The sequence below is a fragment of the Piliocolobus tephrosceles genome, chromosome 7 (assembly GCF_002776525.5).
Source record: "Piliocolobus tephrosceles isolate RC106 chromosome 7, ASM277652v3, whole genome shotgun sequence".
Taxonomy (NCBI): Eukaryota; Metazoa; Chordata; class Mammalia; order Primates; family Cercopithecidae; genus Piliocolobus; species Piliocolobus tephrosceles.
Window position 1 is genome coordinate 16099752 of NC_045440.1, and position 137167 is coordinate 16236918.

A 137167-nucleotide genomic window follows, 5' to 3' on the forward strand; every position below is an offset into this window, starting at 1 on the left:
ACTACCTTTGGCCAAGCCTTCATTACTTCATGACAGGTTGGCACCTGTTCTTCTTGTCTTCTCTTCCTAGTCTTTACAAAACATTGCCGCTAGATTGAAGTCTTCAAATGACCATTTCATTACAGCATTGCCCTCTTTCAAAGTCTCAAATGGTTTCACACTACTTGAAGAACAAAGCTCAGACTCTTTAGATAAGTAGTTGACTTTCTATAGTTTGGCCCCAACCTGCTAATAAACCTTGCCTTCTCCCACCTCCCCATCACTTACCATATGTAAATCTTCTACTTCAGCCAGTCTGCTTGTTGTCCATTGCTTATTCTGGATGGGTGGTCTGTATTCTTGGTATATCCCACTTCCTTGAACATCATTCTGCGATTTGGAACTTCCACCCCCTGCATATTTAATACATGTGTTAGGCTGTTCTCTTGAATGTGGAAAACTGAAATGCAGTTTCAGTGTTTATCTCTTAGAGGCCATTCTTCTGTTTCCTATCTACATTTCCGCGGACTGCTGCCCCTGATTTCGTCTTACCTATAAATCCTAGAGCTATCATTATCTCTGAGACAGAACACCCCTATTTTAAAAATCTAAATTACTAAAGCAGTCAGAGTCTACATCATATGTTTGGCATAGTGACACTCTATTAATACTAAATCGACTCATTTTGATAAAGTTTGTTTCTAAAAATAGATGTTAAATTTCTGAAAGCCAGGGATAATTTTATCGCTTTCTGGTTTTTTTCTTTCCTTCTTCTCCTACAAAGATCAGGAATGCTCATATTTGAGTTTGAGAACCTTTTTCAATGTAAATGTTTCTCAAATTTCTCCTGCCTCCTAACAAACAATAGTAGTAACATTCTGGGGCTTCATACATTCAGAAAACATAATGACTAGTAGATATTATAGTTTCATGCTTTCGAATTTATTGGAATTGTTTTAATGATAACAGCTTCCACATTTCAACGTAAATATTTCTCAGATTCCTCCTATCTCCTAACAAACAATAGGATTGACATTCTGGGGCTTCATAAATTCAGAAAACATAATGACTAGTAGGTAATATAATTTCATGCTTTTGAATTAGAATTGTTTTAATGATAACAGCTTCTACATATGTTTAATAATAATACATATGTATACAACAAAATAACGATGAGGGCTAATATTTTGGGCCTCAACATACACTAGTGTTTTCATATGCATTTTATTTAATTAAAAAAATCTTTAAGGAATCAGGCAGACCTCCTTTTAAATCTAGGCTCTACCACTTGTAGCTGCTAAAAGTGTGATTTATATAATCTTTCATTGCTAAAACGGGTCAGATGCAGAACCAGCCTCTTCAGGGTAGCTGTCAAGATTAAGAAAATCACAACAACTGAACTGCTTTACATTGTGCCTGGCATAAAATAAACTCTAAGAACTTTTTTAAAAAAATCCCTTCAGGGTAGGCAGCATTATTCCTTCTGCCTCATTTCATAGGTGGGGCAATTAAGGCTCAGAAAGGCATGTCGCTTGTCCAGGATCCTGAAGTGGTGGAATTAGGATAGGGCATTCCGGACTACAATAAACACCTGAGCGTTTAGCTGCTCGGTGTTCTCAGCTGCCACAGCACTTTTTTTTACAACACAAAATTTATTTACATCATACTCCACTTTCCCATCCTTAATTAAAATGAGCTCTTCAACGGCAGGGACTATATTTTTGCTACCTCAGTACTTAACGATACACACACAGAATATGAGGAAAAAGTGTCTGACAAACGAGTATTAGTGCAAACGATCAATGCACTCACGACTGAACCTACAGTGGCGAACTGCAGCGGGTTAGAAGAGCTTTATCTGAATTGTGTACCGAGATGCAGATCTACTGTTTCAGGAACAATTTGTTTTTATTGTTCAGACCCAGAAAGCAATTCCTCTTTTTACCTTTATTTTGCTTAAAAAGTTATCCTGTAATTACAAACTGCGTAAAACTAGAAGAATGCCCTTGCGCTCAACTAAAACTGACACGTGTTTTAACTTTCCAGTCAGGCACATCGAAGGCCTTGTCACTTTATAGATTTTTGTGTGTTTTTTAAAGACAGGATCTGCCAATTTACAAATCTTAACAGAGCTGTAACAGGAGAGTATAAATAAAAAGATAATTCAGAGAAAATTTACTGAAATTAAGTTTGGATTAAAATCATCTGGCTCTTTTAAGGAAAAAGGACATTAACCAAAACTGGCATTAATATCAACAATATTTATGATTCTCCCACTCAGGAGTACATATGACGTTTGGCAAATTGTTTAACTTCCGTGGATCAATCCCCTCATATGTAAAATCAGGAGGCTGGACTACATTGTAAGTGTCCTTCTGTTTCCACCTCTTTGGGACCGGGTTGGGGGTGAGGAAGGAGCAGAAGAGTGATCCCGCTCTTGGCTCCTTCTTCCTGCACCGCCGGAGCTGACACCCCCACGAAAAAACGCCACAGCGCCTCGACTCTTTCTTCATTGGTTGAGGGACCAATCCACTTCCGCATAGGCCTAGGGCCCCACGTTCCGCGATCAGCGCCGGAAGCACACAGCATGCTGGGATCTGTAGTCCTGCACCTGTGGTTGGCAGGCGTTTACAACACGGGCTGGGGGGGGGGGGGTGCGGTCTAGGTGGCATTCTGGGATACGTAGTTCCTGGGCGTGGGGGGCGGATTCGTTCGTTTAATCTGTTTTCGACTTAGAGAGCCAGAAGCGACACCACAGACTCCGGCGGGTCACATGACTCCAGCCTAGCGTGTAGCTCGCACTGCGGCTCCCGCCCGGGCGACTTCTCGCCCCCGCGCGGCCGTTGCCGAGGAGACGGCGCATGTTCCGCCGCGCGTTGCCCCCTCTGCAGTCCCCCCGCCCCGCTTCTCCCACCACAATGAGATCCTAAGATGGCGGTGGCTGCGGCGGTTGGCGCTGCGTAGCTGAGGTCGAAAAGGCGGCCATTGGCGCCAAGGCAGCCAAGAAACGTGTGGGCCTCTCTGCTGCGGTTTCCAAGGGCTGACCGCTGCCGGTGGCGGGTCGTGGGGGCTGACCGCCGCTCCGCCCTTGACAGGAGAGGCTGCTGCATGTAGAGGTAATGCCTGCGCGTCCCCAGCCCTTGGCAACCGAGGGCGGCGCGCCCCAGGGGCGGGAGAGTAACGGCTGCAGGACACTTGGCCCTGTTGGGTCTGGCCACCAGCCCACGCCTCCTCGCTAGGCTCCCGGGTCTTCCTGCCCCGGGCTTCCTGTGCCCGAGGCGGACAGTCCGCCCCCTTCCTCAGGACCGACCGCCGGAATCCCCGGGTGAGCACCTCGGGACGCGTTGGTGACTGCAGGACCCCCTTCTTCTCTCCTCGTCCCTCTTACTGGCCCTGCCGGGTAGGCCGCTCCGCGTCCCGGTGGCTCCGGGAATGCCCCTTGCGGGCGGAGGAAGCGGAGCGGGGGCTCTGGTTTGGGTGCCAGGGGAACTGGGTCGAGTTCTCAGAGAAACAGGCCTTGGTGGCCATAGTTCATCCCCGCGTTCCCTCCTGTTTTATGCTGTGGAGCTCTCGGTGTCCAGAGTTGGGGTGCAGAAGGGCGGATGAGGAGCGACGCGACTCGGAAGAGTTGCTGTTGGGCGTTGAGCTGGAGGATTTCCGCCGTCTTGGTGTTGTGGGAGCCGAGGGGCCGGGGGAGGCGTTCTTGGGAATGTTAATGTAGTTACTATTGCCCCTTTTTTCTCCTTTCCTGCAGATCTAGTTAGAATTGGGCCTAGAACCAGGGAAGACTAAATTGCCAAGTGGGACTGGGGGAAACGTTGCTTGATTTGCAGAAACTGGCGTTTGGGGATTAGGCCACGCCAGGGAGGCTGGGCGCGCCAACTTTGCATCCCTCGGCCCACCCCCCAGGAACTCGCCTGGTTTATTTTATTTTATTATTTTGGCCGGGTTGAGGTCTGTATCGTGTGTCTTACGGGTGAATGTTCGTGTTTGGGCGCTGGAAGAAGCGGGCTTTCTGGGCGCCCCTACCACCCCCGCCCCATAACCGCTTTCCAGACTCCACCTGCTGGTGTTCTCTGGTTACGGGAGTGGGTGTTGGAGAGCCTCGGGTGCACCTGCTCCTTCTTTCCCTAGCACCTTCCTGGTAAGGGCCACTAAACACCAATATAATACAGAGTTTTTGAAATGAAGGGAAACCTAGTATTTATGTAGTGACAGGGTTATTTTATTGTGAAGTACAATAGCTTTTAAATGAGCAAACATTTTAAAATCATCGGATATACGAGGTTCTTAAATAGTTTGAGTAACAGGAAGCTCTATCTATCAGAGGGGTAAACTTTGGTATAGACTATTAAAGGATAATTAGGGCTAACCATCTTTGTTATACTCTTCCGAAGTAGATACCACTTTGCTGTTTGGTAGGATTTTAGAAGTTTGGAGGATTTAAGCATTTATGCATATCACACTGTTTTCAAAAGAATTCAGGTAACTTTAAAATATGGATAAATTATATTTTTTCCCTTTTGATCTTTGTAAACATATTTTAGACCAAAACTGTAGTATTTGTTTTGTAAGTAATTTACTTAAGTGATATATATTTTTAATCCTAAGCAGGAAACAGCTTTGAAGTGTGGAGTGGGAAAGGAGCAGTTTCTGAGCTGCAAAAACTAGTTTCTAAACAGGTAATTTGACATTATGATCTGTATTATCCTTTGTATTAGAGTTGAAGAAGACTTTATGGTGGACACTGCTATCAAAATAACAGTGCATGACTGAGGACCCTCTCTGCTTAGTAAACAAACATTCTGGGTTCACCGCCCTGTTTGCTCTGCTTTTCGGCATGCTGCTTTGGCCTGCCCGTATATCTTTGTTAGGAAAGGCCATGTCATTCGTAATTGTTAAGTACTAGAATGGTTTATGCAGTACCGTTTGAAATTTATTTGTCTTCCCAGAATTTTTTAACCTGTTTGAATTTGTCCTATAACTGAATAGCCTCTCTTACCAAATACATTTAATTTCGGGTTCTCTTCTACAACATTCCTATTAATTGGCTGTTCATGAACTCTACTTTTTGAACTTGTTATACCTTGGCCGAAGTTTAGTTGTCTAAAATTATTATTCTTTTTTGTACTTCATTCTCCCTTTCCTGGTATAAAATTACTTTAAACATTACTTTTAGTGCATAGTCACATGCAAGTGACATAAAGGTATTCTCTGTCCAGTAGAATAAAGTCAGGGCTGTAGAATGTAAGTTTACTAGGAGAAGTTAAATAATTGTTTGCAAAGGACAGTTTGGAAAAATGACTAAAAGATAATTAGAAGTTTGTTAAAAGCTTTTTAGAAATAATATCTCTCATAAAAAACCTCAGAAAGAAATAATCTAAATTTAATTCTACTGTTAAAATTTTAAGAAAGTTCATTTTGAAAATTTTGTAGAAATCGGCTGGACGCGGTGGCTCACGCCTATAATCCCAGCACTTTGGGAGGCTGAGGTGGGCGGATGATGAGGTCAGGAGATTGAGACTATTCTGACTAACATGGTGAAACCCCATCTCTACTAAAAATACAAAAAAGATTAGCCGGGCGTGATAGCGGGCGCCTGTAGTCCCAGCTACTACGAAGGCAGAGGCAGGAAAATGGCGTGACCCTGGGAGGGGGAGGTTGCAGTGAGCTCACATTGTGCCACTGCACTCCAGCCTGGACGACAGAGCGAGACTCCATCTCAAAAAAAAAAAGAAAAAAAAACAAAGTTTTGTAGAAATTAATACATATTCTTACTTTCCACAAAAGCAGACAGATTTTTTTTTTATAGCTCTCCTGTGAGGATGTCAAATGAGACTTATGAGAAAGTACAAATAGGTAGTTGACGTGTATCTTAATTATAATTCTCAGTGGGTTTTTTTTTTTAATTGGAAGACTAACAAAACAGGGCAAGAAAAATGGAACTCAAGGGAAGGGTCACATGTGAGTGTGTATTAGAGTTAATACTAGAGTGATTGCTGTATGGTAGGCTTAGTAAAATAAACAATAATTATAAAATTAGTTATAAAATTTTCCTTTTAGCACATTGGGGAAGATGATGGATAAGAGGAATAAAAATAAAGGGTAATTGAGTTAACTTAAATTGAAAGACCTGGGTTTTTTCAGTGGAAGATTTGGCAATTTTTTTCTGAGGGAGGAAAGTGGATTTGAGACTTGGAGAAAGTAGTAAGGCTGTGAGATTCACAGTACAGAACTAAGAAGGCAACCGGAGATACATAGCAGTACTTCCATTTTTACAGATTTGATTGAGTGGCCCACAACGTGGTGTGTAATGGCTACAGTACTAGAGATACAGCAGTGTGCACAACAGACAGGGTGCCTTACCTAATGGAGTAAACTTACATTTTAAAAGTATATGTGTATGTGGAGTGTAGCATACCTTGATAGTGATCACAGTTAATGCCATTTTATGACTGTTTCCCCACTTTTTGACAGCTTAAGAATAGTAGCAGGGAAAACAGATGGGGTTTAACCAGAATTGAGTTGACACAATAGGCAAGTAGGTGAGGAAGTGAAGGCTGCTAGCTAGCAAGGCTTTTTTGGAATGACTGACTTGGGTTTGGGTTTGAGTAAGGAATCAAGGTATTGGTGGATTTAGGGAGAGAGAAATGATTAAGGGGCTGGTAGTATTCAGGAAGGCCAAGAGCAGTTTCAGCAGGAATAAAGTGAGAGAAGTAGAATGCAAAAACTTATGATCAGAAAGAGGAACTTCAGAAGTTCAGGATCCCGAAGAAATGATCAGTTCAGTATTGGAATAGAGAAGATGAGATGGATATTGGAATTGAGGCCAGAGTCCTAGAAAAGTCATTGCAAGTGTTTAGGTCATGAAAGCAGGGAATGAAGCAGAGAGTGAAACCGTGAGCCAGTTACTGTCAGGAAAATTACAAGAATGTCTTGGATGGATATTTTCAGAGGGAACTATGAGTAATTTAATGCCATTTGAGAAAAAAATAATTTTTTTTCTTTACTGGTTACTTTGGGTTTTTGTTGTTGTTGTTGTTGGAGGCAGAGTCTTGCTCTTTTGTCCAGGCTGGAGTGTGGTGGAGCCATCTTGGCTCACTGCAACCCCCTCCTCCTGAGTTCAAGCAATTGATTCTCCTTACTCAGTCTTCCAAACAGCTGGGATTACAGGCGTGCCCCACCACACATGGCTAATATTTGCATTTTTAGTAGAGACAGGGTTTCGCCATGTTGACCAGGCGAATCAAGTGATCCACCCGCCTTGGCTTCCCAGAGTTCTGGGATCACAGGCATGAGCCACTGCATCCATCCTGATTATTCGATTACTTTGAATTTGTTCTTTACCTTATATTCTTATCTCAAAGGTAAACTGTAGTCATAGGTATTTTCATGGTAATTAATACTGTGATATTCTATCGTAATACGTCTGTAGTAGGAATCCTGCAACAGGATATTCTTTTTTTGTGTGATGGAGTCTGCTCTGTCACCCAGGCTGTAGGGCAGTGGCGCAGTCTCGGCTCACTGCAACCTCTGTCTCCCAGGTTCAAGGGATTCTTCTACCTCAGCCTCCCAAGTAACTGGAATGACAGGCACGGGCCACCACGTCTGACTAATTTCTGTATTTTTAGTAGAGACAGGGTTTCACCATGTTGATCAGGCTAGTCTTCAACTCCTGACCTCGTGATCCGCCCACCTTGGCTTCCCAAAGTGCTGGGATTACAGGCGTGAGCTACTGCGCCCAGCCTAACAGGATTTTCTTAAAAAAAAAAAAAAAAAAAAAATTAGTCATTGAAAGTGGCTTAATACTGCCATAGTATATTTTCGTTTTTGTGTCTTTGTAAAAACGATAAGCCCACTAAGGCTGTCAAAAATAGCTAAATGAAACTTGGAAATAATAGTTTCAACTTTGTTTAGTAAAGTGTAGCATGAGTAGAAGTGCATGTTTAAAGTAGAACGATTTTATTTTTATCCCCGTTCAGCTGCCCATAGTACTGTCATCAATCACTTCTACCAATTGTTTTCTTATAGCTTCAGCTTTCTTATCTTACTGTCTTTCTGTTAAACTTGCCTGGCAAAATTTCAACCTCGGATGGATTTAGTGGAGTGTTCCTGCTGAGGCTTATGAGCACTGCTGGAAAAAAAAATTTGTGGTACTTGTTATATCAGTGAATAGTCTCTCATTTCCCTGAGTCCGTACTGCTCTTCAGAGTCATTCTCCTTTTCCTACTTTTCTACGATCTCTCAGACACTGCTGTCTCACCCTCACACTTAAAGTACAGTCTTTCCTCTTCACAACACTTAGGAGCACCCTTGGTTTCCTACCACCACAGCTGCTAGCCAGCCTACAACCGATTCCATCCTTTCTTGTTTTTTTCAGTTAAGGAGGTGTTCCTGTTCCTGTCTAAAGCTAATCGTTGGTCTTTTGCTCTGGATCCCAGTGGCCCCTGGTTTCTCACAGCCCACATGCTAGTTGCTTATCTCCTTTCTCTTCTGCATTTTTAGTATCTCCCTCTTTTTTTTTTTTTTTTTTTTTTTGTGAGACGGAGTTTCTCTCTTTTTGCCCAGGCTGGAGTGCAATGGCACAATCTCAGCTCACTGTAACCTCCGCCTCCTGGGTTCAAGCTATTCTCCTGCCTCAGCCTCCTGAGTAGCTGGGATTACAGGCATATGCCACCACACCTGGCTAATTTTTGTATTTTTAGTGGAGACAGAGTTTTGCCGTTTTGGACAGGCTGGTCTCAAACTCCTGGCTCAGGTGACCCACCCGCCTCGGCCTACCAAAGTGCTGGGATTACAAGCATGAGCCACCACTCCTGATCAGTATCTCCCTGCTTACCAGCAAATTGTAAACATACTCAAGATACTTCTATTTTAATAAAACTTTCTTTATGACCGTCTCTGCTTGCTTCTCATCATAGGCTGATTCCTTAAAAATGTTAGCTAATTACTTCCTTTATTATTCCCCTTCCTCCCAATAGTATGTTTCAGTTATGGAATTAACCCTCACCACCCCTGCTGAAATTTCTCACCAAGGTCAATAGTAACCGTGTTGCTAAATCCAGGACGATACTTCTCAGTCCTTCTCTTATCTAGCAAGGTAACTGGTTTCTTATCACATTCTCCTTGATACACTTTTCCCCTTTTGACAGGCTCTCCTGGTTTCCCTCCTTTCTTTCTGTACCTCATTAATATATTACTGTGTCCTTTTCCTCTGTCTCTCTATTTAATACCAGTGTATTTAAGATCTGGTCTTCTCTTACTCTTTATCGTCTCCCTGAGTCCTCTGTCCCACTTTTTGAGTGGATGACTCTCCAGCCCCGATTTCTCTCTTGAGAGATAGGTCACTATTTGTCAACTAGACAGTTTAATTGGGTGCACTATAGGCACCTCAAACTCAGCATTTCTATAACTTATCATCATCATCTCTCAACAAAGAAAACTTGTTGCTTTTCTAATTAGTTTAACTATGTGTCACATACCCAGTTTCTAGCAACCTAGGGTTTATCCTTTAACTCCTCCATTTCCTTATCGCCCACGTCATAATACAGTAATTTGCCCTTTTCTGTGTGGGATACCTTTCAGAGACCCCCAGTGCATGCCTGCAACTGTGGGTAGTACCAAACTCTATGTGTATGTTATTTCCTGTATGTATGTACTGTGGTAAAGTTTAATTTATAAGTTAGGCAGAGTAAAAGGTTAACAACTAGTAAGATAGAATAGTCACAAGGATATACTGCAATAAAAGTTACAAGAATGTGGTCTTTGTCGCTCAGAATAACGTATTATACTGTACCCACCTGTTTTCTGACCATGGTTGAGTATGGGTAACTGTAATCCTGCAATACCAAACTGCAGTAAGGGGGAACTATAGTCACCAAGTTCTATTGATGCTGCCCAGAAATTTTGCTTGAATTGGTATTCTGTACATCCTTAAGTCTTTTTGTTATTGGAATACTTTCTGTATTTCTGAATACTAGTTTACATTAATGTGTTTGCAGAATAAAATTTAGAAGGCACAGATCCTGTATTTTTAATGGTGACATTGAGGTGGTTAAAGAGGTTGGCATAAAAAAGAAATAACATGCCATTACCTCTTATGAGGGAGATACTTAATATTTTTGGGAAATGTTGGAAATGTTAATATGTTAAGAATTGATCCATATGCAATAATTTCTTTAGCTTCATACTTACAGTTTTACTTTTTAAAGGCATACTAATACTGTGCCTTCTAAATACATTTGGTATCATCATTAAGTTATCAAGTGTTCTACTCCCATGGCAGTCACAGTGTAACAGTGGATGAAATTGTTTATTTTACCAACTTACTAGATAAGATTTTACTAATTTTTCTTTCAAAAAATATTGAAAAAAAATTATTTTTCTCCAACAAATTACAGTGTACAGTTTTAAAATTGTTTTAAAAACTTATTTTAGTAGTGTTCAAAGTCATTAACCAGAAATAGGTCTTTGGAACAAGCTCTGCATTTTAGGGGGAATTTATTGTAATAGGAAAATAGAAGGTAAAACATTCTTTCTAGTCTTTTTTTAAGATGGAGTCTTGCTTTTGCCCAGGTTGGAGTGCAGTGGCGTAATCTCAGTACACTGCAACCTCTGCCTCCTGGGTTCAATTGATTCTTCTGCCTCAGCCTCCGTAGTAGTTAGGACTGCAGGCGTGTGCCACCAAGCCTGGCTAATTTTTGTATTTTTAGAAGAAATGGGATTTCATTGTGTTGGCCAGGCTGGTCTCAAACTCTTGACCTCGTGATACACGCACCTCGACCCAGATACATTCTTTTTTTTTTTTTTTTTTGAGACGGAGTCTCGCTCTGTCGCCCAGGCTGGAGTGCAGTGGCCGGATCTCAGCTCACTGCAAGCTCTGCCTCCCGGGTTTATGCCATTCTCCTGCCTCAGCCTCCCGAGTAGCTGGGACTACAGGCGCCCGCCACCTCGCCCAGCTAGTTTTTTGTATTTTTTAGTAGAGACGGGGTTTCACCGTGTTCGCCAGGATGGTCTCGATCTCCTGACCTCGTGATCTACCCGTCTCGGCCTCCAAAGTGCTGGGATTACAGGCTTGAGCCACAGCGCCCGGCCCCAGATACATTCTTAATACATTTATCTTACTTTACTGTTGCTTCATTATTCTATTGATAGAAAGTGTAGCTAACATACTCTTTTAAGATAAAAATGATATGTAATAATTTTGACTTAAATGTCTTTGTTTTCCCTTCCAATTTACGTTTCAAAACAATTGCTTTTAGTACTTTTAAATGTGGCATCACTTCTATTGCATGCTTGTTTTATTCTTCAATATTACAAATTATGTGATATATAGAAAACAGTAGTTGCAAAATATTTTATTTAAATTAGTCATTTTGGTTCACTGTATATACTTCTCTGGATATTAATTATTTTTTAAAGTTTTAAAGTATATTTCTAGTATAAATAATTACGTAAACTGTTTCCTGAAAATACATGAGACCGAAAAAAGAAGAAAGATCACCAGTGCCTACCCTGTAACCAATAATTGCTTTTGTGAAAGCATTTTAATGAAGTTTCTTAACTTTGTTTAAAAAATTTTATGTATAATTTTTCATACAGCTTTTTTACTTTTTTATATTACTTTTTCCATGATATAACGACAGGTTATATTGTCGTGTCTTCATAATTACATATTTTGAAGGGTACTTAGTATTCTACCCCGCAGGTGTAGTACAGTTTGTCTGAAAGCATTGATTTTTGTCCTTTGACGTTTAGTGTTATATTTTAATTTATCACAGTTATAGCATAATAACTTCATTATAGTTCTTTCCACCACATTTAAGGTTGTTTTCTCAGATTACTTATGAAGAGGTAGAATTACTGCGTCAAAAACTCAGTTTTAGTTCTTGATACAGTATTGCCTAAATGCTTTCCAGAAATGTTATACTGGTTTATATTCTCAATATAGTGTCTGAGAATTTCATTTTCCCTCTACTACCGTCAGAATTAGATAATAAGTAATTTATATGAAAGTTAGCAAATTTAATAGTTTATTTTTAATTTGCAACTGGACTTTGTATATTTGTGTTTTTTTTTGCAAACTACTTGTTTTGCTTATATTTCTCCAGTTTTATTTTTTTAAAACAAATTCTCTGTATAACAAAGGTATTAACTATACTTCATATCTCTTTCAGATTTTTTTTCCTCCCAAGCTCTGATTTACTATTCTCAGCATACTTAGGATTTACTTTAATATGAGTAAAATCTATTGAACTTTTCATTTTTTATTTCTTTGTATTATAAATTTAGTAAGTTCTCTTTTAAAAACCATTCCATTTTCTTGTCTTTTCCAAATCTTGTGTTTAAAATTCTGTTTTAATCTTTGACTATTTTGATGATGTGATATAAGGCAACCTTTCTCAGTTGGGAGAGAATTAAGCTCCAATACCCTAAGGCTACTGTGAATTAACTTTTTTTCTGTGTGTCTGGGATGGATGGTTCTGGATATGTACCATTCTTGGGAGAATTGAGAAAGTAGTGACTCAAACCATTTTTTCTCTCTTCTGTCACTGAGGTGAAGAATACTAAGAAAAACTGTTAAAGCTCTAAATGTATGTTTTTCAAATCTGTTAGCAAATAGTTCTATCAGTTGCTCACTCCTACATCATAGAATTGTTGTGAGGGTTAAATGACATAATGGACATAAAATATTTTAGCATGGTGTTTGGCATATAGTAAGCAAAATAAAATGTGTTAGCTGTCACTAATTTTTCCTAACCACATTTTTCTGGCTGCATGTAGTTGAGTGTTTTTGTTCCTCAGCTAGTACTAATTTAACCATATAGACAGCTAAGTTGGATTAGCTTTCTAACCTCCTGACCTCTGTTGCTATTCTTGCTTTTATTTTACAGATGGTAGCTTTTTTCCTGACTTGTTCATTCTTCCAGATAAATTTTAGAATTATTTTGTCAAGTTCTAAGGAGAATTCCAGTGGAATCTTAATTGGAATTACATTAAGCCAATGTGCATGTAGAAAAAGTGGTTGATTGTAATATTTACTTTCCCATCATGGAAGATACTTTTTCTACTTATTCACATGTTTTCGCCCATATTGTTTTATAGAGTTTAATAGTGCTTCTTGACATGAAGCCAAATTATTATTCCTAGACATTTTATATATTTGTTACCATTATAAGTGGCATCATTTTTCCCCATTATGTTTTCTAAGTGGTATTGGTGATACTTTGATGTTCTCTAGATTTTTAAAAACACAGACTCTTTAAGAATACCACCTTTTCTTTTATCAATGTTAATATTTCTGTTTCATATTTTTCTGCTTGATAGACTTTCTGAAAGAATGCTAAGTAACTGATACGTAGCATTCCTATTTTGGTCTTTATTAGGGATGTCCTTCGTGTCTTATTTTAAGCATAATGTTGACTATTGGTTTAAAATATACTTCTTTTCAACTCTTTAGAGAATTATTAAAGTAATATATGCTCATTAAAAAAACGAACAGTAAAATATAATGGGAATGGTCAATGTATTTGTGATTTTTAAGGTTTTTTAAATTAATATTTTGTTGAATTTTATCATTTTTATTTTGAGATAAAATTTAATTTGCTATATAATTTGTTGATGTAATGTGTTATTCTAATAGATATTCTAGCATGAAAACATCTGTGGGACAAATTCTACTTTTTCAGAGTTGATAATCCTTTTGATATTTTTTCTGTAGTGATTGGGATGAGTTAAGATCTCAGAATTAAAGCAACTTGGGTTTTTATAATTATTACTATTTATTTAATTTTAATTTTAATTTTTTTTTTTTTGAGATGGAGTTTCGCTCGTCGCCCAGGCTGGAGTGCAATGGCGCAATCTTGGCTCACTACAATCTTGGCTTCCTCTGTTGAAGCGATTCTCCTGCCTCAGGCTCCCAAGTAGCTGGGATTACAGGCACCTGCCACCATGCCCGGCTAATTTTGTATTTTTAGTAAAGATGGGGTTTCACCATGTTGGCCAGGCTGGTCTTGAACTCCTGATCTCAAGTGATCTGCTCATCTCAGCCTCTCAAAGTGCTGGGATTACAGGCATGAGCCGCTGCAACCAGCCTATTAATACTTTCTTATTGCCATTTTTAGCTGAATGACCTTGGCCAAACTGTCTCTTTCGAGTGTCAGTGCTTTTGTTTGTGGATTAATGGCTTTTCCTGTCCCTTGAATTTTAGATAAAATTATCTCAACCTCTCCTCTTTCAACTAGCACCCCTTCAACCTGTACAATTCCACAGCTAGTGGAAATCCAAAGTCTTCCGCAAGATTATGCAGAAATATTATTTTCTGATGATCATCTCTGCCTTTGAACCTCTACTTCCACCATTGCTACTGCTTTTTCTCATCTCTTTGATCCAGGTATGAAATTCAGTCCCTTTCTTGATTTTCCCATATACAAGCAAAAACTCCATTTTTATGGGGAGGATTTGAGTGTGGTAGTCTTTACCAAGATTTAGAGAAAGCACTAATACAAATTAAAGTAGGGTGGTAAGCATCACTGTTCTTAAAATGTCTTCTAGCCACTGCACTTTTGAATTTTTTGGCCCTAGTCCTGCTTCTCTTTCTCCACCTTCTTATCATCTTAGTATGGTACCTTCCTTCCTGTTAAAACCAAACTTTCTTCTTGTTTCTTGCAGAGCAGTTCTCCCCTCTTTGAATCTTTGGCACACAACTAATGCCTGTTTTCAGAGTATCATCTTCATCCCAAGTCCATTGTCAGAACAGAGATACTTTATTTCCTGAGAGAAGTTCTGGTTCTAGCTGTTTATGACATTTTTCTTACCTTATTGTTCTACCTTTTGGGACTGTGTTGAATTAAGTAAGTAATCTTCAAGCATGTAGACTAGTGTGCATAAGGTATAATCAGGGATTTTCTTTTCTCTGTCATTCCAGCTACCCAACTCATTTTAATCATAATATGCCTATCACAGCTAAATCAGTTTGTTTGTGATGTGGTTGACAGTGCCTCATTTTAGTTCATAAAATCAGTGCTTCAGTGATTATATTGCTACACTTCTTGGAATGATTTAAAAATCGAGTTTGTTTTTATTTGTTAAAGCTCAGTTCTTAACTTGTTTTGCAGAGAGTTAATTGTTAAAGCCAGTATGGCCACAGGAGGAGGTCCTTTTGAAGATGGCATGAATGATGAGGATTTACCAAATTGGAGCAATGAGAATGTTGATGACAGGCTCAACAATATGGTATGATACCTTACTCTTCATGGTGTGTTGTTGGCTATTGACGTTAAAATGCAATTTGCCCCCTGACCAAATTTAACTCACCGATGCTCTTTGTAAATACTTTCTGGCCAAGATATTAAGGGTCCCTGGGCCGTTTATTGTATTAACTGAAGACACGGAAATCAAATTGAGTTAGCTTTTAAGCCAGAAAGAAGATTTACTATTTATATAAAGATGTAAAAGTATTTTTTTATGGAAATCATGTTTAAGGCATGCAGCTGGGTTTTAGGAAGGGATTGGGAGAAGGAATTGGAAAGTTGTCAAGAATTACATTTTCACCACCCTAACTCTGCTTCTGAGTGCATCTGCCTAACCCAGCTTTCTCTTTACAGACCAGTTTTCCCTCCTCTGGTCCATGTGATATACTGTGGCTGTCTCGTCGTTCTAAAGTTTTTAGCTATGGTTGCAGTTATGTACTGACTAGTTATCTCTTAGTTCCAATTTGAAATTTTAAAGTATGATTATGCTAATTTGGATTAGATATGTTTCTTTTTTCAGTCTTTTGTGGCGAGGGTGGGGTGAGGTAAGTAGTGTAACAGGTTGGCAGAAATATTCACTCATAGATTGGGTGGAAGGACAATTCGTAAAGAAGGGGGTTTTGTTAAAATAAGGAAAATATCCCAAGTGGTTTACTATACTAGTAACTAAAAGAATCTTCCAATTGCATAAAGTGGGAGTTTACAGACCTTTTTGTTGAACGAATTAGGTTATGTGGGTATAATGAAGTAAATAAAAATGTTTCCAGTTAAAACTGTAAGCACTTTTGTAATTCCGTATTAGCTATTATCAGGTACATTTTTACCTATAAAAAGTGATATTTATTGCTTGCTAAATGCTAGATACGAATTCTTTTTAATCCTATTTTGAAGATGACAGTATTTTAGAGATTAGGAAACTGAGACTATAGGAAGTAAAATAAATAGCCTAGGGTCACACAGGGGAGTGTTTTTCCAGAAAACAGTAATTAGTTTTAGAACCTAGGTTGAATTGATTTCAGATCTTTTTATGATACATACCGAGTTTATTGGAGGTCAGTAAAGGTATTTGTAATTTATTTCTCTATTTATAATAGAAAATAACTGTAAAAAATCCTCTTGGAAATGCTCAGATTGATTTTAGGGTTGGCATTTGAGGATTTGTATTTGTTAGTGATCTTGATAAGAAAATAATCTATTTTCAGAAGGATGGGCTATAAAATTAGGGTAGATGTAATGAGGGAAAAATGGGTTAGTAGAAGTAAAGAATTGTCTTTAGGAGTGTAAGTCTGTCAAAAATGTTTTGTCATTTTTAATTTTAAAACTGACCAAAACTTTTTAATTATACCAAACTGTTTTCCTGGTTTGATAGAGACCAGGTTAACTTTTGCTTTTACTTTTTTTAAAGGATTGGGGTGGCCAACAGAAGAAAGCAAATAGATCATCAGAAAAGAATAAGAAAAAGTTTGGTGTAGAAAGTGATAAAAGAGTAACTAATGATATTTCTCCGGAGTCGTCACCAGGAGTTGGAAGGCGAAGGACGAAGGCTCCACATACATTTCCACACAGTAGATACATGAGTCAGATGTCTGTTCCAGAGCAGGCAGAATTAGAGAAACTGAAACAGCGGATAAACTTCAGTGATTTAGATCAGGTTTGTGAATTATTTTTAAAAATCAAGTTATTACTGTGAGAAATACTTGAAATGGATTAAATGATTTGTCTTAGGGATAGAAAATTGAGGTTTTATGTTATTTTTTTAAAAAGTGTCTGTGCCTACGAAAAGAATTTTAATCACTGGGGATGGTCCTGTGTTGTTTAGAGGGAAATGAAGTGTCATTTCTAAACTTGCTAAGGACATGTATTTCTGGACTTTATACTATGTTGTGCGACTAACTCAAGTGATTTTACTGTGAAACTAAATTTTGCTTTTTAGTAAGTGAATAAAATTGATATTAAGTAATGGGAAGTTCCAGTTTAGTAGATATATCATTGGCTAAGTGTGGGATGTGCTGGATTACCTCAAGTTTAGAATGAAACTATTTTCTATTTATAATCACCAAAATAAAGTTTAGATCTTAAAAGCAAGTAGAAATGATAATAAATTCTTCACAAATATTTTACTGTCAGGTCTTTATGTCATAGAGACACACACATTTCCAAAAATGTAGAAAGGTAGATTCAAGTAGGATAATGATGTTGGTGATGATCATGTATCATTTATTTGTATCTATCAATTATTGAACACTTAACTGTCAGTCACTGAGCTGAATGCTTTTTCAGATAGTTCTTCATATAGACACAGCTTCAATTACATTGATTCATTGGGTCCAAAGCCCATAAAAATACTATAAGCAAGTAATAAAAAGCAGTATGAGTTAAAATGTGATCCATGGTCCTAGGACATGTTGAGCATCCCTAACATGAAAATCTGAAACGCTCCAAAATCCAAAATTTTTTAAGTGCCGACATAAGTGGAAAATTTCACACCTGACCAGGCTACAGTGAAAACACAATCAAAACTTTGTTTCGTGCATGAAATTGTTAAAAATGTTGTATAAAATTACCTTCAGATTATGTGTATAAGGTGCACATGAAACATTAATGGATTTTATGTTTAGACTCAGGTCTCTTTCCCAGGATATATCTCGTGTTTATACATATATTCCAAAATTTGAAAAAAGGTGAAATTCGTAACACTTCTTGTCCGAAGTATTTTGGATAAGGAGTACTCAGTCTGTACTTCATTTAGACTAATCTTGTTCGTATTTATCGGTTGAATTGTCTCAACAAAATGAAGTCTAGAAAATGCTAATCAAATTTTCATATTTTAGTGAAAGAGTGTTACAGAGCCAAAACTATTTCAGGTCTTACTGCACAGCTGTTTGTGCGCACCTTCTGAATCAATATCTGATGGTGAAACTAAGAACGTTGGGGTTAAAACAAAATTTTGTCATAAGATTAATGTTTGTGTGATTTGATTTCTTTTTCATATGTAGAGAAGCATTGGAAGTGATTCTCAAGGTAGAGCAACAGCTGCTAACAACAAACGTCAACTTAGTGAAAACCGAAAGCCCTTCAACTTTTTGCCTATGCAGATTAATACTAACAAGAGCAAAGATACATCTACAAGTCCCCCAAACAGAGAAACGATTGGATCAGCACAATGTAAAGAGTTGTTTGCTTCTGCTCTAAGTAATGACCTCTTGCAAAACTGTCAGGTGTCTGAAGAAGATGGGAGGGGAGAACCTGCAATGGAGAGCAGCCAGGTGATAACATTTGTTTCTTTTGCTCGTTCTTTTCACAAACCTCAAAATATGAACATTAAGATGTAAAAAATTAGGTTATGCACACAGGAATTTTAATTAGGTGGAATTAAAGTGCTTCACTGATCCCCTTCCTTAATCTGCCAGATTTACTTAAAATAGAGTAAATTTCTGTTTATCCAAAATAATTTTAGAAATGGCATATTCAGGTTAATTCAGGCTTCTTTCTGTTTATTTGCAATATAGCATATTGCCAGTTTTTAGTAAAGGGGGATTGGAAGCAAAGTGATAAGTAGATTTTTGTAGGAATTTTTAAAAATGGAAATATAATTCTTTTGGAAAGTAGTTGCAAAACTATAATACATTTAATTTATAACTATTATGTAAACATTAGGGAAATTTATATAAATACTTTAATGTGCAGTTGTAGAAGTAAAATTTTTCACATACTGTAGATTAAAATTTTTCAATTTATTTTTAAATTGACAGCAATTGGAGTTTTTAGTGTTACTAATTATGTTTTGATTAAAATCTAAGCTGGATTCCGATTTTTTGCATGTATTAAATCACACAATAATCCAAGTATCTTTTGTTATCTTCGAAATAAAAATTAAACTGTTGCTATTGAACTAATTATCCTCAGTTTTATATATTGTGTACCTTCATGCTTTTTTTTTTTTTAAATATTTCCCCTGCAGATTGTAAGCAGGCTTGTTCAAATTCGTGATTATATTACTAAAGCTAGTTCCATGAGGGAAGATCTTGTAGAGAAAAATGAGAGATCTGCTAATGTTGAGCGCCTTACTCATCTAATAGATCACCTTAAAGAACAAGAGAAGTCATATATGAAATTTCTTAAAAAAATCCTTGTAAGTATTAGACTTTTAAAATAATATATTGAGTTATTTTTGTAGTCTCTCAGTATATATTTACTGATGACATTCTGTTGCCACGCCAGAGGAGTTAAGGTATTTTCAAAAAATCGTGCCATCCATTATAACATTTTATTGCCCATTTTAATAGCTGTATGATTTATACCACTAAAATATTTCAGGCTAGAGAAAATGAGGAGGAGGATGTTCGGACTATAGATTCAGCTGTGGGATCTGGTTCTGTAGCTGAGAGCACATCGCTAAACATAGATGTGCAGTCTGAGGCTTCAGATACCACGGTAAGCAGCTTTTTGGTAATTAAAGTGCTGGAAATGAAGGTTTAAACTTTTCTCCCAGTTTTCAAGTTGTTATTTTCTAGGCATTCCTTAATGAAAAGTATATTCCAGGGGGAAGAAACCCTCAAATTGTTAATGCTGTATGTATTCTGTATTTAAACATGGAAGTTAAGTTTTATTTATTAACGCTAAAAATAGTTTTAATGCTTGATTTGAAAATGTAATTTTTGATCTTCAATTTATAGAAACATTGTTTTTGTAGTTTGTTTTGTTAAGCAAAGCTTCACTAATTTTAAGAACCATCAAGCAAGTTAAAATTGATGGTGGAATTAAGGGCAATAGGCAACGTTAATGATTACTTAGCATATAGTCTTTTGGAAATAACCAATTTCATTTGTCACTGAGAACTCCTTAAGGATATCAGAATTTTTCATTTCTTGGACTCTATCCTAGTACTGGAGCAAAACCAGATGACTGAAAAATCGAGATAAAAACTAGTAAATGGGACAGGATAGCATTTACATTGTGATTTATTCACAATGAGAAAAATGCTATAATTGCTGACTTGGCAAAATCAAATTTGTTGAAGTAAAGTACTACTTTTCTGAAAAATAGTAATTTACAAAACTTTGAGGAAAGATTTATAAAACTTGGTGTGGTTCAATGCTAGAGTGTTTCTAGGCATTTTAAACAGGTGTGCCTATAACCGTGCATTATTAAACTTTTAACGCCTGTTACAGATTAGTAAAGCTTTTGTTTTGAGAGGATAAGCATATATCTCTTCGGGTTTTGAGGTGTTGAAAATGCCATTCAGCATTAGGAATTTGAAGGTTTGTTTCCTGTTAGTATTGACCTGCATAGTTCTTACCCACCTCCTTTCTCTTCCCGGACCTTCCTAATTTGAAGAGGCAATTTGAATTTCTTTTCTTTACATTATTTTCAACAGGAGATACTTGGAGAGCCAAAGTTGATGAAGAATGGATTTTACTGTGGGGAAATTGTTTTTCTATTTACAGTGGTGCTAGGCATAATTTCTTCCTTAGATTCCAGCAGAAATGGAAGGGTTAGGACAATGTGGGTAAAGGAATTCTGTTGGGAAGGGGTGGAACTTGTGTAGATTTATTGTAATTTATATAAAGTATTCATTGTGATGACAGTTTCTTTCATAATATAAAATGATGATATGAAAGTTGGCTAATAACGTGTAGCAGAATAAATGTTAAAAATGTGCTTTAACAGTTGTGTAGTGTGGAAATTACCCAGGGTGTGGTACTTGCTTAATTACAGTACGCAACAGTCTAGTCTACAGAAAACTTAAAAGACTAAGTTTACTGCCACTTGGAGGGGGATGTGGATTGAAATTTTTTTTTTTTTTTAAAGGTGGACTAGTACTTTTTAAATTGTTTTATAAGGCTGGCTTATGTGTTAAACAGGAGTTTGTGTTAAGAAATTAATATGCTACACTATTTAATAAAGGAGGAGGCATCTTTTAGTCTGAGAGTTCGGCCGTGCATTGAGGACAAACTAGGGAATTCAGCTTCACAAGAACAGGTTTCAGACATTGACGTTACTACAAGTCCGAAAGGGAAAGGTGACAGACCTCAGAATGACAGGGAACTGAGGCCTAATAGGAAATGTAGCCGAAAACATGGATTTCCCTCAAAGGTATACTTTCCAATATTAACTTGGGAAGTCTCTAAATGAGCACTTCTTTTGTTCATATTTCCTCTTCTTTATTTGCTTTTCTGTTACTGCTATTACTCTTACATATTAATATAGTTGTCATACTGTAATTTGCTTTAGTAAACTTCTGTCCCTTAATGTTTTTCTTTTCTACTTTTTTATGTACCTCTCCGTGGATTATATCTGACAGCTGTTTTTAATTTACATTAACGGAGGTTTTGAAATGTCATCAGTCAGTTGCCCTTTGTTTCTGATATTGCGTTTATAAATTTAGATGGGGCCAGGCGTGGTGATCCTCACACTTTGGGAGGCTGAGGTGGGCGGATCACCTGAGGTCAGGGGTTTGGGACCAGCCTGGCCAACATGGCAAAACCCTGTCTCTCCTAAAAATACAAAAATTAGGCAGGCATGGTGGCGCATGCCTGTAATCCCAGCTGCTCAGGAGGATGAGGCAGCAGAATCACTTAAACCTAGGAGGTGTAGGTTGCAGTGAGCCACTGCACTCCAGCATGGGTGACTGAGTGAGACTGTGTCTCAATAAAAATAAATAAAGAAATTTAGATGGTACTTTAATATCGGATTTTTTGGTTTATATTTTTGTTTTTGGAAACCCCTTTCCTTTGCTTTTATAGAAAGATTATCCATTTGACTTGGTTGCCTCTGTTTTGCTTGTTTTTTCTGCATTGTTTCTTTTAAAAGGTTTTTTAATTTTCCATTATTTGTATAATGGCATTCCAGATAGAGTTAAAGACAACTATTTGTAGTTCCACATAAAAGAGTTTGAATAGGCCAGGCAAGGTGGCTCACACCTGTAAATCCCAGCAGTTTGGGAGGCCGAGGCGGGCGGATCATGAGGTCAGGAGATCGAGACCAGTCTGGCCAACATAGTGAAACCCTGTCTCTACTAAAAATACACAAAAAATTAGCCAGGCATGGTGTTGTGAACCTGTAATCCCAGCTACTCAGGAGGCTGAGGCAGGAGAATCGCGTGAACCCTGGAGGCGGAGGTTAAAGTGAGCTGAGATCGCACCACTGCACTCCAGCTTGGGCGACAGAATGAGACTCCGTCTCCAAAAAAAAAAAAGTTTGAATAAAAATATCATTTATAAAAGTGCATGTATCTGTTGGCAGGAGCAAGGTACTATTTTAATAATTGAGTATAGGTAAGACTAATTTCATATGTTTTATTACTGGTTTATTACTTAGGACTACACTTTCCCACTTTCCCATATTGGCTTACCAAGATCCAGGTAGGCTGTTTGTTTCCCATGCTCATTTTATGGTTTTTTGTTTTGTTTTGTTTTTTCTTTTGGTGTGTGTGGCTATTTACGAATGATAAAACTTAACCTCTAGATATTTTGACATTTTGTGTTTGTTTATTTTTTCTGGTTCCTACAAGAATTTGGGAGCACTGTTTGAAATTAGTTACGGGAATCTTACTACATCAAGTATCAAGTAAAAGCTACCCCAGTTCAACAGTAAAGAAAGTAGCTGATTATTTTAAAAACTGGTAGCATTGGAGAAGAGCAAATAAACATGAAGCATAATCGATAATCGATAACCTTTGGAATTTTCTTCTCTTTAATCCTTTTGAATAGTGACAAGCAAAGTTTAAGAGTTAACAGTTAATACAGTATCTGCCAGTTCTTTTTTTCTTAAGGCATTACATATAATTTAAAAACCACTTTTCTGTTTTTAGGTTTCTTTGAATAATATCCTTACAGGTGAATACTATTCTTTCTTGAATTCGCTTATTGGCGTTTATTCCAGATTGACTTTGTTGATTCTTAAGGCTGTCTCGTTGTTCTGTTAGTATTCTGTTTGCAGAATTATTTTAATTTCTTCAGGGGTAAAAATCTTAATTCCCACCACCTGTGTTTATTTTTTCTCTACTATGCAGGAAAGAGTTTAAGAGTTTTCTATTTTCTTGTTGGGTTACGTCATTCTCACCACCCCACCCCCTTTTCCTCCTTAGAGTCTTTTCAAAATGTAGTATTCTGTTAGAATAACGGAAAACATAGTTGAGGGTCTTACATGAGATTCAGGGTTGAAAGCAACCTTGAAACTTACACACGTTATGAAATGATTGATCTAGAGCTGCCTACCAAGGGCGCACCTTCCACTTTATGAAGTATTTTAAGACATGATGACATCTTGCATAATTTTACAAAAGAAAGCCTTCTATGAGTAGCCATGCCTTCATTATTTTCCTATACTCATGGCCCTCAACTTAATCTTACCTCTTTAAATTTATAAGCTTTCTTTGTACCTTGTACCTGTGTTTTGCCATTATTTTCATCATTGCTCATTATTTCATGTGAGCTTGCCCTGTCTTGTAAACCAGCTATGGTTCTTCGGACGTGATGTCTTATACTTTTGTATTTAAAAACCAGCACGTAATTTGGAGGAGTCAATATGACGTAAAGAAGGCTAGAGCCTGAGAACCCGATTTCCCTTAACTGTGACATTGAATAAGTCACAGCTTTATCTTCTCTAGGCTTACAGTTCCTCACCCTTCACGTTAAGAAATTGAAGTACATAATTATCTGAAGCTGGAAAAATACATTTGGGTCCATTAATAATTACTAGGGGAACCTCAGTTGAGTAGAGGAAAGGAAGATTGAGGCTTCTCTGAAATTGCACTGTTACCTATTTACAACTCAGGATTTGATGCCTAAGTTATTTTTTTATTCTGTAAATGAAAAACATAGTTGGTGAAGGTGACTTTCTCAAAAAAAGTTTAAAGAAAAATATGTATTTGAAGAATTAATATACAGCTAGCATCCTTTTTGGATTTCTATTCTAGGTGCCGTCTTCCTGGTATGTTCTTACTCCTACCTAGATATTTTTATTTTCTCCTCTTCTGTGTATTTCATCATAGGCTCCCATCTATTGGCTCAGTTTTTCTGAGCATCAGTCTGAAGTGTTTATATGAATGTGAAAGTTACTTAGTAGTAATACTTGACTAATTTTGAAAATTGTTGGAAATTCAGTTTTGCATTAGTGAAAAATCTGAAGATAATTGTGTTTAATAGCTTAGAATTCTTTATAATTAGATTATCACAGTTTTGTGACTAATAAGGATTAAATAACTTTTTTAAAAGTATGCTTTTTTCTCATTTGCATAATTTTTTTCCCCTAATTATATGCTTTGCTAGAGGGTATTTGATCAACCTGGAGATTTTTTTTTTACTCATTCTGTTGATATCTGTACCTATTTGGTTTGGTTTTACGTTTTACCGTTGACTGATGAAATCATTATAAAATTATTTTTGCTGCATTCTGAGAGGCCTAGCTGTTGATAATTATCCTTACCCTTCAAAGTTTTTTTTTCCTAAAGATGTAAACTGTCTGGAAATAAGCCATACTAGGATGAATTTCCACAGAAATGGATGTAAATATTTATAAGATAACTCCCCTTATATAGGATAGGAGATAACTGAGTAAACAATACTTAATTTGTTAAAAGTTTCAGTTTATTAGAGGTTCAAGACAATAGAAAAACTTCTAATAAATATTGGGTTACCAAGATCCAGGTAGCCTATTTGTTTCCCATGCTCATGAAGTCTAGAGATGGTCTAGAATATATAGGCACTGACTAGGCGCCTCTGATGTTTACATGAAATAATCTAATTATAGCCAACTTCCTATTTGATCATAACTTTCTTGAATATTTAACTCTTTGCCTTTTACTTGTTTACTTATTAATTTTATTGATTTCCAAGTGAAAGTGTAAAATACTACCACAGTTACTCATGCTTATTCACAATACTGATGAGTTCTATGTGGGGAGGTAAAGAAATTTTTATATAGTATTGGTAAAGGATGTCACCCAGAAGGGAGTTTCTCTTGAGCCCATCTGTGTGCTCCATAATTTCTCCAGGAATCAGATGTGCATAGCAAGTGTAGATCAGTGCATTTTTACTTTCAAAAGAAATCTTTGAACTTCTTTGCTCTTTTTAGTCATTTGTTTATTTAAAATTTACATAACCCCAACCAATATTTGTTAGCAGTGCAGATTTAAAATTGACTAAGTGAAACAAAAGTGATATATTTTATGTAAATATTAGGTAAAATCATTGAACTTTTAAAATAAAAGACTTTTAAAAAGGTAAATCGGTGATGAAAAATACAATTATGGTATACATTTCAATGTATAATTTAGCTTGTAATATATTGTTTCCAGTTGTATTTCAATTTGTCTCTGCTTAGCTTTTCTATTTTCTTGTTGGGTTACGTTTTGAGCAGTTTTAAGATTAACACTTAAAATTTCATCATTTTTTGTAAGTGCCACTTATTTAATCCATCCCTTTACTTTTAGATTAGATGATAACCTCCTAGCATTTTAGGGGAATTTGGAAGTATTTACTTCCATTTTATGTCATCAGACTCAGATGAATCAGCATAATTTAAGAGTAAAATAATGATGTCTTTGATACATAATATAAAATTTGTTATTTTCTTATATGTCTGATATTGTGATGCAATTAAAATCTTTTTACATAAGATTATCACATAAAAAATGTATTTTTGAAATTTCAGTCCTTTGTTAGAAATAGTATGCGTGCGTGTTTTGTAGGTTGTTTGTTGTTGTTTTTAAATTTTACTTCTAATCTTTCTTCTTTTTTTTTTCTTTTTTCTTTGAGATGGAGTCTCGCTCTGTCTCCCAGGCTGGCTGGCGGTCAGTGGCGCAGTCAGTCTCAGCTCACTGCAGTCTCCACTTCCCGGGTTCAAGCGATTCTCCTGCCTCAGCCTCCTGAGTAGCTGGGATTACAGGCACACACCACCACACCCAGCTAATTTTTGTATTTTTAGTAGAGATGGGGTTTCATATGTTGGTCAGGCTGGTCTCAAACTCCTGACCTTGTGATCTGCCCTCCTCGGCCTCCCAAAGTGCTGGGATTACAAGACTTTCAGGTCATTAACCCAGCATAATGTGCTCCGACTTTTCTGTAGGGGCCTAGATTTTTCTGTGTCAGTGTGTGTGTGTGTGTGTGTCCCCATCCCTCTTGGCCTTTTTTATGTTTTCTGTGTCTTTTTCTTTTCCTTTTGTTCGTTCCTGTTCCTGCTAAGCCATTGATTATATAGCTTTTTACTGTGAAATTACCTAAGTCTTAAGTGGCAGGCTGTATCTCTGTGTCATCATTCTATTCTTACTCTTTTTTCTTGATGTCTGCTAAAACTATATTTAAGGTTGTATATTTAATAATTTGTTATCAGTGTGTATACTTTGCCATTGATAGTTGAAACAACAGCGTGGATTTTAATAGTCAGATACAAGTATTGTTGGTCTTATTTTCCAGGCCAGAGATCCTCAGCAAGAGCCTGTGGAAGAGATAGAAAATTTGAAGAAACAACATGATTTATTAAAAAGAATGTTACAACAACAGGAGCAACTAAGAGCTCTACAGGGACGGCAGGCTGCGCTTCTAGCTCTGCAACATAAAGCAGAGCAAGCTATTGCAGTGATGGATGATTCTGGTATGTCACAGTCTGAGAATATTCTTTTTGCAAGGAAGACTCATACATAATTGTATTGCAGGGTGGATGCTGATTATTACATAATCAGATGTTGATTGTTGTCTAGTTTAGAAACCATCATATGAGGCTTATACTTTCCTGTGCTTTTCTCTGGTTATGCAGAAAAGGTTGCAGGGACAACTCCTGGCCATCATACTATACCATGCAGACAGCCAGATCGCTCTTCTTTTCATCAGAGAGTACCCTTAAGAGGTAAAAGAGACAGGCTGTAGTTCTGTTTTTGTACCTCAGACTGATAAGGCTCGTGATGCATTTATTTCCTTTTTTTCTATTTTATTCAGCTAGGATTGTCATTCTTTGCTTGCCTCCCAAGAAAGGGTTAAAACCTTAAGTGAGGCAGTGAATAAATTTATAAAGTATCTTTAGTCTTCAAAGTTAGTAGTAGCTGTTATTTTAATTAGGTATCTTTTTGTATATACTAGCTCTTTAGAACTATATTTATATTTATAGTCTATACTTCCTGAGACTCAGAAATTTTCTTCCTCCTTTCCTCATAGCCATGTGTGATTTAGATGAAAGTTGTATTGAATTTATTAGTATTGAATCTGATTTTGTAAGTTTATCATCACCTTCAAACTTAAGTATTTTAGTGTCTCATTAAATTGAAAGAAAAGATGATTAGTTATTGAAACTCAACAAAACTAAGTTATGTTTTCTAGTAGTCTACACCATCCCCTTCTAATAAATAATTTCTCTTCTTTGAGCACTCTGTTTTTGCGAGGCGGTTTAGGTTCTCACTGAGGCTGCCCTGTTGTGAATCAGTTTATTCTGCTGTCCAAACCTAGCCCACTGACTCAACTGTCTAATCCTTGTTATACCTAATTTAAGTTTACATTTTCATAAGGAACGTTATGACTTTCAAATAACTCTTTTTGTTTTTTTTTGAGACAGAGTCTTGCTCTGTTTCCCAGGCTGGAGTGCAATGGCATGATCTCGGCTCACTGCAACCTCCGCCTCCCAGGTTCAAGTGATTCTCCTGCCTCAGCCTCCTGAGTAGCTGGGATTACAGGCACCTGCCACCATGCCTAGCTAATTTTTGTATTTTTAGTAGAGTCAGCGTTTCATCATGTTGGTCAGGGTGGTCTCGAACTCCTGACTTTGTGATCTGCCCGCCTCGGCCTCTCAAAGTGCTGGGATTACAGGCATGAGCCACCCTGCCTGGCCAATAACTTACTGTTTTGTAATAATTACATAGCTGTATATAGTAATAATTACAAAGATTTTTGTCCCCATTTCTCCATTGTAAAATTTAAAGTACTGTTAGCTTTTATATTTAGGAAATAGATAATTTAGGAAATGATAATTAAAATACTTTAACATAATGACTAGTACTAGTTTAGTTAATGGCTAACCTTTTAAATATTTTTCGAGTTTGAAATATCAAATTTAAAAGCTTTCCTTTGATAGTTCTATTAATCTCTAAACTTGCATAATCTCCTTTGATCATCAGAGATTTCTAGGTTACTCAGAGCTTTAATTCTTTTTTCTGTTTTATAGCGAAGGAACTCTACAGAGGTTGTGACTTGCCTAGATTTATATAGAATTTTAGCAGAATTACATTTGTTGAATTCTAGGTCAGGGGTCTTGTTTCTGTTTCTGAATGTGAACTTTTGAAAGTAAGCATATAATTTCTTTTGAAAAAATAAACTATTATGAGTCAGAGAATAGTAGAATGCACATGAGTTTGAATTTATTTCATACTGTTTCAAAAAGAATTTTAGCTTAGTAATTTTAAAACAAATTTAGTCTTGTATTTGTGAGATTTTGCAGGGGCATACTAATGAACAGCCGTGAAAAGCTACAATTACAGTATTTAATCTGGTATATGAGATATTATCTTGAGATAATTATGTTACCTCAAAGCGTGACTCTTTCACCACTTAACTAGCAAGTTACATGTGTTATCAGTACTGTAATTTCTTCTCAGCATAGAGATTTGACTAGATATATAGGATTCCACATAGCCTTGATATTCTCAGTTCTCAGTGGAAAAAAGGTGGTGTTTTCCTTTAAAACAGTAGCAATTTATAACCAATTGTCTTTTTTCTTCCTTTCTTTCTTTTTTTTTTTTTTTTTTGTGAGACACTGTCTTACTGTGTCAACCCAGGCTAGAATTGAGTGGCGTGATCTTGACTCACTCCAGCCTCTGCCTCCCAGGCTCAAGTGAATCTCTCACACAAGCCTCCTGAATAGCTAGGACTACAGGCGTGGTGTACCACGCCGGGCTAATTTTTGTAGTTTTGTAGAGATGGGGGGGGGGGGGTCTCACTGTGGTGCCCAGGCTGGTCTTGAACTCCTGTACTCAAGTGATCTGCCCACCTCGGCCTCCCAAAGTTTCAGGATTACAGGTGTGCGACGCTGTACCTGGCCACCGATGTCTGTTTTAGAGTTGGAGAGTTAGAAGTGAGGATAAGGATGGAGTTATTCATTAGTAGAACAGTAACTATTATGAAAATTGTTGTCACAAACTGCTTTATGAATATGGGGACATTATTTTTAAATTAAGAAGATAAAAACCACAGTCTTTTAGTATGACTTGTATCACAAACAGCCAGGTCAATAAATTATCCGTTTTATTGCAGGGGTCAGCAAACTATGGTCAGCTGAGTTTGGCTCATTGCCTGAAATAAGGTTTTAGGGAACACAGCCATACCCATTTGTTTACATTGTCTGTGGTTGCTTTTACCCTGTAAAAGCAGATCTGGGTGGTTGAGACAAAAACTGTATTTCCCACAAAGCCTAATGTATTTACTATTTGAGCCTTTAAGAAAAGTTTGCCAGCCGCTCTACCAGAGAATTGATTCTGTTCAAGAACATGGAGATTGAAATTTGTCAGAATCAGCTGTGCTTTTTTACACTATCACTTTCCCTTCCACTCCCCACTGACCTTAGACAGACCTGCTCCACTGAGTCACTACTATTAATTGGGATGTAATAGTAACCCTACTTGTATGTTGGGACAGAAAAAGATGAATCACTTACTAGAGTTTTGTGACCATCCCTTCATTTTTAAGTTAGATGGAAACTTCTAATAAAATGATTGTTGGCAGATAGATAGGATTGTTAACTAGTTTCAGGGTACATAGGTGAGCTTTTTAAATTATTTTTTCAAAGTTATTTTTAGCTTCTCAGATTAAAAAAGGTGTTTTATTTATATTAATCAATAGTTATTAATTTCTTTCCAGTTGCAGAAACCGCAGGTAGCTTATCTGGCGTCAGTATCACATCTGAACTAAATGAAGAACTGAATGACTTAATTCAGCGTTTTCATAATCAGCTTCGTGATTCTCAGGTAACCTCAATGTTTCAGTATAGTTGAGTTTAAAAAATCACGTTAATTACAACAGTGATTCTGAAACTTCAGTGAGCATATATATCACCTGGCATGATTATTTAGCAGTGTAGGTTTCTGATTGGTGGGGTCCCCCCACCTCCAAAATTATGATTCATGGATTTGGGGTGGGTTTCTCCACTTCTCAGTCCAATGCCAGTGGTCTGGGGACTATACTTTAAGAGTCGCTAAACTAGAGGAGAATTTTCTTTGAATGACATGATTAGTGAAGTTTTTCTCTGTATGCTACTGGATGACATCTTTTTTCCTCTACAAGACTTAATAGTCTGCAACCATTAAGACTGCTTTAAATCTCTGTCCTTCGACTAGATACATGAGACTCCATACAACCTTGGAATTCTCATTTGAAGGAATAATTTACTAACAATTTAAGAAAGTTCTTAATTTGAGAGTTAGTGAGTGTTTTAATTTGATGCACTTTGTAAGTGATATAAATGCAGATTTTCAGTATGTGGGCCTTGGGTAAAAAAGAATGAATTAATGCCTCTCCATTGGAAGTGAGTATGATTGAAGATGCAGTGTCTCTTGTCTTGTTGCTGACCAAGTGAAAATGAGAGAATATGGCCCAACCACTTTGGAGAGTTATATAGCAGTACCTAGTGAATTTTTTCTGGTAGACCTGGGGCCCACTTTAGAGAAACTCTCACATGTTTACAAGAAGATAGATAAAAGAATGTTCATGGCAACTCTGTGTTAATAGCAAAAAACCAGAAACAGCCCAAATGTCCATGAACAGAAATGGGCTAATGAATTCTTACATAGAGTGAAATTCTTTACAGCAGTTACAGTAAATAAGCCATTGCTAATGAATACAAAATTCAAGTTTAAGAAGGATACCACTTACCTTATTTTTAAAAAAGTCTATATTTTTAGCGTATGTATACATAGGCATTAGAAAATAAAAACATATGAGAATGGTAGATACCTGATTCCAGGTTGGAGTTACCTTTGGAGTGGGTAGTGATATTGGAAAGGGTACAGGCAGAGCTTTACTTAAATCTGTAATGTTATATTTTTCTTAAAATAATTGATGCAAATATGGGAAAATCTTAAAATTTGACTAAGCATAATGGGAGGTTTTCTTATTATTTCCTAAGCCCTAATGGATTCTTGAAATGTTTCATAATTAAAAAAAAAAAAAAAAAGAGGGCCGGGCGTGATTGCTTACGCCTGTAATCCCAGCACTTTGGGAGGCCAAGGCGGGTAGATCATCTGAGGTCAGGTGTTTGAGACCAGCCTGGCCAACATGGTGAAACCCCGTCTCAACTAAAAATGCAAAAATTAGCCAGGCGTGGTGGCAGGTACCTGTAATCCCAGCTACTTGAGAGGCAGGAGAATCACTTGAACCCAGGAGACGGAGGTTTCAGTGAGCTGAGATCACGCCACTGCACTCTCGCCTGGGCTACAGAGTGAGACTCTGTCAAAAAAAAAAAAAAAAAAAACCATGAGAGAAAAGTGATGGGAAAAATTGATACGTTAAGAAGCTAAAGTTTACAGTGGTAGTTCTAGAAAGAAGGCAAGAGAGAGAATGAGATTTTTGAAGTTTTATTTTATATAACGTGGCATTGTTACTACTTTTGATTCAAGTAATGATGGCTAGTGAATCTAAGACCTCTGTGTGGTTATGTGTCTGTAAAACCATGTAGAGTCAGCTCTCAGTATCTGTAGGTTCCACATCTGTGGATTCAACCAACCATGGATCGGCAATATTTTTTGGGGAAAAATAACACAACAATGTTTTAAATGCAAATTTAAAAATTTAACAACTATTTACGTAGTGTTTATATTCTATTAGGTATTGTAAGTAATCTAGAGCTGATTTAAAGTATATAGGAGGATGTGTGTAGATTATATGCAAATACTATACCATTTTATATAAGGGATTTGGGTATTTGCTGTTTTTGGTGTCCCCAGGGGTCCTTGAACCAATCCCTCACCGATACTGAGGGATGATTTCATGTGTTAATAGTGGCATATCAGGAAACCGTATTTAATTTGGGAATGGTAAGAGTATATACTTACCTACCAGCACAACCTAGCAAGTATTTCTTTCTCTTTTCAAAGAATATTTGTGCATTTAAAAAATGAGAATGCATTTGATTGCCTTAGTCTTAATTCTTCTTCTTTTATTGTTTTTGTTTTTTAATAAGCCTCCAGCTGTTCCAGACAATAGAAGACAGGCAGAAAGTCTTTCATTAACTAGGGAGGTTTCCCAGAGCAGGAATCCATCAGCTTCAGAACGTTTACCTGATGAGAAAGTCCAATTGTTTAGCAAAATGAGAGTGCTGCAGGAAAAGAAACAAAAAATGGACAAATTGCTTGGAGAACTTCATACACTTCGAGATCAGCATCTTAACAATTCATCATGTGAGTAAATCTGGTTCAGCAGTAGTGGGTATAAGACACAGAAATATACATACTGTCACATAATAAATTTAGTGTTTGGTGAATGAACACATAGCTCCTCAAAAATATTTGTAGGGACTTAAGACCTATATTTGAAAAGTTTTTAAGTTACAAGCCAATATATATAAAAGCCAAATACGTGGTAAATCAGTTTTATAATTCAGAAAAGGGAAAGAATACAGTTGGACCTTGAAAAATTAGTAGGATTTTAATAAGGGAAAGATAGAAGAGAAGGTAATATTTGATATGTGCACATAATAATACTGTTTTTTTTTAACATATTCAAAATTTTGCCTTAAAAGTTAATCCAGTTAGTACTTTGATTTAAAAACCCAAAACTATGAAACATAGAGTGTTGATTTAAAAAAAAAAAAAATCTATGAAAAACTTGTATATATGGTTTAGTATGGAGAGTCCAAAACTTCTAACTGCTGAACTTGTATTCATTTTTAAAAAATATATAGATAATCATCTCAGACAGCTGTAACTTCAGGAGCTGTCTTTTTTGTTCCACACATACTTAACCTTCTTTATCTAAATCAGATCCAGTCTTCAGTTCCTAATACCTTTTCAAACATGGCTCCTGTCTCTTATCCACATAGTAATAGAGGCTCAAGCATTAGAAATTGAAGGGGCAACTTCCAACTAGTGTTTAAACATTCTAGCTGATGTCTAATGAAAGAAAACAGGGATTTAAAAACAACAAAACCATTTTCTCTGGAGCCTCTGGTCCTTATTATCCACATACCTCCTTTTTCTTTTCCACCCACAGAAGAACCTTACTATTCCTGCCCTAAAACGTATCCTTTCTTTGCTCTGACTTCTGCTAGTCTTTTCCTCCTCTCGAGTATAATTCCAGTTTTTATCCTTCACAAACACATGAACACAACTAAGAAAAACTTAACATGTGGGCCGGGCACGGTGGCTCATGCTTGTAATCCCAGCATTTTGGAAGGCCAAGGCGGGTGGATCACCTGAGGTCGGGAGTTCGAGACCAGCCTGACCAACATTGAGATACCTCGTCTCTACTAAAAATACAAAATTAGCTGGGCGTGGTGGTGCATGCCTGTAATCCCAGCTACTCTGGAGGCTGAGGCAGGAGAATCACTTGAATCTGGAAGGCGGAGGTTGTGGTGAGCCGAGATCGTGCCATTGCACTCCAGCCTGGGCAACAAGAGCAAAACTCTGTCTCGAAGAAAAAAAAAAAAACGTGAAAGTTGCACTTAAGTCCTCGTGGTCAGTTTTGTATTCATAAAGTAGCATTCTGTGTGCTGATGACTCTTAAAGGCCATTTTTTTCCTCACTGGGAAGCAGTGTGAGAACAGCAGCAAAAGGTAGAATGGTCAAGGAATAGCAATGAGGAGACTACTGGAAACCACCTACAGGAATTGTACTAAAGTGAACAACAAATAGTGATGGTTTTTGTGAGAAAGATACTGGTAAATGACAGCATCTTTGAAATGGTAGGAGGTAGAGAAGTGCAGAAATTCTTAATCTTTAATTCCTCTTAAGCATGATTTATATTTGATAGTAAAAGAAGTTAAATAGAAAGTGATTAAATTTAGTTTAGGGACCATGGAGGATTAGCCATTATCTAATTAGCAGATTTTTATTGCTGTTTATTTAATATTTCATGGTTTGAGGTACCATGGTCTCTTTAACACTTTTCTTTCTCTCCTGGAGCAAGACAAGTTCCTTCTTGGTGTCCAGATGTAACTTCTCTGGTCTGTGGGTATGAAAAACCAATGAAGACCTAATCGGCTACAGCTACCTGATAAAGATTACAGATTGAGTACTGCACATCATTCATAGTGGCCCTGTTTAACTTAACCTAGAACCAAGTTTATCAAGTTAGTTACCAAATTTAGTCGTTAGTTAAAACGAACTAGAGTTCTCCTCTAGTTAGTTTTCCAAGGTAGAATATCATTATTCTTGTCAATTTTCATCTTTTCTTCTTTCCTTTCTTTTTTAACCCGGTGGTTATAATGTAAAGGTGATAGAGTCTCCAGAAGAAAGAGGTAAACATGTCTTCTGTGTGCATTTTGATGTGTTTAATTGTGGAGTAAGTTAATAAACAAGTTTCTAAAATTTAAATCTGCAGAAACTAAGTTGTTAATCATTTTTGCTTTTTATTTTTCGGTATTCAAGCCAACTGTAAGTGTTTGTGTATGGTAACTGGTGATTTAAAGAAAAGTTTTTTTGTGTGCCTTCTTCAGCCTCTCCACAAAGGAGTATGGATCAGAGAAGTACTTCAGCTCCCTCTGCTCCTGTAGGCTTGGCACCGGTTGTCAATGGAGAGTCCAGTAGCCTTAAATCATCTGGTCCTTATCCTGCTGCTTCTTTAGTCTCTCAGAATGAGAGTGAAAATGAAGTCCATCTCAATCCATCTGAAAAACTCCAGTAAAACATTTATAATCATTATTTACATAGATTAAAGTTAAATAATAGGGATAAATATTTTTTTCCTTTGTGTTGAAAATTCGGGCAAAACGAGATTTATTTAATTTTGTAAACATAATCTTAAGTGATAGGTAGAAGTGGTGTGTGTGTGTTGTATGTGTATAATTTGAGTTGTCTAAGAGATGTGATGTAACACAGTTTCTGTGAACTGATAACTACTTTCTTGTTTTTCAAATAAAGGATAAAAAATAAGACTACAGTTAGAATATTTCTGTATTCAGATGGTTTAAGAGACCAGGCTGTAGAATCAGACAGCCCTGAAATTGTATCACACTAGGCTGTGTTACCATGTACAAATAACTTAGCCTTACTAAGCCTGTATTTCCTCATCTGCAAAATAGGGATAATAATACACCTGTTCATAAATATGTTTTCATTAAAAAATGTTGGCACAGTTGCTGGCACTTACATTCAGAACTCAGCAAACTTAATTCTTATTTTTGGTAAACATAGTATGTAGTGTGTAAATCTCGTGTGCAGACAAATCAAGAACCTTCTATACATGTTCAGTAATGTCTGTATACCTGATTTGCCTGAGAGGTAGTATTTGAGTAGTACTTCACACTTTTGATACTTGAGAAACCTAGAAATATTTTTGACATCAAGTTTTGTGCTATTAACATTTACACCTGCTTAAAATGAACAATTAAATTGAAATTGGTTTTCTTACGTTTTTGTCCCTAACACAGCATAAAAAAAAAAAAATGTGAGATTTTGAGTAAGCTGTACTTGGCATTAAACTCATTATTTTAAAGTCATACCCCCTGGATAGTACACCAGGTGGATATTTCATTAGGTCTAAATTTTGTTTGTGTTAGCTGCTATTATATGATAATAATGTCTGCATTAATTTGCTAAAATGGGTGTAAATCTTATAAATTTTTTGTTTATCAGAAAGTTAAATGAAGTTCGAAAGAGATTGAATGAGCTAAGAGAATTAGTTCATTATTATGAACAAACATCAGACATGATGACAGATGCTGTGAATGAAAACAGGAAAGATGAAGAAACTGAAGAGTCAGAATATGATTCTGAGCATGAAAATTCTGAGCCTGTTACTAACATTCGGTAAGAATTATGTTTGGGGTGTTTTTCCAGCATATTCATTCTATCTTGATAGTTTTAATGTGGGAACGAAAATACTTCATTAGAGTATTTACTATTTGCCTTTTATTTAAGCTTTTATCTTGTAAGTCTACTATTTTGGTCAGTGTAATCATCTTTGCCCTGTGAAGAAAATGAATAGAGAAGTATGGAGTACAATTGTTCAGTAAATTTGCTGTTTGTTAGATTGAATTTGAGTAAATCATGAGATGTCTCTAACTTAGCATTTTGCTGTCTCTTTATTTTTAGGTGTAATTTTCATTTTTTTCAGATGTTTTTTCTACTTAAATAGCACATATGCACAAGCTAATGAAAAGCAGGAGTCGATTATTCAATTTGAATTTTAATGGAATAGCCAACCATGTTCTTGGTTTGGAGTTATTTTATTAGCAGTTCTAAACTTTGATTTCTTTCTCTCTTTTTTTGTGCCTTAAATAACTTCATGCTGTTTTCTTTCTTCTAGAAATCCACAAGTAGCTTCCACTTGGAATGAAGTAAATAGTAATAGTAATGTACAATGTGTTTCTAATAATAGAGATGGGAGAACAGTTAATTCTAATTGTGAAATTAACAACAGATCTGCTGCCAACATAAGGGCTCTAAATGTGCCTCCTTCTTTAGGTATGACTGACTGTATTTACAGATAATTCAGCCGTGTTATTCTTACAAAGTGGGTTTTTGTTCCATGTGTGCTCTTAAGTTTATTTTTTAAATTACCAATTTTAATTATGCATGTTTTCAGCAGATTGTCGATATAATAGAGAAGGAGAACCGGAGATTCATGTTGCACAAGGTGAAGATGATGAGGAAGAGGAGGAAGAAGCAGAAGAGGAGGGAGTCAGTGGAGCTTCGTTATCTAGTCACAGGAGCAGTCTGGTTGATGAGCATCCGGAAGATGCTGAATTTGAACAGAAGATCAACAGACTTATGGCTGCAAAACAGAAACTTAGACAGTTACAAGATCTTGTTGCTATGGTACAGGTAAATACTGCTTGGTCTTCTAAAAACCTGTTTGTCAGATAGTATAGTCTTAAGTAAAATGTGTGTATGATATTTACTTTGGTTTAATTATACTAATACACTTATATGTGAGGTTTAAATTTTTAGCACTTTACACTCTGTACGTCAGAGGTCAGCAACCTTTTTAAATTAAGAGTGAGTTGGTTAGATAGTTGAGGCTTTGTGGCGATACAGTCTGTGTCACAACTTCACAATGCAAAAGCAGCCATACATAATACATAGATGAGAATGATTATTTACCAACACAGCTTTATTATAAAGAATATAGCTGTTTTTATTTACAGAAACAGAAGAGGTTTTGTTGTTTTTGTTTTGCTGATAACTCTGGCCTTATATCATGTAGAACTTGCAGCATCTCAATGAGGTAGATATTAAATAGGTTAAAGAGATCTTAATTGCCAAAGTTTATATGACTGTCCAAGCCAGAATTCAGACTTCCTGATACCAGAGCCTGAGATCTTAACCTACTGTATGTAAAAGAAAAACCATATATTATTCAGTAAGGTTACAGTTAGAACTATTAATCATAAATTTTAAAAAGCAGTTTATACATATTTTGTGTTAATCGTTATGCAATTAACTATAATTGTGTAAATATGCTATTGTATATGCAAATGTAAAAATACACAATTATAGTTAATTACATAACGATTAACACAAAATATGCATACACTTATAATTGTATATACAGTAATAAAATAGTTAATTACGTAACTATTAGCATATTATAAAGGTGTTGCGTATATAAATCATATAAAATAGTTTTTGTGTATGAAAAACTCAAGTTTTATTAACAGTTTCTTTTGAAATGCAATGTACTTTGAATTACTCAAGTGAAAGGTTAGTGTGCTCTCTCAGTTCAAAAAAAGTACGTATTTTTATTTTTATTTATTTGTTGGGGACAAGGTCTTGCTCTGTCACCCAGGTTGGAGTGCAGTGGCATGATTTTGGCTCACTGCAACCTCCCATCTCCCGGGTTCAAGCGATTCTTCTGCTTCAGCCTCCCGAGTAGCTGGAATTACAGACATGTACCACCACACCTGGCTAATTTTGTATTTTTAGTACAGATGGGGTTTCACCATATTGGCCAGGCTGGTCTTGAACTACTGGCCTCAAGCAGTTCTCCCACCTTGACTTCCCAAATTGCTCAGATTACAGGCAAAAAAAAGTACGTAATACTAGTAAACTCCCTCTTCACCTCCATTAATACTCCCATTCTTCTTCACTGAAGTTGCTAGGTCTTATCTGTGCGGTTAGGTACCTCACTATGCACCTATTTTTAAAAAAATACATGACATTTTGTGCTATATTTCTTTGTTTTTACAAATTGTATGTATAATACACTAAGTAGTGTAGCTTTTTTCCCCACTCCATATCCTGTCACAGAACTTTCATGTCAGTATATATAGTTCTATATAATTATAAGTAATTAAGAAACACAGATAATTATAAAATGTTAATACTGCATATATATACACAATACATGTAGTTATTTTTAGTTGCAGTATAGTTTCTGTATATTGAAGCCTTAATTTAGTTAATGTGTAATAGTGTCTAGTTAATATATACTTGTTTTCTGTCTTTCACTATTTAAAAATAATGCACCAAAGAACATACTTGCACAAGCTTCTGTGCATTTGTGTTTTTTAAGAAAGATTTGGGGAAGTGGAACTGCTCTGTCAAGAGTTTGTGTACATTTTAAAGGACACAACTTAATTGGTCTCTAGAACAATTATTTTTCAAGAGAGCAATTTTCTGTATGTATTTCCATGTGTATTTATATTTCTATATGTACAGAATTTTTGGTATGTATTTATATTTTTCTATATTTTTTATATTTTAAAATTTTAAATATTTTTTTAAAATATTTTACATTTTTTATATTTTATATGAGAGTTCATTCCTCCACACATTGATTACATTTTATTTTATTGATATACTGTAGCTTGTTTAACCATTACTGGAATTGGCCTTTTCCAAATTTCTCAATTATAAGAGTTGTTGAGGTGAGATAAACATGTATGCAAATGCAAACGTGTGTAAGCAAATGTATACTGAACACGTGTAAACATGTATACAAACATGCTTTCTTTACTGCTTTAATCTTTTAATGTAAATTTTACAGACCAGTGGTATTTACTAAGGTGTGAATTGGATAATGTCTTTAGGTATCAAGATTGTTTTAATGTAAAGATGCTCTTTCAGGATGATGATGCAGCTCAAGGAGTTATCTCTGGTAATACATCAAATTTGGATGACTTCTACCCAGCAGAAGAAGACACCAAGCAAAATTCAAATAACCCTAGAGAAAATGCCAATAAAACACAGAAAGATATGGGAGTAAATGAAAAGACGAGGTATGTTAAGCTTTTGGCCTTCATTTAATATAATAAAAATTTAGTGCCTGTTTTGGAGAAGGTACTCAGCTAGGTACTGTGTTACATTGTGCCTAATGCTTCATCAGATTTTATTGGAGTCCATAAATACAATGTCAATTTAATTGTAGAGAGAAATTTTATGAGGCTAAACTACAGCAGCAACAGAGAGAGCTAAAACAGTTGCAGGAAGAAAGAAAGAAACTGATTGACATTCAGGAGAAAATTCAAGCATTGCAAATGGCATGCCCTGACTTACAGGTAATTATGAAATTTATTTCTACTTGTCTGAAAAAAGATGTTTAAAACCTGATGTCAACTGAAAGTACTCTTTTTTGCTTTCTTTTTTTTTTTTTTTTTTTGATACGGAGTCTTGCTCTGTTGCCCAGGCTGGAGTGCAGTGGTGCGATCTCAGCTCCCTGCAAGCTCTGCCTCCCAGATTTGCGTCATTCTCCTGCCTCAGCCTCCTGAGTAGCTGGGACTGCAGGCACCCACCACCACACCTGGCTAATTATTTGTATTTTTTGTAGAGTCGGGGTTTTACCGTGTTAGCCAGGAAGGTCCCGATCTCCTGACTTCATGATCTGCCCACCTCAGCCTCCCAAAGTGCTGGGATTACAGGTGTGAGCCACTGTGCCCGGCCTCTTATTTTCTGTATAAGAGAATATTTCTGTATTTCTGTAAGATACAAAAAAAAATTAGCCAGACGTCGTGGCGGGTGCCTGTAGTCCCAGCTACTTGGGAGGCTGAGGCAGGAGAGTGACCTGAACCCGGGAAGCAGAGCTTGCAGTGAGCCAAGATCTCACCACTGTACTCCAGCCTGGGCGACAGAGCAAGACTCAGTCTCAAAAAGAAAGAAACAAACAAAACAAAACAAAACAAAAAAAATAAGATATCTTTGATGATATCAAATAATCAGTTAATAATATGGGAAGGGGATAATAATTCCTTCTGATATTTTCCCAGAGTTTCTTGGGTAGCTTTATCTTCAGTTAGGTTGTGTTTTCAAAGAAAGGAAAACACATCAAGTGTGTTTATTTTCTAAACCCTTGCCTTTCCTACTTTAATCCTTTTTCTCTCCTTGTCTCCAATCTAAATAATGTCTAGAGAAATAAGTTGCAAAGTTGGGTTGAGTATACAAAATTTTCCATTATGTTTTATCCCTATTGTTTCTGTTGTCCCTGAGGGCTTGTGTTTGTCAGCCTCAGTTTGTGTTTTCATCTTTGTTTTCTTATTTCAAGTTATCTGGATAATGATGGTAATTGGGGTCTGATAGCAGATTAAATATGGTGCTAGAGCCCTAGCGCCATATTTAAAGTACCTACTTTTATTAAATTAATATAATTGCTTTAATTCTTGTAACTTTTTTTGTGAATTCCTTTTTAGCTGTCAGCTGCTAGTGCGGGTAATTGTCCCACCAAAAAATATATGCCAGCTGTTACTTCCACCCCAACTGTTAATCAACACGAGACCAGTACAAGCAAATCTGTTTTTGAGCCTGAAGATTCTTCAGTAGTAGATAATGAGGTATTGTATATTGTACTCTGTTGTTCCTGAGTTAGTCTTTTTTTTTCCTCTTCTTTTTTTGTTCTTCAGTAAGGCACATCTTAAGAAAGGAAACTGAATATCCTTGAAACATGTTTGTAAATGGTAGTCTGTTCTGTGCTTTTTTTAGTAGACACAAAAATGTGATTGTAGATTATCCCTATTGTTTCTGTTGTTCCTGAGGGCTTGTGTTTGTCAGCCTCAGTTTGTGTTTTCATCTTTGTTTTCTTATTTCAAGTTATCTGGATAATGATGGTAATTGGGGTCTGATAGCAGATTAAATATGGTGCTAGAGCCCTAGCGCCATATTTAAAGTACCTGCTTTTATTAAATTAATATAATTGCTTTAATTCCTTGTACCTTCGGAGGCCGAGGTGGGCAGATCATGAGGTCAGGAATTCAAGACCAGCCTGGCCAACATGGTGATACCCTGTCTCTACTAAAAAATACAAAAAAATGAGCTGGGCGTAGTGGTGGGCACCTGTTGAGGCAGGAGAATCAATTGAATCTGAGAGGCAGAGGTTGCAGTGAGCCGAGATCACGCCACTGCACTCTAGCCCAGGTGACAGAGTGAGACTCTGTCTCAAAAAAAAAAAAAAAGATTGTCTAATTTTTTTCGTATTCATAACTAAATTATTATTTTAACCTTCATGGACATCTTAGTGTGAAAAGGAGAGAATGAGAATAGAAAGCTTTGTTGATACTGACAATACTATTAGTCTTTTACTCTTTTAAGTTACAGCAAATCCAAATATTTACTTAACTCTGGTTTCTTAAAAAAAAATAGCTGTGGTCAGAAATGAGAAGACATGAAATGTTGAGGGAAGAGTTGCGACAGAGAAGAAAGCAGCTTGAAGCTCTGATGGCTGAACATCAGAGGAGGCAAGGTCTAGCTGAAACTGCATCTCCAGTGGCTGTGTCATTGAGAAGTGATGGATCTGAGAATCTATGTACTCCTCAGCAAAGTAGAACAGAAAAGTAAGAGAGCTGCATAAATCACTTTTCTAAAAACGTCATCTGCCAAAGATTGACCTGTAGGCTAGGCAGCCACATTTCTCCTCTACACCACAGCACAAATCTGTTTCAGTGAGGCTACTATTTAACTACCACCTTTGTGACCCAAGTTAACTGAATCCATCCACTTTCTGTTATGACTTCTTGTAGCATCAGCTTTCTCTTTTGTCTTAAAATTACTATGGCACTTGATCAAATGGTGATATAGATTTTCTTGTGTGTATAAGCCTTATTTTCTTAAGTTTATAAAAAGAAAACACTTGATATTTTGTGGTGCTTTTCTGTCGAGCCAGAAATAAACAGTTTTTTTGCTTAAATTGAGTATCTGCTGTTTGTAAGGTTCTTAAGGATCATTTTATTATAATAATAATTTAGTTTTTATATTATAATAATAATTTAGTTTTTAGGATTTCAGTTTAAAATGTCCATATTTAGAATATTTCTAAGAGTTGGTCGTCTGTAAGATCAGTGAATTATTTAGCTATATGGTAATACCCATATCTAAAATACTGAAATTTAGATGTGTTCATGACCTTCCCTTTTGATATCCTCATACGGCATTTCTGGAGTTTCTGGAATTTTGCACCAAGCCCTACTCTCTTCTCAGATGAACTACTTCTATTCTTGGAGTCCCAATATGCATTTTACTGATCAGACTGTATCTTCAGTATTTTATTCTGTTCTGGGTACTACACCTCTGTTCCTCTGCAGAGTTCTTCAGATAGTTTTGATGAGCATCTGGTTTCAGAATCATTGGTCTGGAGTTTTGCTGTCCAGTATGGCAGCCACTAGATATACGTAGTTATTTAAATTTAAATGAAATTAAATTAAAAATTTATTTTCTCAGTCATATTAGCTACATTTTAAGTGCTCAGTAGCCACGTGTACCTACCATCTGCTGTATTGGATAGCACAGATACAGATTATTGCCATAATTATTGAAAGATCTGCTGAACGTCACTGATCTTGAAAACTCCCTCAGGGAAAAGTTAAGGGCAGTTTAACTTTGAGAAATAGTCCCAGGTGATATGGTGATTATTTAAATTTATTTGAAGAATTGTTTTTAGAAAGGCAAACTAAACATATTCTATTTAACAGCAATAGGGAGAGTGCCACCCATAGCATAGTTCCTGTGATTAAATGAAATTTTTTATGCAGACATGTATATTTGTGTTTGAAACAATGTTTGGCACATAGTAGGTGGAAGAATATTTAGCTTATCTCCAGAATGACATCTGTTTTATGTCTCTTAATCACTAGAACAATGGCAACTTGGGGAGGGTCTACCCAGTGTGCACTAGATGAAGAAGGAGATGAAGACGGTTACCTTTCTGAAGGAATTGTTCGGACAGATGAAGAGGAGGAAGAAGAGCAAGATGCCAGTTCCAACGATAACTTTTCTGTGTATCCTTCTAACAGTGTGAATCATAACTCCTACAGTGGAAAGGAAACTAAAAATAGGTTAGTTTCAGTATTTTAATTTTGTGCTTAATTTCAGAGGTCCAGGTCTTTTTGACTGACAGCAAGCACTTCTGCAATTCTCCAAGCCAACTGAATGTTGTACAATTCAATTCAGTTTTTATACTAACTATTCAGTTAGTGCAGACTCCACAAGTTAAGGGGCTCAGTTCAGTAAGACTGCCCTCACTTCAGACTTCAATTTCCAGTACTTGGTCCCCACGTTACCCACACTTCTGTCCAACGTGGCTAGAAATTTGGGAGTTCCTACAACCCCCTTCAGGTTTATTTGCTAGAACAACTCACGAAATACAGGAAAACACTTAGGTTTTCTGATTTCTTATAAAGGATTCTGAGCAGCCAAATGGAAGAGGTGCATTAGGACAATGTATGTTTTGGGCAGGTGTGCAGAGCTTCCATGCTTTCCTCTGTGTCCCACCCTCCCCAGTACTTCGATGTGTTCATTGACCCAGAAGCTGGCTGAACTCTGTTTAGGGTTGTTTAGGAGATTTCATTGCTTAGGCACAATTGATAAAATTGTTGACTGTTGGTGATTGGTCTCATTAGCAAAAATTCAGATCTGGTTGAAAGGGGCTTGTTATGGATAACAGAAGACACTGTCACTTGGGAGATTCCAAGGGTTTTACGAACTCTGTGCTAGGAACCAGGCACAAAGAACAGATAGATACTTTATTATACTACAAGAATGTTGTTCCAGTAGATGCAAGTAAACTGGATCAGTCTTCACTTGTGTTGTTGAGAATTAACCAAAAATAACAAATTGTAGATAGTGAAAAGGGTCTGTCAACAAAGATACTATTACATTGTTACTAATAATTATAACTGAAAAGTTTTTCGTGAATTAAAGATGGTGAAGTAGATACAGTAGTCCACTTGATGAAATGCTATGTGGTCGAACTGAAAGCATGAAGAATGGAAAAGTACTTGTGACATAATGAATATTTTTATTTTGCAGAATACTTAATTATATGGACACTTCTGTGTAAAAACATTCATGAAAAAGACTGGAAACTAATGAAAACTGATAATTGTACAAAGCTAAAGATCTGGACTTTCTCCCCCCTCTATATTTTTTAATACTTTATATATTCTTTGAATTTAAAAGAGAATATTGGCCCGTAGGCCAGAGTATCAGAGTTTATTGCTGTATTTTTAAAACCAAATTATTATGTGTGATGACTTAATGCTTTCAATCTTTTGTTAGGTGGAAGAACAATTGCCCTTTTTCAGCAGATGAAAATTACCGTCCTTTAGCCAAGACAAGGCAACAGAATATCAGCATGCAACGGCAAGAAAACCTTCGTTGGGTGTCAGAGCTGTCTTATGTAGAAGAGAAAGAACAATGGCAAGAACAAATCAATCAGCTGAAGAAACAGCTTGATTTTAGTGTCAATATTTGTCAGACTTTGATGCAAGACCAGCAGGTAAAATTTGCTGTGAAAGTATATTTTTCTTCTATTTTTATAACTTTTGAAGCAATACAAATTTTTCTCAAGTCATCAGTAACTGTTAACAAACATTTTCTTTCAATAGACTCTATCTTGTCTGCTACAAACTCTTCTCACGGGTCCTTACAGTGTTATGCCCAGCAATGTTGCATCTCCTCAAGTACACTTCATAATGCACCAGTTGAACCAGTGCTATACTCAGCTAACATGGCAACAGAATAATGTTCAGAGGTAATCTGTTTCTTAGAAGTATTGCGACTGTATAAGAGCTAACATTGAGCAAAGGTTTTACAATTAGCTTCTGGGAGAGAAGAGCAAGACCAAATTGCATATTTGGACGTTCTCCGTCCCTTGAGAATTTTATGAGTGGTGATTTGCCTTATATTTCCTTTTAATACCATGGATTTCTGTTTTTATAAATATATGTTACTAAATTTTACACTTACATTTTGGCAAATTTTATGGTGTGTAAATTGTACCACAGTGAAGCTATAAACAAACAAAAAAGTGAGTTTCTTAGAGTTTTCTGACTGTCGGACAGAAGTACTAAGTTCATTTCTTGTTCCAGAGGGAGGATTATTGAATTAAGCCTATAGACCAAGCACATATTATTATAATATCAGAGCAGTTTGTCTGCATGCTTTTGAATCATTTTTTACATGTATTCTTCCTGAATGTACTTTATATATGGTAATATAACTGATTTTTAGATTACTGACTTAAATTTTTGTAGGTTGAAACAAATGTTAAATGAGCTTATGCGCCAACAAAATCAGCCTCCAGAAAAACCTGGAAGCAAGGAAAGAGGCAGTAGTGCATCGCACCCTCCTTCTCCCAGTCTATTTTGTCCTTTCAGCTTTCCAACACAGCCTGTAAATCTCTTCAGTATACCTGGATTTACTAACTTTTCATCATTTGCACCAGGTAGGTGACTTAACCTGAAGAGAAAATAAATAAAAGCAATATTTGAGAACATAATTTGTTTCTTGCATAGATGTTTTAACATTTTCTTTTGGAATGGGGTAGGGAATGTTTGCAAAGAAAGTTGCAAACTCTTTTCTATATATGTACACATATACATATGTGTGTGTGTGTGTGTGTGTGTGTGTATATATATATATATTTTTTTTTTTTTTTGAGGCGGAGTTTCATTCTTCTTGCCCAGGCTAGAGTACAATGACGCGATCTTGGCTCACGGCAACCTCTGCCTCCCAGGTTCAAGGGATTCTCCTGCCTCAGCCTCCCAAGTAGCTGGGATTACAGGCATGTGCCACCACGCCTGGCTAATTTTGTATTTTTAGTTGAGACGGGGTTTCTCTGTGTTGGTCAGGCTGGTCTCAAACTCCCGACCTCAGGTGATCTGCCTGCCTTGGCCTCCCACAGTGCTGGCATTACAGGCATGAGCCACTGCGCCCAGCCTACTTTGTTTCTTTTAAACCAAACTTTAATAATATGGTTTTTAATGAAATTAAGTAAACTACTTAGGAATGATTGCTTCAACTATTTATTAAGAGGAAGGAGAATTAACCTGTTCATTGGCTGCTGTATATACTAGGCACTATGTAAAACGCTGGGAAAGTAAAGATGAGTAAGACAGTGCTCTTCTAGAGGAGTACCATGTCTTGTTAGGTAGATAGTAATAGACTAAAGGAGAGCACATTTAGCTTAAGCTTTTCTTTGGATGTTTTTTTTGTGTGTGTGTACTCATTACATACCAGACACGATGTGAGTTACTGGGATCTAAAGATGAGTAACTGATCCTTCAAGGAATTCAGGGTCTAGTGAGGATGCTATTAATGAATACTTACAGTACAGTGCCACGGGTGCCATAACAGTGGTGCAAATGCTGGGGAGTGTCAGCAAATCAGTCCCCCCCCCCAAAAAAAGTGATATTTAAACTAAACAATGAATAGAATTTATTTCCAGAGAGATTAGAAATGAAAGGGCTTTTTAATAAATAGAACCACTTAGAGTGATAAAGCAATGAAATAATACATCACTCAGGGAATGTAGAGGTATTTAAGCATGGCTAGTATTTAGGGGAAGAGTAATTGATGTGGTTGAAGAGTGGCAGAGACATTTTATGATGTGTAAAGAAGCTTAGGTTTTATATTGCAGATGAGGGTGCCATTGAAGGACCTTGAGTAAGGGATAACATGAAATTTATATTTTAGAAAGATTATACTGGTGAGAGTGTTCAGAAGTTGGAGGAAAGGAGTGGAAGATACAGCTGGTGAATGGAAGACGGTCATAATAATATAGAAAGAATGATAGCCTGGCCTTAGGCCTTGTCAGTAGGGATCAAGAAAAAGGAGTGACTGAAAGACATTTTAGTGATAGAGTGAATAAGTTAAGTGACCGATTATATGAGGTGAATCATGAGGAGGAGTTAAAGGTGTTGACAGGGAATACAGGAGGAGAAAAGGAGTGTGTGTCACCCAGTAATTGATAAATGTCAGGTACTATTATTTCTAACTTTTAGCTTTTAAGGGAGTGGGGATTATTGTTGTCTTTGACCAATGCCTAAAACATAGTGGCCTGAGCTGTAAACAGTGATTAGATAAATATTAGCTTTTTTTTTTAATTGACAATTTTTTGTTTTGGTGGATTTGAATGGCATATTTAATTAAAACTGTCTTTTAATTTTATTTTAAAGCTAAAGACATTTCTTTATTTTTCTCTTACCCATTGATTTTACTGATTAGGTATGAATTTCAGCCCTTTATTTCCTTCTAATTTTGGAGATTTTTCTCAGAATATCTCTACACCCAGTGAACAGCAGCAACCCTTAGTCCAGAATTCTTCAGGAAAAACAGAATATATGGCTTTTCCAAAACCTTTTGAAAGCAGTTCCTCTATTGGAGCAGAGAAACCAAGGTACCTGATTGTAAACATAGTCTTTCATTGCTTAAACATTCACTTTTGTGATTATATCTAATTATATGTAATTTGAAAACGCAACTAGGGAGGACATTTGTGATGATTTGGCTTGATGATGTTGGAAACATGAAACTTTGACGTATCAGTAGATAAGATGCCAGATACTTCCTGGTAACCCTGGTACATGAAAAGTTCAGTTTGGAAGGATGTGGCATAACTCATAGGATTTCTTTAGTCTCTGATTTGATACCTGTTTAAGGTTAAACCAGTTTGCTGTTCACTGACTTAGGGTTGGAAACTAATATTAACTGCTGGAAGATAGTTGTTAAGCGATGATCCCTGTTTTTGATTCCTAGCTCTTGATTAGAATCACTTCCTAAAGCCTATGCAGATATAATGTTGAGTACTATTAGATTCTAAAAACAACTTTTGCCTCATAAGTTTTGAGGATGCATGGTATTAATCATAGTTAGGATTTCTTTTTCCTCTTTGTTTCTTACATTTATTATTTTTTAATGCTATAATCTTCTGAAACACAATTTTTGACTCCATGTGAAAGATTGGCTCAGTTGAAAATCTCTCAGATGTATCTCTCTGATTGTCTTTCCTACTCTGTAAAAATATATATAATTCACATTATAGTTGTCTTTAGCTGTGTGATTAGGAATGTCTCAGACTCTTCTATTAGCATTTTGACACTGTTTAATTACCTAATCATTAACTGGGATTTTTTTTTTTTTTTAACTTGGTTAACCAATAACTCTGAGAATTCCAACTTTATATTCACCACTAGGAATCCTGTGATTAACATCCCTTACTTTGTTGACTCCTTTTTTTAGTTGTTCTTTTTTTTCCTGTTAAATCTCATGTTGCTCTATAAAGGTATTCTATTGTCAGAAGCCTAACACAGTGTTAGCTCACAGTTGCTATTCAGAAATGATTGTTGAATGAATATCCATCACAAGTAGTAAACATTTATTCAAAGCTTCAGTGAATAGACCTTACTACCAAAATGTCCCTACTTCATTATTTTCCATATTTTTTATATAATTGATAGTAAAAAATTACTCTGGTTTTAAATTAGTTACTTATGTCTTTTTTAGGATGGATCTGAATGTCTAATATTTTAGATATTTGGCCTACTTCAGATTAGGCCTCCTTTCCCAAAATCTCAACTATTGTAATTTCATGGAATTAAATGATTAGAGATAAGAAGTCAGATAAAATCCTGTAGTCTTATTCAGGGATCAAAAAACTTTTCCTATAAAAGACTAGTTAGTATTTTAGGCCTTGCTGGCCATGTGGTGTTTATCATAGCCATTCATCTGTGACAGTTTTGCACAATAGCAACCATAGACAACATGTAAACATGAGTATGGCTGTGTTCTCCAATAACACTTTATTTATGGGCACTGAAATTTTAATTTCGTATAATTTTCATTTGTCACAAACTTTTTTATTTTAATTTTTTTCTTCCAACTATTTAAGAATATAAAAGCCATTTTTAGCTCTCAGAGGCCATGTGGAAACAGGCAGCAGGCTGAATTTGGCCTGTAAGTTACAGGTTTCTAACCCTTGTCTTGAGTTAAGTCCTGTAGGTCACACTGTCTCTCAGACTATTCTTAGGAGCAGTGGTGGTGGTCACGCTAGGCTCTGTGATAAAGTTTTGGACTTCTTGCTCACTAGCACTCTTAAGAGATTTATAAAGCATATTGGCATATTAAAAGTTCTGAGATATTTTACAGACCTGTTTAACTTTGTTTTACGTGTTTTCTCCCCAGCCTAGATGACCGATGAGTGCCTATTAAATATTAAGGGATGCTAGTGTTCAGCAGATAAAATTTGCAAAATGACAGTAGACTAATAGAACTATGGACTTAAGTAGTGGAGAAATAAATTACTAGTTGAATGACCAATTGTTTTCACCAAATTATTGTTCTACTTGAACTGCTTTAGGTGAACACAAATCCATGTATGTTCCCAAGCCCTCTGTTATAGCTCTTTCTGAGCCATTCTTCCAACTTTTTGTTCTTTTATGTCCCATCTTCCTTTGATTTTTCTTTTTGTTGTTTTTTTTCTAGAGACAGGGTCTAACTTTGTTACCCAGGCAGAAATGCAGTTGGCATGATCATAGCTCGCTGCCTCCTTGAATTCCTGGGCTCAGGGGATCCTCCCGCCTCAGCCTCCTGAATGTCTAGGACTGGAGGCACATGCCTCTGTGCCTGGCTCATTTTTAAAATTTTTTGTAGAAACAGTGTCTCACCGTCTTGCCCAGGCTGGTCTTGAATTCCTGGGCTCAAGCAATCCTCCTGCCTCGGCCTTCCAAAGTGCTGGGATTACAGGCGTGAGCCACCGCAGCTAGCCTGATTTTTCTTTCCCACTGTTTTCCATTGCGAATGCTAGATCTTTGATAAGGAACTTTGGCAGTAAAAGTGGTTTAGTGGGATGGGTCCAGAATTAAAACTAATTTAGTACCTTAGCTTATGTGATATTTGCATATTTAAAGTGTATGTTTGTGAAAACATTTCTATAGCCTGTTGACAGTTTCATTCACCTAAATCTGCTCAAGAGTAGACTATAAATTCAGTATATTTGGAGTTTTTGTAAATGAAGAAATCTGTAATTGTTAACTTATAAAAACTTGTTTTCGTTGGTAAGGAATAAAAAACTGCCTGAAGAGGAGGTGGAAAGCAGTAGGACACCATGGTTATATGACCAAGAAGGTGAAGTAGAGAAACCGTTTATCAAGACTGGATTTGCAGTGTCTGTAGAAAAATCTACAAATAGTAACCGCAAAAATCAAGTAGATACAAACGGAAGAAGACGCCAATTTGATGAAGAATCATTGGAAAGCTTTAGCAGTATGCCTGATCCAGTAGATCCAGCAACAGTGACTAAAACATTCAAGACAAGAAAAGCATCTGCACAGGCCAGCCTGGCATCTAAAGATAAAACTCCCAAGTCAAAAATTAAGAAGAGGAATTCTACTCAGCTGAAGAGCAGAGTTAAAAACATCAGTAAGTGCTGAAATTTGTTGAATGTTGATCAGTGTAAATGTTGGTAATCTCACTTTGACATGTTGACATATATATAGTTTCAGAAAGGCTAGATGTGCAGGTGCTGTGCTAGACCTAGTTGAACAGTCATTTTTAGTTACCTTTATATGTGATTTTTTTTTTTTTTACAAAATAATATTTGAAATAGGGTTTAATTTTCTGGATTAATGTTGTAAAACCTGGCATTTATTTTTGGTGCTTCTTAAAGCCTCAATTTTGTAAGTTCTTGAAAAATTGCCCAAATGCCCACATTTTACTCTTTTTTCTCTTTTGCTTTTTTCTCTTTGTATTGGATCCTGTATCCAACTCTTTGGTCATGACTTTTAGATGGATTCTTGATTGGTGTGTTTAAGGAAAAGTGGGCTTCTAAATATATTGCAGTTTTTGAATATCATATAGATAAAACAGTTTCAAAACAGGCTGGCTTTAGTCCTCCTGGAGCTAAACTCATATTTTACTCAATCTTGCCATTGAGTATCAGAGTTCTTTTAAAACATTTTTTGAAGTTTTCTTTATGGTGTTAGCTTCATACCTCTTACAAAAATATGTTTTCTGTGATTTTTGAATTATTTACTGAAGTATACTAGGTTAAAAATAGTTTTATTAGCTAAAATCTGCAGTGTTACAGCTGAAGGGTATTCTTTTTATGTTTGCAAAGGATGGGCTGTGGCCTTGAAAGGTTGTTCTGAGTTTAAGGAAATAATATTTGGTGCTTAAGGCCGGGTGCAGTGGCTCATGCCTGTAATCCCGGCACTTTGGGAAGCTGAGGCAAGTGAATCACCTTAGATGAGGAGTTCGAGACCAGCCTGGCCAACATGGTGAAACCCCATCTCTACTAAAAATACAAAAATTAGCCGGGTGTGGTGGGCGTGCCTGTAATCCAGCTACTCAGGAGGCTGAGACACAAGAATAGCTTGAACCTGGGAGGCAGAGGTTGCAGTGAGCCAACATCATGCCACTGTACTCCCAGCCTGGGTGACAGAGCAAGACTCTGTCTGGAAAAAAAGAAATTGATGTTTACGAACAAAGTATTCTAGGCTTATAATCAGAAGTTTGAAATGCATTGCACACTGCTAACTCCCTTTCTTGGGAGTTCACAACACATACAAGTATAGTAAAGGCCCTGAGAAATCCTGTAGTAAAGAAATACACTTGTAAACTTTGGCAACCTTCATATTAATCACTTTTGGATAATGAAACCTGTGAAAAATCTAATGAAAACTACAGATATAAAAGAGAATGTTGGCACATTTTAAAAAATTTCAGTAGTTCATCTGTCCTTGAAGTCCTTGGCTCCTACCTTGAAGCCCATGTGAAGAATCTGACTGATGGTTTAAAAAGCAAATTTGAACAGTAGTGAAAGGGGTGACATTTTTCTTAGCATGCACATTATCAGCCTTGAAGTAATTTTCTGGTTATAAAGGTTTAGGAGAAGCTGGTTTATTTAGTAAATTAATTGGTAATCTGAAGCTATTCAGAAAGTTACTATGCTTTTCCAAAATTACTCTTGGTGCTACCAGAGAAGATTTAAGTAGATAATGGCCATTTTGAGACAGGGCCGTTAGGCAACTCAGAACTTTCTATTTCCTAGTGCTTTACCCCCACAAAGATGCTTTTTGTCATATAAATAAATGAAGAAAAACTGACATTTTAAATTTCACCATCGTCTCATTCAAATAGTTAATTTGAATCTGATAGGGCAACACTTCTTAAACTTGAGTGTTTCACACAAATCTCCTTAGGAATACAGTTGAAGTGCAGATTCTTGATTCATTTGGCTTGGAAAGGACGTGAGAGTCCGCCTTCCTAACAGACTCTCTTGTGTTGCCAATATTGGTCTGTGGACTATACTTCAAGTAGCAGATTTTAGAGGAACCTTAGCTAATTTATGGTTATGACCACCTAACCCTAGAAATGCTGGTGTGTTTGTAGTTTTCTGAAACTCCTTTATTCTGGGGAATTACTTTTCCAAATACGTAGTTCAGCCTTTTAACTTCAAGATAAAGATTGACATTCTGATCTTTGTACTCTTTTCCTTCATATTGAAGTATGAAAATACCTGCTGGAAACATACAGTCAGTTTGCTCAGCAAGCATTCAAGACCACCTGTTAGTGAGTGCCCTGCTTTAAGGCACACACACACAAATAAAAGGCTTGACAGCAGAATCAAACTATACATAGCAGAGCCAAAGTAATATGGGGTAAAATCAAATTAGCTAAATCCTTGCTATTCAAAATCTGAACCGTGGACAAGCAGCATTACATCATCTGGGAGATTATTAGAAATGCATGCTTTTGGGCCTCACCTTATGCCAACTAAATCAGTATGTATTTTTCTTCCGTATACATTTTAGCAAGATTTTTGATATGAAGATACGTACTTGAAAGTCTGAAAAGTACTGAACTGGACCACTGGTTTATGTGGTTTTTATTCCTTTTGTACTATAGGAATGGTCAAGATTTGTTAGAAAAAAGGATTTTTACATATCTTTAACCTCTGCCTCCCGTGTTCAAGCAATTATTCTGCCTCAGCATCCCAAGTAGCTGGGATTACGGGCATGCGCCACCATGCCTGGCTAATTTTGTATTTTCAGTAGAGACGGGGTTTCTCCATGTTGGTCAGGCTGGTCTTGAACTTCCAACGTCAGGTGATCTGCCCCCTACGACCTCCCAAAGGGCTGGGATTACAAGTATGAGCCACTGCACCTGGCTAATTTTTATTGTATCTTAAAGGAAGTGGTAAATAGAGGTGGGTGGGGAAAAGTGTAGAAAGCCTTTCAAATTGTTACTACAGTAAGAAAAATACAGAGTGGGAAAGAAGCAGGATGAGAGGAATTGGGAACAGATAAGACAAATATTTCAGCATAGTGGGAATTACGTTGCTGTCTTGAGAGAGATAGTACAACCAGTTATACTGTCCCATACTTACTTACTAGAGTGATCCAAATATATGTGTTTTTTTGTGCATGTTCACATTCTTTCAGAAGTAGCTTCATAAATCTCATTTATCTTTGTTTCCCATGATGGAAACGTGTTTTAATCCTTAGAAGGTCTTTATATGTGAAAATACATATTGCATGTGAGGTAAGAATATATAAATTATATAATAATCATCTTTTAAACTTGAGTTCAGACTTAGACCTTATGAGTAGAAGGTGATTTCCTGCCTTACTGAGTTTTTCTGTTATCAAGACGTATTATTCGGTTACACTGTACTCTTCTGATATTATTAGAGAGTAGGGGCCTAGATTTTCTTCACTCTTTTCTTGAAAAATTGGATAGAACTGTTAAGGTACTGACTTCTGGGTTCTTATTGTCCTTGAATCTTTTCATTTCTTCCTTCCTCCCTTTCCTGTTGCTCACTAATGAAGATGGACATGAAACGGATGTGAAACATTAGGCAAGGCAAGGCCTGACAGATTTGGCTGGTAAACAACCAGTAGACTTTTTGAATTTAGTCATTTATTAATTACTTAGGTAGAGAAAAGAGTAGTCCAAGGTGCCATTTCTCTGTGTTCCTTGTTTCACTCTTGAAAAGAGTGACACCAAAATAAAAGGGGCTGGCTAATGATTGTCCCTTGGATGGTGGGACACCGTGTTGCTGAGGAATCATTGTTATACTGCAGCTAAGCCTGTTCTTAGTCTGCAAATGTACTGTACAAGGGCGAGGAAGAAAGGTCTAATGTTTCATTAGAAGTTGAGAGGAGATGGGAAACTCTCCTGACAGAAGTATCCCGGGGCAAGAGGGAGGTGAGTGGAAAATGTCCATCCACATAGCAACTTCTCACAAGCCTCTCTTGTCCATGTTCCAGGATGATTCTGTGGCCTTCTGCCAAGACAGCTTGTACTGTGATTCAGACCTTAACCTCTCTGCACATGTGCAAGGTCTCTAGAGCGCCATGGCTGATCTGTTTCCCTTCAGTGGAGGCCCAAGTAGAAGTACTGTTTCTTCTAGTAATGTCAGCCCCCCATGCTGAGAAAAACAATGAGAAAGGGAAAGAGTAGTGAAGTGGCATAGGAGATAACATCCTTATCTCTCATCACAGTTACCCTCAGTAATGAACATCATGTGTTACTCTTGCTATTGTTATACTTTCTGGCCTAGCCAGTGTTTCTCAGAAGTATTATTAACCTTCATTAATTCTACTCTTCCCAGATGATTACTGTCAAGATATCCAAGAGAGAAAGAATTCAGTCACACATTAGTACCTTAACTTTGGAAATGTAGCCTTTGATGTTTTTAATTTGGGACTCATATATAAAACCATAGTTTTTTTTCTTTTTTTCTCTTTTCATAGCATCTTAATAATTATAGCCTGCTTCTCCTCACAGTTTCAGCTATTTTGGAGGATGACTGTATGTATGCCTTTTTAAAGTACCTATTTTGACTCCCCAATGAGAATTCTGTATATACCACATTACCTGTATTTTAATTTTGGTTAAAATTTATTCAGCATTTTTCATCTGATATAGTAACACCATTTAAATGTTTAATTTCACGTATATAAATGTTCATGTTAGAATAACATACTTAAAATTTTTTTCTTTAGAATCATTGTATGTTATTAAGTGAGCAGAAGTACTACCAGTCATGTCATTTTATATACTACTTTTGGCACTCATACCCTTTATTGCTGGTTTTATATTAAGATCAATAATAATCAAGAGGCCTTTCAGTAAATTTCATGCAGAGTGGGTGGTAGAGGCTAAACTTTAGTCTGAGAGACCAGTGAAAAAACTTGGAACCTGAATTTGAGATGATGAAGTCTTAGATGATGGCCTTGGAAACAGAGAGGGAGGGTTGAATCTAGATGGGATATCACAGATAATAAATTGACAGTGTTTTGGGAAATTATTTGTTATTAGTAGACCTGCAGTGATCTGGAAGATGCAAGCAAGGCTTTAGGGTCTGCTGGCTCTTTCCTAGAGTGTCAGGAGCATGGTCAGATCTCCATGATTCTTGGAGAAAGCTATAATGGAGGAGATCCGTGCAATTCCTCCTATTGACCCTTCCCCTTACCCCCAAGAGTAGCAATGTTTTGCTACTTCAAGCTACTAGTTGGTAGAAGGGTTATTGAGTGAGTAGGTGGCAGCCTTCCTTAACCCTGTACATGGGAGAGCATTAGTCTTCGCAGCTGAAGAGACTAAGCAGTAGAGAAGATTCCTCTCATAGTCTTGATGAGGGACTGACAACTTGCTAGCGAAAATGTTGCTTGACCACAGCAATGAGACTTCCATGCACCCTCATCTTGCCATCATTAAAGCTATCCAGCATTTGGGTCCAGCCTTAAGAGAAGGTAAGAGTCATGACTAGGCCAATGAAGATAACAGTGCATATAAAAGGGACCTAGTTACCAGAGAGAAAACAGTAGTAGACCACTGGAACAGGCAAAACCTAGTGAAAATAGAATTATTGAACAAAATATTGAACAAATACGCTTGAACAAAATAATAAGGGCACATAAACAGATTGAATTATAACAAATTCTTTAGAACTAGAGAAAAAAATGATTTTAAGTTTTAATGTTTAGATTATTTGAAAAAGAGGACACATGCTATTAAGTTCCAAATTACTGGCCTAGAAAATCAAGGGGAAGAATTATGTCATTAAATGGAAAGAAACTACTAACAGATAAAATCAAAAGAAAACAATTAGAGGCTTACAGGAAGTTCTAAAGGAGAAAAAAAAAAAAAAACAGGTGGACAAACAATAACTAAATAATAGATGGGATGAAGAAAGACTTGAGACTGCAGATCAGAACAGCTGACAGTTGTCTAGCCAGGAGAGAAGTGAGGGAAACACACAAACACCTACGCAGAGTCTGGTAAAATCCCTGAATTCCAAGGAAAGAGTAAAAATCCTCTAAGCTTCCACATGAAAGACCAAGTTGCATACAAAGAAAAAAGAACCAGGGCAACACCAGGGAATCTTCCTTAGCACACAAGGTAGAAGTAGAAAAAAGTGGAATGACGCTACACAGTTGACAAAGAACTGCAACTCAAGAACCTTGTACTCAGCCAAAGGACCCTCCAGGTGTCAGAATGAAAAGGAGATACTAGTTTATCCTATCTGAGGAAACCTGAAGAAACAACCTATGAATCATAAGAGATTTTTATACAAGGGAAGATAAAGACAAGAGAGAACAGTTTAATAAAGGAAACAGTAGATCAGTCTCACTAATATAAATTCAAAAGTAAAAATAAAATATTAGCAAATTGAATCTGCCATTGTATCAAAAGAATTTTAGACTGTCTACACTAGAGTTTATTTCAGACATGTAATGATGATTTGTTACCAGTAAATCTGTCAACATAATTTATTCTATCAGAGGGACAAAAGTCATAATCATAGCAGATTAGATAAAATTTGAAGCTATTCTCAAGGGAATTTGAAGTAAAATGGGTATAAGAAGACAATTATGTCTGTAATCCCAGCACTTTGGGAGGGTGAGGCAGGTGGACTGCTTGAGCCTGGTAGGTGGAGGTTACAAGGAGCCAAGATTGTGCCACTGTACTTGAGCCTGGTTAACAGAATGAGACTCACTCTCAAAAGAAAATAAAAAAAAAAAAGTGCCGGGCGCTGTGGCTCAAGCCTGTAATCCCAGCACTTTGGGAGGCCGAGACGGACGGATCACGAGGTCAGGAGATCGAGACCATCCTGGCTAACACGGTGAAACCCCGTCTCTACTAAAAAATACAAAAATCTAGCCGGGCGAGGTGGCGGGGGCCTGTAGTCCCAGCTACTCCGGAGGCTGAGGCAGGAGAATGGCGGGAACCCGGGAGGCAGAGCTTGCAGTGAGCTGAATCCAGCCACTGCACTCCAGCCTGGGCGACAGAGCGAGACTCCGTCTCAAAAAAAAAAAAAAAAAATAAAAAAAAAAAAAATAAGGCCGGGCGCGGTGGCTCAAGCCTGTAATCCCAGCACTTTGGGAGGCCGAGACGGGCGGATCACAAGGTCAGGAGATCGAGACCATCCTGGTCTACACGGTGAAACCCCGTCTCTACTATAAAATACAAAAAAAAACTAGCCGGGCGAGATGGCGGGCACCTGTAGTCCCAGCTACTCGGGAGGCTGAGGCAGGAGAATGGCGTAAACCTGGGAGGCGGAGCTTGCAGTGAGCCGAGATCGCGCCACTGCACTCCAGCCTGGGCCACAGAGCGAGACTCCTCCATCTCATAAAAATAAAAATAAAAAATAAAAAATAAAAAATAAAAAAATAATAAAAAATAAAATGAAATAAAAATAAAATAAAATAAATGAAATGTTATTTAAGTGTAGTAAAGACTGTTAGCCAGTGTGCACCATTGTAAATGAAAATACTCCAGAGATATTTCTCTCTCAATTAGGAACTAAACAGGGATTCCTTCTGTACCACCATCATTATTTATCATTATTTGGGAAGCATTATGTCAAATAATTGGAATTATAATTGTAATAAATATTGGAAAAGGAAGGAAACAAATTTTGTGTTTTTTCTAGTGGCATTTTTATATACTAAGCCCAAGAGATACTGGAAAGTAACTCCTAGAGTTACAAGGTAAACTGTTAAAGTGACTGGTTATGGAATAAGTGTGTGAATATTTTTCTCTATTGTAATATCCAGTAGGATGAAAGTAGAGAGTAATGCTCTTCTCACAGTAGTATTCAAAAGTGTTTTGAGTGGGGGGCAGTAAAACGTAAGGAACAGATTTAACAAGGAAAGTACTAGGTCTATATAAAGCTGTAAAGTATTTTTGAAGAACATCAGAAAGATTGAACAAATGTAAAAACATAACCATGTTCTTAAGATGGAAAAGATGGAAATGCGTAAGATGATTAAATTCCAGTTCTCCTCAGATGAATACATACTTTTAATTTGATTCCATTTTGAGTCCCCAGAGATTGTTTTCAAAGTTGAAAAAAAAAAAATAAAAACTTCAAAGCTTATATGGAAGGACAGGTGCCCCAAAATAGTCAAGAAAAAAGTGAAGGTAGTAGGAGTTGTCTTAGCAGATATTTGATCATACTGTATAACTTGTGTTTCTAAATCAATGAAAATGGCATTGGAATAGCTGAGTTGAACAGATAAAATGTCCAAAAATAAAACCCCAAATATTGGAATTTAGTATATTGACCGATGTATATTTTAATTCAGTGGAAAGAGGGTAGGTATAGCCACCTATCCATGTGGAACAAAAAAAAAAAAAAGGAATTTTTACCTTGTGTATATACCAAAATATTTTTAAAACTTGTAAATTTTGTAGAATATATGTATAACCTATTGGTGGGTAAGACCTCTTAAGTCATGTCACATAAAAGATACAGTAAGAAAGGCAAACGTATTTGACTACTCTCCCTCTATAATGGATATTTGTATATATCGGATGTAATTCTTATGTTTCCTAATATTAAAAATTGCTAACTTGGAATTCTGGTAGAGATTTGGGGTCATTTAAGGTCTGCCATATACTTTGAATTGGAATATACTCATTAGGATGAGTATCAAAGAACAGTGAAGGTTAGATTTATTACTGTTACCCCATGCTTCCAAAGGGTATTGCAAAGATACCTCCAAAATATATTTACTGTTTTGTGTCCTATTTATACCAGGCCTTCCTAGCATTCTAAATTGAGTTACCTGTACTGTTTGACTGTGGAAACCGATTTCCCTTTTAGTGTGAGTTAGTTGCAACTGATAACAGTTGTCACTTTTTTTACTCAAGGGTATGAAAGTGCCAGTATGTCTAGCACATGTGAACCTTGCAAAAGTAGGAACAGACATTCAGCCCAGACTGAAGAGCCTGTTCAAGCAAAAGTATTCAGCAGAAAGAATCATGAGCAACTGGAAAAAATAATAAAATGTAATAGGTCTACAGAAATATCTTCAGGTATGTTCTTTTTTGGTTTGCATTAATACAAGGAGGTTTTCAGCTTAGATTTGAAAAGCTGTAATAAAGCAGGTTTTAAAATTGGTGTATCACACATATCTATCATGTGGAAGGTTTTATAGTGGAAATTATAGTGCACATTCCTTGATACTGACAAATAGAAACTGAAAATATTTTTTGTTATACTGTTTAATAGTTTTGAACACATTTTAATAAAATTCTAAACAAAGGATAGTTACAGTTGTGGAACTCCTCATTTCAAATTCTGAATATCTTATCTGATTAAGAATTAGATATGAAATCATGTCATCCCCTGCTTCAATCTTTTGGCTCACTGTGCCTACAGGATAAAGTCTGAATGCCTTCACAGAACATACATGGCCATCAGGGATTTGATTCCTTCCTGCCTTTCCAGACTCACTTCTCAACACCCTCTGCCTTGCACTTTTTTCTTTGTGTGGCACTGAACTGAAGTTTTTGTATAGCTATCACATTCTTTCTTGCCTCGGTAGCTATTTTTCTATCTCAAGTCCTTTCTACCTTTTTTGTAAGTTCATTTCTCTGCGGACTCTTAATACAATTTTAATTCTGGAACTCCATTCTAATCCAAGCTGGGATAGTTTCCCCTTTCTCCTGTTTTCCTTGTAGCTTGTATAAACCTATTTTGTTACCTTAATCACATTATTAGAGCATTTCCCTGTTTGTCACTTTTTGAGTCCCTTGGCGGCAGATAATACTTAAGTAAGCACCAGTAGTTTCCTAATTTGTAAAGACTATCCCAAAGAAATATGGAGAGAGAGAGGCAATAACATGACATTAGACTATACTGGGTAGATCTTAATCTAGTAGCTTTCATTGGCATTAGTATAAAATGTATGCGTTTTTAGCTTAAAAATGATAATGGCAGCTTTCTTTCATGCCATGCTCCATTATTTTCAAATTACCAACAAATCTCATTTGAGCCGCATAATGCTGAGTTGGTTTTATTTCCATTTTTCAGAGGAAACATGGTCAAAGAGAGGGCACTTTTTGTTTTGTTTTTCAGTACTCATAAAGGCTCAGTAATATAAACTGGTACAGCTTTTCTGGAAAGTTTCAAAAAGTCATGCCTTTAATCCAGTAATTGTACTTGTGGTAATCCAACCTGAGAAAACCAAAGGGGGAACAAAAAAGAAATTAAGATTTAGCATTGTCTCAACAGTATGATCTCAACTATGTATATACAAAAATTTGAATGCAAAAAGGCTGGAAGAAAATGCATCAAAATGTTAATAGTGGTTTTATCATCTTTAAACTCATGAGCGTTTACCATTTTGTAATCAGAAAAGAAACATCACAATTGTTTGCATTTTGAAACGAATTTCTTAAGCTCACATTGCTAGGAAGTGGTAAAGCTGAACTTAGAAGCTGGGCTTCTGTTAAGTCTGTGTTCCTTTCTGAAAAAATATCAATCCTATTCTCCTGAACCCAGAATTTTAGTAAAATTTTAATTTTCATCTCCTTTTATTCTCTCTACCAAATAGTGATATCTTCAAAAAATAAACAGTCAAGTAGAGGTCGAAGGAGGACACTAAACTGAAAGTCTTAATTGGACATATACTTCAGGCCCTATTACTGTTACTTAGAGAAATATAATGACTGAATTTTGGTGAATTTAAAAATGTTTGAATAGTATAAATATGTACAAGTTTACATATTTACATTCTGAAAAGATTTTTAAAAAAAAATTTTTGAGATGGAGTCTCGCTCTGTCACCCAGGCTGGAGTGCAGTGGTGCGACCTCAGCTCAGTACAGTCTCTGCCTCCCGGGTTCAAGCAATTCTCTTGTCTCAGCCTCCCGAATAGCTGGGACTACAGGCACGTGCCACCACGCCTGGCCAATTTCTTGTATTTTTAGTAGAGACAGGGTTTTACTGTGTTAGCCAGGATGGTCTCAATCTCCTGATCTCGTGATCACGCCTTGGCTTCCCAAAGTGTTGGGATTACAGGCGTGAGCCACTGCACCCAGCCCTGAAAAGATTTATTTTTAGTTTTAATCATTAACCTAAAATTCTTTATAGCATGTAAGGCATGTTACTTTTTGTAACTCTACTCATAACATATGATTATTAGAGTATAGCATAATATGACTGCTAGTATTAAATTACGCAGTCCTCTTCTCCTGTGGGTGTTGTGGGGAGGTTCACCTTGATGTGTATGCTTCTAAAAATGAATGATAGAAGTTTATTATGATAGTCATCATAAGTTGCCTTAATATAGGTTTATAGCAAACCTTTTGAGATTTTTCTCCTTGAGATTATTTTTAAGTAGAGCATAAGCCTTAGTTCAGGCAAACAATTTTAAAGAAATTTGCTTATTTCTTTTTTTCATTCACTTATTCATGTTATAGACCCTGTCTTTACTACTCATACACATTTTATGTTCATCCTTATGTCTGCCCTTTCCTACAGCACATGCTAGGAGAATACTACAGCAGTCTAACAGAAATGCATGCAATGAACCACCAGGTAACAATCTGCGTAGTTTTGGTGTCCACTTTTGTTAATTTTTTCCCATTGGTCCTAAAAGTTTTATTCTGATTTTTTTCTTTTTTAGATTTAGCTTAGAGTATATATGTTATGTGACTATTGTAAAAGATAATTTATATTCATAAAATTCTGAAGCCTTTCATTTATAATTCTTGGTAAAATTGGCTGCTTTTGTTTTCATATTCTGTTAGTGTATATAACCTAACACATTCATAAGGGTAATAGAAACCTTTTTTATGGTTTAGTACTTCATTTGAGGTTATTTTGTACTTCTTCAAAGCATTAATATTTCTTAGAACTAGAAATACAGTTTTATAGTTTATTTTTGCTTTTCAGTCAACATCTTAGAAAAATAAGTCATCAAACAAAACAAGTATTTATTACATGCAAAGACCGTGATAAATAAAGATCATGGAAATTACAAAGTTTCCCAAATACTATTTTAGTCTTTAATATAAGTATTCTCATTAAATATGGTTCTTTATGATTTAGAGATGTAAATTTTTTTTTTAACTCCTCCTGCAGCTTTACATGAATGAAATGTAAAAGCCAGTTTGAATGGAACCTTTAGGGGAAACTAAAGATATAAAACAAGGACTCATAACTGACAAAGCTGAATATATCAGTAGCACTTTGAAAAGAAAGAACTCTGAAAATAGGATATAAAAACAGGATGGAATTAGAGAAACCTGATTAAGATTAGGGATTTTTCCAGCCAAAGCTAATCAATTTCATTTCAGGAGGAGAAACTGGCATAAACTTTCCACCTCTTGACTGCAGAAGTGGTGGGGGAATGAAGCTTGTCTTTGGCATATTCATTATTTGAGAATAATTTAATTTTTAATATGCAATTTAGATTGATAATTTTGTCACATACAGAGGTATTAAATATGTCATTAAACAGTTCTTGTGGCTTTGAAATGAATTTTTTAAATTAAGTATGATTAAACTGCAATATAGTATACAAGTTGAAAGTTTGCATATCAAATTCTTTTTACCTGGATTTTTCCCGTTAGTAGAGATTTCTTACGGAGATAGTTTTGGTTCCTGCTTATTATAATAAGTGTCATTTTTGTAACAGTTCATACTTTAAAACTATTACGAGAACTTAGTGTATCACTTCATTTTATACCTGTAACTGAGGCAAAATAGGGAAATTGCATATTTGTTATATATAATTATTTTCTATTAATACCTTATATTAGTTATGTTATTATTTTATGCTTTGGAAATGGAGACCCGAAGATATTATTAGCCGAGTAGTGGAACATTTTTCTGTTAGAACACATTCTTTTTGCATTTTTTTATCCCTCTCACAAAGATGAGTTTTTATAATCTTGTATATATACTTATTTGAAAGCACAATATATTAAAATACTCAATATTTTAAATTCTCTTTCTTAGAAACTTATCATTGATTTTTGCAGAACTTGAATATTTTACTAGCTATTTGTGGTTCTTTTGTTGAACTAGAGTTTACAGAATTTGATAGCTGGAACTACTTTGAGATGTTTTATTCCACAGACAACTCAAAATGGGAACAGTTCCTAATTTGCCCTCTTAAAATTAAGGGTATAACTGGATACCTTTGAGTGTGATAATTTTGTGTTATCAACAAGTAACTATAGCCAAATTGTAGCTAAATAATAGAGTGATGCCTAGATTCTGTGAAACTGAAAACTTCAGTTGGGTTACTTGCGTGCTCCAATATACACTGAGTATGTAAATAAGACACAGTGGTGAAATTGACCTATTATGTTAGGTTACAAATTTGGTTACTCATCAGCATAGCGCTTTTCTTTGTGATGTATGAGATTTGATAATTAGACTATATTTGATAGACCTTAATCTAGTAGCTTTCATTGGCAACATTCAGTTTATTCTTTTTAACATTAAAATATACAAACTTCCTTTTCTGTAATGAAGTTCATATTAGCAAAAGCAGAAAAGAAATGACCACTTAGCTTATTTCTAAGTGTTGAAAGATTTTCACTGATGTTTCCCATAAAATGTATAATATTTTCTGTATATTTTACATGACCAGAAATAAATATGATTCTTAATAATGCTAGGTAATGTTATTCATGCATTAACATTTTATTTTTAGTATAAAATACATATCTTGATATCTTAAGATTTTATTTATCTTGGTAATATTAAGCTTCTTTTCTACTTTAAAAGCTCTGAAAATAGAATTGTCTAAAATAGAATTTTTAGGTAATTTAAAGCTGAGAGTAATGATGTTAGCTAATAAAAGTTGTCATGAAGGTATTTCATCAATATTAACTTTCTGGTCTTTTATGTATTCCAGAAACTGGGAGTGATTTTTCCATGTTTGAAGCTTTGCGAGATACTATTTATTCTGAAGTAGCTACGTTAATTTCTCAAAATGAATCTCGTCCACATTTTCTTATTGAACTCTTCCATGAGCTTCAGCTACTTAATACAGACTACTTGAGACAGAGGGCTTTATATGCATTGCAGGTATCTGGTACCTAACATAATTTTTCCTACCCTATTATCACCTTCTTCATGATTACATCTGGTTGCTTTCTTAGACTGAAGCATGTACCATGTGAATTTTGATCTGTTCTCTATGTGCTTTCTTGACATTTTGTTTAAAATTTTTGTATAGCTTGAGTAGCATTAAAGTATTTTTTTGAGTACCTTTTCAGTGTTTTGTCTACTTCTTCTTCACACTTAACCTGTGAGGGTAGAAACAATACATTTTTCCTTCCATCTGCTTGAACCTTTGAATCTGTGATATAAATGATTAAGCATGTATGTTTTATGTAAATAATGATCTTATTTTCTTATTTAGGACATAGTATCCAGACATATTTCTGAGAGCCATGAAAAAGGAGAAAATGTAAAGTCAGTAAACTCTGGTACTTGGATAGCGTCAAACTCAGAACTTACTCCTAGTGAGAGCCTTGCTACTACTGATGATGTAAGCTGATAATGATTAGTGAACTGTAGATATAATTTTAGCATGCAGCAAATCAAAGTTAAATAGGTTATTGTCAAATTGTAGGTAGACCTAATATACTTGTTTTTCAGCTTTTTTAAAAACCTGGGTATAATGTGTTATTTTATTTTGAGGGCAAGTTATATGATATGCAATCAAAATATGGTAGCAGACACCAAAAATTATGTATGTATGATTATGAGGTCTAAGATAGCCATATTTATGTCATTATTACCCAATATAGAGGCTGACTCTTAAAAGACATTTACAAATGTATGTTGTATTTATTTAAGATACTCAGTAAAACAGACAGCAATCAGATTATAGTAAAAACCCTTGAATGAATAAATACAGGATAAATCAGGTCTTTGGGTTAAAAAAAAAAAAAAAAAAGCCTAGACAAAAGAAAGTCTTCCAGGAAAAAACTTGTGATTTAATGTATTCTAATTGATGGAGAAAATTTTGAATAGAATAAAAAGGACCTGGAAATGGAGAAGAGTGCTGGGGGAGAATGGTCTAAATTTAGTAAGCTGTGTCCTCCAAATAGCATTTAGCACATCATTGATTGAATGACAGTGAGAAAACTGCTAGTATACTGAGGAGATAATATGCTAGGTGTTTGGGAATCACCTATTTCAAGGTTCAGGCCTTGCTTTTATTGTAAAATATTATATGTGGTCGTGGGATAGCGTTCCTTTTTTTATGACACCTCTAGCAACTGGAGTTATGTGGGTAAGAGTTCCATAGTTGATTAGCAAATATTGGCTATAGGTAGAGAGTTGGAAGTTACTGTTTCTGCTTTTTGTTGAAGTGTTAATAGTAAATTTTTTCTGAAGACAGTGTTTCCTCAAAGGATTGTCTTGCCTCTTCAGATACAGTAATTTTCTGAGTTTTTCTGAATTTTTGCTCTTTAAATTCTCATGTTTAAAATAATAGTTCCCTAGCTCATCTTTTGTGTTTAAAATGTTTTGCCACTGGACTCTAACTTCTTTAGTACTATAACATAAACCTGTGTCTAAAAACTACATGGTTTTAATTAACTTTGCAATGTGAAATGTGAAGTAGTGTTTAAGTGTTTGCTCCTTTGGATTGTTATTACAACTAGTTGAAAATTGTGTATTCCTTTTTGTTGGAAATGAAATGCGATCTGCTTGAATACATAAAAAACAGATGTTAAATTATATTAAGGTTTATTGGGCATTGAAACAACTTGAGAGAGAATGAACAGTCTCCATTCCTAGACATATTTTTCAATAATTTTATATCCTTAATTCCAGTCTTTGGGTTAATTCCACTTTTATTTAAGTTTCATACAGGCAGCATTACTTTGATTTATTTTAAGAGATTGGAGCACACTGGTTTGCACCATTGATAGCACATTTTGAAAGTTGAGCTACAATTTAGGATAAAGTTAGCCTAAGAAGGTTTTAAAGTTAAATGAAATTTAAAGATACTGTACTACTTGACAAGTAAGGACTTGGGATAGTAATTGTATTTGGTATTACTTTTAATTAAGTAAATCAGTTCTTTGATATTTCTTCCAAAACAAACTCAGCATTAAGGTCAACATCTTCCCTTTACTAATGCTGTTTAATCAGCAGCACCACAGCATCCAGTGTTGACACTCACAGATCTGAAGCAGCAGTGTCCAGTAGAACTTTCTATAGTGATGGAATTATTTTATGTCTGCATTTTCTAATACTGTAGTCATTAGCCACATGCTAGCAAGTACTTGAAGTATAGCTATTATGACTGAGGAGCTAAATTTTAAATTTTATTTAAATAGCCATGTGGTGTTTTTTGTATTGGGCAGATTTAGAGCCTCATTCTCTAGATGCTTCTATGCTTCTTGAGCTCCATTTTTGAAGCTTTGACAAAGATATCTTAAGATGTGTGAGAGATACCTGTCTTGCCCAGGGAAGAGAGAAATGAAAGTGAAACTAGGTATCTGGGAGTTGTAAGTCAAGGAGGATGGAGTGGAGACATTGAGGTTTAGGAAGAACACACTTTGTGTCTCCTGCTCATGATATTAAAATGGTAAAAGCACATCTGTCTTCAAGTCTTACTTGAAGAAGTAAAAAAATGGTTTCCCTATTTCTAAAATATGTTCCTTAATGTCCAAATTTCCTTTAATCAGGGACGAATCTTTGATTTCATAATTGAAGATAGGAAACTTTAAAAAAATCAGTAGTTAAGGGAAAGAACACAACTGTAAAATGTCATAATCAAAATATAAGTGAGACACCCTGCCACTATCACACTATAAACAAAATTAATTTGAAATGACTGAAAGTCCTGTAAAAGCCAACACTATTAAAACTTTTAAAAGAAAATGGGAGAAAATTATGACCTTGACATAGGCCAGGTTTTCTTAGGGCACAGAAAGCACTAACTATAAAAGAAGAAATTAATAAATTAGACTTGACAAAAATAGGAATTTTGTGCTTTTCAAAAGATACTGTTATGGGAAAATAATTCCAGTATGTACATCTGACAACTGTCTGGTATCTAAACTATATAAAGCTTACAACTCACTTGTAAGACAGCTCAGTAAAAACTGGGCAAGAGATTTGAACAGGCACTTAATGAAAGAAGATATATGAATGGCTAATATGCAAATTAAAGCCACAGAAAATACCACTTCACATCGAGAATGGCTAAAATGAAAAGATTGACAATAAGAAGTGTTGGTGAGAATGTGGAACAGTTGGAACCCTCACAGTCCTTATGAGAATGTAAAATTGCACAACTGCTTGGAAAGCAGTTTGGCAGTTTCCTAATATAAACATAAACGTGGCATGTGACCCAGCAATTTCTCTTCTAGGTATTCATCCAAGAGAAATGAAAATATGTGTCACAAAAACACTGTACGTTAATGTTCATAGCATCTTTAGTCATGATAGCCTCAAACTGAAGCATCAAGAGATAAATGGATAAACAAACTGTGGTATTTCTATACAGTGGAATATATGCAGCCATTAAAAAATAATGGACTTCTGAAACACACAGCATGGAATCATTTCAGAAACATACTAAGTGAAAGAAGTCAGACAATGAAGAGTGTATACTGGCTGGTTCCATTTGTATGAAGTTCTACAATCAGCAGAACTGATCTACAGTGATAGAAATCATGAGTAGGGTGTGGTGGAGACTGACTGTAGAGGGGTGTGAAGAAACATCGTGGGCCAATGGAAATGGTCTTTATCTTTAGGGAATCTGGTTACGTGAGTGTACACATTTGTCAAAACTCATCAAACTGTACTTTTAAAGTGAGTGCATTATATACAAATTATATTTCAATAAAGTTTATTTTAAAAAATGCAAATGATGTTGTGATATTTTTTTCTAGAGATGTGAGACAGTCAGGTAGAGTAAGCTACCAGACATTGTTAGCGTTTGGAGATAGGAGAATGTCCCTGAGAGTATAGAAATAATTAAAAATGTTAACTTTGCCAAATTAGAATTTAATCAGTAGCTGTCTTTGTATATGTTTATCTATATAATAACAAATACTCTGCAAGGCTACTTATATTACTGTTCTCTGTGACTCTGTATTCAATATTTAATAACTTTGGTTATATTATCATCTTGTTTGGACAGAATACTGAGGAAACTTATGAATATCTTTTAGGTGTACAATTTTATGTAAATACTTAGTTATCTCTGTTAAATCCTTAATATGAAATTCTTAAAAGAAGTACTAGTGATTTTTGTTTGTTTGTTTCACTGTAACTTAGGAAACTTTTGAGAAGAACTTTGAAAGAGAAACACATAAAATAAGTGAGCAGAATGATGCTGATAATGCTAGTGTCCTGTCTGTATCATCAAATTTTGAGCCTTTTGCAACAGATGATCTAGGTAAGCAGGGTTTTTTATAATCTTAAAAACAACTTTAAGTTTATCTGGTCCAGTCTTTGAATTGCATTGATAGGGAAACAAAAGTCTAGAAAGGTGAAGTGTGTGTGGTTGAAAGAATATGGACTTAATTAACTGTCAGTCTAAAATCTAAAATCTTCTGACTCTTAACCCTGTGGACAAATCATCCAACATTTTTGACTCTCTGCATATACTAAGGAAATGGGAATCTTACCTACCTTGCTATGTTTTTGTGAAAATATAATGGAACTTGCTTGAGTTCAGAAAATGTTAATTGCCTTTTCCTTAAAGGAAAGGTCATCGTTTAAGGTCATCTAGTTAATTCATGGGAACAATGCAGTCGTCATCTAATGATATTTTTAATAAAAATGTTAAGTTTGTAATTTGAGGTAAGCAGTCAAATTTCTTAAATAACCTGTAGTAAAAACCTCAAGTAACTCTCAGGCATAACACATGGTTGGTTTTGTTTTGTTTTTTTTTCCTCTTCCATCAGCTGTAAAACAAAAGAGGTTTAGAGGGTTGCCAGACCCCAAAGGAGGCAAAACTCGAGTCCTAGACTTGGAAAGGAAATTTAAGGAAAAGAAAAATGTATAGATACTTGATACATTTCTAGACTGTGGCCAATCAAAAGATACCTGAGAATTCAGTCATTCTGCCATCCGGGGCACTTAGTTCATAAAATAATGTAAATGTCTGTTACCCTAGTGTTTGTTCACGTGATGAGGAGAAGATTTAGATTATTTCAAACGTATTTTTCCACTATAAAGAAAACAGCTTAGCCTTGCCCTGTCATTACATTTCTGCTGTTTGCCCAAACAAAAGTGTTCCTTTTGCTTATTATAATTATTGAGGACTGAGCCTTAGCTGACTTCTAAGTAAATGCTTATTTGGGTCTGCATTGAGTTCATCCCATTACAGAGAAAAATTACTGTATGCCTGGCCAACCCTCTTCCCTTAGGTTGTCCCTCCCTTTCTGAGTTGCCAGAATACTTTGACTCCTATGTATTTTCTTTCATTTATTGATTTTTTTTTTTTCTTACAACCCTGCACCACTAGCTGTGTCTGAAGTAGACGTAGAATTGGGAAATTTCATTGATAGGCCTTTTTCTTACCTAATTTGCTTGTTTTAGGTTGCATTGTTTTCATCAGAATTTGCATGACATTTTGGAATTTACTTGTATTGTTTAAATGAAACAGCAAAATGTAGTGAAATAAATATGGGCTTCAGAATTTGATAACTAAGTTTAAAGTCCCGTTCCTACATTGAACTGTTTGTGAAACCTTGAGCAAGTCACTTAAGTTTTCTGCAAATGAAAGTAATGTCATCTACTTTATAGGATTATTCTAAGGATTAAATAAATTTGATAATGTATATGAAGTACTCAAGTAGTGTAGTGTGTAGAACTTGTTGAAGCTAATTTTCCTTCGTTTTGTTTGGACATTTTTTTTATTAATGCATTTTGAGGAGTATATGAAAAAGTTCACTTTTACATACTCAGAAAATATTTTTGTTCCAAATATAGGTAACACCGTGATTCACTTAGATCAAGCATTAGCCAGAATGAGGGAATATGAGCGCATGAAGACTGAGGCTGAAAGTAACTCAAATATGAGATGCACCTGCAGGATTATGGAGGCTGAAGATGGTGCTGGTGCAAGTACTACAGTTAATAATTTAGAAGGTATATATTTTTGTTTTCAGTAGGTTTTGGGGGGAACAGGTGGTGTTTGGTTACATGAATAAGTTCTTTAGTGGTGATTTCTGAGATTTTGGTGCACCCATCACCTGAGCAGTATACACTGTAACCAGTGTGTGGTCTTTTATCCCTCATCCGCTTCCTACCCTTTCCCCTGAAACCCCAAAGTCCATTGTATCCTGCTTATGCCTTTGCATCCTCATAGCTTAGCTACTACTTATGAGTAAGTATGTGCAATGTTTGGTTTTCCAATCCTGAGTTACATCAGTTAGATTAATGGTTTCCAACTCTATCCAGATAGCTGTGAATGCCATTACTTTGTTCTTTTTTATGGTTAAGTAGTATGCTGTGGTGTATAAATAAATATATGTATATATCTACACATACATACATATACCACATTTTCTTTATCCACACGTTGATTGATGGGCATTTGAACTGGTTCCATATTTTGCAACTGCGGATTGTGCTGCTATAAACATGCACATGCAAGTATCTTTTTCATATAATGACTTCTTGTCTTCTCAGCAGATACCTAGCAGTGGGATTGCTGGATCAAATGGTAGATCTTCATACTGTTTTCCGTAGTGGTTGTACTAGTTTACATGCCCACCAGCAGTGTGGAAGTGTTCCCTTTTTACCACATCGACACTAAACATCTATTATTTTTTTATTTTTAAATTATGGCCATTCTTGCAGGAGTAGTATGGTATCACATTGTAGTTTGTGCTTTGATTTTCATTTCCCTGATAATTAGTAATGTTGAGCATTTTTTCATATGTTTGATGGCCATTTCTGTATCTTCTTTTGAGAATTGTCTATATCCTTAGCCTACTATTACTACTACTACTATTTTTTTTTTTTTTTAATTTGAGCACAGTCTTGCTCTGTTGCCTAGGCTGGAGTGCAGTGGCACAACCTCAGCTCACTGTATCTTCTGCCTGCCAGGCTCAACCATGCCTCAGCCTCCCAAGTAGCGGGGATTATAGGCATGTGCCACCAAGCCCAGCTAAGTTTTGTATTTTTTAGTAGAGATGGGATTTCAGCATATTGTCCAGGCTGGTCTTAAACTCCTGGTCTCAAGTGATCCACCCACCTTGGCCTCCCAGTGTGCTGGGATTACAGTTGTGAGCCACCACACCTGGCCTTAGCCCAATTTTTGATGGGATTTTCTTTTTTTCTTTTCTTTTTTTTGCTGATTTGAGTTCTTTGTAGATTGTGGGTATTAGTCCTTTGTCAGATGCATAGTTTACAAAGACTTTCTCATACTCTGTGGGTTGTCTGTTTACTCAGATGATTATTTCTTTTGCTGTGCAGAAACTTTTTAATTTAAGCTCCATCTGTTTATCTTTGTTTTTACTGCATTTGCTTTTGGGTTATTGGTCATGACGTCTTTGCCTAAGTCAGTGTCTAGAAGGATTTTTCCAGTGCTATCTTCTAGAATTTTTGTGATTTCAGTTACTTGATTTAGAAGGTATATGTTTTATTGATTAGAAGTACTAATTCTATATAAAAATTTTAAATATGTGATATCTAATAGTGGTTTTCTTACTACTTTCTTTTAATTGATAGGGGTGCTAAAAGTACAAACATGTTTCTTTGTATTAGCATAATATCAAAATTTAATATTCTTTAAATTTCAACATTAAGACATATATGTATACATAATAGGCTTTGTTATGCTAATGTATCATTTTCTTTTTAAAAATTAGAAACTCCCATTATTGAAAATCATAGTTCACAACAACCTGTAAGTGAAGTTTCTACTGTCCCATGTCCTAGAATTGATACTCAGCAGCTGGACCGGCAAATTAAAGCAATTATGAAAGAAGTCATTCCCTTTTTGAAGGTAAGCAGTTATTTTAAAAAATAAACAAAACTTTGTGTTTTGTTTTTTAATTTGTACAAAAGACCTTATTGTGATAAAGTTCAATGGTATAGGTAAACAAAAGAAAAAAAAAACTACCACCCATAATTTTTTTACCCTACCAACTTTTTGCTTGCCATACCAACATTCTGTAAACCTGTTAGTAATATTTTGTACACATGTGCATATTCTGCTTTTTTCATTTACTGTACCATAAACTTTTTTCTAGATCATTATTTTTCTACTGCATTTTTTCAGGATTTATTACCTTTATTTTAATTTTATTTTATTTTTTATTTTTGTGAGTAGTAGATGTATATATTTATGGGGTATGTGAAATAGTTTGATATAGGCATGTAATATGTAATAATCACATCATGGTAAATGGGGTGTCCATCCCTTCAGGCATTTAACCTTTGTGTTGCAAACAATCCAGTAATACTCTTTTGGTTATTTTAAAATGTATAAATTATTGACTGTAGTCACCCTGTTGTGCTATTAAATAATGCATCTTATTCATTCGTTCTACTTTTTGTACCCATTAACCATCTCCCCTATTCCCTACTGCCCTTCATAGCCTCTGGTAACCATCCTTGTACACTTCATCTCCATGAGTTAAATTGTTTTAATTTTTAGCTCCCACAAGTGAGAACAAAGACAAACAGAAAGAAGTTTGTCTTTCTGTGCCTGGCTAACTTCACTTAACATAATGACCTCCAGTTCCATCCACGTTGTTGCGGATGACAAGGTCTCATTATTTTTTATGACTGAATAATACTCCATTGTGTGTATGTACCACATTTTCTTTATCCGTTCATCTGTTGATGGACACTTGGGTTGCTTCCAAATCTTGGTTGTTGTGAACAGTACTGCAACCAACATGGGTGTGCAGATACCCCTTTAATACACTGATGTCCTTTCTTTTCTGTATATACCCAGCAGTGGGATTGCTGGATCATATGGTAGCTGTAGCTCTATTTTTAGTTTCTTGAGCAACTTCCAAACTGTTCTTCAGAGGGGTTGTACTAATTTACATTCCCACCAGCAGTATATGAGAGTTTCCTTTTCTCCACATCCTCACCAGCATTTGTTATTACCTGTCTTGGGGATAAGTGCCATTTTAACGGAGGTGAGATGATTTCTCGTTGTAGTTTTGATTTTTCATTTCTGTGATCATGTTGAGCACCTTTTATATGCCTGTTTGCCATTTGTATGTCAACTTTTGAGAAATGTGTATTCAGATCTTTTGCACATTTTTTAATTAGATTATTAGATTTTTTCCTATAGAGTTGTTTGAACTCTTTATATAATGCTGGTTATTAATCCCTCGTCAGATGGATGGTTTGCACATATTTTCTCTCATTCTGTGGGTTGGCTTTTCACTTCGTTGTTTCTTTTGTTGTGCAGAAGCTTTTTAACTTGATGTGATCCTGTTTGTCTACTTTTGCTTTGGTTGCCAGTGCTTGTGGGATATTGCTCAAGAAAGTTTTGCCTAGACCAATGTCCTGCAGAGTTTCCCCACTGTTTTCATATAGTAGTTTCATAGTATGAGGTCTTAGATTTACGTCTTTAATCCATTTTGATTTGACTTTTGTATATGGTGAGAGATAGAGGTCTAGTTTCATTCTTTGCTTAAGGATATCCAGTTATCCCAACACCATTTATTGTGAAGAGACTGTCTTTTCCCCAGTGTATGTTCTTGGCACCTTTGTTGAAAATGAGTTTATTGTAGGTATGTGGATTTGTTTCTGAGTTCTCTGTTCTATCGGTCTATGTGTCTGTTGTTTTTATGCCAGTACCATGCTGTTTTGGTTACTATAACTCTGTAGTATAATTTGAAGGCAGGTAACGTGATTCTTCAGTTTTGTTCTTTTTGCTCAGGATTGCTTTGGCTATTCTGAGCTTTTTTTGTGGTTCTATATAAATTTTAGGATTCTTTTTTCTAATTCTGTGAAGAATGTCATTGGTATTTTGATCACAATTGCATTGAATCTGTAGATTGCTTTGGGGAGTATAGACTTTTTTTTTTATACTTTAAGTTCTAGGGTACATGTGCACAGCGTGCAGGTTTGTTACATATGTATACATGTGCCATGTTGGTGTGCTGCACCTATTAACTCGTCATTTACATTAGGTATATCTCCTAATGCTATCCCTTCCCCCACCCCCTCCCCACAATAGGACCCAGTGTGTAATGATCCCCTTCCTGTATCCAAGTGATCTCATTGTTCAGTTCCCACCTGTGAGTGAGAACATGCGGTATTTGGTTTTCTGTTCTTGCAATAGTTTGCCGAGAATGATGGTTTCCAGCTGCATCCATGTCCCTACAAAGGACATGAACTCATCCTTTTTTATGGCTGCATAGTATTCCATGGTGTATATGTGCCACATTTTCTTAATCCAGTCTGTCACTTTTGGACATTTGGGTTGATTCCAAGTCTTTGCTATCGTGAATAGTGCCGCAGTAAACGTACGTATGCATGTGTCTTTATAGCAGCATGACTTACAATCCTTTGGGTATATCCCCAGTAATGGGATGGCTGGGTCAAATGGTATTTCTAGTTCTAGATCCTTAAGGAATAAATTTCCCTCTACACACTGCTTTAAATGTGTCCCAGAGATTCTGGTATGTTGTATCTTTGTTCTCATTGGTTTCAAAGAACATCTTTATTTCTGCCTTCATTTCGTTATGTACCCAGTAGTCATTCAGGAGCAGGTTGTTCAGTTTCCATGTAGTTGAGCGGTTTTGATTGAGTTTCTTAGTCCTGAGTTCTAGTTTGATTGCACTGTGGTCTGAGAGACAGTTTGTGATAATTTCTGTTGTTTTACATTTGCTGAGGAGTGCTTTGCTTCCAACTATGTGGTCAGTTTTGGAATAAGTGTGATGTAGTGCTGAGAAGAATGTATATTCTGTTGATTTGGGGTGGAGAGTTCTGTAGATGTCTATTAGGTCCGCTTGGTGCAGAGTTGAGTTCAATTCCTGGATATCCTTGTGAACTTTCTGTCTCGTTGATCTATCTAATGTTGACAGTGGGGTGTTAAAATCTCCCATTATTATTGTGTGGGAGTCTAAGTCTCTTTGTAAGTCTCTAAGGACTTGCTTTATGAAACTGGGTGCTCCCATACTGGGTGCATATGTATTTAGTATAGTTAGCTCTTGTTGAATTGATCCCTTTACCATTATGTAATGGCCGCCTTTGTCTCTTTTGATCTTTGTTGGTTTAAAGTCTGTTTTATCAGAGACTAGAATTGCAACCCCTGCCTTTTTTTGTTTTCCATTTGCTTGGTAGGTCTTCCTCCATCCCTTTATTCTGAGCCTATGTATGTCTCTGCATGTGAGATGGGTCTCTTGAATACAGCAAACTGATGGGTCTTGACTCTTTATCCAATTTGCCTGTCTGTGTCTTTTAATTGGACCATTTAGTCCATTCACATTTAAGGTTAATACTGTTATATGTGAACTTGATCCTGCCGTTATATTAGCTGGTTATTTTGCTCGCTAGTTGATGCAGTTTCTTCCTAGCATCGATTGACTTTACATTTTGACATGTTTTTGCAATGGCTGGTACCTGTTGTTCCTTTCCATGTTTAGTGCTTCCTTCAGGATCTCTTATAGGGCAGGCCTGGTGGTGACAAAATCTCTATAAGCATTTGCTTGTCTGTAAAGGATTTTATTTCTCCTTCACTTATGATACTTAATTTGGCTGGATGTGAAATTGTGGGTTGAAAATTCTTTTCTTTAAGAATGTTGAATATTGGCCCCCACTCTCTTCTGGCTTGGAGAGTTTCTGCCAAGAGATCTGCTGTTAGTCTGATGGGCTTCCCTTTTTGTGTAACCTGACATTTCTCTCTGGCTGCCCTTAACATTTTTTCCTTCATTTCAACTTTGGTGAATCTGACAATTATGTGTCTTGGATTTGCTCTTCTCGGGGAGTATCTTTGTGGTGTTCTCTGTATTTCCTGAATTTGAATGTTGGCCTGCCTTTCTAGGTTGGGGAAGTTCTCCTGGATGATATCCTGCAGAGTGTTTTCCAACTTGGTTCCATTTTCCCCATCACTTTCAGGCACACCAATCAGAAGTAGATTTGGTCTTTGCACATAATCCCATATTTCTTGGAGGCTTTGTTCATTTCTTTTTACTCTTTTTTCTCTACACTTCTCGCTTCATTTCATTCATTTGATCTTCAATCACTGATACTCTTTCTTCCAGTTAATTGAGTCGGTTATTGAAGCTTGTGCATTTGTCACGTAGTTCTCGTGTTATGGTTTTCATCTCTATCAGTTCTTTTAAGGTCTTCTCTGCATTGATTATTCTAGTTATCCATTCATCCATTCTTTTTTCAAGGTGTTTAGTTTCTTTGCGCTGGTTACCTATTTCCTCCTTTAGGTCTGAGAAGTTTGATTGATTGAAGCCTCCTTCTCTCCACTTGTCAAAGTCATTCTCCCTCCAGCTTTGTTCCATTGCTGGCAATGAGCTGCATTCCTTTGGCGGGGGAGATGCGCTCTGATTTTTTGAATTTCCAGCTTTTCTGCCCTGCTTTTTCCCCATCTTTGTGGTTTTATCTGCCTTTGGTCTTTGATGATGGTGATGTACTGATGGGTTTTTGGTGTGGGTGTGCTTTCTGTTTGTTAGTTTTCCTTCTAACAGTTAGGACCCTCAGCTGTAGGTCTGTTGGCGTTTGCTTGAGGTCTACTCCAGACCCTGTTTGCCTGAGTGTCAGCAGCAGAGGCTGCAGAAGATAAAATGTTGCTGAACAGTGAGTGTTGCTGTCTGATTGTTGCCCCGGAAGCTTCATCTCAGGGGTGTACCCTGCCGTGTGAGGTGTGAGGTGTCGGTCTGCACCTAGTGGGGGATGTCTCCCAATTAGGCTACTCAGGGGTCAGGGACCCACTTGAGCAGGCAGTCTGTCCGTTCTCAGATCTCAACCTCCGTGCTGGGAGATCCACTGCTGTCTTCAAAGCTGTCAGACAGGGGCATTTACCTCTGCCAAGGTTTCTGCTGCTTTTTGTTTAGCTATGCCCTGTCCCTAGAGGAGGAGTCTACAGAGGCAGGCCGGCCTCCTTGAGCTGCAGTGGGCTCCACCTAATTTGAGCTTCCCGGTGGCTTTGTTTACCTACTTAAGCCTCAGCAATGGCGGGCGCCCCTCCCCCAGCCTCACTGCCGCCTTGCAGTTAGATGTCAGACTGCTGTGCTACCAATGAGGGAGGCTCCATGGGTGTGGGATCCTCTGGGCCAGGTGTGGGATATAATCTCCTGGTGTGCCGTTTGTTAAGACCCTTGGTAAAGCACAGTATTCTGGTGGGAGTTACCCGATTTTCCAGGTGTGGTGTGTCTCAATTTCCTTTGGATAGGAAAAGGAATTCACTTATCCCTTGCGCTTCCCAGGTGAGGCGATGCCTTGCCCTGCTTCAGCTCCCGCTGGTTGGGCTGCACCCACGGACCAGGGCCAACTGTCCGACATGCCCTAGTGAGATGAACCTGGTACCTCAATTGAAAATGCAGAAATCACCCGTCTTCTGTGTCGCTCACGCTGGGAGCTGGAGGCTGGAGCTGTTCCTTTTCCGAGACATTTTAAGAATATTGATTTTTCCAATCCATGAACATGGAATATCTTTACATTTTTATGTCTTTTTAAATTTTTTTCATCAGTGTTTTATAGTTTTCATTGTAGAGATCTTTCACTTATTTGGTTAATTCTTAGATATTTAATTTTATTTGTGTCTGTTGTAAATGAGATTACTGTTGGCATATGGAAATGCTACTGATTTTTGTGTGTTGACTTTATATGCTGCAACTTTACTGAATTTGTTGATCGGTTCTAATAGTATTCTTGTGGAGTCTTTAGGCTTTTCCAAGTATAAGATTATATATATCATAAACAAGGATAATTTGATTCTTCCTTTCCAATTTGGATTCCCTTTATTTTTTTCTCTTGTCTGATTACTCTAGCTAGGACTTGCAGGACTATGTTGAATAACAGTGGTGAAAGTGGGCATCCCTATTGTGTTCCAGATCATAAAGGAATGGGTTTTAGTTTTTACCCATTTTGAATGATACTAGCTGTGGGTCTGTTGTATATGGCTTCTAGTATGTTGAGGTATGTTTCTTCTATACCCAGTTTTTTGAGGGCTTTTATCAGGAAAGGATGTTGAATTTTATCAAATGGTTATTCAGCATCAGTTAAAATGATCATATGGGTTTTGTCCTTCATTCTGTTGATAAGATATATTACATTGATTGATTTACCTATGTTGAACCATCCTTGCATCCCTGGGATAAATCCCACTTGGTCATGATGGATCGTCTTTTTAATGTATTGTTGAATTCCGAGGTATTGGTTGTAATGTCTCCTTTTTCATCTCTGATATTATTTAGGGTTTTTATCTTTTATTTCTTAGTCTGGTTAATGGTTTGCCAATTTTATGTATCTTTTAAAATACCAACTTTTTGTTTCGTTGCTCTTTTGTGTTTTCTTTATTTCAATTTCATTTATTTCTGCTTTGATCTTTATTTCTTCTATTTTGGGTTTGGTTTGCTCAGGCTTTTCTTGTTTTTTAACATGCATTATTGTTTTCATGTCTGTTACATATATTCTTTTGGATTTGAGGTTACCATGAGGATAGCAAATACTGTCTTATTTAACCCAGTATTTTAAACTGATGATAACACTGACTGCATAAACAAACAAGCTAACAAAATGAAAACTCCTGTAAATGTTAACTTTGTTCCCCTGCTTTTTAACTTTTTGTTGTTTCTCTTTATATCTTATTGTACTATGTCTTGAAAAGTTGTAGGACTATTTTTGATTGGTTTTATGTTGATAATATATATTTTATATTGATATATGTGTATTTGATTTTATATTGATCATCATTTTGTCTTTCCACTTAAGAGTAGTTTACACACCACAATTACAGTGCTATAATATTCTGTGTACTTTCTGTTACCGGTGAGTTTTGTACCTTCACATGATATCTTTTTGCTCATTAATGTCTTCTTTTAGATGCAAACAAGGTGTTTAGTATTTCTTGTCAGACAAGTCTGGTGTTGATGAAATCCCTCAGCTTTTGTCTGGGAAGGTATTTCTCCTTCATGTTTGAAGGATATTTTTTCTGGATATACTATTCTAGGGTAAAAGTTTTCTTCCTTCAGCACTTGAAATATGTCAGGACACTGTCTCCTGACCTGTAAGGATTCTAGTGACAAGTCTACTGTCAGATATAGTGGAACCCTGTTATATGTTGTTTGTTTCTTTTCACTTGCAGCTTTTAAGGACCTTTATCCTTGATGTTTGGGAGTTTGATTATTAAATGCCATGAGATAGTCTTATTTGAATTAAACTATCTTGGTTTTCTGTAACCTTCTTGTACTTGAACGTTGTTAAGCTTTCTACCTCTGTCTCTCTCTACCCCCTCTTTAAGGCCAATAACTTAGATTTGTCCTGTTGAGGTTATTTTCCGGATCCTGTAGGTGTGCTTTATTGTTTTTTATTTTTTTTCTTTTGTCTCCTCAAATTGTGTTTTCAAAGAGCCTATCTTCAAGCTAATTATTTAGCTTGATCAATTCTATTAAGAGATTGATGCATTCTTTAGCATGTCAGTTGCATTTTTCAGCTCTAGAATTTCTGCTTGATTCTTTTAAATTATTTCAATCTGTTTATTAAATTTATCTATGAATACAGAATTCTGAATTCCCAGCCAGGTGCTGTGGCTCACACCTGTGATCCCAGCACTTTGGGAGGCCGAGGCGGGTGATTACTTGAGGTCAGGAATTTGAGAACAGCCTAGTCAACACAGTGAAACCCCGCCTCTACCACAACATACAAAAAAAAAAATAGCTGGACATGGTGGTGCGCACCTAATAATGATGGTTACTCAGGAGGCTGAGGCAGGAGAATCGCTTGAACCCGGGAGGTGGAGGTTGCAGTGACCCAAGCTTGTGCCGCTGCACTCTAGCCTGGGTGACAGAGCAAGGCTCCGTCTGAAAAAAAAAAAAAATTCTGAATTCCCTTCCTGTGTTATCTTGAATTTCTTTGAATTTCCTCAAAACAGCTATTTTGAATTCTCTGTCTGAAAGGTCACATCTCTCTGTTTCTCCAGGATTGGCCACTAGTGCCTTATTTGGTCCCCTTGTTGAGGTCCTGATTTTCTGTATGACCTTGATGCTTGTGGATGTTTGTCGGTGTCTGGGCATTGAGAGTTAGATATTTTTTGTAGGCCTCACTGTCTGGGCTTGTTTGTGCCATTCTTCTTGGGAAAGCTTTCCAGGTATTCAAAGGTACTTGGGTCCCAAGCCCAAAAACACTGTGGTTTTTGCAGACTCGTAGAGGTGTACCACTTTGGTGATTTTGGATAAGATCCAGAATAATTCTCTGAATTACCAGGCGGAAACTTTTGTTCTCTTCCTTTGTTTTTTCTCAAATAAGTGGAATCTCTATTATGAAATGCCTGGAGCTGGAGATGGGGTGATGGAGGCACCTCTTTGGTGACTACCCCTGGGACTATGCTGGGTCATACCTAAAGCCAGCACAGCACAGCACTGGGGCTTGCCCAAGACCCTCTGTAACCGCTACCTGGCTACCGCCTAAATTCGCTCAAGGCCCTAGGGCTCCTACCATTAGCAGGTGGGGAAGCCAACCAGGTTTGTGTCTTTCCCTTTAGGTTAGTGAGTTCCCCCAGGTCCCCATCGGGTCCACAGATACCGTCCTTGAGCTTAGACATCTACCTGGTTTTCTGTCCTACTGTGGCTAAGCTGGCCTTAAAGCCATAAGACAAAGCCCTTCCCACTCTTACCTCTGCTTTCCATAGGCAGAGGAGCCTCTCCTGGTGGCTGCCACCACCACCACCGGCCCATGAGTTCTGCTAACATTCATTTAAAGCCCAAGGGCTTTTTAAAGTCAGCTTGTGGTGAATGCTGCCAGGCCTGGGACTCACTCTTCAGGGCAGTCCTCTGGCCCAGGGCAGGTGCCAAGTTCTTGAATTGTGGATCCCAAGAGCCTGCCTGGTGCTCTACCCCACTGTGATTGCACTGGTACGTAAGGTGCCAAAGTCCCCTTTTTCCTCTCTTTTTCTCAAGCAGGAGGAATCTTTCACCATAGCCACCACAGCTCAGTATACGTTGGGCCTCACCTGAAGCCAGAACATCTCTGAGTCTCACCCAAGGCCCGTGGCATACTACATGGGTATCACTGTCAGTTATTCAAGGTCCAAAGCCTCTTTAGTCAGCAGGTTAAGATTAAGCCAAGATTAAGCCTTCCATGACTGGGTCCTTCCCTTTAAGGCAGTGGATTTCCTTTTGGGCCAGAGTGTGTCTAAAAATGTCATCTTGGAGCTAGGGCCTGGAATGGGGACCTCACGACTCTGCCTCTGTCCTGCTGTAGCTGGAGCTGACGTGGTATGCAAGATGCAACACAAAGTCCTTTTTATTCCTTGCTCTCTTCTCCTCAAGCAGAAGGAGTCACTTGCACTGCTGCAGTCAGTGCTGCCTGGGGTTGGGGGAGGGGTGTCGTCAGCAATTCAAGACGGTCTTTCCTACCCTCTTCAGTGCCCCTTTCAGCAATACGAAGTTAAAAGCAGGTACCATCATTGCTCACCTGATTTTTATTCTTACAATGGTGTTTTGGTGTGTAGTTGTTAAAATTTGGTGTTCCAAAAGGGGAAGATGAGTGGTAGAGGCTTCTGTTCTGCCATCTTGCTCCACCCGTCTTTTTTTTTTTTTAATGGTTCCACAACATTCCTTCCAAAATATTTATAAAATGCCTACTTAATGCCAGGTTTGGCAGACCTAGCAGTGAACAAGGCCTTTGCTCTCATGGAGCTTGCATGCTAGAGTGGGAATACAGACTGCAGTAACATAAGTAAATACAAGACATTTAATTAACTGTATATCAGGTAATGATACGGGCCAGGCACATAATTAAAATTTGGCAATATGATGGTATCTGTTTTATATTGGATGATCAGGGAATGCTTCTAATGAGGGAACATTTAAGCAGAGACATGAATAAGGAGCCAGTGTAAACCAGGATCATTCCAGACAGTGCAATGGCCTTAAGGTAGGAATTAGCTTCGCATGTTGAAGGAAGTAGAGGGAAAGCCTATATGGTTGGAGGATATTTGTATGAGACTAAGTTGAAAGGGAGGCAAGGGCTAATTGTGTAAAATATTACAGGCCATGATTAGAAGTTTGGACTCTGCTCAAAGTTTGAAGTTTTAAGCAGGAGAGAAACTAAGTCTGCTTTGTTTTTAGAAAATTGATTATAAGGGGGTCAGGAGTATAGTGAGACCAGAAGAGAAATGATAGCGGCTTAGATATGGGTGGTGTAAAGAAATACATAATTGGGATATAGTTAGGAAATCAGTAGGTCCTACTAATGGTTAGAATGTCGGGAGATAGAGAAAACTGACTGGGAGGAAATACGATTCACTGAAATGAAGAAGGCTTGGGAGAAGGGGGAGATGAAGAGTTCTTTTTTGGTGGGGGGAGCAGTGGTTTGAAACAGAGGCTCACTCTATCACCCAGGCTGGAATGCAGTGGCGCGATCTTGGCTCACTGCAACCTCTGCCTCCTTGGTTTAAGTGATTCTCCTGCCTCAGCCTCCCAAGTAGCTGGGACTACAGGTGCGTGCCACCATGCCCGGCTAGTTTTTGTATTTTTAGTAGAGATGGTGTTTCCCTATGTTGACCACGCTGGCCTTGAACTTCTGACCTCAAGTGATGCACCCTCCTGGGCCTCCCAAAGTGCTGGGATTATGGGCTCGAGCCACCGTGCCAGCCCAGAGTTTTATTTTGGACTTTAAAATTGAACTGTCTTTTAGACAACCATAGAGCAGTCAAGTAGTCATTTGGTTACTCAGCGAATTCCAGGCACAGCTGGAGATAGACATAAGGTAGTTTATAGCATGTAGCTGCTGCCTAAAGCCAGGTCATTTGATATGAGAATAGACAGGGGCCTTCAACTGGGATGTGGGACCAGGTGATTCAGCATTTGTAAGTTGTACAAAAGCAGAGCCAGAGTTGACCAAGAAGGACTGCAAGGAGTTAGTTATGTTGATGGCTACTATGAGGTCAAGTAGTCATAGAATACAATTTTCTATTAATTAATTTTTCAGTCCCTATTGTTAAATATTTGTGTTTATTCTGGTTTCTTTTCCACACTATTATAAACACTTCTTCAATGATTGAGGATAATCTGTTTACTTTTGTTTCTTTAGAAACAATTTTTAGACATAAAATTTTTAATTCAAAGGTCATAAACGTTTTTAAAGCTTTTGAGACATGTTAAATTGTCCTTCAGAGAAACTAACCAGTTTATATTTCCATCAACATTGAAAGTATCAGACTGGTAAGCAGCACTATTAATTTTATTTTATTTATTTATTTTTTTTTTGAGACGGAGTCTCGCTCTGTCGCCCGGGCTGGAGTGCAGTGGCCGGATCTCAGCTCACTGCAAGCTCCCCCTCCCGGGTTTACGCCATTCTCCTGCCTCAGCCTCCCGTGTAGCTGGGACTACAGGCGCCCGCCACCTCGCCCGGCTAGCTTTTTGTATTTCTTAGTAGAGACGGGGTTTCACCGTGTTAGCCAGGATGGTCTCGAACTCCTGACCTCGTGATCCGCCCGTCTCGGCCTCCCAAAGTGCTGGGATTACAGGCTTGAGCCACCGCGCCCAGCCTAATTTTATTTAATAACATTGATCAGGGCAGATGGAGACATGTGCAACAAATGGAATAAGAAGACAGGACTTCTGAGATGGCACTCATTACATTCTAATTTAAAATGGAAATTTTAACAATTAGAAGTGAAAAGTAATTGTTTTCTTTTCATCCAGATATGGTAAGCTACAAAATACACTGTCACTGGGCTAGTTTATTATAACGTACTCATACTTCTCTTGGTAAGACATGTACCACAGAGAATTGCTTTCAGTGTGCTTATATTTCTTCCCTCAGCAGAAGTAATTGCTTTTTTTGAAATGTTTTGAGAGAAGAGAGATCTTTGAGAAAGCACCTGTAGAAACTGCTTTCTCTGAAGATACAGCAGAGTATCTGACTTTACAACTGAGAGGAAAAAGTCAGCTGATAGTGTCCAGATTATTCCATCTAAAAACAGAAACACTTAGCCTTGCTCTGGGCAATTGCAGCAGTTCCTAAATGGCCTTACTGTCCTTTTGCTGCTGCTTCTAACCTCTCAACCCTCCTAGTAGAGTTGTTAGCACTCCTTTTTTTTTTTTTTTTTTTTCTTTTTGAGACGGAGTCTTGCTCTGTCGCCCAGGCTGGAGTGCAGTGACGCAATCTCGGCTCACTGCAAGCTCCGCCTCCTGGGTTCACGCCATTCTTCTGCCTCAGCCTCCTGAGTAGCTGGGACTGCAGGCGCCCGCCACCGCGCCTGGCTAATTTTTTGTATTTTTAATAGAGACGGGGTTTCACCGTGGTCTCGATCTGCTGACCTTGTGATTCGCCCGCCTCGGCCTCCCAAAGTGCTGGGATTACAGGCGTGAGCCACCGCGCCCGGCCGAGTTGTTAGCACTTCTAAGGCCTTGGCACTTGCTAATACCTCTACCTGGATTGCTCTTCCTTCAGATACCTACCTACATGGCTTGTTCTCTTGAACTTCTCAAGTGTTTGGTCAAATGTTAACTGTTGCTGAGTAAACCTCTCCCTTATCCTTTACCTGCTTTGCTTTACCTCCATAGTGCTTGCATGCCACCTTTCACCTATGTAATATTTGTCTGCCTCTCCATACTAAAATATAAGATCCATGACATCTGAGATGTTGATCTCTTCATCTCTTTTGGTCACTGTCCGAAAATAATAACTGCATATCGTAGACACTCAGTAAACATTAATGAATTAATAAATGACTGGACTCTTCAACCCTCAGCTGTAGTTGAGCTCTTTAGGCTCTGTAAGTGTGAAAACAGCAGACCCATAGGATAAAGACCAGGTTCAGTATCACTCACAAAACCTTTTACAGCATGGTCTGGTCTCTTAAACCTTGTGTCCTACTTGACATTATTGAAAAAGGCACATCGCTCACATTGTGTCCCTTACCGAGAATGACCTTCTCCTCTTCCTGTGTCAGTTTCTCCTGTTTTTCAGGAGCCAGCGCAAATGTTGTTGCATGTGTTTACAGGCAGAATTCCTTCCTCTCTTCACTGTTCCTGAGATACTGGGTTCATGCTTTCATTATAGCACTTATGACAAAGGATCATAATTACTTGTATCTCCTCCCTACAATAGTATCTCATAGTACCTACAGCCAAGAAGTACTTAAGATACTGGATAAAAAGAATTTGAGGGATAAGGCATAAATATATCAGTTTTACCAACTGTTCTGTGAATTTATTTCCTGTTACTTATAAATCTATGAATATATTTTCCTTCCATAAAAGAATATACTTATAAATTTTAAGAATGTAGATTTTTTAAATAGATTTTTATCTCAGAGTTTGAAACCATTGCCTCAAGTGAATTGATTTAAACTTTCTCAGTTGTTCCTTGCTTTCATCTTAGGCCTAAATTTTAGCATTAATAGTACAAGCAATACTTGTAAACATGTCTTTTAAAAACTAAATTAGGTATAATGGTAGTAAGATTTATTTGATATATACAGTTATTTTATAAGGGTTAAAAAAACTGATTTATCTTTATGCTTAGGGAGTATAGCCTTCAGTTAGGAAATTGATTGTTTTTACTATTTTGTGTCTGATTTGATGGAAAAATTATGTAAGTTACATATTATCTGCTCAGAAACTGTTACACAGTAAAATATTTAATACTTGAGCAAAATAGAAATCACCTTGATTTTCTGAAATGTTTAAAAAGTCTTGAATTTAAAAGCATTACATTTTTTTAAAAGTGATTTTTCTTAAATGTCTAAGATGTTAGGAAATTAATGATATTTTAGCTGGATAATTGGCTAGCGACACTCATTCAATAGGTTTTCCACTTGACCTTTTAAGTGCTACTGGCATTTCTAGAGTTACCTAAAACACAAGACTTATCTTGTTACCTTGTTTAAAATCTAAATTGTTCCTCCTCACTTTACCTGTATATCCCTGATTTAAGTGATTTTGTTTCATGAGGAAATGAAATAATAAATAATTTAGCATTTCAAAAAGTTTCTGAGGCCAGCAAACAGAGTAGAACTAACAATCTGATTTTAACTATTTATGATGTCTCATTTCACTTCAAATCTTGACTTTTTTTGTAGGACTGTAGAACTTCTTTGTTAATTATGCCCAGGCAGCATTATACCCAGTCACCTGAGTTAGATTTCTTGACTCTCTTTATGCCATTACTAGTGAGTCAAAAATGTATTCTTCTCCTTAGGGTCATCAGTTTCACTTCACTTTCTTCTTTCCAGTAGCATAACCTAAATTCATGTTCTTACCTTTTGCTTAGACTACTTGTCGTAATAGGCATGAAGTAGGCATGAAGTGCATTTTTACTAAGCCATATCCTACCCAAACTCCTTAGTCTTCAAGCGGCTTCACCGCTGGATCTGGTGTGCTTTCCCACTCTAGCTACTCTCCATCTAGGTACATTCACTTCACATTATTCAGCATTTCCCATATCTACTTTTAGTTTTTCACATATTAGCCGTTTGTACAAGTTGTCTTATCTATCCAAGATGTAAAATACTTTCACTCTTTTCTGCCTGGCTGAAATATTTCTTCAAAAGTATTTGTTGTTGTCTCCAATATGCTCCTACAGCTCCTTAGAGCACCTGGTGGGTGCTTTTAAAAAATACTTATTTATTCAGTAAGTAATGTCTCCTGTGAGCCACTGTATTTTGTGATGAGAATCCCTGCAGTTAAAAAAGTGTTATTTACCAGACAGCACAGAGCTTATAGTGATTATTTATGTACATATATGACTCCTGCACTAGTATTTGACTCTCTGAAGACAGGCACAGTTTTTTGGTTTTTTTTTAGTCACCTGTCTTGACACATACAGTATTTTAAATGAGCTTAAGTCTGAGAAGGGACCTTGAACATCATCTAGTTTGGCTTCCTTATTTTGTCAATTTTATGGGGTGGGGAGAAAACTGAACTGAGAAAGGTTATAGGATTTGCTTAAATGGATTTAGAAGAAGAAGAAGGATTAGAACCTTGAGATTACTTGATACGGATGATTTATGGGGTTGACCTCAGAAACTTAACCGTGATTCATATTATTTTATAGCTCACACCTGCTTCTTAAGGAAGTTTAAGAAGAGACACTTGACTGAAGTGATTTGTTAAGAAAGTACCAAGGGGGTGATGTTAACCTTCAAGACATTTCAGAATGTTGAAAGATATTTTTAGTTGTCGAAGTGGTGTAGGGAGGAGGTGTTAGTGTCATCTAGTGGGTAGAGGCCAGGATGATGCTAAATATCCTGCAATGCACAGGATGTCAGTAATGTGAAGGTTGAGAAACCCTGAGTTAGAAAACAATAGGGAATTGGGTAGAAGGTGAGTATGCTTGTAAAAGTATTTGAAATTAACTGAAAACAGAAAGATGGGCAAAATGGAAGCTGTAGCATGAATAGTTCTCCGTAAGGTATAGAAAGGTACAGAAACGAAGTAGTGAAAAGTACTGGATCAGCCAGTTCTTTTACTGGCTATCATCTGCTTTCGTGGGTCAAAATTGCCAAACCTCTCAATGTGTATGAATAAAGTAGGAGTTTGGCTTTTCTTATGAATGAATATTTCTAAACGGGTATCTGAAAATTGAGGAGCATCTGTGCAAGAAAATTAAAAATTAACATTTTATATTATATGGATTGATTTTCTTTTTTTAAACAATAGGTAAGTTTATATTCTAACCAACTAGGATTTTTCTCAGGAGCACATGGATGAAGTATGCTCCTCGCAGCTTTTAACTTCAGTAAGGCGCATGGTTTTGACCCTTACCCAGCAAAATGATGAGAGCAAAGAATTTGTAAAGTTCTTTCATAAACAGCTTGGAAGTATATTACAGGTAAGAGTTTATACTTGTATGATTTAGCAATGTATACTATGTGGTAAGGCTTTTTTGGGGGGCGGGGGCGCAGTGAGGCATTTTCTTGCATTGTACAATTTATGCAGGTGGACATCCATTCTAGCATCCATTTGGGATGATGTTTTAATACTTTTTAGGTTGTCACTTGGTTAAAATAATATTGTATTATTAGGCCCTGTTTGTATCTTCTTTTAATTTGGTCATGTCTAAGACATATCTCTTACAAGCTTTTATTGGTTTGGTTTATCTTCTCAGTGAAAACGTTTTTAGTTTGAAATGTTTAGAAAGTATTCTGTGACTGTTCCTAAAATAATTGGCTAAAGTAATTTGACTAATCTGGGAAATTTCGGAAGCCAGAGACCAGCTGGTTGTAGAGACTTTTTAGGCTGTATCAGTACGCTTAAATTATAGTAAGTCAGTAAGTGGGGGAGAATTTGCCTACTAGGAGACATTTAGCAGTGTCTGCACACAATTTGTTTATCACAGCAAGTAGTGTGAAGAAGGTAGGGAGGGCTGAGAGGAGGACAGGTACTGGCAACTAATGGGTAGAGACCAGGAAGAATCTTGATAAACATTTGACAGTACACGGGACAGTCCCCCACAACAAAGTATTATCTGGTCCTAAATGTCAGTAGGGCCAAGGTTGAGAAATCCCATGTTAGTGTTAATAAAATTACCTTGTTTATTCCTTATGACAAACATCTTTATGTTTACCTGAGTATTTTCCCATTGAGATGGTTCAGTGATATGTATGTTTACTCTACATTAGGTGACACATTTTTCTTTTCGTCTTTATTGCAAAATTTTCTAATGAAACTTTGCCTTGTTTCTTATTTGTGTTTAAACAGGTTTTAGATAATCGGTATTAACTTTTTCCTTGGGCTTGATGCAAATTTATATCGCTGTAATTTTCCATTTTGTTAGTATTAAGACAAAAGTATAAATTGTCCGTGCCCCATTGGTACTAATTAGTAATTAGTACTAATAGATAATTTTTAAGGACTATAAGACATCAGTGGTGTTGTGCATTGTAGGAAACTATTTTAGAATAACACTAAAAGATAAATAATCATTCAAATATTTTTTATCAAGATCCATGCAGCCCTTCCTCAGTTTTGCCTTCTGTGATAATTGTGGGTAGATCCCAAAGCATTAATTTGGAAATAAGATTTTTTTCTCAGTCTGAGGTTTGACTGCTTTTCTTTCATCCCATTCTTGATTTTTCCACAAGAGGACATACATGAAGAATAAAAGTTAATTTATATTAAATACTGCCCAGAGTCTTGAAAAATTTTTATGAGCTAGAGCTTAAATTACCATCTTCTACATTTTTCCTTCTGAAACCCGTTCAGGATTTTTTTTCCCACAAAGCACCCAGCATCTGTACGTTTTTACCATAATTGTACTAGATAAGATAGTCTTTTGGTGGGAGAGAGGGTTAGGCATTGAACATCATAGTTGTTTGCCTGTATGCTAAATAGTGTAGTCCATATTTTTAGAAAGAAAAAGAGGAGTGGTTTTACTAAAAATGTCTAGAGTATACTTATTTGAAGATTCTCAACCTAAAATAATCAAAAGGGTCAGAATCTACTTTAAAGAGATTTGATTCAAGCTCAGTGTGTGAGGGATAGCTGCCTGGGAAGCACAGATTCCAAAGAATAGACATATTCCAAAGAATAGACATCAGATGTTTGGGATCATTTATATCAGGGGTCCCCAACCCCCAGGCTGGTGAGCAGCAGGCGAGTGAGCAAAGCTTCGTCTGTATTTACAGTTGCCCCTTATGGCTCTCATTACTGCCTGAGCTCCACCTCCTGTCAGATCAGCAGCAGCATTAGATTCTCATAGGAGAGTGAACCCTTCTGTGAACTGCACATGTGAGGGATCTAGGTTACATGCTCCTTATGGGAATCTAATTCCTGACCTGTCACTGTCTCCCATCACCCCCAGATGAGACCATCTAGTTGCAGGAAAATAAGCTCAGGGCTCCCACTGATTCTACGTTATGGTGAGTTGTATAGTTATTTCACTATATGTTACAATGTAATAAAGGGCACAATCAATGTAATGTGCTTGAATCATTCCGAAACCTTCCCCTAACCTATGTTTGAGGGAAACATTGTCTTCTGTGAAACCAGGTCCTGGTGCCAGAAAGGTTGGGGACTGCTAATTTACCTGGAGACAGTTTAGGGAAGCTTAACAGAATTTCAGCGTCTTTCTATATAAGGCTTAATGCGTAGTAAAGGAGGCAGTTAATCTGTAACAAAGATCAGTGGTTAGAAGGCAGGAGGTCTGGTCTCTGATGTCTCCTAGTCATTTACAGAACAAGAACAATGAGGAAGAGAGTTAATGTATTGTCTAAGAAGGAGAAATCACTAACGTTCAAGTTGCCAGGGCTTAACTTCCTCCTTTACATAATATAAATGTAGAGGGTCTTGAAATCCTGTTTTCTTTTACATGATCCTGTATATCAACTTGAATAGAACTTAAGTTTACTTTTGAAGAAAAATTTAAATTAGAATCGTTGGCTTAAGTAAAGAAGGAAGCTTTAAAAGTATACTAATGGTACATTTAGAGGTGGAAGATTTTGTCTTCTCCTTTTATAGCACTTACACATATACTATAGCAATAAATAGTATCTCCTGTACTGTCAGGGAGCTTTCTGGTATCAGAAATCCCTGTCTGAATACATTTGTGCCCAGCAGTTACATCAAATAGTGACTAAATATAGATGACCATATATGTCCTTCCCTTGTATATACTCTCTAAGCAGGACTAACAACATTCCTACTTAGTAATATAGCAGTATTCTTTACTAATACTAACCTATCTTTCCTTAGTAATCATAATCATTAGTTTTAAGTTTTTCAGTACTTAAAAGTAATAATATTCTATAATTGAAGTTCACTATCTTTAAATTATTTGGTTTATGTTTAAATAGGATTCACTGGCAAAATTTGCTGGCAGAAAACTGAAAGACTGTGGAGAAGATCTTCTTGTAGAGATATCTGAAGTGTTGTTCAATGAATTGGCTTTCTTTAAGCTTATGCAAGATTTGGATAATAATAGTATAACTGTTAAACAGAGATGCAAAAGGAAAATAGAAGCAGCTGGAGTGATACAGTCTTACGCCAAAGAGGTAAATAACATTCATGTTGATTTTAGGCTAATTGGCACATAAATACAGTTCTTAATCATTATTATTAACTAAACTCATATTTTACCTCAGCAAAAGTAGTAGTTTTTTGTAATCCCAATTAATCACATTATAAGTCATTACATATGCTAGTCACTTGTGGAATTTGAGGAGTAACAGCAGTTGCTCAAGGTCAGGAATGCAGACAGAAATTGATGTTAAATGTACATTGTCAGATAATTGTCAGATAACCAGTTCACATTACTGTCCTGTATTCGGGTCTCAAAAGAGGAGAGGAGGACTGGGATCTGGTCCTGGGCCAGAGCCGGCTGCCTGCCATGGCTGTTATCAGTCCCTGTAGATTCTTGGAGAATATGCATTACCCAGAGGTCACTCCCAGTTAACACAAATGCTTATTAGTTAGGGCTTTGGTTTTACATCCCTGTAGTTTGTTCTACCTTGTCAAATTAATTTTGATCATGTGAGATTGGATGACTGTTCAACTTGAGGCATACCAGGAAGCCTTTTCCCTAGTTTTCCTGACCCTCTTTTATGAGAAGGAAACAAGCCAAGACCCAAATAGAAAGAGACGGCTCTTCTTCCTTACAATCTAAAGTAGACGAAATCAGGCTATCCATTTCACACTTTTCATGATATTTATTTTCTGGATATAAATAAATTTAAAAATTTACCAAGTTGAAAACAATCACTGAGTATCCACTGCAAATAATGAAAAAAGACCCCAATAAGGCACATCACAATAAAATGTCAAACTCCAGAGGAAAAGATCTAGACTAGGGAGGAAAATAACATATAAAAAAGTACCCCTTCATCCATAGAATGTATGTTCCAAAACTGTGGATAGTACCAAACCCCATTTATACTGTTTTTCCCCATACATACTTATCTATGATAAAGTTTAATTTATAAATTGAGCATAGTGAGAGATTAACAATAACTAATAATAGAACAATTCTCTTGTGCTTTGGGGCCATTAATAAGGGTTGTTTGAACACTGTGATACTACAAATCTATCTGCTTACCCTAGATGGCTATTAAGTGATTAACAAGCAGGTAGTATACACAGTGTAGACATGTTAGACAATGGAATGACTCACAAGCTAAGAGCTTGAAGAAAATAAAAGCATGATACTGTAATTAATGATTAGAAAGTAATACAGGACAGGCTCAGGTCTATAATCCCAGTATTCTGTAATCCCAGTACTAGACATGAGAACTGCTAAATATGTAAGTATGTATCTAAGTATATTGCTAAATTCTGTGTAATTGATTTGTTTTAAAGGCCAAAAGGATTCTTGAAGATCATGGCTCACCTGCTGGAGAGATTGATGATGAAGACAAAGTATGTGCTAATTAATTTTTGCCTAAAAATATGACCGGGTAGTGTCTCATGCCTGTAATCCCAGCACTTTGGGAGGCCAAGGCGGGTAGATCACGAGGTCAGGAGTTCCAGACCAGGCTGGCCAACATGGTTAAACCCTGTCCCTACTAAAAATACAAAAATTAGCCGGATGTAGTGGTGCGCACCGGTAATCGCAGCTACTCAGGAGGCTGAGGCAGGAGAATTGCTTGAACCCAGGAGGTAGACATGGTATTGAGTCGAGATCATGCCACGCATTCCAGCCTGGGCAACAGAGTAAAACTCTGCCTCAAAAAGAAAAAAAAAAAAGCCTAAAAATAATACTTTTGAAACAATATAAAATTATTTTAACAGCTTTTACCTTAATGTTTGAAAGCAGACTGTATCATCACATCAAATGACCTTTTTTCTGACAGATTTTTTTGCTTTAAAAATAAAACTAGACTATTAAAAGTGGTTGTGTTTTTTATTAGATAATGATCATTATTAATATGATAGACTTACTATATAGCTTTTACACATGTACTTTAAGGAATTACTTACTCAAATATATTTGTGTCTAGGACAAGGATGAAACTGAAACAGTTAAGCAGACTCAAACATCTGAGGTGTATGATGGTCCCAAAAATATAAGATCTGATATTTCTGATCAAGAGGAAGATGAAGAAAGTGAAGGATGTCCAGTGTCTATTAGTAAGTTTAAAGGCTCTGTACTATCTTTATATTTTAGTTTTTTGTAGGTCATTTATTGCAACAGTTTGGTGGAGTATAACAAGTATAGAATTAAGTGTCAAAGAACTCTGATTTTGAATTTCACTGTGACCCTGAATTATCCGGCCTTTCTGCACTGTATGTTTTCTAATACATACTGTTTGAAGATTTCAGATAGGAATGCAATAAATGGTAGCTGTTATTAAGATTATGTGCTGAAATCTACTAAAAATTGTGTATTAATCAACTTAGATTTGTCTAAAGCTGAAACTCAGGCTTTAACTAATTATGGAAGTGGAGAAGATGAAAATGAGGAAGAAGAAATGGAAGAATTTGAAGAAGGCCCCGTGGATGTCCAGACTTCCCTTCAGGCTAACACTGAAGCTACCGAAGAAAATGAACATGATGAACAGGTATTCCCATCAGCCTTATTTTAACTACTCAAAGTAGATCCTTCTAAATTTTCAGCTTTCATGAATGGAAGCCTGATTAATATGCTTATTAAAAGCTGAAATACCAGGTTTTTTTTTATAATTGTTTTTTAGAGATAGGGTCTTGCTCAGTCTTCTGGGCTAGTGTGCAGTGGTGTAATTGTAGGTGGTGTAATTGTAGCTCACTGCTCATATCCTCAAACTCCTGAGCTCAAGCGATCCTCCCACCTCAGCCTCTCCCCAAAATTCTGGGATTACAGACTTGAGCCACCACACCCATCCAATAGTTTATACATTTTAAATTATACACTGTTTTTAGTGGTGTGATTAAATCTCACACTGGCCCACTCCTTCCTGTTTGGGTTGTGAGTCATTCCATTGTCTAACATGTCTACACTGTGTATACTACCTGCTTGTCAATCACTTAATAGCCATCTAGGGTAAGCAGATAGATTTGTAGTATCACAGTGTTCAAACAACCCTTATTAATGGCCCCAAAGCACAAGAGAATTGTTCTTAGTTATTGTTAATCTCTCACTGTGCTCAATTTATAAATTAAACTTTATCATAGATAAGTATGTATGGGGAAAAACAGTATAAATGGGGTTTGGTACTATCCACAGTTTTGGAACATACATTCTATGGATGAAGGGGTACTTTTTATGTTATTTTCCTCCCTAGTCTAGATCTTTTCCTCTGGAGTTTGACATTTTACTGTGATGTGCCTTATTGGGGTCGTTTTTCATTATTTGCAGTGGATACTCAGTGATTGTTTTCAACTTGGTAAATTTTTAAATTCTCTCTATTACTGCCACACCATTTTCTCTTTTCTCTCCCTCTGTAATTAATATTATCAGATATTATTAGTAGTCATGGATTAATCTTTTAATTTTCTCCTCTTTTCGTTATCTTTTGGTTTTACCTTGAGAGATTTTCTTTAACACTTGCATGAAATTATTTTTATTTCAGGTGTCATATTTTTAACTTCTAAACAGTTTCTCTGGTTGTTACTTTTTTGTAGTGCCCTGTTATTTCACAGAAGCATTATCTTCTGTTTTCAAATGTCTGCTGAACCTTGGTTGTTGATATTAAATAATGATATACCAAAAAGCAAGTTAAGGCTCTTTTGGGCTTCACTATAGGTAGGGCATTGGGGGAGACAGCCAGCATATTCCTAGAAACTTCTAAATGTCAGTATCTATTGGTCTTTTCTTTGAGATGGTTTAGATTCTCCAAATTAGGATCCTTCACTGTCCTTCTGCCTGGAGTATATAAGTTTGGCTGCTGGTATTCTGAAGCTAGATTGGGAATGGGGCTGAGGTTCCACCGTTATACAGGCACGCACTAGATTATTCTGTTTTCAGTATTCTATTTAGGTTGGTGCAGAAGTAATTGTGGTTTTGGTCGTTTTTTTTCAATAGCAAAACCCACAATTACTTTTACACCAATCCGATACTTTACTGTGCCCTCATTTGTCTCTCCACCTCTACTCCCAGTAGCCCCAGGTCTGGGGCTCACTAGTTGAATTTGTCTGAAATATAATCTGCCATTTTCTGTTGAGGTTGAAGGAGAGAACCTACGTAGTCACATGTTCCTTAAACAGTTTTAAATGCCTACTACCACCACCACCGTTTCATCACCAGCTCCTGCCCGAACATCATATGCCTTCCTTTCTAGATCTGTTACTTACAGTTAAGAGGTGAATCTCAATTTTTGTTTCCTCTCCCTGCTGAAGGCATTTAACTTTGTTCATCTTCCTCTCCTCACTTCCTCCTTCATTCCCTTTTTGGCTGCATTAGGTGTCTTTTAAGAGTCTGAAAAAAAATGAACAATGCAGTCTGTTTATTTCAGCTGTATTGTTTTGTGTGTGTGTTTCTTTAAGAAAAGAAGGAAACCCTTTAACTTAGCCATCTTGAAATCACAACCAAAGCCTCCTTCTTGAGATAGTTTTAGAAGATACTTTTAAATTTGTTTGTATGAAGTTTTTAGGTTGGACAAAAACTACACAGTGGTAATCATCTCTTTTATAGTGACCATATATTTCAGGCCCTGCTATTAAAGCATTTTTCCCTTTTAGGTCCTACAACATGACTTTCAGAAGACAGCAGAAAGCAGAAATGTCCCATTGGAACAAGAAGCCACTAGTAAAGGTAACAAATCTAAATAAGTCTTTGATTTTAAGATAATTTCCTTTATTTGCTTAAAAGCTAAAAAAAAAAAAAAAATAGTTTGAAAGTACTTTGGACCTGATGTATATTTTTCTTCTCCCTATAAATCCTTTGTAGAAAACATAAGAATTTGTTTCTGTAAACAATAAAGAAAAGGTGACAAATATTTACCTGCACAGACAAAAATTCTGTAAAGAGCATTTTTAGATAGAAATATGGGAGATTTTTAAAAAATAGCCATTTGTAGGCCTTATTCCTGAAAGTCCTGATTTGTTAGAAATCCGGTGGATTTCAGGAATTTGAGTCTTAAAATGCTCTCAGATGATATTGATCAACTAAATTTGGGAACCATTGATAAGGAAAATTTGTAGTTGCGTTTTCTCTTTGGTCTTAAGTGTCTTGATTGCTCTTACTCATGTATATTGTCTTTATTACTATAATAGAGAGTAAAAGTTAACATTTTTTGCATTATATTAATATTAAGACTTTCTTTTGATGACATAGATGACCAAGATAACTCTCCTGGGAAACCCTGTTACCTCAATATCTTGGAAGATGAGCAACCTTTAAATAGTGCTTCCCATAGGGACTCACCTGCTACTGTTGATTCAACTCCAGAGCCTAACCCTTTGCCGTTACCTTTACCTGAAATGCAACCTTTAGTGCCTAGAGTCAAAGAAGTTAAATCTGCTCAGGAAACTCCTGAAAGCTCTCTGGCTGGAAGTCCTGATACTGAATCTCCAGTGTTAGTGAATGACTATGTACGTATCATTTACATTTCCAAATATTTTTACTTTTCATTTCTGTGCGTATTTCTTCATTTTTCAGATTAGCATTCTCAGCATGTAAACCATTTTGTGTTTAGGTTTAGAACATGTTGGAACATTTTTCTAATTCACACTTAAACTTTAGCAGAAGGGTAAGAGTGAATTAAGATGACCATCTCAAAACCCACAAGCTATTTTATGTTTTATAATGTTGAGAACCAAAGAGATAAAAAGAGTTCATCTTAAGTTCGGATCCGAAGTGGTAATGGTACATGAATCATCGTTTATCCTTTACACTATCTATTCTTCTGTTTAGAGTATATTGCAAATTTTCAGTAAACCTAAAGGTTTACACTTGAGATAGGAAATAAAACAGTTTGACAGCACAATCTTTATACAGTGAATGATTAAAAAAGGAAAAAAAGATTAGGAAATCTGTACTCATGATAGTATTAAATGAAAATTCAAGTGGAGCCCAGGTCTGAAAAATACTTGAGCAGAGAAAAGCAAAAGCCTTAAAAATAATTAATCTTGCTGAAGTTGCAATCATAAGTGAAACTTCACTTGGGTCATTTCTGATAGATACTTACGTTAGAACCAAAGCTTAACCCCAGCCTCTCCTAAGTAGCCAGCTAACATATGGATATGTGACTAGGGACTTTCTGAGAAGGTACCTGATAAAAGACAGTTTTCTAATCACAAACCAAGCAAATAATTTATTTTATTTCCACATTTTCCAAATAAATACTTGTCTCTGATATTTTTGTCAATGGAACACTAAATCTCTTTTGGTCTGGTGTTCCCAGTTCCTGAATTGCTTCTTACTCAAATGAACTCTAAAATTTTATTGTGCCTCAGATTTGTCTTTTACAGTTTGGTGTCAGAGTGGGATTTGAAAGAGACCCCCTGTGGCCTCTGGAAGCATCAAGGAACCAGGCAAAAAGTGCCCATTGTGCTCACTGCTTTCTCGCTGCATCTGGAGGTCCTGAGTAAGTCCCTCTCGGATTTCAGGCTCCACAGTTTGTGTCCTGAGCTCTCTGAGTTTATTTGAGTAATTTTATTTTATTTTATTTTATTTGAGACGGAGTCTTGCTCTGTTGCCCAGGCTGGAGTGCAGTGGCACCATCTTGGCTCACTGCAACCTCTGCCTCCCGGGTTCAAGTGATTCTCCTGACTTAGCCTCCCGAGTTGCTGGGATTACAGCTCCGTGCCACCACGCCTGGCTGATTTTTTCTGTTTTTAGTAGAGACAGGGTTTCACTGTGTTAGCCAGGATGGTCTGGATCTCCTGACCTTATGATCCGCCTGCCTCAGCCTCCCAAAGTCCTGGGATTACAGGCATGAGCCACCACACCCAGCCGAGTAATTTTATTTTTTACTGGATCCAGAGGTCAAACTAGATGTTTGACAGTAACTAGACTGGGTCCAGTTGGCAGCCTCAGGTAGGTGAAGTATAGAAAAATAGGGTATTATGGGTTAACACCTGGGGAGTCTGGGACCCCTCTTTCTAGAACTCTAGCAAATTTTATGTTTAGAAATTATGAACATGAAACTGCCTTTCTAGAGAAATGGTTACACTTTACCAGAGAAGAGTTAAAGTTACAGTGGAGAAGTTTTAATCTAGGTAAAATTATGGGAACATTAGAAAAGAAGGGATCCCAAATGCCTCAGAAACAGTGGGAAGCAATTTCTGATTGGTGTATAGAGGCTTCTAAAAGACATAATTCCAAAATTGCCTCTGTAAAAGATTCCTTACTAAAGGCAAATAAGACAGATGAAAAGCTTAAGCAATGAATTGACAACAAAAATAAAATGAATTATATGTAGGGAGTGACTTCACTCTGACCTGTTACTCTGCTTATCCTCCTCTAATTATTCTGAATCCAATAACCCATTTGTTCAGTCATCTTAATTCTTTTGCACAATTACCCTTTCACTCTGGATGATGTGACAGAAAGGAAGTTGGGCTAATGCTTTGCTTAGTTAGACCCTCAGCCAGCACACCGAGGTCTGGCTCCTGTAACTACTTTTACTTCTGGGTCAAAAGCTGAACTCAGAGCCATAGCAAAAGATTTTCCAAATCCCAAGGAAAATCCAAAACAGTTTGCTGAGGAATTTAGAATTAGAATGACCCTGGGCTTCCTGATTTCTGTCAGTTGATACGCATGATGTTAGCCGCTGCGGAAGCAGGTTAATGGATGACTATGGCAGGATGGCATAAGCCTCAGAAGAGTATTGCCAACCCTTTAAGAGCTACTTCTGTGGATAGCCCAAAAGATGCTACTACAACAACTGGAAAACATCTAGAAGCTATCCCATGGTCTTTCCACAAAAGATTGACTAGTCCAAAAAGTTCAGTCTGTTTCTGATTACACGGCTAGATTGGAAATCTCATTTGTTAAACATTCTGGTCTTGAAATACAGCAGGGAGTATTTCCTGTGGGAATTGAAATGGTTTTATGGTTTTATTCATTAATAGTCTCTGATTAGACTCTGACTAGACTCTGGTGACTTGATTAAAAAACACGAGATTGGATGGCAAGTCACTGATACGGCTAAATTAGTCACCATAGCTGAACATTTTGAGAGAACGTTAGAACTAGAAAAAAATCAGTGTCTGTAAACAGGTCATTGAAGAAAAGATTGTCCACTCTTGACCAGTCCTCTAATGGACCTACCCGTTTTAAGCCAGACTATTTCCTCATTAGATGAAGTTCCCAGGCTGGTCCGGGAACAGTGGTTCACACCTGTGATCCCAGCCCTTTGGAAGGCCAAGGCAGGCGGATCACCTGAGATCAGGAGTTCAAGACTGGCCTAACCAACATGAAGAAACTCCGTCTCTGCTAAAAATACAAAATTAGCTGGGTATGGTGGTGCATGCCTGTAATCCCAGCTACTTGGATGGCTGAGGCAGGAGAATCACTTGAACCTGGTGGGCGGAGGTTGTCATGAGCTAAGATCGTGCCATTGCACTCCAACCTGGGGGAGGGGAGAGCAAAAGTCCATCTCAAAAAAATTTAAAAAAAAAAGAAGTTCCCAAGGGTTTGACTCTGAAGACAATAACACCAATGGGACATCAAGGGATTCTCTGGTATGTTACTCTCCATAAGACCTTAAATAAACATGGGGAAACTAAGATCAGCATCAGTAGGAGTCGTGTACAGTGTTGGTGGATACCTTATCCACTTTCAACCCCATCCTAATAAATCAGCCAATCCCTTGGAGGAAAGAAAGTATGTCACATTTCCAATCAAGTTCAGAGAATCCCCTGTGAACCAGTCCAAATGACACTTGGACCAATCTCAGAAAAGCATGCCTTCCTACAGTATGACAATAAATTGAGAGGGCACATAAAGTTCTCTCTGGAAGGAAAGTTAATTTTAGAGCTTCCTGACCCTTCTAAACCTGAACTGCTCTGTTTCCTGCAAGCAGGAATTGATCATATTGAAACTCACTCTTATACCAACCCAGACCTTTCTGAAGTACCCAGATGTTTGTGGACTTATTACTCAACTGACAAAGGGAAGATTAAAAGTGGTAAGCCTATAAAATTCCAAATATATTACTCCAAGCCATTGCCTAAATTACTGTAATGTCCCCTAGAGTCAGAGGCAATCCAAAGGCCTTATACCCAATTATAGAGGATTTAATACAACAATTCCTTGTACCTGTCTCTGTAATACTCTAATCCTACGGATAAAAAATCTGTCACGCCTGTAATCCCAGTACTTTGGGAGGCTGAGGCGGGCTGATCATGAGGTCAAGAGATTGAGACCATCCTGACCAACATGGTGAAACCCCGTCTCTACTAAAAATATAAAAATTAGCTGGGTGTGGTGATGCACACCTGTAGTCCCAGCTACTCAGAAGGCTGAGGCAGGAGAAACACTTGAACCCAGGAGGTGGAGATTGCAGTGATCCGAGATTGCGCCACTGCACTCCAGCCTGGCCAGAGAGTGAGATTCCGTCTCAAAACAAAACATATATATACACACACACACACACGTATATATACATGTTATATATACACATATATACATATATAATATATACACACACATATATAATGTATACACACATATATACATATATATATGACAAACTTGGAGACTTGTTCAAGACTTAACGTGCATTAAATAAAATTGTCAATCCAAGATTTCCTGCTGTTCCAAATCCTAACGCTTTGTTTCCTGACGTGCCTACAGATTCTAAATGGTTCACAGTGTGATAGATCTTTGTTCTGCCTTTTTTAGTATTCCAGTAAGCCAGTAGTTCTCTGCTTGTACCTGGAAAAACCAGCAATGTACTTCGACTGCAATGCCACAGGGGTTCGCTGAAGCTCTATCTTGTTTTTCTCAGACATTATACCAATTCTCTAGAAATTGTATTCTGTCTATATGTAGATCATCTTTTACACTTTTAGCTTACGAGGGACATAAGGCCTCAATGGCAAAACTTTAGAGCTGCTGTCCCCAGCCTTTTTGGTACCAGGGACTGGTTTCATGGAAGACAGCTTTTCCATAGACTGGGTAAGGGGGATAGTTTCAGGATGATTGAAACGCATTACCTTTATTGTATACTTTATTTCTATTACTATGTTATATAATGAAATTGGTATACAACTCACCACAATGTAGAATCAGTGGGAGCCCTGAGCTTGTCTTCCTGAAACTAGATGGTCACATCTGGGGATGATGGGAGATAATGACACAGCATCAGACATTAGAGTCTCATAAGGAGCACACAACCTATATCTCTAGCATGCGCAGTTCACAATAGGGTTTGAGCTCCTACGAGAATCTGTTGCCACCAGTGATCTGACAGGAGGCGGAGCTCAGGTGAGTGTGAGTGATGGGAGTAGGTTTAAATAAAGGTGAAGCTAGGCTTGCTGGCTTTCCCCCACCACTCACCTCCTGCTGTTTGGCCTGGTTACTAACAGGCCCTGGACCAGTACTGGGGGTTGGGGATCCCTGCCCTAGAGTAAAGGTCCATTACACAGGACATGATCTGACTGCAGAGGGAATTTTCCTCTTACCTGAAATAATAAAAACAATCCAAGGGTTCCCTTGGCCCACAACTAAGGCAATTAAGGGAGTTCATTGGTCTTATGGGATACTGTAGAGCTTGAATCCCAAATTTCTCTGCTGGCTTCCCCCTTGTCTGAACTTAGAAAAATCTCTGTCCCAGCTTTGCCATGGGAAGATAATGATGAACAAGCTTTCAATAAAATACAGCTGGCCTTATAACCTCCTCCAAGTTCAAGACACCCTAATTATTTTAAACCTTTCACTCTGTGATTATCAAACGTGATAATCCGTCCTTAGGAGTCTTTACTCAGAAATGTGGAGGAAGCTGTTGACCCATTGCTTATTATAGGTTACAGTTAAATCGAATTGTCAGAGCATATCCAAACCATCTAAAAGCAGTGACAGCAGCAGCTAAATTGGTAGAAACTTTATGTGACCTAGTATTATGGAATATATGTTACCTACAGGTTTCACATGCAGTTGAAAGCTTATTATATTCCAGTCAGATCCAACATGTCTTAATAAGTAGACTAACATTTTATGATATCCTTCTCCTGTCACCTTCTAATCTCTATCTCAGACGTGAATCTGCTTAACCCTACCACTTGCTGCCTCTGTCCGAACATTAGGAAGACCGTAACTGTGTGTGTGTGTGGTGTCCTAACTATTGACTCCTCACACTGACTTATGGAAAACTTCATTAGATGATTCTGAATAAATACATTTTATTGTTGGAGCCTATGATGAAACTGTAGAGGAGAAATACTGAGCAGGACATGCTGTAACAACTCAATATGAACTAATAGAAAAGGGAACTCTTCCTCAACTTAAGTCAGGAGAACCCGAAGAATTACGTGATCTAAGCCTTACCATATAGCAAAACGCAAATCAGTCTTCATTTATACAGAAAACTGGTATGCCTTTGGAGTGAGTGATGATTTTGGAATGTCGTGGAAACAAAGAGGGTTTCTACCTTGTAGTGGAATCCCCATCAGTACTGGACCTCTGCCAGATGAGCTGCTTTCAGCTATTCTGCTGCCCTCACAAGTAGCTAATAAAAATGATGTTCATGTTCTTAGGACTGAATGTGAGTATCAAGGAAATGCATGTGTGGACTTTTATGGCCAAGTCTGACATTGACAAAATGTGCATTTTGAATGAGAATGAACACAGAATTGACCAAGATCAGATCAGTCAGGAGAATTTGTTCAGTAAACAATGCTTTGCACCTGAGTTGAAACAACAAAAATGGAATCTTAAAGGAAGCAAATTTAATGCTCAATAAGAACTTACTGAAGGCAGCTGGTCCTTCCTGAGTCCTTCAAACTGCCATTATTATTAAAGGCCCTGCACTCTACCAACTATCATGGTGAAGAAAAATGGTTCAGATTATGAAAAAGATGATGAAAGCAGAAATGGCTTATAACAGTGTGACTTGTCAAACTCATAAAGCTGGAAAGACCCTTAAGATTTCTACCACCTGCTAGACCATTTGTAGGTCTGCAGATGGATTTCATTCAGTTGCCACCCACAATGAGATATCAGTATATTCTTGTGGTAGTGTACCTGTTTACAGGATAGATTGGGACTTAAAAGGCTGATGCCACAACAGTAGCAAAAAGTTTTTAGGAAATGTATTTCCTTTATGGAGTATTTCTGGAGAGATCTCCAGTAATAAGGGAACTGATTTTCCTGAACAGGTTATTGAATAAACAAGATTTTCAAAGTCAGTGGCACTACCATTGCCCTTATCCTCTTTGTTCTGGAAAGCTTGAATGCACAGATGGTATCTTGAAACTAAAATGAGCAAAATTGTCAACTGGATTACCTTGGTCCAAAATTTTATCACTGGCCCTAATGGCAATTAGATGAACCCCTACAGAAAAACTCAAATTTGACCCCTTATGAAATAACTGGAAGACCTATGCCTGTAATAGTAGAACCCCATGTATCACCTGTATTTGTTAGCTCTGAAATGACTCAGTACTCCAAGACCTTAATGGATTATGCAAAAGTCGATTTCCACCAGCTGAAGGAGGCTTTTTGTGAACTGCTTACCAATGATGATCCAGGATTGGCTTCCATAACTTAGAATGTGGAGATTGGATCTTTCGGAAACAACAGCCCTTGAGCCTCATTGGAAAGGACTGTACCAGACGGTTCTTACTAGTCAAAATGCAGCAAAACTTCAGGGATTTGAGACTCGGGTGCATCTCTCTCAAGCAGAGAGAGCTTCCTTAGACTCTTGGACTTGGCAACCTATAGGTAACTTAAATATATCTAAGAGAAAGCCTTCCCTAGGCATCACGAAGTAAACAACTTCCCACCACAGTGGAACAAGACTACATTTAACTTTTCTCATTAAGATTTGTTTTGGTTTTGCATTAACACATAATGTTCAAACTTTTATTAGGAACTTTTCCTACTCAAACCGAATATCCTCTAAGGTCTGATGTTGAAAGCATACCCACTCTCAAACAAAGCAATTGCTGGCCATGTAGTCATGTAGATGAATGGAATCACAACTAATACTGAAATCTACTGCCATACACACTTGGGTGGGCAGTTCAGGAAGCTGGTTTTACGAAGAAGTTTGGTATCTTGGCCGGGCGCGGTGGCTCAAGTCTGTAATCCCAGCACTTTGGGAGGCCGAGATGGGCGGATCACGAGGTCAGGAGATCGAGACCATCCTGGCTAACACGGTGAAACCCCGTCTCTACTAAAAATACAAAAAACTAGCTGGGCGAGGTGGCGGCGCCTGTGGTCCCAGCTACTTGGGAGGCTGAGGCAGGAGAATGGCGTGAACCCGGGAGGTGGAGCTTGTAGTGAGCTGAGATCCGGCCACTGCACTCCAGCCTGGGTGACAGAGCGAGACTCCGTCTCAAAAAAAAAAAAAAAGTTTGGTATCCTTCCCCTAGCAGGTTGGTTGATATGATTGACTGACTTGGCACTAGGAAGAAGTTATTAGAAGCCAAGGTATGTTCTGTAACTGCTATTGATTTTATTGCTGGTAATTTTATCATTATGGACAGAAAACCTTAATAGAACTGGACCTAATCTAGCCAGGGTTCGTCTCCCTATGTGCAGTCAAACTTTTTGGTTTAACACAAACTATGGAAACTGCACTCCTATATAATGACACATATTTAAAATCAGAACTTCACCATAATGCCCTTGACTGTATTAGTAGAGAACTGACTGAAACTGACATTGGTTCAAAGGAAACTCTAGAGGCAAATGGAATACCCCTATAATTTCACTATGTACAATAGGGTTTTTTAGATCAATATTGAGGGCGTATTTGAAAAGGAAATAAGTCATCCTTATTTGGTGATGGTACCCATATGTAATACATAGAAGTGTTTTTTATTCCTTTTCCATTAATAGAATCATAACCATTCTACCTGGCAATGTGCACATGGAGATATGACAGAGAATAACCATGACAATCACGTCATTCCCAGTTGGTGGGTAATAGGATCTCCTTTGCCCCTTTCAGTAATATTGAATTATTCATCTTGTATGGCAACAAAATATATAAATGTTTTCACCTATATGATCTGGACACTGTGGTTTGGGCTATTTCCTACCTAAACTGACCAGATATGACTCTTTAAATGGTAGTGAAATTCTTAACCTGGGGTTGTGTGTACATAAAGTGACCCCTTACAAAAGAACTCCCTGAGATCTCCGAAACTCAAATATATGAAGGGGTTCTAGATTTTGTTATTTCCTAAGATCCTTTTTTCTTTAGCTGGCAGCCTCTGAATTGGAAAAATCGCTTATGAATATTTCAGCAACTCTTGAAAAAAAGTTTTAATGATACTTTCGATACTCTTCAAGCAGTACAATCTGAGATGAGTGATTTGGCCTCACTGGAACTCTGGTAGAAGTTTAGCTGCTCACAGGGATGAGCTTTGGTGAAAAGTGTTGTTTTTATGTTAATCAGATATTGTTGCCCCAAATTTAAAAGATCTTAGTGAATCAGATTTTTTTTTTTTTTTTTATCAGATAAGCAAGGCCTCCTCCATTGATTTATTCAGTTGGTTAAATTTTGGCCCCTGGGAATCTTTGCTTAGAGGGATTTTTCAGTTCTTGCTACAGTTACTGTGTTTTCTTCCCTTGTGCATTGTATCCCCACAAGGGGTTTAAATGCTTTCCAGCAACCACTGACACGTCACATGATTGCCATCAGGGAAACTAACACTGACTATGTAAATCTTGATGGAGGCTGCATGACTGAATCTCAACATACCTTTTGATAACAACTTTACCTGACTTTTCATCCCAGCATGTGTGTCAGTAGTGGTAACAGGATAATGCTACCCCATTTGGCCACCCTCAAGCTGAGAGGGTAGCCAAAAGGGGGGAATTGTTAAAGCAAAATTAAAATGGAGATCAGTCCTGAAAAAATCCCTGACCAAAACCCCCATAAAACAAAGGCCTTTAAAACAGCCTTAATCTTCCTTAAATTGCAAACATAAGTGAAACTTAACTTGGGTCATTTCCAATCAATGCTTTTGTTGGATAGAACTAAAAGGAGTTTGAGACCAGCCTGGGCAACATACTAAGATTCTGTCTCTACAAAAAATTAAAAATTAGCCAGACATGATAGTGCTTGACTGTGGTCCTAGCTACTCATGAGGCTGAGGTGAGAGTATCACTTGAGCTCAGGAGTTCTAGGCTGTGGTGAACTGTGATTGCCCCCACTGCATTCCCGTCTGGGCAACAGAGTGAGGCCCTGTGTCTTAAAAAAAAAAAAAAAAAAAAAAATTCTTAAAGATACATTTACAGTTATGACTTCATCATTTCTTAGGGGCCTTATAATCTTTAAAAAACATTAGTACAAAGAATAACTCTTTTAACTCTTTTGTTTGCCTCACTACCAGTACAATTATACATTTAAAACTCTGAAATTTCAATTACCGGTTAGATTTATTCTTTTCATCTGATCATTGTGTAGAGTTGCCATAGAAGATATTTAATTGAAATTAAGTCAGAGGTAGATTATAAAAGCTCTTGACTTTGAATTTTAGTCAGGGATCCTACTGAACGTTTTTGTGCAAAGAAGTGAAATGGTCAAATTTATGGGCTGTGAAGATTAATCTGATGACTATAAGTTATATTGTCAAGCTAGATTGGGGGATCTACTATTGTATAAGTATGAAATATGAACTGAACAGCATGATGAGTGAAAAATACTGCAAGAAGAAGAAAAACCTACGATTTCTACTTGGATAATTGGTAGAATTATGATACTATTAAAAATAAGGGAGAACTAGGAGAAAAAAAAGGAATTCAAGTTTAGGAAAAACAGTTTGAGGTGATCACAAAAGACAGTTACTGAATTCATACTTCAGCTTTCTAATTGAGCACCATCAGAGTTGATACATTGAAAAGTTCGTAAGTGGTTACTTACATTCTGCGGATATGGCTCTTATGTGTTCAGTAAACGAAGAAAAGAGTTGTTTTTCTAGTGTTTTTAGTCTTGGTTGTAACTACTGTTTCTTCAGCATGTATAAATTGCCCTCCCCTCCCTGCCACCGGTTTTTTTTTTTGACAAAATGGTAACAGCTTGACAGTATGTTTCACAGCTGTGATGTGTAGCTTTTCCTATGAACTCCTTAATTCTAAATTATTCGTAGAGCTGATTGTAGAAGAAAACGAAATATGATAGAATTGCTGATAAAATAATTCACTATTTCTTCACATGGATGACTTTGGTTTGGATCTAGAGTACGTATTTTTTTTTTTTTTTTTTCCATTAAATTACAGGAAGCAGAATCTGGTAATATAAGTCAAAAGTCTGATGAAGAAGATTTTGTAAAAGTTGAAGATTTACCACTGAAACTGACAATATATTCAGAGGTATTTGTCTATCTTTAATTAAACTTGTCTTTATATAACAAATATTGTTAAAATGAAAAATGATTTGTATTTTTAATTTTCATTCCAAAGGCAGATATAAGGAAGAAAATGGTAGAAGAAGAACAGAAAAACCATTTATCGGGTGAAATATGTGAACTGCAGACTGAAGAATTAGCTGGAAATTCTCAGACACTAAAAGAACCCGGTAAGAGTTATCTATTTGAATTTTGCCATATTATTTTTGGTTCTATTTTTTACTTTTTAGTTTGGTTAAGTATATGTGCATTTTGTTCCATCACCTTTGGTCATTATCCCTTGCTGCTCCTCCTCTGCTTTCTTCCAGGTTCTCTGTTCAGTTTTACCCATATTCTTACATTATTAAGGCTATTAAATATACTTAATATTTTGCTTTTGTAATATAATTAAATGGTTCTATACTTCCTCTGAGGATGCTTCTATATAAATATCATTCATTGTAGAGGCAAGCAGTAGTCTCAGTAGTCTCAGATTTCTTTCTGTATGAGTCTAATAACACAGCTCTGGAGCCATTCAGTGTTTCTTGCATCAGGGTCAAAGGGATTTTTCTTTTTGTTGTTCTCCATCAGTTCATCAGTTGATGAAAATCACATGATATCTTGTTGTTTTTGTTTTTCCTCGAAATGGAGTGAGGAGAAGGAAAGACCCTTCAGGTATCAGACCTTCAGTTAATTTCTGAGTTTTCAGCCCACTTATACCTGTTAGAATATGGTACCCTTCTCAGCTACAGCCTATTGCAAGTGTTTGAGCTGCAGCTTCCTCCACTCTATTTGGGTGTGCTTCTGTCTGCATTGAGCATTCTGGTAATTTGTTGATATCCCCTGTTCTGTTTTCTCCCAACCAGTCTTCTTTTGTTAGTCTAGATTTATTCTATTCTATAGCTCTTTTCCATTCCTAGTGGAGTGTTTTTAGAGAGACAGGAAGTATGTACTCAGTCTGCCATATTGAATCAGAAACCTCACCTATTCTTTTTTTACCATGTGCTATTAGGGAATTATATTAGCAAGCTAAATTAGGATTTCTTTTATAATAACCTTATATTAAAAGTAAAAGCTTTAATGGTAGAGAACAGTGTTAAATTCTAGTAATTTGATAAGTAATTTATACAGCATTATTATTCTGTTTTTCAGAAACGGTGGGAGCCCAGAGTATATGAGATGTCTTCAGAGGCTCATCTAACTCTGTCTTTACAGTCAGTGCATATATGAAAACAATACTAAATAAACATCTGATCTGTATAAAAATGTAAATTAGTTTGACACTGCTTTTTTGATAGGTATGGTCATTTCTCCCCATAGTAGTTTAAAACATCAGAAACTGAATTCTGGACAGATTTAAGCCTTGACACACTGTGGTGTTTTTTTTTGTTTTTGTTTTTTTTCCTTCTTTGGTCTTGATTTTTTTCCCCATTGTGATGTTTGGTAACGAATTTAAAATGTAGTTTTAAATAAAGTTTGGACTTATCTATAAAGTATCTTTTTTGGAAATTATGTTGAATTCTATACAGCAAGTCAATGTTTTATATAATTTTAGGCTGCTAAGAGCAGTGGTTGAGAGAAATATATTATTTGTTATAAAGCCCATCTATTAGGCCAGTCTTCCAAATAATGCCAGTGTTGCTGCTGTTGGGTCTGATGTTGTTTTAGATACCTGCAGCTCCTACTCCTGTACAAGAATAGGGCAGATTATCAAGGTATCCAGGATACCTGTGAAGTTACAGAATATTTATTAATCCACTGAAATTGGATAGTAAGTTTAGAACATAGGTTTTCAGTATCTGGAACTTAACTTACATCATTATCTGTTAGGATCTGAAATTCTGGAAAATATTTATCTATATCACCTCAGTTTAAAAGTGGGGAAAAAAAGAGCTTTATATACTTAGGGAGATTTCTGCACAGAGAAGTAACATTGTGATTAATTTTAAATGAAAAACTTAACTTTTTCAAGTGGGGATAAGTAGAACTAAATTTCTATAATAAAATAGTAAGATTCTATATGTCTTCTGATAAACTTGGCTATTGAGATGGTAACTTAAAGCCAAAGCATAGCAGTTTCTTTTGTGTGTAGTGAGGTTGAAGCAGATTTGCAGGTGAAGTATTGAAAGCTTATGTGACTTGAAGTAAATCAGCTTTGAAAGGTGATTTACTTTTTATCCCAGATTGTCCATATACCCAGCAAAGCTTCAAAAAACCAGATAACAATGAGTTAGTCAACCTTATAGATTCTTCCTCGAATAAAATACGAAGAATTAGTTCCAATAAGTATTTTAACTTCATTAACAACTGAAATACCCCATAAAAAAAGAACTTGTTGAGTATTCCTTTAAAATTGTTACTTGCTGCCCAGGCACCATGGCTCACTCCTGTAATCCCAGCACTTTGGGAGGCCGAGGCGGGCAAATCATGAGGTCAAGAGATCGAGACCATCTTGGCCAACATGGTGAAACCCCATCTCTACTAAAAATACAAAAATTAGCTGGGAGAGGTGGCGCACACCTGTACTCCCAGCTGCTTGGGAGCCTGAGGCAGAAGAATAGGTTGAACCTGGGAGGTGAAGGTTGCAGGTTGCAGTGAGCCGAGATCATGCCACTGCACTCCAGCCTGGTGACAGAGCGAGACTCCGTCTTTAAAAAAAAAAAAAAAAAAAGTTGCTGTATACCTCAGTGTAATGTCCATTCAAGGAGTATTAAATGAGGATTTCTCTACGAGGACATTTACTGTATTGCTACTTAAATTATGGAAGACAGTGTATCTTCAACTTTAATCAACCCTATTCAGAAAATTACCAATTCAGAATTAGAAGTTCTTATCCAGGTGCTCTAACTTCAGGGAAATTGGAACAATATGTTATGTTACATGCATACTCAAATTCTTTATTTTCTAGACTTTAAGCAGGAAAGGGTAAATACTTTGTTTTGGTACTCAAGCCAAGCCTTACATATTGTCTCTCTCTCTCTCTCTGCATGCATATTAAAGTGAAAAAATTGTATTTATATCTTAGTTATTACCATAGTACCTACAAACCTTATCAAAATTGCTTATTTGACTTGTGTTATAGCTGCCATTAATCTGAGTCTACTGTTTTTCTATTTTAGTAGATAATTTAGTTTTAAAATACCTAGGGTTTGAGAGCAGATATATTTATTTAATCTGTTTAGTAAACTATTGCTGAAGGGTTAGGCATTTAATATTCCTATTTGTCCTAATTTTGAAGTTAAAAATTTTGGTTACAGATAGAGGGAGAAAAGGTCAAACTGAGTGAGAGAGAATTTTATGCAGGTTGAGATAATGCCTAAAATTATCTGGCCGGACTGTTGAGGTATTCTTTGTATTTTGTAACACTGACTTTGGGTAAATGCTTTTTCACTGGTAATAAATATGTATCCTGTATACAACTCTGAATTGTATTTTCATTTAAATTCACATACTCACTTATGTTTCAGAATTTATTCCACAATGGTGGCTTGACAGTTTTAAATGTAAAACAAACAACAACAAAAAAACAGAACATGAGAAATGATGTGTCAGTCAGCCAGAAAGCTGATTGAACTTGAGATTTTTTTGTTTTTGCAGTGAACAGACACTTTATTATTTCTTAGTTATATTTGTTTTATATACTGTTTGAAGAATGTACATGTTGGCCGGGCACGGTGGCTCACGCCTGTAATCCCAGCACTTTGGGAGGCCGAGGCGGGCGGCTCACAAGGTCAGGAGATTGAGACCATCCTGGCTAACATGGTGAAACCCTGTCTTCTACTAAAAATACAAAAAATTAGCCAGGTGTGGTGGTGGCGCCTATACTCCCAGCTACTCGGGAGGCTGAGGCAGGAGAATGGCGTGAACCCGGGAGGAGGAACTTGCAGTGAGCCGAGATGGCGCTACTGTACTCCAGCCTGGGCCACAGAGAGAGACTCCATCTCAAAAAATAGTAATAATGTATATGTTGAATCATGGTATGGTAGAAGTCAGTGGCCACAGGAAGAGTAAACTTCAGAGATGTAAGTTTATTTTATTATACTTAAAGGCCTGAGAGTGGGTTCCTGCCAGCGCAGTGGCTCACGCCTGTAATCCCAGCACTTGGGGACGCCGAGGCGGGCGGATCACCCAAGGTCAGGAGTTCAAGACCAGCCTGGCCAACATAGCAAAACCCTTGTGTCTACGAAAAAATACAAAAATTAGCCGGGCTTACGTGGCACACGCCTGTAATCCCATCTACTCAGGAAGCTGAGGCAGGAGAATCGCCTGAACCCGGGAGGTGGAGGTTGCAGTGAACCAAGATCACGCCACTGCACTCCATCCTCAGTGATACAGTGAGACTCTGTCTCAAAGGAAAAAAGAACTTGGGTTACCACATGCTATATAGGGTCATGGGGAAAGCACCAAATTTTGGTCAGATAGCATAAAGAGCAAGGGGCAAGACTAGCTAGATCCTTTATTGAGGTTTCCTTAGGAAAGGCCAGGCAGGGTAAATGGTTTAAGATTGGCTTGTCTGAATAATACTGGTGGGCCATAGGGATGGTGTCTGATTTTCTGGGACCCTGACCTAGGATGATGTAGGATGGAGAAACAGTGGCTTGGTGTGCAAGAATTAGATAAGGAGTGTGGTTGGGGCTATAGACTTGGGATTGATAGGTATGTGTATGAAAGACCTGCTCCTGGCTGAGCCCTTTGCTATCTCTAAGAAAGACCTTTGTTACCTCAAGGAAGCTTTGCTGTGGCTAAGAGACCCTGAATGGGGTGGTTCCTCTTTGACCAGCAAGCATCTAAAGATGTCAAAGCATCATAAAATACAGCAAATAAAAAGCATGAATAACATGTATACTCCGGAGAGAACATTCTTACATTTACTCAAAAATAGACTCGTTTCTTGTCCAACTTTTTTTTTTTTTTTTAAAGACAGAGTCTTGCTCCGTTGCCTAGGCTGGAGTGCAGTGGTGTGATCTCGGCTCACTGTAACCTCCACCTCCCAGGTTCAAGCATTTCTCCTGCCTCAGCCTCCCGAGTAGCTGGGACTACAGGCGCCTGCCACCATGCCTGGCTTATTTTTTGTATTTTTAGTAGAGATGGGGTTTCACCATGTTGGCCAGGCTGGTCTCGAACTCCTGACCTCATGATCAACCCGCCTTGGCCTCCGAAAGTGCTGGGATTACAGGTGTGAGCCACTGTGCTTGGCCTGTCCAACTTTCTTTAATCAGCTTATCTGTCAAAAAGAGATTGACTCTAGACTTCTCTTATTTCACTATACAAATAAAGTTTCGAAGTCATCTTGACTGGAAGAGCCAGCATTTCCTGTTGTTCTTCTACAACTCTAATTATTACTCTTACAGTCCCTGTCTTTACATGTCTGGTTTCTTCCTCAGATTTACTGGTACCATTTTCTGAAAATTAAGGAACAGAAGGGAGCTCTGTGCCTCCAAATGACTTTGATGCACACATGCACGCATATACGTACACAAAGAGAGATTCAGTATCCATAGTTGGAAATGCTCCAAAATCCAAAACCCTCAAAGGAAATGTTTACTGGGGCATTTGGGATTTGGGATTTTTTTATCTGGGATGCTCAACCAGTAAATATAAATATTCAAAAATTTAAAAAATCCAAAAGACATTTCCAGGCACTTCAGATGAGCAACATTCAACCTGTGTATGTGTATGTGCGTGTATATACATATATATGTGTACACTTCTAAAAATTTTACCAGTTCATTTCCTCTTTACAGGCTTAGAAAAATCTGTAACAAAATAAATTTGGGGCCAGCAATTTAGAGGGATCTTGATTTGCTTGTTTTAAAAACTAATCACAGTATAAAGTTTCTATGCAACAGAGTTCTATTATATCTCTTTTACATGCTAAATGTATTTCTTGCCTTAAGACTTTTCCAAAGTGTATTTAGTTGTCTATCCCCCATATGTAGGTGTGACAAATCACATGATTAATTTTAAAACAAATCATATAGTTGCAAATATTATTTTGGTAGGAATCCTCACCTTTAATAAATATCTTCCTGCCTAGAGCTTTTCTGTGGATCAGATCACAAAAAAGTTTTGAAAGATGCAAAGAGCTATGTCATTTCACACTAGCAGTTTTTCAACATTTGTGTTAAACCTCACTTTTAGTGAGACCGGATACAAATTTAGAGTTATCCCATCTCCATTGCTAGTTATAAAAATTTCACTCACTAGTGTGACCATCAGCTATTGTGTCACAGTTATATTCGGAATTTCCCAAGACTGGGAATAGGTATAGGTTATTCTGTTCAATGAAAATGTTCATAAGAATGTTTTGCGTATAAGTGCTATACAAATTACCTATGTTGGAGGAAAAAGGACAACTCAGTATGGCTTAAGTTCTGGATTTGGGATTTTTTTTCCTTTCAGGTTTTGGAGTATTTGTACTGGTTGAGCATTTCAAATCTAGAGTTCACAATGCTTCAGTCAGCATTTCCTTTGAGCATCATGTCGGCACTGAAAAGGTTTTGCATTTTGGACCATTTCAGATCTTTGGGTTTGGGATGCTCAACCTGGAGTGGTTTTGCTTTCTTTTCAATGTTGTAACCAACGTATCATTAAATCAATTTCCAGGGCAGAGTTTTAAACACCGATTCTCCACCAGAACCCACAGTTGCTTCTATGTGTCCTTTGTGAACATGTTCTGGCTATACACTTTTTTTTTGTAGATTTTCCTGTTCTTAGGAGACAGAGACTAAAGGGCCTTCATTATAATAGATCTTAGATATGCAGTTTACCCCTGGTGTCAGCTTTGCCATTTCCCATCTTTCTGTTCCCTCACGCTTCCCCCAAAATATTTAAGACACAGATAATGAATTTTAAGTTATAAAATCAGTATTTCAAATAGCTTTTTGGATTATGATTTTCAAATTTACCTTGGATTATATGTAATTATGCCTGTTTTTTTCTGCCCTTCCCTACCTTTCTCTATCTTCAACCACCACCAGTTGTCAAATTTATATTACACAAGTATTCAATAGATAAATCACTAATAACTTATTTTTCTGGTCCATCTAATTCCATTGAATGAGTATACAATAGCTTTAAAAAAAAAAAAAAAAGACGTATTTCAGGTAAGTGTTTTCTAGCCAAATGAATATATGTGTTTTGTATTTCACATAATTCCGAAGCTTATTATCTGGTAGTTTTAGTGGTCAGTCTCAATTTTTATGTAGAAAAGTTCTATACTCTTCCAGGGCTTATCAGGATTCAAAAGTTCAATTTATGTAACTTTACGTAGTTTTTTTCTTCTATCAATATTAGCAGTCATATATACATTAGATATGTGTTAGAATGCTTTTGGTTTTGACCTAAAATTCCTTAGCAGGCAGTATTTGGACAGTATTATAATACAGCAACAAAGAGATAGCGTTTCTATTACATTTGGAAATGTACAATGCAAAAAAAAACCCAAAAAATAAAAAAACCCTGCTAATGTTGTTTTACCCTCTCGGTTCTTCATTTTCCTATCTGTGAAATGAAGAATTATCCTAGATCCAAGGATGCTTTTAGTATTTTCAAAGGAAGACTTATAAAAAGAATTAAAAATGGAAATTAGTGAATGAGCAATTATACAAATAATTATCAGTGTTTATTGGAGTCCCAGCAAATAAAGTGAAAAACCATAGTGACTTTATTTTGTAACAAAACTGGGATTAAATTAAAAGGATTCAGGTGACCCCAACTTTGTGCATTTTCTATGACTTGAGGCTTCTGGACTTCCCTTGGCATAGTGGCACTGCCTAAAAAAAAAACAGGGACTTCTTGTTCTTCTTCAAGTCTTCTTGGGCATTGCTACTTAGATGAAAATTAAGGAACAGAAGGGAGCTCTGTGCCTCCAAATGACTTTGATGCACACATGCACGCATATACGTACACAAAGAGAGATTCAGTATCCATAGTTGGAAATGCTCCAAAATCCAAAACCCTCAAAGGAAATGTTTCCAAAGTGTATTTAGTTGTCTATCCCCCATATGTAGGTGTGGCACAGAAGAAGCGTACTACTCTAACTTTTTCTTCCCACTCCTAGGCTGTGAAAAACTAAAGTCAGTTATTGTAGTCCATTCTCCAACCTTAAATGTAAACAACTAAATGATATTTTAAGTTAGTCTTCCACCCTTGGCATTACAGTATTTCTGTATGGCAAGATTCAAAAAATTCATATGGAAGTATGTTAAGGTTTATGTTAAGGTTCACACAGATATCAGATATTGACATGTGTTAAAAGGGAGCTGTTGGTTGCCCCACATCTGATTGTTCTAGTCTTCTCATCTTAATAAGTGGCAATTCCATCCTTCTACTTTCTTAGGACAAACCCCTTGACATTGTCTGTGGCTCAACTCTTTCTCCCAAACCCTTCCTCCAACCCTTCAGTAGATATGGTCATCTACACCTCTAAAAAGTAAGTCGAATCTAGCTGGTTTTCACTACCTCTTCCACTGCCATCTTTACTCAAGTCACTCTTATCTCTTGCCTCGATTCCTGTAGCAGCCTCCTAATGGTCAGACCCCTCACTTCCTAGACTTTCTATAATCTAGTCTCAGCACAGCAACCAAAGTGATACTGTTCAGATGATACCAGTAGCTTCCTATTTTATTCCAAGTAAAAGCAACAATCACTTCAGAAGGCTCTACAGGACAATTCTCTACCTCTTCCTTTCTTATTTTCCCTGAGCTTCAGTCACGCTGACGTCTTTGCTGTTCAGACGTGCCAGGCATCATCACATGCAGGGCCTTTTGCATTTACTGTTACCGCTACTTAGAATGTTCTTTCCTCAGATATTTTTATGGCAGATGTTTAGTGAATGTTTTTTATGTATCCAACCTAAAATTGTATCTCCCCATAATTTATTTTTATCTTCTTGCCCTCAGCTTATTTTTCTCCATATTAATTATCCACAGTTAACAATATTTTACTTATTTTATGTCTTTCTCCACCCCATCATTAAAGAATGTAAGTTCTTTAAGGGTAGGAATTTTTCTCTGCTTTGTTCACTGCAGTATTTCTTGTCTTCAAGCAGAACCTGGAATGTAGAATGTTTTCAATATGTTACATAAACAAGTAAATTTGAGTATTTTGAAGAGAGATTCAAGGTCGTCAGTATGTTTTACTAAGAAGGATTGGACATCTTATTTAAAACTATAGCAAATAGATTCTTCTCCACTTCAGTAGTTTTAACAAAAACAGTGGAATATTCCTATAATAGTACTTTTCAGAAAGAAAAGTTTCAGCTGAGGAAAATGCAAATGTATGCTTATCCCAAGTCTGCTAATAGCTAAGTCATATTAGTTGATATAATTTGAAATTAACATGAAATTTAAGTTTAAAATGCCGTGAATCCAATGATAAGACACAACAATAGATTTTAAACTAATCATTGGAAAACCTTCAAAATAACTAGGTTTTTAGTCAAATTTAAGAGTATCTCCTAAGGGTTTCTGGAAAGAGACCCCTTCCCTAATTTCCCACTAAAAGGTCCAGAAAAATTCATGCCACTTGTAGTTTGGCAGTGTGCACTAAAAAGTTCAAAATACAGTCTTTGGCATAGCAATTTAATTGCTAGAAATCCTAATAATAAATACTTAAGATTTAAGAATTATTTATATATATAAAGTATATGGATAATAATTCTTTGTCCTACGTATTTAAGGTCTATCATATATTTTAAGTAATTTTTTTTGGTGTGGTGTGAGGTAAGGATCAGGTTTTATTTTTCTGCTATATAGAAATCCAGTGCCTTCATTTGTTGAAAGGACTTTTCCTATTGTCATGTTTGTGGAAATCAGTTGACCATATATGTGTGGCTCTATGTCTGGAGTTTCTGTTATGTTCTGTTGATTTATATGTCTATTCTTACATCAGAATTACACTGTCTTGACTACTATAGCTTTATAGTAAGTCTTGAAATTAAGAAACCTAAGTCCTTGCCTGATGACTTGGGATACAGAAGAAGAAAAAATCTCCTCTGAGCTGTGCAAACAAAGTTTCTCTTCATCTTGCTCACACACACACAAAAAGAAACATAAATCCTCTAGCTTTGTTCTTTCACAGACACTTTTGGCTATGTTCTTTTCATTTTCATGTTTTGTATTTTCAATTTCAGTTTTCACAATCCAAAAACGTGCTGGGAGTTTTGTTGGTATTGCATTAAACTTATAGATTAATTGGAGGAATGGAAATGTGAACAATACTGAGTTTTCCGATCCATGAACATTATATAGTTTTCCCTTCATCTAGGTCTTTGATTCAATATAGAAATATGGTTGAACATTTTTTTTTCTTTTAACACATTAGCAATGCCATTTTATTTTCTGGCTTAGTTGTTTAGAAAGCAGGCTGCTGTCATTTTTCTTCTCTGTGTAATGTGCACTTTTCAGCAATTTGAATATGATATGCCTGTGTATATATGGATTTGTGTATCATGCTTGGGGTTCACTGAGCCTATGTGAGTTTGTAGTTTCCATCAAGTTTGCCTCACACCCTTCAGTTATTCTCTATCCCATCATTTTTTTTCTTCCTATACTTGTCACCATCTGAAACTATCATGATTAGTATATTGATATCTGTCTCTCCTTGTTAAGGAGTCAAACTTGTTCAACACTGTATCCCTAGCAACCAAACAGGGCCTGGCACAGCATTGGTGGTATTTGTTAGCTTTGTGTATTATTGCCTACAACATTTACCACTAGGATAACTCAGTCATCCTAATATTCGCTGTACAGTAGCTATCCACAGTATTCTAGCATTGCTTATTTCAGTGTCAGATACTGATATGTTAAAAGGGAAAGGATTAGGTAGATTTTTCCAAATATGCTGTTGTTCTAGAAAAGGGGTAATTGTTATTAAATCACAACAGTTATTACTACCTGGTGGTTCAATGAACCTCTAGCTTAAGGGAAACAAAAACAACTTGATGTCAGCTCTTCAAAGCAAATGGTTTCTACTCTGTGTACCTCTCCAAATAGCCACATATCCCAAGTGTTCACAAAATATTTATTGTTATTGAGGATCCTAGATTTGAGAGGAGTACAGGGCAGGGCCAACCTTATCAACACTTTGGCCTCAAAGGTAAATGGAACCTTGCCCTCGGTATTTCTCTGTAACTGCAGAGTTTGGTTGAGTAGGGCAGAGGAGAAAGAACAGTATTAGTGTCTGTCATTTCTGACTGTATAGAATATGCTGATCAAATGGGAGCTCAGGGAATAGCCTACAGTATTATAAAAATGTTAAGCCACCATCATCTGCCTACATTTTCCACCTCAAACAGTGCTGTTTCCTATTTGCTATTTTTTAGAGGGTTAGTTTCTTCATATCTATCTGTGTATGTGTGTGTTTGTGTGTGTGTATATATATATATATTTTTTTTTTCTTTTTTTTGGCTGGGTTGGGAGTGGGGGGACATATAAATTTGTGTCAACTTTCCAGTGACACTGTATTTCCAACAAGGTTTAAGTAGGACATCAGTGATTGGTCAAGCCCTTTGAAGGTTGTCTCTCTATGTCAAGTTAAGAAGATTCTTTTTATGTGGAATGCAGTATCAAATCAGCAAAGCAGCAGACTTATCAAGGAAAAATTATACAAAGAAGTTCAGGTAGAGGAAAAGGTTAATTTGAAATCTTTCGGAACTTACATTATAATTACTGAAGGTCTTTAATATTATAATAGCTGGCAATAACTCTGATTGTGACTTTTCAATGGAATTTTTAAAATTCTACATTCTACTTCCACTGGAAAATGTCAAGTTTAATTGTAAAATAAGGGTAAGCTCAAAAGGGTGATAACAGAGAAAAAAATAATCAGGCTACCATTGAGAAGAAATGCAATGAAGGTGGTCAATAGTATATCAACTCACAGGCTATTCTACTTCCCCGCCCTTACCGTCATTCTTCCCTGGCACTTTAATTAGAAGAGAAAGGATGAAGGAAAGAGCATGTATGTGGAACTCTATTCTGTTGCTAGACACTACATCCCTCATTGATTTGAGAACTTAACTCGTTTAAAAAATTAGACAATCTTTTAAAACCATGAAAAAGACATGAATGTCCCTAAGTATAACTTATATTCCACTGTATTATAGGTTTTACCTAACATTGTAAGGCAAGAAAATAAAATGTGTAAGAATTTGGAAAGAAAAAACTGCCATTATTCACAGATGATTTGTTGTCAACAAAGAAAATCCAAATCTACAGATAAATCATTTGAAAAAGTGTGGTTAGCAGAATTGTGTTATGTAAGGTGATAATTTAACAATCATTTTTACACATCAGCAGTTAATGTTTTGAAAGTTATTTAAAATTAAAACTTACAAATACAAGATAAAAATAAATGTACAAAAGATGGACAAATTATTAAGTTTTTTGAGTCATTAAGGAAGATCTCAATAAATGGAGAGATGTATAATATTTTTTGAGAATACAACTCAATAATGTATAGATTTCAGTTTTCCCCAAATTGACCAGAAGACTGATGCAATCAAAATCAAAAGTCCTTGTAAATTAGTCCAGCTACGGTAGAAAACATTTTGGAGATTTCTCAAAGAACTAAGTAACAGGTGAACTGCCATTCAACGCAGCAATCCCATTACGGGATACATACCCAAAGGAAAATAAATTATTCTACCAGAAAGACCCATGTGCCTGTATGTTCAATACAGCACTATTCACAGCAGCAAAGACATGAAATCAACCCAAATGCCCATTAACAGTAGATTGGACAAAGAAAATATGGTGTATATATATACTGTGGAATACTATGCAGCCATAAAAAGAACAAAAATGATGTCCTTTGCAGCAACATGTATGCAGCTGGAGGCTGTTACCCTAAGTGAATGCAGAAACAAAAATCAAATAGTTTATAATGAGGTTATAAGTGGGAGCCAAACACTGGGCACACATGGACATAAAGATGGGGACAAAAGACACTGGGAACCATTAGAGGGGATAGAGCAGGAGCAATCAAGGGCTAAATATCAACCTATTGGGTTCTCGGCTCACGCAATGTGGGTGACAGGTTCCTTCATACCCCAGACCTCAGCACCACACAGTGTACCTTTTTAACAAATCTGCACATGTACCGTCCAATTCTAAAATAAAGCTTGGGAATAAAACCAAAATTCCAACATAGTTTTTCAAGGAATTGATAAACTAACTGTAAAAGTAATAGGGAATATCAAATGCCCTCAAATAGCCAAGATACTTTGGAAGCAAAAGAACTCAACGAAGGAGCAGTGGCTGCCCTACCAAATATAAAATCTTACCATAAACCGATAGTGCTTAGAGATAGTATACCTAGGTCCAGGGATGGACAAACTGAATAATGGAAGGAATTCAAGCATATATAAGGTCTTATACTTGACAGAGAATGTTATAAAGCAGTAGTGAAAGGAGGAACTAATCACTACATGCTGTTCAGTGATTATCCATGTAGAAAAGAATAAAATTCTCTCCCTTGTCTCTCATCATACATAAAACCCAGCTCCATGTGAATTAAAGACAAATGTGCAAGAGAAAACCTGATTAAGAAAATACAGAAGATTTTTTACTTTGAGGTAAGGAAAGATTTTTTAGACACAAAAACAATCCATAAAAGACAAAACTGATAAATTTTGCTATAGTAAGAATATGGACAGATCTTAAAAACAATGTTGAATAAAGGAGCAGTCACAGAAGATTATATATGTATGATTCTATCTTCATATTACTCAAAAAAAATAACAACATGGGTAAGGAAAATACACATTTGCACTGCTTTTTTTTTTTTAAGCATGGAAGGGCTAAAGATGGAAATTTAAGAGAGTGATTCTGTCTGAGAATAATGAGAAAGGCATGAGAAGAAACATGGTAATTTCAGTGTGAGTGAGTTGATAGTGGGTTTGATACTGTTGTTTCATTATTGTGCTTCATGCTTTAGCTATACCTTACTTATATGCTTTTGTATGTGTCAAATACTACACAAATACTACTACAAAAATACATGAGAACTGTTTGGGGGAAACCTTGATTCCAATTAAGAAAAGGAATAAAAATTGGCACAGTTCCCCAACTCTTCCAACCCAATCAGTGGGTTGCCTGCCTGCTCATAGTGCTCGTGGTGATGCTACCAACCAGTCAAGAGTAGCTGTTGCCAGGACTTAAAGCCTGTGGGCCGGGCATGGTGGCACACACCTGTAAACCCAGCACTTTGTGAGGCTGAGGCGGGCGGATCACCTGAAGTCCAGGAGTTCAGGACCAGCCTGGCCAGCATGGTGAAACTCCGTCTCTACTAAAAATACAAAAATTAGCTGGGCTTGGTGGTGGGCTCCTGTAATCCCAGCTACATTGGAGGCCGAGGCAGGAGAATCGCTTGAACTTGGGAGGCGGAGGTTGTAGGGAGCCAAGATCATACCACTGCACTACAGCCTTTTCTAAGCACAAAAATGATTACAACTTTCTCTGTAAACAGAAATAAGAGAATTACATCCTATTCCAAATAGCTGCACACTCTAGTTTCAAACTCTTAGATCAACTCTAGCAGCCCTTGCCTGAGACCATGATTTAAGAAATCCTGTTGGTGATAATAGTTTGCTCCTGTCACACAATAATCACCAGAGAGAAGTATGTGGGCAGAAGTGGAAACTGATGAAAGAAATGGAAGGAAGGATTCTTTGCTTCATATCTTAAAATCCATGAAGACAGAGACCTTGCCTTCTCTTTTTTGTTCAACATGGTATCTCCAATACCTAGCCAACCACCTGTACTGTTGAATATATTCTCAATACATTTTTCACACCTTTATTGAGGGATAATTGACATATAATCAAGTATACTTTAAAATGTACAATTTGCTGTTTGACACACGTAACACTGTCACTACAATCCGGATAATAAACATACCTATCTTCCCCAAAAGTTTCCCGATGCCCTTTTGTAATCCCTCCCTCTCACCTTTCCCCTGCCTAACCCTGTCTCCAGACAACCCCTGACTTACTGTCACCACAGATTAGTTTGCATTTGCTAGAAATCTATCTAAATGTAACCATACAGTATACATGTTTTTGGGTCTGGCTTTCTTCACTCAGCATTATATTGACATTCACTCATGTTGTAGCAAGTACTGATACTTCATTGCCTTGTGTTGCTGAATAGTATTCTATAGTATGGGTATACGAATTTGTTATTCATTAATGTCTTGATGCATATTTGGGCTGTTTCTGGTTTGGGGCTAGTACAAGTAAACCTGTTACCGAAAAATTTTGTACACGTTTTTGCATAGACATGCTTTCATTTCCCGTGAGTAAATACCTAGTAGTGGAATGGCTTTATCATATGCTCAGTGTGTGTATTTAACTTTAAAAGAAACTGCCTAATCTGTTCCCAAAGTACCATTTTACATTATTCCACCTTCACACGTGGAAAATCCCAGGGCTCCACATCCCTGCCAGTACTTTGTATTGTCAGTCTGCGATTTTTAGACTTTCTAGTACATGTGCAGTGGTATCCCATTATGGTTTTGACCTGTGTTTCCCTAGTAACTAGTGATATTGAACATCTTTTCATGTGCTTATTTACCAACTATATAATGTCTTTGAAGTATTCAAATATTTTACACATTTAAAAAAAAAGGTTTTTTTTTTTTTTTTTTTTCCTTTTTTTTGATTGAGGCAGAGTCTTACTCAGTCGCCCAGGCTGGAGTGCAGCGGCGCAATCTGGGCTCACTGCAACTTCCGCCTCCAGGGTACAAGCGATTCTCCTGCCTCAGCCTCCCGAGTAGCTGGGACTACAGGGGCCCGCCACCATACCCAGCTAATTTTGTATTTTTAGTAGAAATGGGACTTTACCATGTTACTTGGGATGGTCTCGACCTCATGATCCACCCACCTCGGACTCCCAAAGTGATGGAATTACAATCGTGAGCCATCACGCCCCTCCAGTTGTTTTCTTATTATTTGGTACCTATATATTTTTTTGGTGAAGTGTCCAAATATTTTGTCCATTTTCCAAACAGGTGGTCGGGTTTCTTATTTTTGAGTTGTGAGTTTTATATATACTATAGATACAAGTTCTTTATCTGATAAAGTGTTTCACAGACATTTTCTCTCTGAGGCTTGTTTTTTCATTTTCTTTTTGGTGCCTATTGAAGAGCTTAAGTTCTTGATTTTGATGAAGTCCAATGTATTAATTTTTTCCTCTTAAGCATCATGCTTTTAGCATTATATCTAAGAAAATTTTCCCTAACCCAGGGTCACAAAGATGTTCCCCTGTGTTCTTCTAAAGGCTTTATAGTTCACTGATCAATTAAAAAAAGTTTTTAATTTTTTGTGGCAGGGTCTTGCTCTGTCACCCAGGCTGGAGTACAGTGGCACGATCACGGCTCACTGCAGTCTTGACCTCCGTATTACTCCATTTTTACACTGCTGATAAAGCATATCCGAGACTGGGAAGAAAAAGAGGTTTAATTGGACTTACAGTTCCACATGGCCGGGGAGGCCTCAGAATCATGGCAGAAGGCAAAAGGCACTTATTCCATAGTGGCAGCAAGAGAAAATGAGGAAGATGCAAAAGCGGAAACCCCCGATAAAATGATCAGATCTCATGAGACTTATTCACTACCATGAGAACTGTTTGGGGGAAACCTTGATTCCAATTATCTCCTACTGGGTCCCTCCCACAACATGTGGGGATTATGAGAGTACAATTCAAGATGAGATTTGGGTGGGGACACAGAGCAAAACCCTATCAACCTCCCTGGACTCAAGTGATCCTCCCACCTCAGCTTCCCAAGTAGTTGGGACCATAGGCATTCACCACCATGCCTGGCTAATTTTTTGTAGAGACAGGGTCTTGTCATGTTGCCCAGGCTGGTCTTGAACTCCTGGGCTCAAGCAATCTTCCTGCCTCAGCTTCCCAAAGTGCTGGGATTACTAGTGTGGGGCACAGTGCCCGGCCTGATCAATTAGGAATTAGTTTTTGTGTATGTGTGAGGTTTTCATTAATGTTCACTTATTTGCATTTGAATATCCAGTTGTCCCAGCATCACTGTTGAAAACGCTTATCCTTTCTCTACTGAATTCCATTTGCACCTTTGTTGAAAATCAATTGACTCTATTATGTGTGTGGATCTACTTTTGGACTCTTCAATTCTACTGATATATTTGTCTCTCTTTATACCATTAGCACCCTGTTTTCTTCACTATAACTTTATTATAATAAATCAGGTAGTGTAAGTCCTCTAACTTCTCAATTTTCAAGGTTTCTTCAACTATTCTAGGTACTTTGCATTTCTATATGAACCTTAGAATCAGCAATTTCTACTAGAAAATCTTCTGGAATTTTGTTTGGGATTTGTTTGAATCTATAAATCAGTTTGAGAATTTTCATCTTAACATCAAGTCTTCCATGAACATGGTATCTCTAAGTTTTGTCTAATTCCTGTCAGCTATGTTTTATAGTGTTCAGTGTGTAGGATTTACATACAATGTGCAGATTTATCCTATTTGGATTGCTATTGCTACCATAAAAAATTACCACAGGCTTAGTGGTTTAAAACAACAAATGTATTATATTACAGTTCTCTATAGATTAGAATTATAGCATGGATCACATGGGCTAACATCAAGGTGTCAGCAGGTCTGCCTTCCTTTCTAGGGACCCAAGGAGATAACCCATTTCCTTGTACATTCCAGCTTCTGGAAGCCACACACATTCCTGGGCTCATGGCTTCCTTTTTCCATCTTCAAAGCCAGCAGAACTGCATCTCACTCCAACCCTTCTTCAGTAGTCACACCTCTGACAGAGCAGAAAAAAGTATCTGCTCTCCATGTGATTAGATTAGGTCCACTTGGACAAACCTCCTCGTTGCAGGTCCTTAATCACATCTGCAAAGTTCCATTTGCCATGTAGGGAAACATATGCTTAGGTTCTGGGGTCAGGACATGGACATTTTTGGGGGCCATTATTCTGTCTACTGCAAACTCTCAGAGTTTCCTGTATCACTGATGGTATTGTTTTGAATTTCAATTTCTGGTTATTCATTGCTAGAAGATAGAAATATAATTGATTTTATACAGAGATCTTGCATCCTGCAACCTTGTTAAACTCACTTATTGATCCTAGTAATTTTGAAAATGTTGTGTAGATTCCAAAAGTTGCCTACATAGATGATCACGTTATCTTCAAATAAAAATAATTTTATATCTTCCTTTTAAATCTGGATGCCTTTTACTTCTTTTTTCTTGCCTGGCTGCACTGGCTGAAACAACCAGTACAATGTTGATAGAAGTAGTAAGAGTGGGCAACAGTCCCTTGTTCTCAATCTTAGCAGAAATGTATTTCACCATTAAGTATGATATTAACTATATGGCTTTCATATTTGCTCCGTATCAGGTTTGAGTATTTTCCATATCTGCCATGTTTCTATAACTTAATCTTTCCTCTAGCTTCTTGAGCACTGGGGTACAATTATAGTAACATCCTTGTCTGCTAATTCTATCATCTGTGTTATTTCTGGCTGCTTTTCATTGATTTTTTTTCCCTCATTAGGAACCATCTTTTTCTGCTTGTTTGTATGCCTGGTAACTTTTGACTGGATGCCAGATATTGTATATTTTACATTATTGGGTGTGGATAGTTTTGTATTTCTGTAGCTATTCTCTACACCCAGCCCTTGCCCTGTAATCTTTAGCTGCCTTTGCTACTCACATCCAGTTCCATCACACTTCGAGATACCCCAGGCTGTGCCATTGCTCCCTTTCTGCTCCATGGCATGCAAACTCTCCATGCGGTAGGCTGGGGCAAGCAGGGCTCTCCTTGTTTCTTGCCTTTCAGATATCTCATATCCAATGTCTTAAAAATCTTCATTTCATATATTTTGTCTGGTTTTTCTGTGGTATCAGGTAGAAGGTGAATCTGACTCCTGCTACTTCATCCTGCCTGGAAGCGTAAGTTGTGATGACATTTGTCTGCCTATATGTTTTGTTGAATGAATAAATGGGAGTTGCAGAGTTTGTTTCTTCACCGAGTTGCAGGTGGTTAGAAAGGATATGGAGAAGGGTGCTGGCCCATTTGTACTTATAAGATTGCAATCATGTTAAAAACAGTCCCCTGGATACACAGGAGAGCATTCAAAGAGCACTACATCAAAGAAGGGCATCACAGAACCTCATCTTGCCCTTATGAATAAGACCACTGGGTCGCTTCAGCCTAGTTCTGTCTCTAACCAGTAACTTTGAGGACACAGTAGCATCTTTTTCCTTTTCCTCTGACAGAATCAGTGGTTGTCCCCAGAGGCTTCTGGAATTCAGTGACTCAGCAACCATGAGGGTGGTGTGAGTGTTGAGTAAATTTATTTTTCCAACATGATTTATGAAATTACAATTATAGATCCCTGGACCCATCTGTTGACCTCTCTCTATCCTCGTGTTGCCGCAAGCACTTGAAAACTTGTAGTTCTCCAAACTGGTCGTACTGTTTCATGCTTCCATACTTCATACACACTCTTTTTCTCTGTCAAACGACTTATTTCCTTCTTTTTCCATCGAACTCCTGCTCATTCTTTAAAGCTTTGTTCTTCTCCAGCCCTCCCTTTTGGGGTGTAGTTTCTCATTTCTGTGTTTACCCTGTGCAAACTCCCATCATGGCCAATCCCAATGAGTGATTTACTCTCCTAACTCCCATCTTGGGCTGTAGGATCCTTCAGGGAAGGGGCTGTTTGTTAGCCAGCCCAGCACAGCGCCTTCCATGGTTTTCACTCAGTGTTGAGCTGGTTGAATTCGACATGAAGTGTAAGGGTTACAGGCTATTGATTTGATCTTGGTCAAAAATAGTGGCTTGGAACATAGGGCAACTGCCAAGAGTCTTTTGTGTTTAACGTGGGAGTCACAATCACATTCTGTTTTGCTATGGTTTCAGATCAGATTTCCCAGGGTTCTCTGTTCTGATGTCCCTTCTTCTTTCACTTGCCCTGACACAGGCACCTGTGCATCAGTAGTCACAATGGACCCTTTGCCAGATTAGGGTTGTAGTCCTGTCGGCCCCATCTACCCAGGAATGTCTTTGCAGGGTGCCCTAGCAATCTGTGCAAATGAACGTGGTGATGGGAATAGAGTAATTCGGTCACTCTTCCAAGTGTGCTCACTGACGTCATAGGTTAATTAGCTATGATAATTACTGTTTCTGAGTGTCTGGGGAAAAAGGCATTCTCCCCACTGCTGGGAGTGTGCAGTGATTTAGACATTTTGGAAAGTGCTTCAGTAGTAGCTTACAAAATAAATTCGCACCTAACCACATCTATTCTTTATTGTGTATCTGTTATCTGTTCTATAAACTGTTAGATATGTATACATAGGATGTTCACTGCAGCATTACTTATAACTGCAGAGCTCTGAAAACAAACTAAATGTCCATCAATACATTTTGGAATCCTTCAAAGCAGTTAAAAAAGATGATAAAAATCTATTAACAGTCACATGGAAAGAGGTCCATACTGTGAAGGAAAAACAAAAGCCATGTGTAGTGGCACATGCCTATATTCCCAACACTTTGGGACACTGAGGTGGGAGGATCGCTTGAGCCTAGGAGTTCGAGACCAGCCTGGGCAAAATAATGAGACCTTGTCTCTACAAAAAATAAAAAGAAGCAGGGCATAGTGGTGCATTCCTGTAGCCCCAGCAACACGGAAGGCTGAGGTGAGAGGACTGCTTGCACCCAGTATGTTGAGGCTGCAGTGAGCCATGATTGTGCCACTGCATTTCAGCCTGGGTGACAGAGTGAGACCCTTTCTCAAAATAAACAGCCCAGGTGCACTGGCTCACGCTTGTAATCTTAGCACTTTGAGAGGCTGAGGTAGGTGGATCACCTGAGGTCAGGAATTCAAGACCAGCCTGGCCAACATGGTGAAACCCCATCTCTACTAAACTACAAAAATTAGTTGGGTGTGGTGGCAGGTGCCTGTAATCTCAGTTACCTGGGAGGCTGAGGCAAGAGAATCGCTTGAACTCGGGAGCAGAGGTTGCAATGAACCGAGATTGTGCCACTGCACTCCAGCCTAGGTGACAGAGTGAGATTCCGTCTCAAAAAAAAACACACAGGAACACAGAGCCAAACAGAGAATATGGATAAGAGGTTTCCTCTGGGGAGGGGAGTGGAATTTGGAAGAGTTAAGTAAGGGGGAGACTTCTATTTTGTTAAATGTTTTATCAAAAAAGATACATATATTATTTGCATATTTTAAAGAAAATTTTAAGACAACCTAGCTCAATGGTTTTTAAATGATTGTACCCGATGAGACAGAGAAGGTGTCAAGTAGCTCAGAGATAAGATAACCTGATAAAAACAGATCTAATGGAAGCTTAAGGTGCTATCTCTGCACACAAGTCTAACAAATGAAATCCTTTATTTTGCTGTACATGGTTCACATAACTTGTCAAAATTTAAAATTACTATTAAATAAAGTTTGTAGCAATATCTAAAGCAAAGCATGAAAAGATAAGAAAATATTTCTTCTAAATAAATTTTTCATAGGCACATAGACCAATGGAATAGAATAGAGAATGCAGAAATAAACCCAAATACTTACAGCCAACTGATCTTCAACAAAGCAAACAGAAACATAGTGGGGAAAGGACACCCTTTTCAACAAATGGTGCTGGGATAATTGACTAGCCACATGTCCAAGAATGAAACTGGATCCTCATCTCTCACCTTATACAAAAATCAACTCAAGTTTGATTAAGGACTTAAACCTAAAACCATAAAAATTCTAGAAGATAACATTGGAAAAACCCTTCTTGACAGTGGCTTAGGCAAGGATTTCATGGTCAAAAACCCAAAAGCATTTGCAATTAAAACAAAGATAAATAGCTGGGACCTAATTAAACTAAAGAGCTTTTGCATGGCAAAAGCAACAGCCAGCAAACAGACAACCCACAGAGTGGGAGAAAATCTTCACAATCTATATATCTGACAATGGACTAATAACCAGAGTCTACAACCAACTCAAACAAAGTAGTAAGAAAAAAAAACAATCCCATCAAAAAGTGGGCTAAGAACATGAATAGACAATTCTCAAAAGAAGACATACACATGGCTAAACATATGAAAAAATGCTCAGCATCACTAATGATCAGGGAAATGCAAATCAAAACCACAATGTGATACCACCTTACTCCTGCAAGAATGGCCATAGTCAAAGACTCAGGAACAGTAGATATTGGCACGGATGCGGTGATCAGCAAACACTTCTGCACTACTGCTGGGAATGTAAACTAGTACGGCCACTATGGAAAACAGTGTGGAGATTCCTTAAAGAGCTAAAAGTAGAACTACCATTTCATCCAGCAATCCCACTACTGGGTATCTACCCAGAGGAAAAGAAGTCATATTCGAAATAGATACCTGGCACACGCATGTTTATAGCCACAGAATTCACAATTGCAAAATCGTGGAACCAATCCAAATGCCCATCAATCAACAAGCGGATAAACTGTGGTATGTGTGTGTGTGTGTGTGTGTATGTATATGTATGTGTACATATATACTTATGGTGGAATACTACTCAGCCATAAAAATGAATGAATTAACAGCATTTGCAGTGACCTGGATGAGACTGCAGACTATTATTCTAAGTGAAGTAACTCAGGAATGTGGGAACTTGTGGGGAAGAGTGGGAGGTGGTGACAAAGAAAAGACAACAAATAGGGTGCAGTGTACACTGCTCAGGTGATGGGTGCACCAGAATCTCACAAGTCACCACTAAAAACGTACTCATGTAACCAAATACTACGTGTACCCCAATAATTTATGGAAAAATAAAATAAAAAAATTTTTTAAATCTTACACTTGTATTATCACTATGTTGGCATGTCTACAAATGGTTATTTTTAAATTTTATTTTAAAGTATTTCATACAGAACGATACAGCAAATAACAATTGCTTTGGTCCTGATTCTAATAAACCACTTGAATTTTTTTTATTGGCTCTTGTGTACTTTATTTTTTTGAGACAGAGTCTCGCTCTGTCACCCAGGCTGGAGTTCTGTGGCACAATCTCGGCTCACTGCAACCTCTGCCTCCCAGGTTGAAGCAATTCTCTTGTCTTCGCCTCCCCAGTAACTGGGACTACAGTCACCCTCCAGCATACCAAGCTAATATTTGTATTTTAGTAGAGATGGAGTTTCATCGTGTTGCCCAGGCTGGTCTTGAACTCCTGAGCTCATGATCCACCTGCCTTGGCCTCCCAAAGTTAGAATTACAGGCGTGAGTCACCATGCTTGGTCACTCTTATTTTTAATGCTAGATTTGTCACTGTTCTTATGTAACTAAGTTGAAAAAAGAAATGCAAGTTAACTAAGCACCTGTACCAGCCCTTGAAATCTTGGGTCCAGAAGAATAGTCTATCAATTATATGATTTAAAAAAATAAGAACTATAATATCTTTTCCTAAACAACCACTTAAGATTTTTTAAAAATCCATCATATTAGCTTTTAGCATATTGAGAACTTAAGGAGATGATAGGGAAATATTTTTAATATTATTAGATTATTTTGGCCATGGCAGATTCTCCACATGGAGAATCATTTGAAAAATATTAATTTATCTGGTCTATAAAACAGTAGTATTGTTCAATACCTATTAATATGATTGTTATAGATTTCTATATTCTTTTGGTTAAAAAACCCAGCCAAACAACAAACGGCTGTCAACTTTTCACGGTCCCTTGTCTTTGACAGCCCTAAAAATTTTTCAAGTACCAAAGATCTTTCATAGTGCCTTAGTTTCTTCACATTTTAAATACAGGAAAACTGAGTGGCAGAGACAACACCAGAACAAGTCTCGAGTTCATCTTCCCTTATATACACCATTCCTCATTGGCAATGAATGTACTCACTTAAAAACTACTGCGTACGTGTCTGAGAGACATATACACACACATACATGAGAGAGAGAGTGTGTGTGTGTGTGTGTGTGTGTGTATATATATAAAATGAAGTCAGTACCCTTGAAGGCAAACAAGTGAAAACTTTACACATTGTTCCCACCCAGCAACTATAACAATCAGAAACAAAAATGTAATGAAACTCAACTACTGAAACTTGATTTTCTATACTAAGACAATAAACTTAAGTCTCTAATAACAGAGCCAATCACAGGGTGTTTGCTTTACCAAGGAATACTTTTTCTCAGTAACTAAGATGAAAAGTCTTACTTATTCCATTTGGTAATATGTAAGGCCCACTGTACCGAGCAGGTGAAAAGCAAGAACTGGTGTATGCATCAAGTAATCTCCCCTTGGCTATAGCTCCTTGGCATAAGATTTTACTAACCCACACACAGCATTGGACGTGCATGGCCTTGCAGTTGACTTCTTAAAACTCCTCTTATCATAATATTGTGAAATAACGCTATCAACCCCGCCTCATTATTTCGTATCCACAACATGGGAAGAGCTGAATTTGTGTAGGCCACTAAACTATCATAGAGCATAATGTAATTTTTTTTTTTTAATTGAGACAGAGTCTTGCTGTGTCACCCAGGCTGGAGTGCAGTGGTGCAATCATAGCTCACTGCAGCCTCCATCTCCCAGGCTCAAGTGCTCCTCCCACCTCAGCCTCCTGAGTAGCTGGGACACAGGTGCACGCTGCAATGCCCAGCTAATTATTTTTTGATTTTGAGTAGACATGAAGTCTCACAATGTTGTCCAGGCTGATCTCAAACTTCTGGCCTCATGTAATGTTCCTGCCTTGGCCTCCCAAAGTGCTGGGATTACAGGTGTGAGCCACCATGCCCAGCCTTACTGTTTTTCTGACATTCAACGAGGGTTGGCATTGAACTAGGTACTATGGTTTCCCATTTAAACATATTTACTGTAAATCTGTGTGTGTACAAATTATACGTTTATGTGTAGATATAAATTGTATATATGTATATAAAATATACATCATATTTTGTGTATGTTATACATGTATAAAATGTCATTTGCAGCTCACAGGCCAGTTTGGAGGCATCTTGGCTACTTGCCCATGACTGCCCAAACTCTGTGCTTTTCTGCCAAGTAGAGCATCATTTTGAAATACTTGATATGAAAGTTTTGATTGGATTTCACCCATGCACGTGTATGACTAACAAAGACTACAACGGTTCTGACAAGTCCAACCACATCTGGGTGTTGGCTGCTACTGGATTCCCTGCCAAACTGAGACACAATTAGAATCGAGATTTATCAAGCTAGTGGAATCCTTAGAGAAAACTGGATTTAAACCCTCATTTTACAAAGGCAGATATGGGGATGCAAGGAGTTAAGTCATGTGTCGCTGGTCACCCAGCTGGTGATGAAGCAATGGAAACAATGAGAGATTTGTTATCTTTTGGGCTGTTTGCGTGTTGCAGTACATACCGAAAAGGATAGTGTTTGTAAACGACAGGGGATAAGGGACTTGGTGAAAAATTCATTACATTTTCTTTTTATTAATTATGAAATGTCTAAGTCATGAACAGAAGGTATTAGGGGAGATATTACATGTCAAAAATGCAAAACTATATCTTTTTTTTTTTTTTTTTTTGAGACAGAGTTTCACTTTGTTGCCCAGGCTGGAGTGGAGTGGCATGATCTTGGCTCACTGCAACTTCTGCCTCCTGGGTTCAAGCAATTCTCGTGCCTCAGCCTCCTGAGTAGCTGGGATTACAGACGCCCGGCACCTTGCCCAGCTGATCTTTTGTATTTTATGTAGAGACAGGGTTTCCCCATGTTACCCAAGCTTGTCTTGAACTCTTGAACTCAGGCAATCCACCCACCTCTGCCTCCCAAAGTGCTAGGATTACAGGCGTGAGTAACAGAGCCCGGCCATTTTCTTAACATGTTTTTATAACCTGTTTTCCGTTTGAAATTGCTATACACAATTCTTGGCCAAGACTTTATGATCTCCTCAAATTTTAGAAAAATTATTAAGGATCAATTTGTATGCCTAATTGATAAATTTAAAACAATGTTGTACAAGCATTCAAGGATTTACAGAAATTGGAATTACATTTGAAAACTAATTTTTTTTTTTTTTTTTTACTTTCATTGATACATGTACTACTAAATTACCTTGGGAAGAGTTTTGAATTCAATCAAAATTTCCATATCGGCCAGGTGTGGTGGCTCATGCCTGTAACCTCAGCACTTTGGGAGGCTGAGGCGAACACCTTACTTGAGGTCAGGAGTTCGAGATCAGCCTGGCCAACACAGTGAAACTCCTTCTCTACTAAAAGTACAAACTTTAGCTGGCCGTGGTGGTGGGTGCCTGTAATCCCAGCTACTCTGGAGGATGAAGCAGAACTGCGTGAACCTGGGAGGTGGCGGCTGCAGTTAGCCAAGATGGCACCACTGTGCTCCAGCCTGGGCAACAGAGCATGACTGTCTCAAAACAAAACAAAAAAAAAAAAAACAAAAAACAAAAAACAAAACAAAGGAGAAAAGAAAAATTCCAATCAAGTATTTTAAAATAACAATGTCCTATTGTGCAGAAAGCATTTGAAATGTTACAACAGTCACAGGCAGCCAGCTGAGATGCCTCTAGATTGGCCTGTCGGCTACAAATGGACACAGGAATCAGATACATGTGAAGTAAATGTTTGGGCTACTGCCTGGAGCTGAATCCACCAGGAGCCCACGCTGCCTCTGCACCTCCCTCCAACCTCTGCAGCCGGGCTGTGTGCTGGGCTCCGCGCACCTGGAACATAAACTCCAGGTGCGCCACAGGCTGCTTGTCTGTGAGATCTGCAGGACAGGTGCTACTGCTCAACCTTGCAATGGGAGCAACAAGTTCCAGGTGTTACCGCTACCGCTGAGGACTGGGACGAGCAAGCCAAGTTTGGGTCTTGGTGAAAAGTAATCAGGAGGACTCCCAATGAGGGCTGAATGGTTAGGTATCTTTATGTGGATTTTATATTTGACAGAGGCAAAACCCAGTTGGCCCAGGTCTCTTCTGGTCCACAGGGCCAGTGATTTTTACTAACTCTCCATACCGTGCATGCCCCACACCTCCTTTCCCAGCCCGTGACACCACAGAGGGGTGCAGTCTATCCCGCTCTGTCTGTAGTAGTCCGTTTTCACACCGCTAAGTTATAAAGGAAAGAGGTTTGACTCACAGTTCCGCATGGCTGGGGAGGCCGCAGGAAACTGACACTCGTGGCAGAAGGCACGGGGGAAATTCGCAGACAACACCTTCACAAGGCAGCAGGAGAGAAGCAAGTCGGAGAACGAGGAAGTGCCACAGTTTAAAACCATCAGCTCTCGGGAGAGCTCGCTCACTCGCTATCACGAGAACAGGATAGGGGAAACCACCCCCTTGCTCCCATCAACTCCACCTGGTCCCTCCCCTGACAAATGGAGATGAGCTGTGGGTGAGACACGGGGCCAAACCATATCGCTGTCCAAGCCTGCCCTTGCAGGAGCCCCAGAGGAAGCTGGCGCTGTTGGAGGCAGCCCGGGGGCTGGCACGCCTAGACCCTGCCCAGCTGCCCCGACGGCTGAGGCACTGAAACGCCTGAGATCTTACCCTGCTTGCAAGCTGATGACCTAGCCTGCCACAGCTTCCTGGATGCTGGCAGACTCCTGGGTCAAAGGCAAAGGACTGTATTACTCTGGGAATCCCATCTGCTCCCCCACCAAGTCCCCCAAGCAGGTGATGTGTGACACCCCAATTTATGACGTATCATCTGTATCCTAGCTTAGGAACCCCAAGCTCAGGAGACCCCTCAAGCTACAAGACGGGCTTCTTGTCCAACCAACTCATCCAACCTTTGCCCTACAGGTAGACGATGATCTTTATTACCGTAGTCAGGAAACTCATCTGTCCTCTGCCTAGACAAGCATCCTTGAAGATGTCAAGAACCGCCAGAGAATCGCCCCACACACACCAGTCTAGTATCCCCTGTGCCACCTGGCTGGGAAACCCACTTTATCAACGTAAGAGGGAGGGAGTGCCAGGGAAAGAGAGGACTGATTTTCATGTGAGCTGACCAACCTCCACAAGTTGTGAAGGCTGAGGAGCCCAGCCACACCCCCCCAGGCTTGTAGATGGGGCCAGCATGCAGCTCGGTGTGGTCTGGAGCCTGCTGGCCACATCTGTCATTTGTGATGCTGAGCTGGCAACTATTTTGTAAACTGTCACCAATAAACAAAAACTATCCTTCACTTTGTGAGACTAACTTCAATAATGACTGTGTGAGCTTTTACGGTGACTTTTTAAAAATTTCAGAACGTTTCATATTTTTCATGTACTCCTGGGTTACAGCCACAGAAAGACTGAGGTGCTCTTAACGCACTCCCCACAAGCTGAGCATGATTCAGACTCAGGGTAGTCAGAGAAACAAGTGACCCGTCAGCTCCTGACACCAAAGGGTTTCTGATCCCTACGGGAACATTAATAATTGACACAGAACTAGTAGAAGGCAGTGACACAGTGGTGTCCAGGCTCAGCACGGTGGCCTGGTCCACGGCAGAAGTGTGGGTCTCACAGGACAGAGCTGTTTCTCAATCCTACTTGCAAAGATAAGAATTCGGGGCCGGGGGCGCTCACGCCTGTAATCCCAGCACTTTGGGAGGCCGAGGCAGGCGGATGAAGAGGTCAGGAGGTTGAGACCGTCCTGGTGAACACGGTGAAACCCTGTCTCTACTAAAAATATAAAAAAAAATTAGCCGGGCATGGTGGCGGGCGCCTGTAGTCCCTCCCGGGCGTGGTGGCGGGAGGCTGAGGCAAGAGAATTGCGTGAACCCGGGAGGTGGAGCTTGCAGTGAGCCAAGATTACGCCACTGCACTCCAGCCTGGGCAACAGAGAGAGACTCTGTCTCAAAAAAAAAAAAAA

At 37.4% G+C, this 137167-nt stretch overlaps 1 protein-coding gene across 39 annotated transcripts; it reads left to right on the forward strand.

Annotated features, from left to right (window-relative positions):
- The first annotated feature begins 2735 nt into the window (after positions 1-2735).
- PCM1 (pericentriolar material 1) lies at positions 2736-111732 on the forward strand. 39 transcript variants are annotated; one of them, XM_026453927.2, is made up of 44 exons: positions 2737-3095; positions 4594-4661; positions 14223-14371; positions 15096-15213; positions 16636-16881; positions 18227-18496; positions 19192-19362; positions 19548-19664; positions 26648-26825; positions 26988-27077; positions 30071-30177; positions 32388-32604; positions 34860-35043; positions 35998-36171; positions 36671-36828; positions 36950-37188; positions 39433-39584; positions 39734-39863; positions 40989-41129; positions 41935-42125; positions 43422-43622; positions 44845-45064; positions 45174-45319; positions 45822-46012; positions 47794-47965; positions 50627-50985; positions 59728-59892; positions 62343-62399; positions 64732-64904; positions 65242-65370; positions 69126-69246; positions 70788-70946; positions 72674-72810; positions 88644-88790; positions 91753-91950; positions 93251-93310; positions 93892-94021; positions 94292-94452; positions 96548-96620; positions 97143-97399; positions 100837-100941; positions 108207-108299; positions 108390-108504; positions 109466-111732. In XM_026453927.2, the coding sequence occupies exons 4-44, from the start codon at positions 15118-15120 to the stop codon at positions 109489-109491; spliced, it is 6456 nt and encodes a 2151-aa protein (XP_026309712.1). In that variant the 5' UTR covers positions 2737-3095; positions 4594-4661; positions 14223-14371; positions 15096-15117; the 3' UTR covers positions 109492-111732. The 39 variants fall into 39 exon arrangements, 37 of the variants coding, with proteins under 37 accessions (XP_023072394.1, XP_023072396.1, XP_023072397.1 ...); XM_026453928.1 differs by lacking the exon at positions 2737-3095 and adding an exon at positions 3156-3304; XR_003309364.2 differs by lacking the exons at positions 14223-14371; positions 100837-100941 and adding an exon at positions 98264-98394.
- Positions 111733-137167: the final 25435 nt, after the last annotated feature.

Coding starts and splice junctions, on each gene's coding strand:
- PCM1 (XM_026453924.2), top strand. CDS start 15,118: ATGGCCACAGGAGGAGGTCCTTTTGAAGATGGCATGAATGATGAGGAT. Junction 37,189..39,432: donor ATCTTGTTGCTATGGTACAG/GTAAATACTGCT, acceptor ATGCTCTTTCAG/GATGATGATGCAGCTCAAGG. Junction 39,585..39,733: donor GGAGTAAATGAAAAGACGAG/GTATGTTAAGCT, acceptor ATTTAATTGTAG/AGAGAAATTTTATGAGGCTA.